Below are 144,179 nucleotides of genomic sequence, written 5' to 3'. Positions count from 1 at the left end.
CACCCTCTGCCTCCTCCTTGGGTCCTCTCTGACATTTATCTCTTGCTCTGGAAGTGCCGAGCGAGAAGATGCTGACCAAGCAGAATATGAAGGACATGAATAGTTGCACAATTGCAAAAACAAGGACGGTAATAAATGCCTATAGATGTAAAATATGATATGATTTCACAGCAGCCATGCAGATAATCTCTCTGTTGGTGCAGTTTTTGTGTGGCTTAGATGAGATCTTCTGTTTATGGTTGTTTCCCAAATGGCACCCCATTCCCCATAAACAGTGCCTTGCAAAAGTATTCATCCCCCTTGGCGTTTTTCCTATTTTGTTGCATTACAACCTGTAATTTCAATGGATTTTTATTTGGATTTCATGTAACGGACATACACAAAATAGTCCAAATTGGTGAAGTGAAATTTAAAAAATAACTTGTTTCAAAAAATTATGAAAAATAAATAACGGAAAAGTGGTGCGTGCATATGTATTCACCCCCTTTGCTATAAAGCCCCTAAATAAGATCTGGTGCAACCAATTACCTTCAGAAGTCACATAATTAGTTAAATAAAGTCCACCTGTGTGCAATCTAAGTGTCACATGATCTGTCACATGATCTCAGTATATATACACCTGTTCTGAAAGGCCCCAGAGTCTGCAACACCCCTACGCAAGGGGCACCACCAAGCAAGCGGCACCATGAAGACCAAGGAGCTCTCCAAACAGGTCAGGGACAAAGTTGTGGAGAAGTACAGATCAGGGTTGGATAATAAAAAAATATCAGAAACTTTGAACATCCCACGAAGCACCATTCAATCCATTGTTAAAAGTGGAAAGAATATGGCACCACAACAAACCTGCCAAGAGAAGGCCGCCTACCAAAACTCACGGACCAGGCAAGGAGGGCATTAATCAGAGAGGCAACAAAGAGACCATAAATAACCCTGAAGGAGCTGCAAAGCTCCACAGCAGGGATTGGAGTATCTGTCCATAGGACCACTTTAAGCCGTACACTCCACAGAGCTGGGCTTTACGGAAGAGTGGCCAGATAAAAGCCATTGCTTAAAGAAAAAATTAAGCAAACACGTTTGGTGTTCGCCAAAAGGCATGTGGGAGACTCCCCAAACATATGTAAGAAGGTACTCAGATGGTCAGATGAGGTCAGATGAGACTAGAATTTATATTTTTGGACATCAAGGAATACGCTATGTCTGGCGCAAACCCAACACCTCTCATCCCCTCCTGAATCCTCCATCTGCAGCCCTCTGCTTCATCCGCTCCATTCTCATTCCCTCCTGGAACTCCATCTGCAGCCCTCTGCTTTATCCGCTCCATTCTCATCCCCTCCTGAATCCTCCATCTGCAGCCCTCTGCTTTATCCGCTCCATTCTCATCCCCTCCTGAATCCTCCATCTGCAGCCCTCTGCTTTATCCGCTCCATTCTCATCCCCTCCTGAATCCTCCATCTGCAGCCCTCTGCTTTATCCGCTCCATTCTCATCCCCTCCTGAATCTCCATCTGCAGCCCTCTGCTTTATCCACTCCACCCTGAAAAATTTGAATAATAAATAAAAAAAATATCACAAAAGTAGTGCACTGGGCCTTTACTAGTCCTGTATTAACCAAATTAATGCACTATATAAGGAATAGGCTGCCAATTGGCTGATTCCACTCTGCTTCTATTAAAGATGTCTCTCTGCTACACAAACCCTCATATCTCAGCTTCCTGTGCATAGTCTAATTGCCAAACTAATTGGTAATGCTTGGGTGCTTTTGTACTATGAATCGTTCTCTCTGGAGGCAATATTTGTGTCTAGTTTCACATAATTCTTCTCTTGCGCCTATCCCTGTTGAAATAACATAGCATTGTCACCAGTCCGTTCAGTGGTAAAGAATGTCGTTACGATGCTGTTATAATACAACTTCTCTAGGGGCTCGTCCAGGATCCATCTCCGGTATATAACAACCCCCATGTCTGGTCTCTTTGTTCACAGCCATCTTGAGACACTCATCTAAGGTGTTGCTGATGTCTACTCTCCAATTCAACCATGTGATGCCCAGTAGACCGTCCGGAGCGAACTAACAGTGGAAACCCTTTCCAGTTCAACCATGTAGACCGTCCGGAGCGAACTAACAGTGGAAACCCTCTTCAGTTCAACCATGTGATGCCCAGTAGACCGTCCGGAGCGAACTAACAGTGGAAACCCTTTCCAGTTCAACCATGTAGACCGTCCGGAGCGAACTAACAGTGGAAACCCTCTCCAGTTCAACCATGTGATGCCCAGTAGACCGTCCGGAGCGAACTAACAGTGGAAACCCTCTTCAGTTCAACCATGTGATGCCCAGTAGACCGTCCGGAGCGAACTAACAGTGGAAACCCTCTCCCGTTCAACCATGTGATGCCCAGTAGACTGTCCGGAGCGAACTAACAGTGGAAACCCTCTTCAGTTCAACCATGCTGACACTACACAGCCAAGTATATCTGACCAAATCATGAAAGACAAGCATTTTAATTTTGAATTCCGTAAAGTGTGGAAGAGGTGAAAAAAGTATTGTTGTCTATCAACAATGACAAGCCACAGGGGTCAGACAACATGGATGGAAAATTACTGAGGATAATAGCGGACGATATTGCCACTCCTATTTGCCATATCTTCAATTGAAGCCTACTAGAATGTGTGTGCCCCCAGGCTTGGAGGGAAGCAAAAGTCATTCCGCTACCTAAAAATAGTAAAGCCCCCTTTACTGGCTCAAATAGCCGACCAATTAGCCTGTTACCAACCCTTGGTAAACTATTGGAAAAAATTGTGTTTGACCAGATACAATGCTATTTTACAGTAAACAAATTGACAACAAACTTTCAGCATGCTTATAGAGAAGGATATTCAACAAGCACAGCAGTTACACAAATGACTGATGATTGGCTGAGAGAAATTGATGATAAAAAGATTGTGGAGGCTGTTTTGTTAGACTTTAGCGCGGCTTTTGACATTATCGATCATAGTCTGCTGCTGGAAAAACGTATGTGTTTTGGCTTTACTCCACCTGCTATATTGTGGATATAGAGTTACCTGTCTAACAGAACACAGAGGGTGTTCTTTAATGGAAGCCTCTCCAACATAATCGAGGTTGTCACGATCGTTGACGAACGAGAAGGACCAAGGCGCAGCATGATATGCATTCATGTTTATTTAATTATAGAAATAAACACCACGACAAAATAACAAATTAACGATACGTGACGTCCTAAGGTACACACAACAAACCTCACACGGAACAAGATCCCACAACCCACTAGTGCCAATAGGCTGCCTAAGTATGGTCCCCAATCAGAGACAACAAGCTACAGCTGCCTCTGATTGGGAACCACCCCGGCCAACATAGATCTAAACATACTAGATCTAACATAGAAAAACAACATGGCAAAACACAACACAGAAATTACACACCCTGACTCAACAAATACGAGTCCCTTGAGTCAGGGCGTGACAGTACCCCCCCCCCCCCCAAAGGTGCGGACTCCGACCGCGCCACATAAACATAACAGGGTAGGGGCCGGGTGGGCATTCCGCCTCGGAGGCGGATCCGGCTCCGGGCGTGACCACCACCTACTCTCCACCTCCCTGTTGCGCCCCTGGTCTGGTCTGGACCTCGGCGCGCTGCTTCCCCTCTCCTTCCTCCCACGACGTACCAAGCCCTGTCTGGACCCTGGTGTGGGAGACCCCGGACCTGGAGAGGGGCTGACGTCTGGGTCTGGACTGGAACCACTGACTGGAGCTGGACCCGACGACGGTGGATCGAACTGCTCTGGCTCCGGAATGGAGCCGCTGACCGGAGCTGGATCAGGCACCGGTGGAGCGGACTGCTCTGGCTCCGGAGTGGAGCCGCTGACCGGAGCTGGACTGGACCCCGGTGGAGCGGATTGCTCTGGCTCCGGAGTGGAGCAGCTAACCGGAGCTGAACTGGGCACCGGTGGAGCGGATTGCTCTGGCTCCGGAGTGGAGCAGCTAACCGGAGCTGGATCGGGCACCGGTGGAGCGGACTGCTCTGGCTCCGGAGTGGAGCAGCTGACCAGTGCCGGACCGGTGGAACAGGCACGGGCCGTGCCGGACTGGACACACGCACCACTGGCTTGGTGCAGGGAGCAGGAACGGGCCGGACTGGGCTGACGACGCGCACCACTGGCTTGGTGCGGGGAGCAGGAACGGGCCGTACTGGACTGGCGACGCGCACCACTGGCCTGGTGCGGGGAGCAGGGACGGGCCGGGCCGGGCTGGCGACGTGCACCACTGGCTTGGTGCGAGGGGCAGGAACAAGCCGGGTCGGGCTGGCGACGCGCACCACTGGCTTGGTGCGAGGGACAGGAACAGGCCGGACCGGGCTGGCGACGCGCACCACTGGCTTGGTGCGAGGGGCAGGAACAGGCCGGGCCGGGCTGGCGACGCGCACCACTGCCTTGGTGCGAGGGACAGGAACAGGTCGGACCGGGCTGGCGACACGCACCACTTGATTGGTGCGAGGAGCGGGACTGGGTTCCTTCATTAACCCCCGCTCCTTCTGCTGCCTAACCAGCTCCTCTCGCCGTGCCTCTACACTTTCCTTCTGCTCCCTCTGAACCAATGGCCCCCCTAATCTGGTGGCCTCCTCTGCTAACCGGCGGAACCGCCCTATCGCGGCCTCCTGCTGCCTCGTCGTCCACGGCGTGTGCCCCCCCCAAAAAAATGTTTTGGGGATTGTCTCTCCCCCGTGATCATGGCCTCCATCCCTCTTGCCAGACTCTCGCTCATCTCCTCCCAAGTCCATCCTCTCTCCTCGGCACACTGCTTGGTCCAGGTATGGTGGGATCTTCTGTCACGATCGTTGACGAACGAGAAGGACCAAGGCGCAGCGTGATATGCATTCATGTTTATTTAATTATAGAAATAAACACCACGACAAAATAACAAATTAACGATACGTTACGTCCTAAGGTACACACAACAAACCTCACACGGAACAAGATCCCACAACCCACTAGTGCCAATAGGCTGCCTAAGTATGGTCCCCAATCAGAGACAACAAGCTACAGCTGCCTCTGATTGTGAACCACCCCGGCCAACATAGATCTAAACATACTAGATCTAACATAGAAAAACAACATGGCAAAACACAACACAGAAATTACACACCCTGACTCAACAAATACGAGTCCCTTGAGTCAGGGCGTGACACAGGTAGAATCAGGAATTCCCCAGGGCAGATGTCTAGGCCCATTACTTTATTCAATCTTTACTAATGACATGCCACTGGCTTTGAGCAAATCCAGAGTGTTTATGTATGCGGATGACTCAACACTATACATGTCAGCTACTACAGCGACTGAAATGACTGCAACACTTAACAAAGAGTTGCAGTTAGTTTCAGAGTGGGTGGCAAGGTATAAGTTAGTCCTAAATATTTCTAAAACTAAAAGCAATGTATTTGGGACAAATCATTCACTAAACCCTAAACTCAACTAAATCTTGTAATACAGTGCCTTGCAAAAGTATTCATCCCCCTTGGTGTTTTTGCTATTTTGCATTACAACCTGTAATTTAAATTGATTTTTATTTGAATTTCATGTAATGGACATACACAAAATAGTCAAAATTGGTGAAGTTAAATAAAAAAATTACTTGTTTCAAAAAATGCTAAAAAATAAATAACGGAAAAGTGGTGCGTGCATATGTATTCACCCCCTTTGCTATGAAGCCCCTAAATAAGATCAGGTGCAACCAATTACTTTCAGAAGTCACATAATTAGTTAAATAAAATCAACCTGTGTGCAATCTAAGTGTCACATGATCTCAGTATATATACACCTGTTCTGAAAGGCCCCAGAGTCTGCAACACCACTAAACAAGAGGCACCACTAAGCAAACAGCACCATGAAGACCAAGGAGCTCTCCAAACAGGTCAGGGACAAAGTTGTGGAGAAGTACAGATCAGGGTTGGGTTATAAAAAAATATCAGAAACTTTGAACATCTCATGGAGTACCATTAAATCCATTATTAAAAAATAGAAAGAATATGGCACCACAACAAACCTGCCAAGAGAAGGCCGCCCACCAAAACTCACAGACCAGGCAAGGAGGGCATTAATCAGAGAGGCAACAAAGAGACCAAAGATAACCCTGAAGGAGCTGTAAAGCTCCCAGCGGAGATTGGAGTATCTGTCCATAGGACAACTTTAAGCCGTACACTCCACAGAGCTGGGCTTTACGGAAGAGTGGCCAGAAAAAAGCCATTGCTTTAATAAAAAAATAAGCAAACACGTTTGGTGTTCGCCAAAAGGCATGTGGGAGACTCCCCAAACATATGGAAGAAGGTACTCTGGTCAGATGAGACTAAAATTGAGCTTTTTGGCCATCAAGGAAAACGCTATGTCTGGCGCAAACTCAACACCTCTCATCACCCCGAGAACACCATCCCCACAGTGAAGCATGGTGGTGGCAGCATCATTTACATTCTAGTCATTTAGCAGACGCTCTTATCCAGAGCGACTTACATGAGCAATTAGGGTTAAGTGCCTTGCTCAAGGGCACATCCACAGATTTTTCACCTAGTCGGCTCGGGAATTAGAACCAGCGACCTTTCGGTTACTGGCACAACGCTCTTAACCACTAAGCTACCTGCCGCCACAGGTAGCCCCCATGCTGTGGGGATGTTTTTCATCGGCAGGGACTGGGAAACTGGTCAGAATTGAAGGAATGATGGATGGTGCTAAATACAGAGAAATTCTTGAAGGAAACCTGTTTCAGTCTTCCAGAGATTTGAGACTGGGACGGATGTTCACCTTCCAGCAGGACAATGACCCTAAGCATACTGCTAAAGCAACACTTGAGTGGTTTAAGGGGAAACATTCAAATGTCTTGGAATGGCCTAGTCAAAGCCCAGACCTCAATCAAATTGAGAATATGTGGTATGACTTAAAGATCCCAGTGACTAGATGTGCCAAGCTTATAGAGACATACCCCAATAGACTTGCAGCTGTAATTGCTGCAAAAGGTGGCACTACAAAGTATTGACTTTGGGGGGGTGAATAGTTATGCACGCTCAAGTTTTCTGTCTTATTTCTTGTTTGTTTCACAAAAAAAATTATTTTGCATCTTCAAAGGGGTAGGCATTTTGTGTAAATCAAATGATACAAACCCCCCAAAAATCTATTTTAATTCCAGGTTGTAAGGCAACAAAATAGGAAAAATGCCAAGGGGGGTGAGTACTTTCGCAAGCCACTGTATGCCCCCTTTATTTATCCGGTTCTGACTTGGTGTACAGGGAGAACACTGTAAGAACGGCCGATGTTCTGAATTCTGTCGCTGTACATATAAAAAGTGCTGAACAAATAGTTATATTGACTACGTTTGTCCTAGCTCGCTCATTAATGTCTTAATCGGAATTACCGATTGCCTCTTATCCGCTCGTCGTCCCCTTATGTCATAGTTTGTACATCTCAATTGTCAGTAGAAACCACATTTGTTTTAGCAAGTCAGCCATATCAGCTATGTTTTTTCAAAAGGCAGTAAATGAGGCTGAATGAACTGTTTCGCTGCTAGACATGGCTCCGCTGATAGCTAGGTGTAGCAGTGGTAAGGTGTTGGGACTGCTGTTGGGACTCTGCTGTTGGGACAGCTTTATGGAGGCCCTAACAGTTTGTGGGTACCGTTTGTCACTGTTGTAGTGCAATTAATGTATTGTTTAGTGTTGTGTAGTGGCTTTGCTGGCATGCATCCCACATAATTGCTTTTGTTTGCCCCACCAAGATTTACATGCTAAAATCGCCACTGGACCTACAGTATGTCCTAGATGTAGAATATGCATTTCTAACATGATTAAATATATCCAATGTCATAGCAGACCAGACCAGACAAATGAGTTGAACTAGAGTGTTGAGGGAGTTTAGCCAGTTCAGCTATCACTTTCCTCTGCCTTCTCCTCTTCTCCACTCTGCTCCATCTTTATTCCATCCGTCAGTAGGAGCTTGTGGAGCAGACCGACTCATTCCTCTGAAAGGAAAGGCTGTCGTAACATTGATGTTTCTCCTGTCCCTTAGAGACACACACACAGAAAGAGAGAGAGAGAGAGAGAGAGAGAGAGAGATAGAGAGAGAGGAGATATATATATATATATATATAGAGAGAGAGAGAGAGAGAGAGAGAGAGAGAGAGAGAGAGAGAGAGAGAGAGAGAGAGAGAGAGAGGCAGAGCAGAGCAGAGCTGTAGCCTGTCTGTCTGTTTGTCTCTCTGTCTGCCTGTCTGTCTGGGGAAATGGGAACGTGCCTGTCTGCTGAAGGAAGGGGAATCCTAATGAGCACACCTGCCTGGCTGGAGCCGGACTTGCTCTCTCGCTCTGTCTCCATCTCTCTCTCTATCTCTCTGTGTTAAAGAATGAAACTGACATCGAACAGACGGTTCCACCACCTTCAGTCTACTTTTTTTAATAAGATGGCACAGTGTTCTGCACACCAAGTTCAAGTCAAATGCAGGTATGTTGTTTCAGAAAATTGTCTGTACAAATCATGACAGTTTATTAGGTACACCACCCCGTTCACGAAAATGGATCGCTCCTACAGACAGTGAGTCACATGGCCGTGGCTTGCTATATAAAGCAGGCAGACAGGCATTGAGGCATTCAGTTACTGTTCCATTGAACGTTAGAATGGGCAAAATGAGTGACCCAAGCAACTTTGAGCGTGGTATGATCGGCGGTGCCAGGTGTGCCGGATCCAGTATCTCAGAAACACCCGCCCTCCTGGGCTTTTCACGCATGACAGTGTCTAGGATTTACTGAGAATGGTGCAACAAACAAAAAACATCCAGTGAGCGGCAGTCCTGTGGGCGAAAACAGCTAGTTGATGAGAGGTCGAAGGTGAATGGCAAAAATCATGCAAGCTAAGAGGCGGGCCACAAACAGGCGAATAACGGTGCAGTACAACAGTGGTGTGCAGAACGGCATATCGGAACGCACAACACGTCGATCCTTGTCACAAATGGGCTATTGCAGCAGATGACCACACCAAGTTCCACTCCTATCAGCTAAAAACAAGAAGAAGCAGTGGGCACGCGATCACCAACACTGGACAATTGAGGAGTGGAAAAACATAGCCTGGAACATGACAGCTAGTTCAGTTTACTTGAGTGGCCTGTGCAGTCCCCAGACCTCAACCCAATAGAGCATCTTTGGGATGAGATGGAACGGGATGTTTGCAGCATGAATATACCGCCGTCCAATCTGCAGGAACTGCGTGATCCCATCGCGTCAGCATGGACCAACAACCCTGTGGAACGTTTCCGACACCTTGTAGAATGCAAGGGGGGGGTAGAAGGATTACTTTATCCTATCCCAGGTATTACTTAAAGAGATGGGGTTTCAAATGTCTCCGGAAGGTGGTGAGTGACTCCGCTGTCCTGGCATCGTGAGGGAGCTTGTTCCACCATTGGGGTGCCAGAGCAGCGAACAGTTTTGACTGGGCTGAGCGGGAACTGTGCTTCCGCAGAGGTAGGGGAGCCAGCAGGCCAGAGGTGGATGAACGCAATGCCCTCGTTTGGGTGTAGGGACTGATCAGAGCCTGAAGGTACGGAGGTGCCGTTCCCCTCACAGCTCCGTAGGCAAGCACCATGGTCTTGTAGCAGATGCGAGCTTCAACTGGAAGCCAGTGGAGTGTGCGGAGGAGCGGGGTGACGTGAGAGAACTTGGGAAGGTTGAACACCAGACGGGCTGCGGCATTCTGGATGAGTTGTAGGGGTTTAATGGCACAGGCAGGGAGCCCAGCCAACAACGAGTTGCAGTAATCCAGACGGGAGATGACAATTGCCTGGATTAGGACCTGTGCCGCTTCCTGTGTATGGCAGGGTCGTACTCTCCGAATGTTGTAGAGCATGAACCTACAGGATCGGGTCACCGCCTTGATGTTAGCGGAGAACGACAGGGTGTTGTCCAGGGTCACGCCAAGGCTCTTCGCACTCTGGGAGGAGGACACAACAGAGTTGTCAACCGTGATGGCGAGATCATGGAACGGGCAGTCCTTCCCCGGGAGGAAGAGCAGCTCCGTCTTGCCAAGGTTCAGCTTGAGGTGGTGATCCGTAATCCATACTGATATGTCTGCCAGACATGCAGAGATGTGATTCGCCACCTGGTTATCAGAAGGGGGAAAGGAGAAGATTAGTTGTGTGTCGTCTGCGTAGCAATGATAGGAGAGGCCATGTGAGGATATGACAGAGCCAAGTGACTTGGTGTATAGCGAGAATAGGAGAGGGCCTAGAACTGAGCCCTGGGGGACACCAGTGGTGAGAGCACGTGGTGCGGAGACAGCTTCTCGCCACGCCACTTGGTAGGAGCGACCGGTCAGGTAGGACGCAATCCAAGAGTGAGCCGCGCCGGAGATGCCCAGCTCAGAGAGGGTGGAGAGGAGGATCTGATGGTTCACAGTATCAAAGGCAGCAGACAGGTCTAGAAGGACAAGAGCAGAGGAGAGAGAGTTAGCTTTAACAGTGCGGAGAGCCTCCGTGACACAGAGAAGAGCAGTCTCAGTTGAATGACCAGTCTTGAAACCTGACTGGTTTGGATCAAGAAGGTCATTCTGAGAGAGATAGCAAGAGAGTTGGCTAAAGATGGCACGGTCAATAGTTTTGGAGAGAAAAGAAAGAAGGGATACTGGTCTGTAGTTGTTGACATCAGAGGGATCGAGTGTTGGTTTTTTGAGAAGGGGTGCAACACTCGCTCTCTTGAAGACGGAAGGGACATGGCCAGCGGTCAAGGATGAGTTGATGAGCGAGGTGAGGTAAGGGAGAAGGTCTCAGGAAATGGTCTGGAGAAGAGAGGAGGGGATAGGGTCAAAGCATAGGGTAGGGCAGTGTGAGCAGGACCATTAGTGTCATTTGACTTAACAAACGAGGATCGGATGTCGTCAACCTTCTTTTCAAAATGGTTGACGAAGTCATCCACAGAGAGGGAGGAGGGGGGAGAGGGGGAGGAGGATTCAGCAGGGAGGAGAAGGTGGCAAAGAGCTTCCTAGGGTTAGAGGCAGATGCTTGGAATTTAGAGTGGTAGAAAGTGGCCTTAGCAGCAGAAACAGATAAAGAAAATGTAGAGAGGAGGGAGTGAAAAGATGCCAGGTCCGCAGGGAGTCTAGTTTTCCTCCATTTCTGCTCGGCTGTCCGGAGCCCTGTTCTGTGAGCTCGCAATGAGTCATCAAGCCACGGAGCTGGAGGGAAGGACCGAGCCGGCCGGGAGGATAGGGGACATAGAGAGTCAAAGGATGCAGAAAGGGAGGAGAGGAGGGTTGAGGAGGCAGAATCAGGAGATTGGAGGGAGAAGGATTGAGCAGAGGGAAGAGATGAATGGATGGAAGAGGAGAGAGTAGCGGGAGAGAGAGAGCGAAGGTTGCGATGGCGCATTACCATCTGAGTAGGGGCAGAGTGAGTAGTGTTGGAGGAGAGCGAGAGAGAAAAGGATACAAAGTAGTGGTCGGAGACATGGAGGGGAGTTGCAGTGAGATTAGTAGAAGAACAGCATCTAGTAAAGATGAGGTCAAGCGTATTGCCTGCCTTGTGAGTAGGGGGGGACGGTGAGAGGGTGAGGTCAAAAGAGGAGAGGAGTGGAAAGAAGGAGGCAGAGAGAAATGAGTCAAAGGTAGACGTAGGGAGGTTGAAGTCCCCCAGAACTGTGAGGGGTGAGCCATCCTCAGGAAAGGGACTTATCAAGGTGTCAAGCTCATTGATGAACTCTCCAAGGGAACCTGGAGGGCGATAAATGACAAGGATGTTAAGCTTAAATGGGCTAGTGACTGTGACAGCATGGAATTCAAATGAGGAGATAGACAGATGGGTCAGGGGGAAAATATAGAATGTCCACTTGGGAGAGATGAGGATTCCTGTGCCACCACCCCGCTGACCAGATGCTCTCGGGGTATGCGAGAACACATGGTCAGACGAGGAGAGAGCAGTAGGAGTAGTAGTGTTTTCAGTGGTAATCCATGTTTCCGTCAGCGCCAAGAAGTCGAGGGACTGGAGGGTAGCATAGGCTGAGATGAACTCTGCCTTGTTGGCAGCAGAACGGCAGTTCCAGAGGCTGCCTGAGACCTGGAACTCCACGTGGGTGGTGCGTGCAGGGACCACCAGGTTAAAGAGGCAGCAGCCACGCAGTGTGAGGCGTTTGTATAGCCTGTGCGGAGAGGAGAGAACAGGGATAGACAGAGGCATAGTTGACAGGCTACAGAAAATGGCTACAATAATGCAAAGGAGATCGGAATGAAATGAACTAAACATCTGGGAAAGGAGAGAGCGGGGCCTCCCTCACCACAACACCCAAATATAACTCTCCCAACTTTCACCTCAGAAACTATAATTGTTGTAAACTACAGCGGTTCAATGTTTTCTAGGAATAGACTAACTTAGTTTATTCAGCTAGCTAACTTGGTACAGTATTCTTCCGTGAAAATCGTCCAGGGCACCTAGTCATAAGACGCCACAGCCAGCTAGCATGCCGGACTCCAACAACACGGTTTAGCACCAATACTCGGTCACAACAAACCACCAGTGTGTCAACACGCCAAGCAGATCGTTCGTGTCCGTGTCTAACGTTGTGGGTTAGTCCCGACAGCTTGAGCGAGTCCGTCGTCAACTTATTCAGCCAGTTAGTTAGCTAGAATAGTTAGCAAACTAGCTAGCCATTGCTTTCAGACAAAGAAGAAACCCATCCTTTCACAGCACGAACACACAGAGAGAGCCAAGCTAACGTTAACTAGTCACCCATGTCCCGAATTCCTTGAACGACTCTGGCTACCAATATGTAAAAACAAAACACATGTAGGTTATGACTTACCCCTAGCAGCTACTATTAGCTAGCCAAGTGCAAAGCTAGCCACTGAATTGAATCAGCCAGTTCGCGTCTGTTCGCTAGGTCGTTCCAGGTACACGTCAACTATGACAGACAAATTGAGAATTTTTTTCTCCAGAAAATCACATTGTAGGATTTTTAATGAATTTATTTGCAAATTATGGTGGAAAATAAGTATTTGGTCACCTACAAACAAGCAAGATTTCTGGCTCTCACAGACCTGTAACTTCTTCTTTAAGAGGCTCCTCTGTCCTCCACTCGTTACCTGTATTAATGGCACCTGTTTGAACTTGTTATCAGTATAAAAGACACCTGTCCACAACCTCAAACAGTCACACTCCAAACTCCACTATGGCCAAGACCAAAGAGCTGTCAAAGGACACCAGAAACGAAATTGTAGACCTGCACCAGGCTGGGAAGACTGAATCTGCAATAGGTAAGCAGCTTGGTTTGAAGAAATCAACTGTGGGAGCAATTATTAGGATATGGAAGACATACAAGACCGCTGATAATCTCCCTCGATCTGGGGCTCCACGCAAGATCTCACCCCGTGGGGTCAAAATGATCACAAGAACGGTGAGCAAAAATCCCAGAACCACACGGGGGGACCTAGTGAATGACCTGCAGAGAGCTGGGACCAAAGTAACAAAGCCTACCATCAGTAACACACTACGCCGCCAGGGACTCAAATCCTGCAGTGCCAGACGTGTCCCCCTGCTTAAGCCAGTACATGTCCAGGCCCGTCTGAAGTTTGCTAGAGTGCGTTTGGATGATCCAGAAGAGGATTGGGAGAATGTCATATGGTCAGATGAAACCAAAATAGAAATTTTTGGTAAAAACTCAACTCGTTGTGTTTGGAGGACAAAGAATGCTGAGTTGCATCCAAAGAACACCATACCTACTGTGAAGCATGGGGGTGGAAACATCATGCTTTGGGGCTGTTTTTCTGCAAAGGGACCAGGACGACTGATCCGTGTAAAGGAAAGAATTAATGGGGCCATGTATCGTGAGATTTTGAGTGAAAACCTCCTTCCATCAGCAAGGGCATTGAAGATGAAACGTGGCTGGGTCTTTCAGCATGACAATGATCCCAAACACACCGCCCGGGCAACGAAGGAGTGGCTTCGTAAGAAGCATTTCAAGGTCCTGGAGTGGCCTAGCCAGTCTCCAGATCTCAATCCCATAGAAAATCTTTGGAGGGAGTTGAAAGTCCGTGTTGCCCAGCGATAGCCCCAAAACATCATTGCTCTAGAGGAGATCTGCATGGAGGAATGGGCCAAAATACCAGCAACAGTGTGTGAAAACCTTGTGAAGACTTACAGAAAACGTTTGACCTGTGTCATTGCCAACAAAGGGTATATAACAAAGTATTGAGAAACTTTTGTTATTGACCAAATACTTATTTTCCACCATAATTTGCAAATAAATTCATTAAAAATCCTACAATGTGATTTTCTGGATGTTTTTTTCTCATTTTGTCTGTCATAGTTGATGTGTACCTATGATGAAAATTACAGGCCTCTCTCATCTTTTTCAGTGGGAGAACTTGCACAATTGGTGGCTGACTAAATACTTTTTTTCCCCACTGTATGCTGATGTAACAGCTGTCCCACAAAGACAAATAAGACTGGTCTCGGCCCCTGTGTAACAGATGTGATTGTACTTCGTAACTCTCTTGCATTGTGTTTTTAAAGACAGGACTGTTTATTATTTTCTTTTCAGATGTTATTTTATATTTTATAAACAAATACAAAACAACATCATACAAACATCAGTACATCACACCTGCTCAGACCCACTAACACACCCCACCTCCAGCGCCCACATCACTCTCCGCCACATGGCCTAAAACTGCACCTCCAGCGCCCACATCACTCTCCGCCACATGGCCTAAAACTGCACCTCCAGCGCCCACATCACTTTCCACTACATGGCCTGAAACTGCACCTCCAGCGCCCACATCACTTTCCACTACATGGCCTGAAACTGCACATCCAGCGCCCACATTACTTTCCACTACATGGCCTGAAACTGCACCATTTTGTTTCTCTCCATAGCACTTTCGATATTTAAAGAATAAATCATTAGATTTTTCCATTGTGTAAATGATGGCGGATTGATTTCCACATCTATAGTATACGTTTTTCCAAGACGAGTGATGAGAAGTGTTGGTGTTCATTCTGACGATAGACACAAGGAAGCACATTAGATGTGCAGGACAACAGTATGTTGATGGCAGTGGAGGCTGGTGGGAGGAGCTATAGGAGGATGGGCTCATTGTAATGGCTGGAATGGAATAAATGGAATGAAGTCAAACGTGTGGTTTCCATGTTTGATGTGTTTGATACTGTTCCATTTATTCTATTCAAATCAAATGTTATTTGTCACATGCGCCGAATACAACAGGTGTAGACCTTACTGTGAAATGCTTTCTTACAAGCCCTTAACTAACAATGCAGTTCAAGAAATAGAGAAAATGTTTACTAAATAAACTAAAGTAAAACATTTAATAAAAAGTAACACAATAAAATAACAATAATGAGGCTACATACAGGGGGTACCGGTACCGAGTCAATGTGTGGTGTTACAGGTTAGTTGAGGTAATTTGTACATGTAGGTAGGGGTAAAGTGAAGTAAAGTAAAGTTAAGTGAGGCGGCAGGTAGCTTAGTGGTTAAGAGCGTTGTGCCAGTAACTGAAAGGTCGCTGGTTCTAATCCCTAAGCTGACTAAATCTGTCAATGTGCCCTTGAGCAAGGCACTTAACCCTAATTGCTCCTGTAAGTCGCTCTGGATAAGAGTGTCCGCTAAATGACTAAAATGTAAAGTGACTATGCATAGATAATAAACAGCAAGTAGCAGCAGTGTAAAAACAAAGGGGGGGGTCATTACAATGAGCCCGTCCTCCTATAGCTCCTCCCACCAGCCTCCACTGGTTGATGGCTGTAGATTCCTGATTCATTGCTTGCATGTCAATATCAGTCTGGGAATTTTGTAATCAAACATCCTAACAATGACAAAAATAGTAAAAAATACAATAACTGTAAGTACCTGAAGATAGACACAAGGAAGCACATTAGATGTGCAGGACAACAGCATGTTGCAAGCATGACCAATGGCATAACAACTTATTGATATGTAAATTCAACCAGCCAATAGGAATACATAAACATCGAATACATATTTATTCAGGGACAAGTGGAAACATAACCAACCCTGTTACGCTGAGACACTGAGGAAAGAGGTCCTCTGTAGCTCAGCTGGTAGAGCACGGTGCTTGTAACACCAAGGCAGTGGGTTCGATCCCCGGGACCACCCATACACAAAAAATGTATGCACGCATGACTGTAAGTCGCTTTGGATAAAAGCGTCTGCTAAATGGCATATTATTATTATTATTATTATAAAGTAGGGGATGGTGGGCAAAGGGTGAGGGACAGTACATAATGACCCGAACAAGTAGAGTTCCTAAAGATTATACATATGCTTTTGTTGACAGGAAACGTTGTGGTAGGGTTATGTTCCGTTGCCACCCACCAGAACAATTCACAACTCAGGGAGTCCAACCAATACAGACTCCCGATGTTCTGTCCCAAAGCTAGCTAAACACCAACTCGTGTGTACCGGAAATAGACGTGGCAAGCGACCATCTACTTCCTGTTCGCTGTGTTGACAAATGAAAGAGAGACAGCCAGATGGATTCATAATTTTACGATAACTCCGAAACTAACCCGGTTTTAACTCTGGTTAGCTATTTCATGCCTTGACAGGCACCGTAGAAGGTATTTAGTGAACCAGCCTTGCACAGGCAATGGACAGGACTAGGCTGTTGTTCTTGTTGTTTGGGGTTTTGTTGGAGGTGTTTTGTGGTGTGTCGGCTAACAGAGGGGGAGCTCCTTCGTTAACTGATGAAATCCCATTCAAAATTAACTGGCCCGGGGCCGAATTCACCCTGGTGAGTGTTGTCGCTCAGTGTGTGTGGTTGTTGTGTGATAGAGAATAAATACAGTTTTTGTCATAGTTAACATTAAATCATGGCTGGTTATTTATGATTTACTTGACAAGCTAACGTTAGCTAGCTAGTTTTAAATGGTGATACAGTATGTTAAGCTTAAGCATACCTAGCTAGCTAGTATTCCTTGTTATGGCTGTTGTCATATGACTGCCAATTTAAAACTGATCATCCATAGTTTGCCTGTGCACCTCCACAACATTTACAATCTGTGAGATGTTGTAAACATGCAAGTTTCTAGTACAGTATTATTATCTGACCCTAAATCTGTCCTTCCATAGCCAACCTCAGGTGCCCTCTACAAAGAAGATGACTTTGTCGTCATGACTACAACAGAGAAGGAGAAATACAAATGTCTCCTGCCTTCCTTGTCAAATGGAGATGATGTGAGCTAGATAAATCATTTTTAGTTTCACTCCTCTTTTCAACAATATTGCTTGTCTCCCTTATCCTCCTCTCTCTGTCTCCCTCTGTGTCTGTTTGTCTATCTGCTTCTGTCTCTCCTCCCCCCTCTCTCTCTCAGGATGATGACAAGGAGTACGCTGGTCCCACTCCAGGTGATCTGCTGGACCCACTGTTCAAAGAGAGCAGCTGCTCCTACAGAGTGAGAACTGAACCGTTTCACTTCTACTTCTGTCTAAATAAAGGCTAGGCTATCTTGAGTACCACTGCAACACCAATGTCATGGGTCGTCCCCCCCCTTAGGGATCACATGCTAAAGATGTATGTCATGTACTATGCTGTCAGTTTCTATGGATAGGCTAACCACGGGCTCTTCTGGCATGTGTTGGGGTGTTAATTAATAGATTGAGTCATACTGGACGTATGAGGTGTGTCATGGGAAACACGTGAGACAATACCATGAGGAGAAGGAGACGGGACAGGTCAGTGGGAAATTATGTTACTTCAAAATCGCCATCATTATAATGTCTACCATCAAGTATGTTGCAATAAGTAAGAAAAAAGCACTGTGAAAAGTGAAATGATTTTTGTGTTTAATCTAGCAGATCAAAGTTCAGGAGTACGTTTTGGGAAGCATGACCAAGAATACTGAGTCTTCAGCCACTTCAGGAACAGAGACTGCGGAGGTAGAGAAAGTCGAGGAGATGGGTCCTATGCCAGAAGCTCAGAAAGAGGTTGGTTGTTCAAGTGACAAAAAAACCCACACAAAAAACACGTCGTAAGACTTCTTTGAACCTTTGTCTTTTCTCATTTTATTTCTCTCTAATCACGGGTCTCTAATCACGTGTCTCTAATCACGGGGCTCTAATCACAGGTCTCTAATCATGGGTCGCTATTTTGAAGGTTTTACTTGCTGTGATTAGTTTATCTACCGAAGTTGAATGCACCGATTGAAAATATAAATGTTTCTAGGTTCCCACTAAGAACGTGGAGGGCCAGCTGACTCCATACTACCCGGTATTGATGGGCCACGGGACGGCGTGCGTCCTGAAACAGAACACACCTCGCTCCACCAACGTGCTGTATGTCTGCCACCCCGAAGCCAAGAACGAGATCCTCTCTATCGCTGAGGTCACTACCTGCGAGTACGAAGTAGTGGTGCTGACCCCTCTGATCTGTGCACACCCCAAATACAGGTGGGTGGGTGTGAGAGAATGAGGTACACCCTCCAAATACAGCAGCATACCACCCTGCAGGTCGGTTCCAGATGTTTCTGGAAGTGGTGTTGGAGGGCCAGTAGGAGGCACTCTTTCCTCTGGTCTAAAAAAATATCCCAATGCCCCAGGGCAGTGATTGGGACATTGCCCTGTGTAGGGTGCTTTCTTTCGGATGGGACATTAAACGGGTGTCCTGACTCTGTGGTCACTAAAGATCTCATGGCACTTATCGTAAGAGTAGGGGTGTTAACCCCGGTGTCCTGGCTAAATTCCCAATCTGGCCCTCATACCATCATGGCCACCTAATCATCCCCAGCTTCCAATTGGCTCATTTATCCCCTCTCCTCTCCCCTGTAACTATTCTCCAGGTTGTTGCTGTAAATTAGAATGTGTTCTCAGTCAACTTACCTGGTAAAGTAAGGGTTAAATAAAAATACAGGTAGCAGCAGGTCTAATGTAAACTGCTTCCCAAACCCAACCAGTTCCCCTTATGATGTATTTCACAACTACCATAGCTGATTTAACTAATGCAACTATAAGTAAAGGGGACAACCTTGTTTTATATGTTGTGGAGGCTTATATCTTTATCCCGTGGTCTGTTAGGTTCAAGTCGTCCCCAGTGAATGCCATCTTCTGCCAGGCCATGTCTGGTTCTCCCCTGCGGCCTCACAGTCTCTCTCAGATGGACCGGGAGCAGGAGGAGCTGCTGAAACCTCCCTTCACTGCCGCTGCTGCCCCAGAGAGAGAAGTGAGAAAGGAGGAGGATGGAGAGAGAGGGAGGGGGGAAGGAGAGAGGGGGGAAGGAGAGAGGGAGGGGGGAAGGAGAGAGGGGGGAAGGAGAGAGGGAGGGGGGAAGGAGAGAGGGAGGAAGGAGAGAGGGAGGGGGATGGAGAGAGGGAGGGGGGTGGAGGGAGGGGGGATGGAGAGAGGGAGGGGGGATGGAGAGAGGGAGGGGGATGGAGAGAGGGATGGAGAGAGAGGGATGGGGGGAAGGAGAGAGGGAGGGGGGAAGGAGAGAGGGATGGAGAGAGAGGGAGGGGGGAAGGAGAGAGGGGGGAAGGAGAGAGGGAGGGGGGAAGGAGAGAGGGAGGAAGGAGAGAGGGAGGGGGATGGAGAGAGGGAGGGGGATGGAGAGAGGGAGGGGGATGGAGGGAGGGAGGGGGATGGATGGAGGGAGGGGGGATGGAGAGAGGGGGGAAGGAGAGAGGGAGGGGGGAAGGAGAGAGGGAGGAAGGAGAGAGGGAGGGGGATGGAGAGAGGGAGGGGGATGGAGGGAGGGGGGATGGAGAGAGGGAGGTGGGATGGAGAGAGGGAGGGGGGATGGAGAGAGGGAGGGGGATGGAGAGAGGGAGGGGGATGGAGAGAGAGGGAGCGAGACTGGGGGAGGAGAAAGAGAGGAGAGAAGGGAATGTAGAAGATAAGAGATAAGAGTTGATGGTAGTGGGGCAATACAGGGTCATGATCAGAATGACAAAACGGTGTTGGACAAGTTCAGGTAAGTGGCTATTCACCGTTTGAAAACTGTTTGTCTGTACTGAACACAACCCAGGTTTAGAAGCTGTCTGTTTAATGTCTTCTAAATAAACACCTCCTCCCCTCCTCTCTCTTGTCCTCCAGAAGGAGAATACGTCCCCGGTGAGAGAGGTGGCCTTCTCCTCTACCCATAAGCCCCTGGTGGTGGGCGGGCAGACCCAGGTTACCGTGGGAACCACCCACATCTCCCGCCTGACCGACGAGCAGCTGATCAAAGAGTTCCTGAGTGGCTCCTACTGTCTCCATGGGGTTAGTATGAGGCCTGCTGATTGGCTGGCTGTTGAAAGAGACACCTGCTCATTGGCTACAGCCACATATTGGCTACTGCTCATTGGCTGCTGTTGTTAATTCAATATAATATATCTTTATTGTTCCCTGATGGCCATGTTGGTTGCAGCGCATTACATACATTAAAAACATAATACATTACAGGTATACATACAAAAAGAGGAACTGACAGAGGAGATTTGAAGAGATGCTCAAGTAACTCACACAACTCTTAGCTTCATACTGTAGCCTCTGTCTGATGTCTGGAATGTGTGTTGCAGGGAGTGGGATGGTGGAAGTATGAGTTCTGCTATGGGAAGCATGTACATCAGTACCATGACGTAAGGGTTATTTACTTAGCAGCTCAGTAATGTTGAAATACTTAAAGCACAATATTTCCTGTAGACTGAAAGATGTTTCAGTATTGGCTGGCTGGGTGCATCATCATGTATTTTTTGGTATGTTAAAAGTATCTAATATACGATGATTGATTGATTCTCTCCCAGGATAAGGAGCAGGGGAAGAACATTGTGGTAGTGGGCAGTTGGAATGCTGAAGAACACCTGGAGTGGGCTCAGAAGAACGTGGCCCGATCTTACCAGTTGAAAGACGACGGGGAGCAGAAAGTCAAGTACGTCCACCAGTTTTAGATTTCACTGATCAGCACTATGTTAATGAATGTACCAATATTTTAGGAATATGGCATTAGGGGCTGATGTCCTGGACAAAGATTAAGTCTACCACTGGACTAAAAAACATGCTCAATGGAGAATATCTATTGAAAGGGCGTTTTAGTCCAGGAATAGGATTCATCAGTGTCCAGGAAACCTGAGTTTCTAAAGAGAACACATTTGTGATTGATAATGAGGATAATGACTTCATGGTTGTTGTACTTCTTCCCCAGATTGGTGTCCCTCTTCTACGGCCATGGGGACGTGTGTGACCTGACAGGGAAACCCAGACAGGTCATCGTCAAGCTCAAGTGAGTCACCATCAGTGTTGCTACGGTCTTCCTGAGAGAGGGGTCTGGTCTAGTAGGGTTAATATAATAATATATGCCAGTTCAGCAGCCGCTTTTATCCAAAGTCACTTAGTCATGCATGCATACATTAAGTACAGGTGGTCCCGGGAATCGAACCCACTATCCTGGCGTTGCATGCGCCAACGCTTGGCATGCTCTACCAACTGAGCTACAGAGAACCACTTCTCCATTGGAGTAACATGTGGAGCCTGTTCAGGAGGTTACAGTTCATCAGATAGAAATGTATGGGATAGGACAGATATGATTGTCATGTAGAATAGGGAATTGAGTAATGTCTACTGATTCTATTTCTATCTGCAACGTTCAGAACGTTTCACATCACTGAATACACAGCTGGTCTCTGATTTCAAGTCCGTCCTCTGTCTCAGGTGTAAGGAGTCTGAGTCTCCCCATGCGGTCACTGTGTACATGCTGGAGCCTCAGACCTGCCAGTACATCCTTGGGGTAAGAATGCACACACATCACTGTTGCATCATGTTATGGTTAAACACTTGAACACATTCTTGCTGTTTTTGTGTGTTTACCACGAGAGTTTGGGCGAGTCAGATTCCCACTGTATTCAATACACATGGCAAATCAACTTGATTCTGTTCATTTTTCTCCATCAGGTTGAGTCTCCAGTTATATGCCAGATCCTGGACACAGCTGATGAGAAAGGCCTTCTATCCGTCTCCAGCTAACAGCACGGACAGAGGAGGCTGGAGAGACGGATAAAGGAGGGATGAGCAGAAATTAAAAAAGAAGCCGTTTTACTACGTTTAAATTGATGTGCACATCTAGTAAAACTTCTTCTTTGTTCTAGAAAATAAAGGACAGGGATTTAGGCAAAGACTGCCTGAAATGGAAGATTGGATGAACCAAGGCCCATGGCACTGCTCAGGAGGTCCAGACAGACATGGACATGGAGAGGAGCGGAGGGAGAGTGTTGATCCTGGAACGGACCCTGGAACCCAGGACCACAGTCCCTCTCTACCACCCTGGCTTAAACCTCCTCTATGTACTGAACCAACCCCATGCTGCATCTAAAGCCTTATGATAAAGTGTGGAAAAACACATTTGATCTGAATTGGAAATCCAATTCCAAATGGGACAGAGCCTCACAAAATGGGACCCTGTTCACTCCACAAGGCTCTATGGCCTGGACTTCAAATCTTCCTTGTACGCTTTATCTTAGGGCAGGTTAGTTCTAGTGTGCTCTGGCCAATATGCCAGGACAGAACAACCAATCATTCAAACAGCATCATTAGGAGAACCCGCTTCCATGTTGTACTTGGTTTTATCCTCAACATTTTTAATTAACTGTATTTATTTGGGTTTCATTTCAGTTGTACACATTCTTTGTTTTGTAGATACAGTATCTTCTGACAGTCAGTTAGAATTTTTAAATGTGCATACAAACAATAACTTGGCAGAGTGAGAATGTCTCAATTCAGGAAGTAAACTGAAATTCCAATTGCTATTTCCTCATCGAAAGCAGTAAGGAAAATTAGGATTTGAATTTCAGTTTACTTCCTGGATTGAAAAGGAATTGACCCCAACCCTGGTTGTTGTTACGTTACAGGGTGAGTGAGAGTAATTTATAAACTGACGTGCTGTGAATTCAATCCCTGGATGTTATTGACGAGCGCTGATGATTAACATTGGTTATGCACTGAATTGGATGTAATTTCTGTGGATTTCTAAATCTGGTGTGTTCTGTGGTTTAAATGAGGGATACACTGAAAAAAGAAATGAAATTATCAGAACAAAAATGAATAAAGTTGGGTTAAAATGATTGCTAGTCATACTCCATTGTCTTGTATAGCTAGCAATAATGTGAAAACCAGAATGGGCCTCAACTCTTGGTTTGAACCATTATACATTTACTAAAAGGCCAACTGATGCTCTTCTCTAAAGAGAAGTTAACTTCTGTCTGATCAATGGTAGCTTATGTGATACCATAGATCAGGGGTTCTCCAACCTCTCCTCGGGGACCCCCAGCCATTCTCAAACCTCTCCTCTGGGACCCCCAGCCGTTCTCAAACCTCTCCTCGGGGACCCCCCAGCCGTTCTCAAACCTCTCCTCGGGGACCCACCAGCCGTTCTCAAACCTCTCCTCGGGGACCCCCAGCCGTTCTCCAACCTCTCCTCGGGGACCCCCAGCCGTTCTCCTCGGGGACCCCCAGCTGTTCCATGTATTTGAACTATTCCACAACTAGCTCACCTGATTCACCTTGTCAACTAATCATCAAGCCCTTGAATAGGTGAATCAGGTGAGTTAGTTCAGGGCTACAACTACATGGTGAAATGTCTGGGAGTCCCTGAGGAGAGGTTGGAGAACGGCTGGGGGTCCCCGAGGAGAGGTTGGAGAACGGCTGGGGGTCCCCGAGGAGAGGTTGGAGAACGTCTGGGGGTCCCCGAGGAGAGGTTGGAGAACGTCTGGTGGTCCCTGAGGATAGGTTGGAGAACCACTGTACTGAACATAATTGTGTGACATGACAAAAACAGTGAGTTGCAGGTTGATTAGTTGACCACCAGAGGTCTCTTACTCCATAAGAGCGGTGTTCACCTTTGTGGATCTGCAATAGATCTTCAATTTAGATATTTTTCTTTGCCAGGAGCGCACTGGACACATTGCAGTTGCAAAAACGTTTACTGATATCATAGAACATGTATGAGACTCACAAATACAGTGTTATTATGATGAGAAGACCATCTAAATTGTACAATTTGAAAAATGTCATGTCAGTGTAAAAATTGATTCCAGTTATTTCAGTAACATCAACAACACTGTGGGATCAGTACTGTTACATATCTCTTCCTTTGGACTAAGATATCTTCCAGTTTATATTCTAAAGTCAATGGGGGTTATTCTTTACCTCTTTAACAGTTCAATACCGCATGATATTCAGACAATTAGTATCCGTTTACTCTCTGGTGTGTTGTGGTAATGGTGGTATAATATTATAGTAACCATTAGCATCCCTGGGCTATATGCCCAAGCCCTCTCCAGTTTCAGCATGGTGGCTAGCTTACACTCAAGGTACAGTATCTGACCAATCAATAAACAAATCAATTCATCTATAAATCATTGTGGTACGTTAGACTGAAGGTATGGAGATCTGATGCACCGAGGTGCTCTCAAAGTCCGGCAGAACCACAATACTATGTTAGCCCACTAAACTAAAGCCTATTGGCATTAGCTTTTCGAGCCAACACAAGTCTTCAGGTCTAAGCCAAGGTTAATCATCACAGACTGAAGGGATCCAATCAATCAATCATTCATGGTGGTTAGTCAGACTGAAGGTATGGGTATCTTATGGGCTGAGGTGCTCTCAACGTCCTGCAGCACCTCCTGGTGGGTGTGATAGTGCATGACAACGTAGGACTTATTGAACCCAAAGGCCTGGGAGGAGGAGGAGTTTGTAGCAGGCTGCAGACTGTTGGTAGGGGAGCCGGGTCCTGCAGAGGGGCTACTGTTGTAGATACTGTAGTAGGGCTCAATACGGGTGTTGATGGGGGTGGAGGTGCTAGGGGGCCGGGGCTTACGCCCACCATGCCCGCCCGTGGCTCTCGGACTGGGGGCACAGTCCTGGGAGTGACTGGGTCCACAGGCTTGATCCACCAGTCTCCTTTGTGGCTTGGGTGAGAGGACATAGGCAGAGTTGGTCTCATGGTGCGAGGATTTGTTACGGTTGACTTCAAGACTGCCTTTACCCATGGCGTGGAGCCGTGTCTTGTGCTTGCAGCAGAGGAACACCAGCGCCACCCATTGGAGGCAGCAGAGGACGCGCCGGCGAAGCCCGGCGCTGTTGCGGGAGTACACGAATGGGTTGATGCACGACTTGAGGAAGATGAGCGCGAAACCGCACAGTTCGAACTGGTAGTGAGCGAAGCTGCTCTCCGGAGAGAGGACGTCCTGGGCTAAGGAGACACCCATGGGGAGACAACAGAGGAGGATGGAGAATACGATCACCACACAGGTTACTACAGCCTTGGAGTCCTTAACTGTGGCCAGGTTGACGGTAGAGACTAGCTGGCAGCAGGTAGCTCCCTGGGCAGCGCCGGGTACTAGACCCTGGCTGGCGGGTCTGTTAGTGTAGGAGTGAGTCTGAATGTGTTGTAGCTTGTTGTAGGTCTGGTTGCGGTAGAGCGAAGGGACCTGGACGGCACACTGCATGCCCTCTAACCCGGCCGCGATGAGCGGGGGAGGGGGTGGTGGTAGCGGCGGGCGCGTGGCGTCTACGGTGATGATGCGGCACTTCCTCACCTGGGGACAGGATGGGATCAACCATTTAGCATAGAGAGACATAACATGATACAAGCCATAATACATTATTTTGCTTCATACATGCTTATAGCAAGTTATAAGAAATGAAGTGTTACTAAAGTTACTTAAAAATATGTCAAATAATCCCGTAAGGGGTGGGTCGTTAAGGCGATTTACCTGACACGTTTTTAAGAAACTTTAGTAACACTTCATTTCTTATAACTTACTATAAACATGTATGAAGCAAAATAATGTATTATGGCTTCTCTCTCTCTCTCTCTCTCTCTCACCTGTGCGTTCTTCCTCAGTGTCTGAGCGATCATCAGGTAGCAGACAGACACCACCGCCACACAGAAGGCAAAGTCTGCCAGGTAGACATATAGAATCACCCTAGCACGCCCACCCGTTAGGCCGAAGTGAGGCAGGCAGGGTCCCTCCTTCATGGGGTATGCTCGCAGGGTGAGCAGGGCACCCATAGTTAAGCTGGAGGTCCAGAGGAGGGCAGTGAGAGCCAGAGTACAGGGGAGTGAGGCCATGCGGTTGGGCTGCTGGCCCAGGACCATACGTAGCCTATGGAGGGCAATCACAGCTACCGTCTCCAGAGACATGATGATGAAGGCAGTGCTGGTCAGGTGGAAGGTGAAGCAAAAAGTATTTGACACGCCGCCCCATCCTCCTGTAACAAAAAAAATGGTTTACTCTTAAGACTTTTGCAAACCTTCAAGAATCAGACCAGGTATCCCTTCAAATACTTGGAGCATTTGGTTGAGTCTGCCTGGAGTGCTAGATGGGCAGAGTTTGCAATTTTTGGACTTTTCTATTGGTTTATTAAGCCAAGCAAACTCAAACAGGCACACAACAGAACAATAATAATAATTTGGTGGGTGCTTATATTTGTCCTATTTCACACATCTATTATACGCATGGGTGAATTGTAAATGTGTATATTTTTTTGCACATCCTAACTCCCCCTGAGACACCCTCGGAGAGTGAGGTCACGGCCAGGGTCAGCCATTATCAACAGCAATCCTGGAGCAATAAGGGCTAAGTGCCTTGCTCAAGCGCACATTAACAGATTTTTCACCTTGTCGGCTCTGGGATTCGAACTAGCGACTTTTCGGTTACTGTCCCAATGCTCTAACCGCTAGGCTACCGGCCGTCCTAAGCAACAACTTAAAAATTACCCGGGGACAGTCAGGGCCCAGGGTCTTAGCTGAAGCAAGAGACAAGAAGAACTAAGCAAAGAACAGAAGGAAGTAAATATCATAGAGATCCTATTAAATTACTAGAGGGGCTATGTTATAAACCCTCAAAGTTCCAGAATGGTATTCTAATTCCTAATTCTATGGTAAATACAGTCCACTCACCTGAGTCCAGGAAAAGCACCAATGCGAACATTGGCGCAGTCACGCAACATATAATCATATCACAGAATGATAAGTTCAGGATCATGAAGTCGAAGTTGGTGCGGAACTTGCGGAAGGCCGGGTGGAAGAAGGAGAGGAACACCACCAGGTTGCCGTAGGAACCCAGAAAGAAGATGAGGATGAGGAGAAGGGAGCAGGAAGTTAGGGTAGCCGTGTGGATCAGGGCCCAACCAGGGGAGGAAGAGGAGGAGGAGGACCTAGAGGGAGGAGGAGAAGAACACTGATACAGTGCCTTGCAAAAGTATTCATCCCCCTTGGCGTTTTTCCTATTTTGTTGCATTACAACCTGTAATTTAAATGGATTTTTATTTGGATTTCATGTAACAGAAAAGTGGTGCGTGCATATGTATTCACCCCCTTTGCTATGAAGCCCCTAAATAAGATCCGGTGCAACCAATTACCTTCAGAAGTCACATAATGAGTTAAATAAAGTCCACCTGTGTGCAATCTAAGTGTCACATGATCTCTTACATGATCTCAGTATATTTACACCTGTTCTGAAAGGCCCCAGAGTCTGCAACACCACTAAGCAAGGGGCACCACCAAGCAAGCGGCACCATGAAGACCAAGGAGCTCTCCAAACAGGTTGGGGACAAAGTTGTTGAGAAGTACAGATCAGGGTTGGGTTATAAAAAAATATCAGAAACTTTGAACATCCCACAGAGCACCATTAAATCCATTATTAAAAAATTGAAAGAATATGGGACCACAACAAACCTGCCAAGAGAGGCCGCCCACCAAAACTCACAGACCAGGCAAGGAGGGCATTAATCAGAGAGGCAACAAAGAGACCAAAGATAACCCTGAAGGAGCTGCAAAGCTACACAGCGGAGATTGGAGTATCTGTCCATATGACCACTTAAACCGTACACTCCACAGAGCTGGGCTTTACGGAAGAGTGGCCAGAAAAAAGCCATTGCTTAAAGAAAAAAATAAGCAAACATGTTTGGTGTTCGCCAAAAGGCATGTGGGAGAGTCCCCAAACATATGGAAGAAGGTACTGATGTCAGATGAAACTAAAATTGAGATTTTTGGCCATCAAGGAAAACGCTATGTCTGGCGCAAACCCAACACCTCTCATCACCCCGAGAACACCATCCCCACAGTGAAGCATGGTGGTGGCAGCATCATGCTGTGGTGATGTTTTTCATCGGCAGGGACTGGGAAACTGGTCAGAATTGAAGGAATGATGGACGGCACTAAATACAGGGAAATTCTTATAATAATAATAATATGCCATTTAGCAGACGCTTTTATCCAAAGCGACTTACAGTCATGCGTGCATACATTTTTTGTGTATGGGTGGTCCCGGGGATCGAACCCACTACCTTGGCGTTACAAGCGCCGTGCTCTACCAGCTGAGCTACAGAGGAAACCTGTTTCCGTCTTCCAGAGATTTGAGACTGGGACGGAGGTTCACCTTCCAGCAGGACAATGACCCTAAGCATACTGCTAAAGCAACACTCGAGTGGTTTAAGGGGAAACATTTAAATGTCTTGGAATGGCCTAGTCAAAGCCCAGATCTCAATCCAATTGAGAATCTGTGGTATGACTTAAAGATTGCTGTACACCCATCCAACTTGAAGGAGCTGGAGCAGTTTTGACTTGAAGAAATTTGTATTTTGCTTTTCAACCCACTCACCTCGGGCCCAGGCTGCTGACCCCATCCAGCAGGCCAGACGGCAGACTGGTCACATTCATCATACACATAGGGCTGGTTTCCCGGACACAGATTAAGCCTAGTCCTGGACTAAGAAGCTGTTTCAATGGAGGTTCTCCATTGGATTAGTGAGGACTGGAGTACAGCCTCACAGGTGTTCACATCATTTCACTGAACAGGATGGTGAAGGGATCTGCTGTCTCCTCCATTGACATGGTCCCCTTGGTCATGGGAAAGACCCCATATTTCTACATAGAAACAGAGGAATCTGAGTTTAGTACAACACCATATTATTACAATGAAAGATGTCTATGAGGACCATTGTGAATGATAATAATTCTGCTCTTTCAATGGAAAAAGAGACAAACACTGAAGTCTAAATAAGGCTGAAGCAAGTGCAAGACGATATAATGTGTAGCCTACACACTAATCTAATCATTCTATAATTATTGTTGAGGGTATTTCATATATGTGTACACAATAGATGTGGATAATTTGATAGAATGTGGTTGAGCCTACGACGACAATATGAGCTACAGCTATTGTGTAGGCCTATCGATATTGACAATTCACACAGAATTCTAAAAACATACACGCTTACCGCATCTGCATTTATCTGTCTGTGCGTGTGAATGCTCTGATGCAAAACGATCTCAATATGACAGTCGAGTCATCCTGGTCATTTGATTACTGTTATGAAAACCAATACAATACTGAAGGTGTTGCTCTCCAGCCAGCCACCACCACAATTACAGCCATTAGAAGAAAATAAAAAAAGTATTCCTTCACAGTTGATCAGAAGCCATAATATATGAGATCTAAATTCTGTATGCAACCTAATATTGCGGCTTACTTGAAAATGAGAGGCATTGTCATATTGATGTGAAGGCTAATAGAGAAGAAAAAATTGCGAAAATAGACATAGGCCTAATTGTTATACAACCCATCCGTTACATTTTCATATTCGGAATTGGCAACTTACCGTTCACCTGCATAATAACCACACGCACTTTTATTCACAGTATGTCGTTCAAAAAGAGCGTTTATTTTATTGTAGATGTGATGTATCCATTTTTGTATTATCCCGAGGACGAGGACCGGGCGCAGTACATCGGTAAGACTTGGGATATGACATACTGGGCGCGTTCCTCTGCCTTGCCGTTGCTGACGCATGCCAGATCTTACCACGCCTGGATAGGTATTTTACATGTCAGCTAACCACATCTTCGACTCGGCACTGGTACTCCCTGCATGTTATTCACTGTGTATTTATTCCTGTCACTATTTCTATTTTTATTTATTTATTATTGTACATCTAACGTCAGCGCGTGCGGGTACCAGTTACCACCTAGGGATGTCAACCTCTAGCTTGAACATCTCAATCTAACGGAGTCAAAAGGATACGAATCCATTCTCATGGGAGAATAAACTGCAACATTTAGTCTAGAAATACCTTTGGGAATATTGGGTTCCAAGTCGTTCTAGAATCCCCGCTCTTTGTAGGGTACAGTACATTTATTAAGGCTACCACCTGTACACTGAGAGCCAACTTCTAGCCCTCGGTGTATTAACGTACCCTCTCAACCTGTGACTAACTTCAATATGAGGCATCACAGAACCACCCGGTACAAAGACACAAACTACAAAAGTTTGTTACAAACAACCCATACATTTCTTTATTTTCTTCATTCAATATATGCAAACAGTACATCTAAAAAGAATCACTGCAGCTTTGGCACTACACTAAACAGGTGAGGTACTAAACTGAACCAATGCTTCAATGAGACTAGCTTTTCAAGTCTTCATGGAAAAACTAAATATTGAACCAAAATAAATCTCTCACTAGGTTTTTTTTTTTTAAAGAATGGAGAATAATGTTATATTGAGGAGTAGAGGAGGGGAGTGGAAAGGGTGCGATGCTAAGGTGGTGGACAGGATGTTTGGTTATTCCTTGGGCCCGTTTCCCAGACACAGATTAAGCCTAGCCCTGGACTAAACAACATTGTCTCAATGGAGATGTTCCAATTATCCTGCTTTTTAGTCTAGGACTAGGCTTGATCTGTGTCCGGGAAACAAGTCCCTTGGGGTTTTGAGAGGTGTTTAGACATGCCATGATGATCAAACAGCGCTCATCAGCTGGAAACCGCTCACATAGCCTTGAGGAATGAACACACACACACTCCCTCTGCTACATATTCATCATTGCCCATGCGAGAGCAGATTAAATAAAATACTCCGTCACTAAAAAGCTGAACAATCTATCTACTCACGAACCAAAATCTTTCATTACCAGCAACTCTCTAAGAATAATTAAATCAGCACTTCAAACAAATAAATAAACATGTTTGTGCATTTGTTACATACACATGTTATATAGACATAATAAAATATGCATATAGCAGAGAGATAAAACAAAGTACACAAACGTCATGTATGTAAATGTGTGTCCCGGGTTCAAATCTCAGCTACGTCCCAAATGGCACCCTATTCCCTATATAGTAAAAGGAATAGGGTGCCATTTGGGATACTGCCCTAATCTAATGATATTGAACGATCATCTGAACACATACAGACTGTGGCTAAGAACACTTCACTGGAGACCTGGGAGATTATGGTTCCTATCCTCTAGCGCAGGCCTCGACAACCCTGTTCCTGGAGAGATACCGTTCTGTAGGTTTTAACTCCAACCCTGTTCCTGGAGAGATACCGTTCTGTAGGTTTTAACTCCAACCCTGTTCCTGGAGAGCTACCGTTCTGTAGGTTTTAACTCCAACCCTGTTCCTGGAGAGCTACCGTTCTGTAGGTTTTAACTCCAACCCTGTTCCTGGAGAGCTACCGTTCTGTAGGTTTTAACTCCAACCCTGTTCCTGGAGAGCTACCGTTCTGTAGGTTTTAACTCCAACCCTGTTCCTGGAGAGATACCGTTCTGTAGGTTTTAACTCCAACCCTGTTCCTGGAGAGCTACCGTTCTGTAGGTTTTAACTCCAACCCTGTTCCTGGAGAGCTACCGTTCTGTAGGTTTTAACTCCAACCCTGTTCCTGGAGAGCTACCGTTCTGTAGGTTTTAACTCCAACCCTGTTCCTGGAGAGCTACCGTTCTGTAGGTTTTAACTCCAACCCTGTTCCTGGAGAGCTACCGTTCTGTAGGTTTTAACTCCAACCCTGTTCCTGGAGAGATACCGTTCTGTAGGTTTTAACTCCAACCCTGTTCCTGGAGAGCTACCGTTCTGTAGGTTTTAACTCCAACCCTGTTCCTGGAGAGATACCGTTCTGTAGGTTTTAACTCCAACCCTGTTCCTGGAGATACCGTTCTGTAGGTTTTAACTCCAACCCTGTTCCTGGAGAGCTACCGTTCTGTAGGTTTTAACTCCAACCCTGTTCCTGGAGAGATACCGTTCTGTAGGTTTTAACTCCAACCCTGTTCCTGGAGAGCTATCCTCCTGTAGGTTTTAACTCCAACCCTGTTCCTGGAGAGCTATCCTCCTGTAGGTTTACACTCCAACCCCAGTTGTAACTATCCTAATTCAGTTTATCAACCAGGTAGTTATTAGAATCAGGTGTGCTAGATTAGGGTCATAGTGAAAATGTACAGGAACAGGGTGGGAGAGCCCTGCTCTAGTGGGAGAATATAGTTAGTTGGCGCAGAGTTGATAACATTGAGGGGATGTTGTACTGAGAGCAATAGTATAGGGGAAACTAGCTCTGGTCCAGGGGCGTCGTGGTGCACTAATGGGGGAACACGCATTACACCTTGGACCAGAGCTAGGGGAAACCTGCAGGTATCTTCATCAAGCATTCCGCGCACTCACGCACGCACACACACACACACAAAAAGAAAAGAACAAGACAAATCAACAGTACAGTAACATTACAGTAACATTATAGTACCATTACAAACCGCAGGTCAATCATCCCTGCTATGGGTTTATCCTTAAATATTAAGTATAGTAGAAATGTAAATGAGCGCTAAAAACAAATACACAACTCTATTTTATTCCATCCATTACGTATGCATGTTCCCCCCTCCCCCATTTTCAAGGTCCTCAGGGTACAGGGTCGTATTCGTTATGGCATCCAGGTAGTTCCTCCTGGTTTCATTCCGTTTGGTGCCTAGTGAATACGACCCAGGTGTCATCCGTTGGTCTGGTCAGACGGCAGGGATCTGGATGTGAGGCCTCTGTTCTGGGCCTGTATTCACACAGCTTCTCAGAGTAGCGCTGTTAATGGAGGATCAGGTCGCCATGTCCATATAATGGTATTCAATACGATCTGCAAGGCAAAACCGATCCTAAATCAGCAATTGTACTCAGACGCTTTGTGAATACGGCCCTGTTCTGTTCAGTCTGAGGCCAGAGTGAGGAACTGTTGAGTGGCTCAAAGAGGGCATTCAGGGTGTCCTTCCTCCGTTAAGAAAACATAACAATCTCCATCTGAAAGTTGTATCAGGGCCCTAAAGAGAGACCAAATGGAAGTGCCTTGTAGTTTATAATGTACTGTAACTTCTGTTGGGATGTTTCCACCCAAGCATACATTTGAATTGATCTACAATGAGTGAGCAGGTTAGGATGGGAGTGTGTGTCCTACCAGGTATCTAGGCGTAGTAGCAGGGAGAGACCAGCAGGTCGGTCAGAACCAGCAGCTGGTCGTCAGTGAACTGCTGTTTGTGTTCCTGCCAGTTGTCATGGTGAGTCCGCCGGAAGTTAGACAGGGTCTTCTTCACCGTCATCTGCAGGAGGAGACAAGTAGAGAGATTCAGGAGAGAGAGAGAGAGATTCAGGAACGAGAGAGAGAGAGAGATATTCAGGAACGAGAGCGAGAGATTCAGGAACGAGAGCGAGAGAGAGAGAGATTCAGGAACGAGAGCGAGAGATTCAGGAACGAGAGCGAGAGATTCAGGAAAGAGAGAGAGAGAGAGAGATTCAGGAACGAGAGCGAGCGAGATAGATTCAGGAGAGAGAGAGAGAGTGACAGAGAGCATGTCGTTGAGCTATGTGGGTTAGTCCTCCTCACCTCAATGGGCTGTGTGTCGTTGAGGTGGGCGCTCAGGTTCATCAGTAGCTGGGGCATCCAGGTGGGAACATCATAGGGGCTGGACAGGATACAGGCACTCAGACCTAACACTCCAGCATGACGCCTCACTAGATCTACACACACGGGGGGGGGGGGGGGGGTTGAAAAGGAGCATTGAAAAACTGACCTATAACACATTCAGCAAGGTCAAGACAAATGCATTTTAGAAGCCTATCTAACAACCATGGCAACTGTGTTCCAAGTAAACAATTTGAATGTAGACCTTTGAATGTAGACAGTTGCTATGTTCTAATACTCACACTAGCGTGCCACTTAAAATGAAGATACACTATATATACAAAAGTATGTGGACACCCCTTCAAATTAATGGATTCAGCTATTTCAGCCACATCTGTTGCTGACAGGTGTATAAAATCAAGTACACAGCCATGCAATCTCCATAGACAAACATTGCAGTAGAATGGCCTTACCTGTGCAAAGCTGTCATCAAGGCGAAAGGGTGGCTATTTGAAGAATCTCAAATATAAAATATATTTTGATTTGTTTAACACTTTTTTGGTTACTACATGATTCCATATGTGTTATTTCATAGTTTTGATGTCTTCACTATTATTCTACAATGTAGAAAATAGTAAAAATAAAGAAAAACCCTTGAATGAGTAGGTATGTCCAAACTTTTGACTGGTACTGTAAGTAATTAGAAATGATTCATACTTTTACTTTTGATACTTAAGTACATTTTAGTAATTACATTTACTTTTGATACTTAAATATATTTAAAACCAAATACTTTTAGACTTTTACTCAAGTAGTATTCTACTGGGTGACTTTCACTTTTACTTGAGTCATTTTCTATTAAGGTATCTTTACTTTTACTCAAGTATGACAATTGGGTCCTTTTTCCACCGCTGACCTTAACCGCTAGGCTACCTGCTGCCCCACGGTAGCACAGTCAGGGAAAGTGTGTGATCGAAGTAAGGCAATGGACAGTTGTGTTAGTAGCTACCTCCAGAGGGGATGGTGTCCACCACGGAGCCCAGCTCCCTCTTCCTCTTCTTGGGCAGACGGGTCTTGCAGAGGGCCTCAAAGTGGCTCTGCATGGGGCCATCTATGGACAGGAAGTTACACTGAAGGAAACCGCTCAGAGTGGTGGCAGCCATCTCCCTCACCTGGGGGAGAGAAGGAGAGAGGGTTCATTATTTATACAATGCAACAGTGTGTGTGGCCATATGTGGAGCTGGCTGGTCCAGTCTGTACTGACTATATCTGCTCAACAGAAAGATATTGAACAGGGAGAAAGAGAGAGAGAGAGAACAGGGAGAAAGAGAGAGAGAACAGGGAGAAAGAGAGAGAGAGAGAGAACAGGGAGAAAGAAAGAGAACAGGGAGAGGAAGAGAGAACAGAAAGAGAGCAGAAAGAGAGAAAAAAAGAGAGAAAAAAAGAGAGAGAGAGAACAGAGAGATAAAACAGAGAGAGAAAACAGAGAAAGAGAACAGAAAGAAAGAGAGAGAACAGGGAGAAAGAGAGAACAGGGAGAAAGAGAGAACAGAGAGAGAACAGAAAGAGAGAGAACAGAGAGAGAACAGAAAGAGAGAGAACAGAGAGAGAACAGAAAGAGAGAACAGAGAGAGAGAGAGAACCGGGAGAAAGAGAGAGAGAACAGAAAGAGAGAGAACAGAGAGAAAGAGAGAGAACAGAAAGAGAGAACAGGGAGAGAGAGAAAACAGAGAGAGAAAACAGAGAGAGAACAGAAAGAAAGAGAGAGAACAGGGAGAAGAGAGAACAGAAAGAGTGAGAAAACAGAAAGAGAGAGAGAACAGTGAGAGAGAGAGAACAGTGAGAGGGAACAGAAAGAGAGAGAGAAAAAGAGAACAGAAAGAGAACAGAAAGAAAGAGAGAACGATATAGAACAGGGAGAAAGAGAGAGAGAACAGGGAGAAAGAGAGAGAGAACAGGGAGAAAGAGAGAGAGAACAGGGAGAAAGAGAGAGAGAACAGGGAGAAAGAGAGAACAGGGAGAAAGAGAGAGAGAGAACAGGGAGAGGAAGAGAGAACAGAAAGAGAGCAGAAAGAGAGAGAACAGAAACAGAGAGAGAGAAAAAAAGAGAACCAAAAGAGAGAGAGAAAACAGAGAGAGAACAGAAAGAAAGAGAGAACAGGGAGAAAGAGAGAGAACAGAGAGAGAGAGAACAGAGAGAGAGAGAACAGAGAGAGAGAGAGAACAGGGAGAAAGAGAGAGAGAGAGAGAACAGGGAGAAAGAGAGAGAGAGAGAGAACAGAAAGAGAGAGAACCGGGAGAAAGAGAGAGAACAGAAAGAGAGAGAACAGAGAGAAAGCGAGAGAACATAAAGAGAGAACAGGGAGAGAGAGAACAGAAAGAGAGAGAGAACAGAGAGAGAAAACAGAGAGAGAACAGAAAGAGAGAGAACAGAAAGAAAGAGAGAACAGAAAGAAAGAGAGAGAACAGGGAGAAGAGAGAACAGAAAGAGAGAGAACAGAAAGAGAGAGAACAGAAAGAGAGAGAAAACAGAAAGAGAACAGTGAGAAAGAGAGAGAGAGAGAGCAGGGAGAGGGAACAGAAAGAGAGAGAGAAAAAAGAGAACAGAAAGAGAACAGAAAGAAAGAACAGAAAGAAAGAGAGAACAGAAAGAAAGAGAACAGAAAGAGAACAGAGAGAGAACAGAAAGAGAGAGAAGAGAGAGAGAGAACAGGGAGAAAGAGAGAGAACAGAAAGAGAGAACAGAAGAAGAGAGAACAGAAGAAGAGAGAACAGGGAGAAAGAGAGAGAACAGAGAGAAAGAGAGAGAGAACAGAAAGAGAGCGAGAACAGAAAGAAAGAGAGAACAGAAAGAAAGAGAGAACAGAAAGAAAGAGAGAGAACAGGGAGAGGGAGAGAGAACAGAAACAGAGAGAATAGAAACAGAGATAGAACAGAAAGAGAGAGAGAAAAAAGAGAGAACAGAAAGAGAGAGAGAACAGAAAGAAAGAGAGAACAGAAAGAAAGAGAGAACAGGGAGAGAGAGAACAGAAAGAGAGAGCAGAAAGAGAGAGAGAGCAGAAAGAGAGAGAGAACAGAAAGAGAAAGAGAACAAAAAGAGAGAGAGAACAGAGAGAACAGAAAGAGAGAGAGAACAGAGAGAGAGAACAGAAAGAGAGAACAGAAAGAGAGAGAGAGAACAGAAAGAGAGAGAGAGAACAGAAAGAGTGAGAACAGAAAGAGAGAGAGAACAGAAAGAAAGAGAGAGAACAGGGAGAGGGAGAGAGAACAGAAACAGAGAGAATAGAAACAGAGAGAGAACAGAAAGAGAGAGAGAAAAAAGAGAGAACAGAAAGAGAGAGAGAACAGAAAGAAAGAGAGAACAGAAAGAAAGAGAGAACAGAAAGAAAGAGAGAACAGGGAGAGAGAGAACAGAAAGAGAGAGCAGAAAGAGAGAGAGAGAGCAGAAAGAGCGAGAGAACAGAAAGAGAGAGAACAAAAAGAGAGAACAGAGAGAGAACAGAGAGAACAGAAAGAGAGAGAGAGAACAGAAAGAGAGAACAGAAAGAGAGAGCGAGAACAGAAAGAGAGAGAACAGAAAGAGAGAACAGAAAGAAAGAGAGAACAGAAAGAAAGAGAGAAAACAGGGAGAGAGAGAGGGAGAGAGAACAGGGAGAGAAAGAGAACAGAAAAAGAGAGAACAGAAAGAGAGAACAGGGAGAGAGAGAGAGAAGAACAGAAGGAGTGAGAGTGAACAGGGAGAGAGAGAGAACAGAAAGAAAGAGAAAAGAGGGAGCGAGAGAGAGAGAGAACAGAGAGAGAAAGAGAGAACAGAAAGAGAGAGAGAGAGAGAACAGGGAGAAAGAGAGAGAACCGGGAGAAAGAGAGAGAGAACAGAAAGAGAGAGAACAGAGAGAAAGAGAGAGAACATAAAGAGAGAACAGGGAGAGAGAGAGAACAGAAAGAGAGAGAGAACAGAGAGAGAAAACAGAGAGAGAACAGAAAGAGAGAGAACAGAAAGATAGAGAGAGAACAGAAAGAAAGAGAGAGAACAGAAAGAAAGAGCGAGAACAGGGAGAAGAGAGAACAGAAAGAGTGAGAACAGAAAGAGAGAGAACAGAAAGAGAGAGAAAACAGAAAGAGAACAGTGAGAAAGAGAGAGAGAGAGAGCAGGGAGAGGGAACAGAAAGAGAGAAAAAAGAGAACAGAAAGAGAACAGAAAGAAAGAGAGAACAGAAAGAAAGAGAACAGAAAGAGAACAGAGAGAGAACAGAAAGAAAGAGAACATAGAGAGAACAGAAAGAGAGAGAACAGAGAGAAAGAGAGAACAGAGAGAAAGAGAGAGAAGAGAGAGAGAGAACAGAAAGAGAGAGAGAACAGGGAGAAAGAGAGAGAACAGAAAGAGAGAACAGAAGAAGAGAGAACAGAAAGAGAGAGAACAGGGAGAAAGAGAGAGAACATAGAGAAAGAGAGAGAGAACAGAAAGAGTGAGAACAGAAAGAAAGAGAGAGAACAGGGAGAGGGAGAGAGAACAGAAACAGAGAGAACAGAAACAGAGATAGAACAGAAAGAGAGAGAGAAAAAAGAGAGAACAGAAAGAGAGAGAGAACAGAAAGAAAGAGAGAACAGAAAGAAAGAGAGAACAGAAAGAAAGAGAGAACAGGGAGAGAGAGAGCAGAAAGAGAGAGAGAGCAGAAAGAGAGAGAGAGCAGAAAGAGAGAGAGAGCAAAAAGAAGGAGAGAACAGAGAGAACAGAGAGAACAGAAAGAGAGAGAGAGAGAACAGAAAGAGAGAGAGAGAACAGAAAGAGTGAGAACAGAAAGAGAGAGAACAGAAAGAAAGAGACAACAGAAAGAGAGAGAACAGAAAGAGAGAGAACAGAAAGAGAGAGAAAACAGAAAGAGAACAGTGAGAAAGAGAGAGAGAGAGAGCAGGTAGAGGGAACAGAAAGAGAGAGAGAAAAAAGAGAACAGAAAGAGAACAGAAAGAAAGAACAGAAAGAAAGAGAGAACAGAAAGAAAGAGAACAGAAAGAGAACAGAGAGAACAGAAAGAAAGAGAACAGAGAGAGAACAGAAAGAGAAAGAACAGAGAGAAAGAGAGAACGAGAGAGAAGAGAGAGAGAGAACAGAAAGAGAGAGAACAGTGAGAAAGAGAGAGAACAGAAAGAGAGAACAGAAGAAGAGAGAACAGAGAGAGAGAACAGGGAGAAAGAGAGAGAACAGAGAGAAAGAGAGAGAGAACAGAAAGAGTGAGAACAGAAAGAAAGAGAGAACAGGGAGAGGGAGAGAGAACAGAAAGAAAGAGAGAACAGGGAGAGGGAGAGAGAACAGAAACAGAGAGAATAGAAACAGAGATAGAACAGAAAGAGAGAGAGAAAAAAGAGAGAACAGAAAGAGAGAGAGAACAGAAAGAAAGAGAGAACAGAAAGAAAGAGAGAACAGAAAGAAAGAGAGAACAGGGAGAGAGAGAGCAGAAAGAGAGAGAGAGCAGAAAGAGAGAGAGAGCAGAAAGAGAGAGAGAACAGAAAGAGAGAGAGAACAGAAAGAGAGAGAGAACAAAAAGAAGGAGAGAACAGAGAGAGAACAGAGAGAACAGAAAGAGAGAGAGAGAACAGAAAGAGAGAGAGAGAACAGAAAGAGAGAGAGAGAACAGAAAGAGTGAGAACAGAAAGAGAGAGAACAGAAAGAAAGAGAGAGAGAACAGAAAGAAAGAGAGAGGACAGGGAGAGGGAGAGAGAACAGAAACAGAGAGAATAGAAACAGAGATAGAACAGAAAGAGAGAGAGAAAAAAGAGAGAACAGAAAGAGAGAGAGAACAGAAAGAGAGAGAGAACAGAAAGAAAGAGAGAACAGAAAGAAAGAGAGAACAGAAAGAGAGCGCAGAAAGAGAGAGAGAACAGAAAGAGAGAGAGAACAGAGAGAGAACAGAGAGAACAGAAAGAGAGAGAGAACAGAAAGAGAGAGAGAGAACAGAAAGAGAGAGAGAGAACAGAAAGAGAGAGAACAGAAAGAGAACAGGGAGAACAGAAAGAGAGAACAGAAAGAAAGAGAGAACAGAAAGAGAGAGAAAACAGAAAGAGAACAGTGAGAAAGAGAGAGAGAGAGAGCAGGGAGAGGGAACAGAAAGAGAGAGAGAAAAAAGAGAACAGAAAGAGAACAGAAAGAAAGAACAGAAAGAAAGAGAGAACAGAAAGAAAGAGAACAGAAAGAGAACAGAGAGAGAACAGAAAGAAAGAGAACAGAGAGAGAACAGAAAGAGAGAGAACAGAGAGAAAGAGAGAACAGAGAGAAAGAGAGAGAAGAGAGAGAGAGAACAGAAAGAGAGAGAGAACAGGGAGAAAGAGAGAGAACAGAAAGAGAGAACAGAAGAAGAGAGAACAGAAAGAGAGAGAACAGGGAGAAAGAGAGAGAACAGAAAGAGTGAGAACAGAAAGAAAGAGAGAGAACAGGGAGAGGGAGAGAGAACAGAAATAGAGAGAATAGAAACAGAGATAGAACAGAAAGAGAGAGAGAAAAAAGAGAGAACAGAAAGAGAGAGAGAACAGAAAGAAAGAGAGAACAGAAAGAAAGAGAGAACAGGGAGAGAGAGAACAGAAAGAGAGAGCAGAAAGAGAGAGAGAGCAGAAAGAGAGAGAGAGCAGAAAGAGAGAGAGCAGAAAGAGAGAGAGAACAGAAAGAGAGAGAGAACAAAAAGAAGGAGAGAACAGAGAGAGAACAGAGAGAACAGAAAGAGAGAGAGAGAACAGAAAGAGAGAGAGAGAACAGAAAGAGAGAGAGAGAACAGAAAGAGTGAGAACAGAAAGAGAGAGAGAACAGAAAGAAAGAGAGAGAGAACAGAAAGAAAGAGAGAGAACAGGGAGAGGGAGAGAGAACAGAAACAGAGAGAATAGAAACAGAGATAGAACAGAAAGAGAGAGAGAAAAAAGAGAGAACAGAAAGAGAGAGAGAACAGAAAGAGAGAGAGAACAGAAAGAAAGAGAGAACAGAAAGAAAGAGAGAACAGAAAGAGAGAGCAGAAAGAGAGAGAGAGCAGAAAGAGAGAGAGAACAGAAAGAGAGAGAGAACAGAGAGAGAACAGAAAGAGAGAACAGAAAGAGAGAGAGAGAACAGAAAGAGAGAGAGAGAACAGAAAGAGAGAGAACAGAAAGAGAACAGGGAGAACAGAAAGAGAGAACAGAAAGAAAGAGAGAACAGAAAGAAAAAGAGAAAACAGGGAGAGAGAGAGGGAGAGAGAACAGGGAGAGAAAGAGAACAGAAAAAGAGAGAACAGAAAGAGAGAACTGGGAGAGAGAGCGAGAGAGAACAGAAGGAGTGAGAGTGAACAGGGAGAGAGAGAGAACAGAAAGAAAGAGAAAAGAGGGAGCGAGAGAGAGAGAGAAAGAGAGAACAGAAAGAGAGAGAACAGAAAGAGAGAGAAACAGAGAGAGAGAACAGAAAGAGAGAGAACAGAAAGAGAGAAAAAAGAGAGAACAGAAAGAGAGAGAAAACAGAGAGCGAAAACAGAGAGAACAGAAAGAGAGAACAGAGAGAGAGAGAACAGAGAGAGAGAGAACAAAGAGAGAGAACAGAAAGAGAGAACAGAACGAGAGAGGACAGAAAGAGAGAGAAAACAGAGAGAGAAAACAGAGAGAGAAAACAGAGAGAGAACAGAAAGAGAGAGAACAGGGAGAGAGAGAACAGAAAGAGAGAGAGAACAGAGAAAGAGAGAACAGAACGAGAGAGAACAGAAAGAAAAAAGAGGACAGAAAGAGAGAGAAAACAGAGAGAGAAAACAGAGAGAGAAAACAGAGAGAGAGAAAACAGAAAGAGAGAGAGAACAGAAAGAGAGAGAGAACAGAAAGAGAGAGAGAACAGAAAGAGAGAGAGAACAGAGAGAGAGAGAGAACAGAGAGAGAGAGAGAACAGAGAGAGAGAGAGAACAGAGAGAACGAGAACAGAGAGAACGAGAACAGAGAGAGAGAACAGAGAGAGAGAACAGAGAGAGAGAACAGAGAGAGAGAGAGAACAGAGAGAGAGAACAGGGAGAGAGAGAACAGAGAGAGAGAACAGAGAGAGAGAACAGAGAGAGAGAACAGGGAGAGAGAACAGAAAGAGAGAGAACAGAAAGAGAGAGAACAGGGAGAGAGAGAGAGAACAGGGAGAGAGAGAGAACAGGGAGAGAGAGAGAGAACAGGGCGAGTAGAGTTCATCGAGTGACTCAGTCTCACCCTTGAGCGCACAAAGGCTCAGAACAGTTCTGTAGCTAGGATGTGTACTGTACAGTGGACTGGGAGGAAGAGGATGTGTACTGTACAGTGGACTGGGAGGAAGTGGATGTGTACTGTACAGTGGACTGGGAGGAAGAGGATGTGTACTGTACAGTGGACTGGGAGGAAGAGGATGTGTACTGTACAGTGGACTGGGAGGAAGAGGATGTGTACTGTACAGTGGACTGGGAGGAAGTGGATGTGTACTGTACAGTGGACTGGGAGGAAGAGGATGTGTACTGTACAGTGGACTGGGAGGAAGAGGATGTGTACTGTACAGTGGACTGGGAGGAAGAGGATGTGTACTGTACAGTGGACTGGGAGGAAGAGGATGTGTACTGTACAGTGGACTGGGAGGAAGTGGATGTGTACTGTACAGTGGACTGGGAGGAAGAGGATGTGTACTGTACAGTGGACTGGGAGGAAGAGGCATCTACATCTGCAGCCAGCATCAGGCCTTTTGTGTTGCTGGATGTCTCTTTATAAAATAATTCTGAAGAAATAGTATCCATGTGACTTAACAGCTCCTGATCAGTTGGTCTGTCAAACACATACAGACAAGAGCTGGGAGATATGGACAGAAATCCATATCCCGATAAATTGACTGAAGTTTATAACACTAATGTGCCCTACAGTTATTTATTTTACCATTAAAACGACTAGTTTGAATGCTATCAGTTGTCCCGTTAACAATCACCCATCTTAGCAAACATTTATTTCAAACTTCACATTTCTCTAGTAGGGCCCTAAGTTATTTATCGCAATGAAACGATATCAGCAAAACGTCCACGATAAGTCTAACAAACACACACCAACGCACACACACGGCCCTTCCATGGTTGAGTCTGCAAACGCCACAGTGATCACCGAGCCCTGATACATACACACACACACACGGCCCTTCCATGGTTGAGTCTGCAAACGCCACAGTGATCACCGAGCCCTGATACATACACACACACACACGGCCCTTCCATGGTTGAGTCTGCAAACGCCACAGTGATCACCGAGCCCTGATACATACACACACACACACGGCCCTTCCATGGTTGAGTCTGCAAACGCCACAGTGATCACCGAGCCCTGATACATACACACACACACACACACACGGCCCTTCCATGGTTGAGTCTGCAAATGCCACAGTGATCACCGAGCCCTGATACATACACACACACACACACACACGGCCCTTCCATGGTTGAGTCTGCAAACGCCACAGTGATCACCGAGCCCTGATACATACACACACACGGTCAGATGTTTACACAACAGTATTAACCCCAATCCTGAAAATAATATTCAGTTCTGCCAAAGACAATTCAGTTCTGCCAAAGACAACCAATGTAGCCTAGCAAGGGTCGGCACCAAGCAGCCAAGACATAGCAATACATGTCAATACATTTGACTCTAGAGGACAGGTCATTAGACTCTAGAATTAAAGAAAAGGCTAAATCACCCCCCCTCCCCCTAGCAACAGAATACTCCTGCAGCCGGTGGTTTCCATAGCAACAAGTGAGAGGGGGACCGGAGGGGATAATAAGGGGGAAGAATCAGAATCAGTAGACAGAGAGCTTTAAGACAGGGAGGAAAGGGCCTGTGATCACACACACTGTACCTTCAGGCCTAACTATCTACCATTCTGTCTTCTTCAATGTGATCTGTCCCTCCAGGCCTAACTATCTACCATTCTGTCTTCTTCAATGTGATCTGTCCCTCCAGGCCTACCTATCTACCATTCTGTCTTCTTCAATGTGATCTGTCCCTCCAGGCCTAACTATCTACCATTCTGTCTTCTTCAATGTGATCTGTCCCTTCAGGCCTACCTATCTACCATTCTGTCTTCTTCAATGTGATCTGTCCCTCCAGGCCTAACTAACTACCATTCTGTCTTCTTCAATGTGATCTGTCCCTCCAGGCCTAACTATCTACCATTCTGTCTTCTTCAATGTGATCTGTCCCTCCAGGCCTAACTATCTACCATTCTGTCTTCTTCAATGTGATCTGTCCCTCCAGGCCTAACTATCTACCATTCTGTCTTCTTCAATGTGATCTGTCCCTCCAGGCCTAACTAACTACCATTCTGTCTTCTTCAATGTGATCTGTCCCTCCAGGCCTAACTAACTACCATTCTGTCTTCTTCAATGTGATCTGTCCCTCCAGGCCTAACTATCTACCATTCTGTCTTCTTCAATGTGATCTGTCCCTCCAGGCCTAACTATCTACCATTCTGTCTTCTTCAATGTGATCTGTCCCTCCAGGCCTAACTAACTACCATTCTGTCTTCTTCAATGTGATCTGTCCCTCCAGGCCTAACTAACTACCATTCTGTCTTCTTCAATGTGATCTGTCCCTCCAGGCCTAACTATCTACCATTCTGTCTTCTTCAATGTGATCTGTCCCTTCAGGCCTACCTATCTACCATTCTGTCTTCTTCAATGTGATCTGTCCCTCCAGGCCTAACTAACTACCATTCTGTCTTCTTCAATGTGATCTGTCCCTCCAGGCCTAACTATCTACCATTCTGTCTTCTTCAATGTGATCTGTCCCTCCAGGCCTACCTATCTACCATTCTGTCTTCTTCAATGTGATCTGTCCCTCCAGGCCTACCTATCTACCATTCTGTCTTCTTCAATGTGATCTGTCCCTCCAGGCCTACCTATCTACCATTCTGTCTTCTTCAATGTGATCTGTCCCTCCAGGCCTAACTATCTACCATTCTGTCTTCTTCAATGTGATCTGTCCCTCCAGGCCTACCTATCTACCATTCTGTCTTCTTCAATGTGATCTGTCCCTCCAGGCCTACCTATCTACCATTCTGTCTTCTTCAATGTGATCTGTCCCTCCAGGCCTAACTATCTACCATTCTGTCTTCTTCAATGTGATCTGTCCCTCCAGGCCTACCTATCTACCATTCTGTCTTCTTCAATGTGATCTGTCCCTCCAGGCCTACCTATCTACCATTCTGTCTTCTTCAATGTGATCTGTCCCTCCAGGCCTAACTATCTACCATTCTGTCTTCTTCAATGTGATCTGTCCCTCCAGGCCTACCTATCTACCATTCTGTCTTCTTCAATGTGATCTGTCCCTCCAGGCGTAACTATCTACCATTCTGTCTTCTTCAATGTGATCTGTCCCTTCAGGCCTAACTATCTACCATTCTGTCTTCTTCAATGTGATCTGTCCCTCCAGGCTTAACTATCTACCATTCTGTCTTCTTCAGTGTGATCTGTCCCTTCAGGCCTAACTATCTACCATTCTGTCTTCTTCAGTCATGACGCCATCTGTCATTCATTTACATTATAGTCATTTAGCAGACGCTCTTATCCAGAGCGACTTACAAGAGCAATTAGGGTTAAGTGCCTTGCTCAAGGGCACAAATTCAGTCTGTTATGTACTATGATCATCCTCTCTGTTGAACTCATTTTCTACATTAAATCAAATTTATTTATAAAACAGTTTTTACATCAGCAGATGTCACAAAGTGCTTATACAGAAACCCAGTCTAAAACCCCAAAGAGCAAGCAATGCAGATGTAGAAGTATGGTGGCTAGGAAAAACTCCCTAGAAAGGCAGAAACCTAGGAAGAAACTTAGAGAGGAACCAGGCTCTGAGGGGTGGCCAGTCCTCTTCTGGCTGTGCTGGGTGGAGATAAGAGTACATGGCCATTAAGGCCAGATTGTTCTTGAAGATGTTTCATAATCACAGTGGTTGTAGAGGGTGCAACTGGCCAGCACCTCAGGAGTAAATGTCAGTTGGATTTTCATAGCCGAGCATTCAGAGGTCGAGACAGCCGGGGGTGGGGGAGCGAGAGGGAGTCGAAAACAGCACGTCTGGTGAACAGGTCAGGGTTCCATAGCCACAGGCAGGACAGCAGAAACTGGATCAACAGAACATTTCCTGTCTGATCTACTTGCCTGTCTGGGTTGTTGGGTTAATATCCGTGTAGTGGTGTGTGTGTTACCTCTAGCTGCTCATCCTCCAGCAGGCATATGACCAGTGTTCTGACGTCGTTGACGGCTCCCTGGTCGCTCATAAAGGTGAACAGGTTGTAGAAGACCATGATCTGTAGGTACGTCAGCACCGTGTAGCGAGCATGCCACGAACTGCTGCCTGCTATCTGGAATATATCATAACAATGTTAATTACAACATAACGGTAATGATCTGTAGGGACGTCAGCACTCTATAGCATGCATGCCACAAATTAATGTAACATAATCCAGACAGAACACCATCCAGTGTGTACCACAAAACTCACAGCCACTTCAAACAAACATTTTGCAGAGGCTCAGAGAGTTGTTAGAACCAGAGGCTTGACAATGGGGGGTTTGACCTGTTTTTGAACCTTTTCTCATTGGGGATTGCAGTGAATGGGTAAAGTGGTCGTAGATGAGTCAGGCCTGTTTTGTGTGTTTGTGTGTGCCTACCTCTTGCAGGGCCAGCAGGACCAGTGGTATCTGCTCTGTGTAGAGCAGTCCCTGGGACATCAGAGACAGACAGGTCTTAGCATCCCTCTTCAGCTCATCATAACTGTCATCATTCTCCACCGGAGCGATCTACAAGAGGAGACAGATGAGGGTTGTTATGATTCAGCCAGAGGATGACAGGCCTCCCCTCAGTCTGGTTCCTTTAAGGTTTCTTCCTTCCTTGACCCACCCACCTTGAACAGCAGGGGCAGCAACTGGAGCTGCTCTGGAACGGCCGTGGAGAAGGAGCGTCCAGCACTGGCCATCAGCCACTTGAGTACTGGAAACAAATACAAGACCTTTTTACATCGTATGCTCTGACGAAGGTCTTCAAAACTGAACGTTTGGCACATTCAATTACTGAAATCTGCATTGTGCCAGTGATCCAGTGTGCCGGGACTCTTTTCTCTGGCTTTACCCCTGGGTTTATTAACTCCATCAACTATATACCCCACCTGTCTTCAGTAGTTTGATGGCCTGAGTTAGGGGTCGTACCTGGGTTAGGGGTCGTACCCGTCTTCAGTAGTTTGATGGGTTAGGGGTCGTACCAGTCTTCAGTAGTTTGATGGTTTAGGGGTCGTACCTGTCTTCAGTAGTTTGATGGGTTAGGGGTCGTACCTGTCTTCAGTAGTTTGATGGGTTAGGGGTCGTACCTGTCTTCAGTAGTTTGATGGTTTAGGGGTCGTACCAGTCTTCAGTAGTTTGATGGGTTAGGGGTCGTACCTGTCTTCAGTAGTTTGATGGGTTAGGGGTCGTACCTGTCTTCAGTAGTTTGATGGGTTAGGGGTCGTACCTGTCTTCAGTAGTTTGATGGGTTAGGGGTCGTACCTGTCTTCAGTAGTTTGATGGGTTAGGGGTCGTACCTGTCTTCAGTAGTTTGATGGCCTGTGTCCTCTCGTCCTGCTCTCCCACATCGTTCTCCTCTACCACGTGGTTCTGGATCTCCTCGTCCCCCTCCATCAGGGGTTTGAGGCGCAGCAGCACCCGCTCTGTGAACTCCTTGATGCGGGGCGAGGCCGTGGGCTGGGTGTACGGCAAGTTGACGTCTATCATAAAGATGTAGGTGAGAACGCTGAAGAAGAGGAGGGAGGAGAGCGAGAGAGAAAGAGGAAGCAAAGGGAGATGAATACGTTTAGTTTAGTTCATTCATTTTCATGAATGAAAACATCTACATATTTGCATTTAGGCCTAAGTTTTGGATGTATTCCTCTTTTTCGACAGTGTGCTGGTCTCCACCTCTTTCAGTCCTTCTGGTTTTATATCAATAAATCCATGCAAACACAAAAATGTAAAAGTGGTGGTTGATATCAAGATCAGAACAAAAAAGCGTAAGGTTCTCTTGTCTTCTCTTGGAGAACCTGGTTGAAAAGTTATTTTCATTGTATAAATGTTTACCTACTATGACTGATGTGTGGTTAGATACCTAGATGAATGAACTATGACTGATGTGTGGTTAGATACCCAGATGAATGAACTATGACTGATGTGTGGTTAGATACCCAGATGAATGAACTATGACTGATGTGTGGTTAGATACCTAGATGAATGAACTATGACTGATGTGTGGTTAGATACCCAGATGAATGAACTATGACTGATGTGTGGTTAGATACCTAGATGAATGAACTATGACTGATGTGTGGTTAGATACCCAGATGAATGAACTATGACTGATGTGTGGTTAGATACCTAGATGAATGAACTATGACTGATGTGTGGTTAGATACCTAGATGAATGAACTATGACTGATGTGTGGTTAGATACCCAGATGAATGAACTATGACTGATGTGTGGTTAGATACCCAGATGAATGAACTATGACTGATGTGTGGTTAGATACCCAGATGAATGAACTATGACTGATGTGTGGTTAGATACCCAGATGAATGAACTATGACTGATGTGTGGTTAGATACCTAGATGAATGAACTATGACTGATGTGTGGTTAGATACCTAGATGAATGAACTATGACTGATGCGTGGTTAGATAACTACAGTTGAAGTCGGAAGTTTACATACACCTTAGCCAAATACATTTAAACTCAGTTTCACAATTCCTGACATGTAATCCTAGTAAATATTCCCTGTCTTAGGTCAGTTAGGATCACCACTTTATTTTAAGAATGTGAAATGTCAGAATAATAGTAGAGATAATTATTTCTTTCAGCTTTTATTTCTTTCATCACATTCCAAGTGGGTCAGAAGTTTACATACAATTAGTATTTGGTAGCATTGCCTTTAAAATGGTTTAACTTGGGTCAAATGTTTCGGGGAGCCTTCCACAAGCTTCCCACAATAAGTTGGGTGAATTTTGGCCCATTCCGCCTGACCGAGCTGGTGTAACTGAGTCAGGTTTGTAGGCCTCCTTGCTCGCACACACTTTTTCAGTTCTGCCCACAAATGTTCTATAGGATTGAGGTCAGGGCTTTGTGAATGGCCACTCCAATACCTTGACTTTGTTGTCCTTAAGCCATTTTGCCACAACTTTGGAAGTATGCTTGGGGTAATTGTCCATTTGGAAGACCCATTTGCGACCAAGCTTTAACTTCCTGACTGATGTCTTGAGATGTTGCTTCAATATATCCACATAATGCCATCTATTTTGTGAAGTGCACCAGTCCCTCCTGCTGCAAAGCACCCCCACAGCATGATGCTGCCACCCCCGTGCTTCACGGTTAGGATGGTGTTGTTCGGCTTGCAAGCGACCCCCTTTTTCCTCCAAACATAACGATGGTCATTATGGCCAAACAGTTCTATTTTTGTTTAATCAGACCAGAAGACATTTCTCCAAAAAGTACGATCTTTGTCCCCATGTGCAGTTGCAAACCATAGTCCGGCTTTTTTATGGCGGTTTTGGAGCAGTGGCTTCTTCCTTGCTGAGCGGCCTTTCTGGTTATGTCAATATAGGACTCGTTTTACTGTGGATATAGATACTTTTGTACCTGTTTCCTCCAGCATCTTCACAAGGTCCTTTGCTGTTGTTCTGGGATTGATTTGCACTTTTCGCACCAAAGTAAGTTCATCTCTAAGAGACAGAACGTGTCTCCTTCCTGAGCGGTATGACGGCTGCGTGGTCCCATGGTGTTTATACTTGCGTACCATTGTTTGTACAGATGAATGTGGTACCTTCAGGCGTTTGGAAATTGCTCCCAAGGATGAACCAGACTTGTGGAGGTCTACAATTTTTTTTCTGAGGTCTTGGCTGATTTCTTTTTATTTTCCCATGATGTCAAGCAGAGGCACTGAGTTTGAAGGTAGGCCTTGAAATACATCCACAGGTACACCTACAATTGACTCAAATTATGTCAATTAGCCTATCAGAAGCTTCTAAAGCCATGACATCATTTTCTGGAATTTTCCAAGCTGTTTAAAGGCACAGTCAACTTAGTGTATGTAAACTTCTGACCCACAGGAATTGTGATACAGTGAATTATAAGTGAAATAATCTGTCTGTAAACAATTGTTGGAAAAATTACTTGTGTCATGCACAAAGTAGATGTCCTAACCGACTTGCCAAAACTATAGTTTGTTAACAAGAAATTTGTGGAGTGGTTGAAAAACGAGTTTTAATGACTCCAACCTATGTGTAACTTCCGACTTCAACTGTAGATGAATTAACTATGACTGATGCGTGGTTAGATACCTAGATGAATGAACTATGACTGATGTGTGGTTAGATATCTAGATGAATGAACTATGACTGATGTGTGGTTAGATACCTAGATGAATGAACTATGACTGATGTGTGGTTAGATACCTAGATGAATGAACTATGACTGATGTGTGGTTAGATATCCCAGATCAATGGTTAGATGTGGTTAGTGGCACTAAGCTGCTCTGGACAAGAGCATCAGCTAAATGACTAAACTTAAAATGTCAAAATGAAAAATGTTTGGTCAATGTGTGAAGGCGAGGTCCTACCTGCCGATGCGCTCGCGGACATTCTTGTAGACCTGTGTGAGTTTGGGCTCTAGGTACTGTAGCAGTCTGTGGAGCAGGTCAGGGACCCTCCACTCCTGTTGAGCCAGGCCTCCCTGCAGCACATACAGACGACTGGACAGGAAAGAGGAGAGTTTAACACACCAAACCCTAACCCTCCTGTTGAGCCAGGCCTCCCTAACCCTAACCCTTCTGTTGAGCCAGGCCTCCCTAACCCTAACCCTTCTGTTGAGCCAGGCCTCCCTAACCCTAACCCTTCTGTTGAGCCAGGCCTCCCTAACCCTAACCCTCCTGTTGAGCCGGGCCTCCCTAACCCTAACCCTCCTGTTGAGCCGGGCCTCCCTAACCCTAACCCTCCTGTTGAGCCGGGCCTCCCTAACCCTAACCCTCCTGTTGAGCCGGGCCTCCCTAACCCTAACCCTCCTGTTGAGTCGGGCCTCCCTAACCCTAACCCTCCTGTTGAGCCGGGCCTCCCTAACCCTAACCCTCCTGTTAATCCAGGCCTCCCTAACCTCTTACCCTCCTGTTGAGCCAGGCCTCCATAACCCTAACCCTCCTGTTGAGTCGGGCCTCCCTAACCCTAACCCTCCTGTTGAGCCGGGCCTCCCTAACCCTAACCCTCCTGTTGAGCCAGGCCTCCCTAACCCTAACCCTCCTGTTGAGCCGGGCCTCCCTAACCCTAACCCTCCTGTTGAGCCGGGCCTCCCTAACCCTAACCCTCCTGTTGAGCCGGGCCTCCCTAACCCTAACCCTCCTGTTGAGCCGGGCCTCCCTAACCCTAACCCTCCTGTTGAGCCGGGCCTCCCTAACCCTACTGTTAATCCAGGCCTCCCTAACCTCTTACCCTCCTGTTGAGCCAGGCCTCCCTAACCCTAACCCTCCTGTTGAGTCGGGCCTCCCTAACCCTCCTGTTGAGCCGGGCCTCCCTAACCCTAACCCTCCTGTTGAGCCAGGCCTCCCTAACCCTAACCCTCCTGTTGAACCAGGCCTCCCTAACCCTCCTGTTGAGCCGGGCCTCCCTAACCCTAACCCTACTGTTGAGCCAGGCCTCCCTAACCCTAACCCTCCTGTTGAGCCAGGCCTCCCTAACCCTAACCCTCCTGTTGAGCCAGGCCTCCCTAACCCTCCTGTTGAGCCGGGCATCCCTAACCCTAACCCTACTGTTGAGCCAGGCCTCCCTAACCCTAACCCTCCTGTTGAGCCAGGCCTCCCTAACCCTAACCCTCCTGTTGAGCCAGGCCTCCCTAACCCTAACCCTCCTGTTGAGCCAGGCCTCCCTAACCCTCCTGCTGAGCCAGGCCTCCCTAACCCTAACCCAGGCCTGCCTAACCATAATCCAGGCCTCCCTAACCATAATCCAGGCCTCCCTCACTCTAACCCTAACCCAGGCCAGGCCTCCCTAAACCAGGCCTCCCTATCCCTAACCCAGGCCTCCAGACGACTGGACAGGAGAGAACAATAAAACACAATAATTTGTTTCATGTCCAACGAGGAGAAAATTCTTGCCTCACAGATGTACACATTTTACACAGATAAACAAACCAAGAAACGATCACCGACCCATACTCCATCTCTTCCATGCAGGACTAGTCATCTGAGCACATACGGAGCAGAATCAATACACCCTCCCATACTGAAACACCAAGACACTGTCTAGGATTACAATTAAAGGAGGCAAAGTTTCTCCTCACCAGGCATCTACGAAGGATCCCCCCTCCCCGTTGACTGGAGACTCCATCAGCATCTCAAACAGCCAGTGGAGCTTCCTGGGGTCTCTGCTCTCCTGTACAACACAAACAACCTAAGGTCAACGTCTGCTCTCCTGTACAATAACGACAACAAGGTCAAAGGTCAACAACATGGAAGCAGGAAATTAACAGGCCAGGCAAGTACTAGACAGGAGATTCAGGAGGCTATTTCTGTCCTCAATTCTTCACTCCTCACCTTCTTCTCAAATGCATTGGAAGAGAAGAGCCAAGTTCCCCTCCCCTTCAGGCCTTCTCCTCTAATGTGTTTTGAGAAGGAAGCAAGGAGAGATGATGCAATTGGGAATCGAGGAACTACCAATTGAGAAAGAACCTGAAAGAAATGGACTGCTGAATGAGAGGGGGATGGGAGGGCTAGCAGCTTACACAGGCTGTGGCGATGCAGGTGCCCCAGTCAGCGTAGGTTTCTACAGTGATGTTGTTCAGAGCTATACGGATCAGAGGACACAGCAGCTCCCACAGACTCTCCACCTGGAATGGGAACATAGGTCAAAGGTCAAGGACTTAACAAATATTCAACTTTTATTTATCCAGGTAAGTCAGTTAAGAACAAATTCTTATTTGCAACGAGGACCTGGCAAATGGCAAGTGCAGATATGTAAAATACTGATTATAAGCATGGTGTGTGTGACCACGGAGTATGTCCCTCTCCTCTACCTTGCTATAGCTCCAGTGTGTTCATTCCTTCCTCTCCCCTACCTTGCTATAGCTCCAGTGTGTTCATTCCTTCCTCTCCCCTACCTTGCTATAGCTCCAGTGTGTTCATTCCTTCCTCTCCCCTACCTTGCTATAGCTCTAGTGTATTCCTTCCTTCCTCTCCCCTACCTTGCTATAGCTCCAGTGTGTTCATTCCTTCCTCTCCCCTACCTTGCTATAGCTCCAGTGCTTGCTGCCTCTGATCAGTCCAGAGGTGATCTCTGCTACACATCGCTGTTTGCTCTCGTGTGTGTCGGCCACCAGACGCTCCATGTGTGGTTTCAGCAGGGGCAGGAAGGCATCGTTGAAGTTCCGGAACAGACCCTGAGGGATAGAAGAGAGGAATAAAACAGAGTTAGGGAAGCCTGATTCTTAGCTAGTGTTGCAAAAATCACAAATCCTGGTTGGATGATTCCGGATTTCCTGCCTATTCCGGGAAACTTCCAGCCGTGTTTTCTAGAAAACCGTGGATTTTAGAACGCTTGGTCACATGCTTGGTAAACAACAGGTGTATACTAACAGTGAAATGCCCTTCCCAACAACGCAGAGAGACATAATAGAAAAATAATAACAGGAGGAATAAAATAAAACGCATAATAATAAATACACAATGAGTAACGATAACCTGTCTATATACACTACCAGTCAAAATAGGGCTATCTTCTGTATAACATCCCTACCTCGTCACAACACAACTGATTGGCTCAAACGCATTAAGAAGGAAAAAGATTCCACAAATTAACTTTTAAGAAGGCACACCTGTTAATTTAAATGCATTCCAGGTGACTACCTCATGAAGCTGGTTAAGAGAATGCCAAGAGTGTGCAAAGCTGTCATCAAGGCAAAGGGTGGCTATTTGAAGAATCTCAAATATAAAATATATTTTGATTTGTTTAACACTTTTTTGGTTACTACATGATTCCATATGTGTTATTTCATAGTTTTGATGCCTTCACTATTATTCTACAATGTAGAAAATAGTACAAATAAAGAAAAACCATTGAATGAGTAGGTGTGTCCAAACTTTTGACTGGTACTATACATGGGGTACCAGTACTAAGTCGACGTGCTGGGGTACGAGGTAATAACTTGTCTATATACATGGGGTACCAGTACTAAGTCGACGTGCTGGGGTACGAGGTAATAACTTGTCTATATACATGGGGTACCAGTACTAAGTCGACGTGCTGGGGTACGAGGTAATAACTTGTCTATATACATGGGGTACCAGTACTAAGTCGACGTGCTGGGGTACGAGGTAATAACTTGTCTATATACATGGGGTACCAGTACTAAGTCGACGTGCTGGGGTACGAGGTAATAACTTGTCTATATACATGGGGTACCAGTACTAAGTCGACGTGCTGGGGTACGAGGTAATAACTTGTCTATATACATGGGGTACCAGTACTAAGTCGACGTGCTGGGGTACGAGGTCACTGAGGTAGATACTGTACTGTATGTACATATAACTAGGAATAAAGTGACTAGGCAACAGGATAGATAATAAACAGCAGCAGCGTACGTGATGAGTCATAAGAGTTATTATTGCGAAAAGGGTCAATGCAGTTAAATAGTTAATCAAATAGCTACCAAGACTAACTATTTAGCAGTCTAATGGCTTGGGGGTAGAAGCTGTTCAGGGTCCTGTTGGTTCCAGGCATCGGTACAGTTTGCCATGCGGTAGCAGAGAGAACAGTCTATGACTTGGGTGGCTGGAGTCTGACAATTTTTAGGGCCTTCCTCTAACACCGCCTGGTATAGATGTCCTGGGGGGCCCTTGCCAAATCTTTTCAGTGTTGGCGTATGTGGAGAATGATAGATCCTTAGTGATGTGGACAGAGAAACTTCAAGCGCTCGACCCGCTCCACTACAGCCCTGCCGATGTGAATGGGGACATGCTCGGCTCTCTGTTTCCTGTAGTCAGCCCGTTTGTCTTGCTGACGTTGAGGGAGAGGTTGTTGTCCTGGCACCACACTGCCAGGTCTCTGACCTCCTCCTTATAGGCTGTCTCATCGTCATCTGTGATCAGGCCTACCACCGTCGTGTCGTCAGCAAACTTGATGGTGTTGGAGTCGTGCGAGTCCACGCAGTCGTGGGTGAACAGGGAGTGCATGAGGGGACTACCCTCACCACCTGGGGGCGTCCCGTCAGGAAGTCAAGGATCCAGTTGCAGAAGGTGTTCAGTCCCAGGGTCCTTAGCTTAGTGATGAGCTTGTAGGGCACTATGGTGTTGAACGCTGAGCTGCAGTCAATGAAAAGCATTCTCACAGCATGTCCCTCTTGTCCAGGTGGGAGAGGGCAGTGCGGAGTGCAATAGAGATTGCGTCATCTGTGGATCTGTTGGGACGGTATGCAAATTGGAAAGGGTCCAGGGTGTCTGGGATGATGGTTTTAATGTGAACCATGACCAGCCTTTCAAAGCATTTAATGGCTACAGATGTGAGTTACCTTGGCGTTCTTGAGTACAGGGACTATGGTGGTCTGCTTGAAACATGTAGGTATTACAGACTGGGTGAGGGAGAGGTTGAACATGTCAGTGAAGAAACTTACCAGGTGGTCAGACCATGCTCTGAGTATGCGTCCTGGTAATCCGTCTGGCCCTGAGGCTTTGTGAATGTTAGCCTGTTTAAAGATCCTACTTACATCGGCTACGGAGAGCGTGATCACACAGTGGTCTGGAACAGCTGGTGCTCTCATGCATGGTCCAGTGTTGCTTGAAGGTAGGCTTGCATCACTGTAAAGCTCACAGCTGGGTTTCCCTCCGTAATCCGTGATAGTTTTCGAGCCCTGCCACATCCGACACTCGTCAGAGCCAGTGTAGTAGGAGTCCATCTTAGTCCTGTATTGACCTGTTTGATGGCTCGTCGGAGGTCATAGCGGGAGTTCTTATAAGCATCTCAGTGCGGATGTTGCCTGTAATCCATGGCTTCTGGTTGGGATATGGACATACGTTCACTGTGGGGACGATGTCGTAGATGCACTTATTAATAAAGCCGGTGACTAAATGTCAAGCCTCTGCCTCTAACCCTAGGAAGCTCTTTGCCACCTTCTCCTCCCTGCTGAATCCCCCTCCTCCTCCCCCTCCCTCATCCCTCTCTGTGGATGACTTCGTCAACCATTTTGAAAAGAAGGTTGACGACATCCGATCTTCATTTATTAAGTAAAATGACACCGCTGGTCCTGCTCACACTGCCCTACCCTATGCTTTGACTTCTTTCTCCCCTCTGTCTCCAGATGAAATCTTGCGACTTGTGACGGCCGGCCGCCCAACAACCTGCTTGCTTGACCCTATTCCCTCCTCTCTTCTCCAGACCATTTCCGGAGACCTTCTCCCTTACCTCACCTCGCTCATCAACTCATCCTTGACCGCTGTCCATGTCCCTTCCGTCTTCAAGAGAGCGAGAGTTGCACCCCTCCTCAAAAAACCTACACTCGATTCCTCTGATGTCAACAACTATAGACCAGTATCCCTTCTTTCTTTTCTCTCCAAAACTCTTGAGCGTGCCGTCTCTAGCCAACTCTCCTGCTATCTCTCTCAGAATTACCTTCTTGATCCAAACCAGTCAGGTTTCAAGACTGGTCATTCAACTGAGACTGCTCTTCTCTGTGTCACGGAGGCTCTCCGCACTGCTAAAGCTAACTCTCTCTCCTCTGCTCTTATCCTTCTAGACCTATCTGCTGCCTTTGGTACTGTGAACCATCAGATCCTCCTCTCCACCCTCTCAGAGTTGGGCATCTCCGGCGCTGCTCACTCTTGGATTGCGTCCTACCTGACAGGTCGCTCCTACCAGGTGGCGTGGCGAGAATCTGTATCCGCACCACGTGCTCTCACCACTGGTGTCCCCGAGGGCTCAGTTCTAGGCCCTCTCCTATTCTCTCTATACACCAAGTCACTTGGCTCTGTCATATCCTCACATGGTCTCTCCTATCATTGCTACGCAGACGACACACAATTCATTTTCTCTTTTCCCCCTTCTGATAACCAGGTGGCGAATCGCATCTCTGCATGTCTGGCAGACATATCAGTGTGGATGTCGGATCACCACCTCAAGCTGAACCTCGGCAAGACAGAGCTGCTCTTCCTCCCAGGGAAGGACTGCCCGCTCCATGATCTCGCCATCACGGTTGACAACTCCATTGTGTCCTCCTCCTAGAGTGCAAATAACCTTGGCGTGACCCTGGACAATACCCTGTCGATCGGTGACCCGATCCTGCAGGTTCATGCTGTACAACATTCGCAGAGTACGACCCTACCTTACACAGAAAGCGGCACAGGTCCTAATCCAGGCACTTGTCATCTCCCGTCTGGATTACTGCAACTCGCTGTTGGCTGGGCTCCCGGCCTGTGCCATTAAACTCCTACAACTTATCCAGAACGCTGCAGCCCGTCTGGTGTTCAACCTTCCCAAGTTCTCTCATGTCACCCCGCTCCTCCACACACTCCACTGGCTTCCAGTTGAGGCTCGCATCTACTACAAGACCATGGTGCTTGCCGACGGAGCTGTGAGGAGAACGGCACCTCCGTACCTTCAGGCTCTGATCAGTCCCTACACCCAAACGAGGGCATTGCGTTCATCCACATCTGGCCTGCTAGCTCCCCTACCTCTACGGAAGCACAGTTCCCGCTCAGCCCAGTCAAAGCTATTCGCTGCTCTGGCACACCAATGGTGGAACAAGCTCCCCCACGACGCCAGGACAGCAGAGTCACTGACCACCTTCCGGAGACACTTGAAACCCTACCTCTTTAAGGAATACCTGTAATAGTATAAATTAATCCTTCTTCCCCCACACCATTTTTTTTTAAAGGGGGTTGTCCCACTGGCTATCATAAGTTGAGTGAACCAATTTGTAAGTCGCTCTGGATAAGAGCGTCTGCTAAATGATGTAAATGTAAATGTGGTAAACTCCTCAATGCCATCGGATGAATCCCATAACATTTTACAGTGTGTGCTAGCGAAACAGTCCTGTAGCTTAGCCTCCACTTCATCGGACCACTTCCATATTGGGCGAGTCACTGGTACTTCCGGTTTGAGTTTTTGCTTCTAAGCAGGAATCAGGACGCTAGAGTTATGGTCAGATTTGCCAAAAATGGAAGGTGAGGGAGAGCTTTGTATGCATTTGTGTGTGTGGAGTAAAGGTGATCTAGAGTTTATTTTCCTCTAGTTGCACAGGTGACATGCTGGTAGAAATGAGGTAAAATGGATTTCAGTTTCCCCACATTAAAATCACCGGCCAATAGGAGCGCCGCCTTTGATGAGCATTTTATTGTTTGCTTATGGCCCTACACAGCTCGTTGAGTGTGGTCTTGGTTTGTTGTGATAAATAGACAGCTACAAATAAATTGATGAAAACTGTCTTGGTAAATACTATGGTCTACATCTTAGGTATTAAGGTATTCTAGCGAGCAGAACCTTAAGATTTCCTTAATATTAGAGATCGCGCACCAGCTGTTGTTATCAAAGAGACACCTCCCCCTTGAGCTTACCCGAAGTTGCCGTTCTGTCCGATACATAGAAAAACCAGCTAGATGTATATTATCCATGTCCTTGTTCAGCCACGTCTCAGAGAAACATAGGATATTAGATTTCTTCAGGTCCCGTTGATAGGATAGTCTCGAACTGAGCTCGTCCAGTTTGTTCTCCGGTGATTGTACATTCGCCAATAGAACGGAGGGTAGAGGCGGTTTATACTCGCCGACGTTGTTTCGTCAGTGTGCCCGCAGGTCGGCCTCTATATCACCGGCTCTTTCTCTTCAGAGTCGGGGATTAGGACCTGGTCCGGGGTGAGCAGTATGTCCTGCGTCACCGACTCGTTGAAGTAGAATTCTTCATCCAAATCGAGGTTATTGATCACTGTTCTGATGTCCAGAAGTAATTTTTAGTAATAGGAAACGATGGCAGAAACATTACATACAAAGAAAGTTAAGGTCAGTGCAAAACAAAAAAATACACAAAATAGCAGAATTGGTCAGAGCCCGTAAAGCGGCAGCTGTCCATTGCAGCGCCATTCCAACCATATTCTTGGCCTACAAAAACTGTCTAGGTTTATCCTCAGAAGTCTTCCCTAGTTTACGTAGCTTCTATCTTTCATGCTCACCCCGTCTCCTTTAAAAACGGCAGAGGGAAGCAAGGAGACCATTTGAAGAGAGAACGCAAGGTATTAATGAGGGTTCAGGAAAGACCTTTGAGATTGGGTGAGTCTTAAATCCTGATTTGTGTCTCCCTCACCTTGAAGAGGCAGAACCTGCGGGGGCTGAACTTGTCCTTGCCCTTCCGGTCCTCCAGAGAGAGGAACTCAATCAGCTGGTTGATGAACGATGGGTCTGAGAAGTGGTCGTAGATGATCTGCTCTCGCTGGAGAGGGAAGAAACCAACAGTTATACCAGTGGACCTGCGATATCACCAGCAGAGGATGTTACATACATTTTCAAACAGTGAGAGAATGCATTCCGATTCTCTACCCTTCAGCCAGAAGTGTGCAGTTGTCACTCGCGCTCATACATTTCAAAAGCATTGGATTGGAAGCATGCATGCCTGGAGGGAGTTTCCACCATATTCCTTACACTAATACATTCATTTTACATCCATGAGGGGGAGTGTAGGAGTGTACACTTAGGGACTAGGGTAGCGCATCGGACTGTGACCATTGTGTTTCTGTGTGCGTGTCATCTCCTCACCTCGGTCATCTCCTCTCTGGTTAGTCCTTGTTTGGGCTGCTCCTCAGAAGGAGCGTACATCATGAGTTTCTGTGGCCAGCTGTAGTATCCCCAGTGGGTCTTCTCTACGAACGTACAGCCCTCCCAGTCCTGCTGGCTACGAGGCAGACTGCTACTGTTATACTGGAGCCACTGGTTATCAGGCCTGTCCCCTGCTATCAGACCAGCCAGCTCTTTCATACCACCTGGTAGAGAGGGAAGAGGAGGACGAAGGAGAGAGGGAGAGGTGGTGAGAGGACCATAAGACTACTGTCATACTGGAGCCACTGGTTATCAGGCCTGTCCCCTGCTATCAGACCACTTGGCAGAGAGAGGGAGAGGTGGTGAGATAAGCTGTATGTATCTGTTAAAGGGTTTGTACAGACAGTGGCAAGTGAAATTCAAGGACTTAAGTACTTTTTCAAGCACTAATATTTATTTTTAGGATCATCAATTTGTAATAGTTCATATTATGCAATTGTTTCTAGTCGCCACCAGATGGCAGAATATCACTACAACCTCGTAAAAGTAAATAACGTAGTATTCATCACCACCTTACAAGTTCTACTCAATAATACGTTGTTTCACTTACTTATTACATACATGAGTGGTAAGTCAGTACTGATGTTGTAATTTGAGTAGTGATGAGCAGAGTTTTGGTACATGCCTACTTAATAGCTACGAAAAAGCTTCTTGCTTCCGACTGGCAGCTTTAGTGTCGCCAGTCGGGAGAAGGGGGGAAGGCACGTGAACCGCCACCAGAATGGCAGGAGCACGGCTGCCGGTTGATAAAGCGGAAATATCGCGGGCGCCCCGTGAATGAGGCGATTGGCAAAAAAGCTCTGGAGGTTGTTGCAGAGAAAAAGTTACTGAATGTAGAACCGGCACCAGCGCAGGATGCAGCGTTGAGTCTTTCCCCTTCACAATGTGGGTTGGTGGGGTCCAGGGATGTAGTGGCAAACAAAGGTGGTTAAACTACAATGAACAGAAATATCAACAGAACATGTAAAGTGTTGGTCCCATGTTTCATGAGCTGAAATAAAAGATCCCAGAAATGTTCCATATGCACAAAAGGTAAGATTGAATCTACATTTGCCCGGGATTTTAGCTATCGATGTGTCGTTTGGCGGCACCTAATCAGTCAGTTCTGTACCTGCCTGGCTGAGTGGCAGTGTGGGTGGAATGAGCGATTTCGCCTGGCAACCACAGCGCGAAACACTTGAGGAAACAAAACTCGGTAGTCTGCATGGAAATTCATTTACAAGACCAATACATTTTTCTAATATTTTTCATAAATATATTTGATCATTTTTTGTTCTCCTTTCATTTTAATTCAAGTACTTTTCAAGTACCAACTTGATAAAATGTCTGATTTTCAAGGTATTCCAGTACTTGAATTTCAGAGTGCCAAATTCAAGTACTTTAAGCACCTCAAGCACCTTGTGCGAAAGCTGCTGTTATAAATCAGACCTGGGGTCAACTAGTATTTGTTTTCTATCAAATACTTTGATTGAGCCTACCTGGAGTGCCAGATGGACAGGGTTTGCAATTTTGGGACTATTCCTTTTGTTCCATTGCGCCAGAGCAAGCACAATCAACCGCAGCTTGAAACAAATACTATTTAAACCCAGGTAAAGGGACTGGTGAGGAGACAAATTGCAGTTTACTTACAGAGCTTGTTGGGGCTGACTGGCACTTTTTTGTGTGGCCTCTTGAGTTGCTTCATGATCCCTGCCACGGCTGATATTGCCACCTAGTGGGGAAATAAATACATTTAAAAATATGTTTCTATATCTTACAATGAAATACCGTAATGCTAAAAGTCCTCAGCAGAGCTCAGAATTATGCATGCATGTATGATGTTTGAAGATAAATGTATATATATTTATGTGTGAAACGTCTCTGTAACGTTGTTGACTGCTGCCATCTTGAAGAGATCTCTTACAAAATTGATTGTATCTCAATGTAGTGAATGAAACTGAATGCATGACTGGGTGTCAGTGATTCTACACGTGCATGGACAGAGTGTATGGACAGAGTGTATGGACAGAGTGTATGGACAGAGTGTATGGACAGAGTGTATGGACAGAGTGCATGGACAGAGTGCATGGACAGAGTGCATGGACAGAGTGCATGGACAGAGTGCATGGACAGAGTGCATGGACAGAGTGCATGGACAGAGTGCATGGACAGAGTGCATGGACAGAGTGTATGGACAGAGTGTATGGACAGAGTGTATGGACAGAGTGTATGGACAGAGTGTATGGACAGAGTGTATGGACAGAGTGTATGGACAGAGTGTATGGACAGAGTGTATGGACAGAGTGTATGGACAGAGTGGTTGCGGTGGCAGTGCCCACCTTGCGGACCAGGAGGGAGTCATGGTTGAGGCTCTTGACGAAGAAAAGGACAGCAGGGGAGGGGAGTGGGTGGTCGTCCCTCAGTAACAGAGACATGAAGCCAATGGCAATGTGCTCAAACTTCCAGGGCCTGCAACATAAAGCAGGGGTATTCAGGAGGTGGAAAACGTTTTGAAACAGAGAAGTACTGTCTGAAGTTCTCCAATAAGAACAGACATTTTCGTATTTAGTGAGGCGGAATGTTAAATGTTGCAGATTGAAATGTAAGAAATAGAGCAGACAGGATTTCCCTTTTCTAACGTCTGTCATCGACACGAGGTGACCCTACATGTTTCTGTCATCGAGACGAGGTGACCCTACATGTTTCTGTCATCGAGACGAGGTGACCCTACATGTTTCTGTCATCGAGACGAGGTGAACCTACATGTTTCTGTCATCGAGACGAGGTGAACCTACATGTTTCTGTCATCGAGACGAGGTGAACCTACATGTTTCTGTCATTGAGACGAGGTGACCCTACATGTTTCTGTCATCGAGACGAGGTGACCCTACATGTTTCTGTCATCGAGACGAGGTGACCCTACATGTTTCTGTCATCGAGACGAGGTGACCCTACATGTTTCTGTCATCGAGACGAGGTGACCCTACATGTTTCTGTCATCGACACGAGGTGACCTTACATGTTTCTGTCATCGACACGAGGTGACCTTACATGTTTCTGTCATCGACACGAGGTGACCCTACATGTTTCTGTCATCGACACGAGGTGACCCTACATGTTTCTGTCATCGACACGAGGTGACCCTACATGTTTCTGTCATTGAGACGAGGTGAACCTACATGTTTCTGTCATCGAGACGAGGTGACCCTACATGTTTCTGTCATCGAGACGAGGTGAACCTACATGTTTCTGTCATCGAGACGAGGTGAACCTACATGTTTCTGTCATCGAGATGAGGTGAACCTACATGTTTCTGTCATCGAGACGAGGTGAACCTACATGTTTCTGTCATCGAGACGAGGTGAACGTACATGTTTCTGTCATCGAGACGAGGTGAACCTACATGTTTCTGTCATCGAGACGAGGTGAACCTACATGTTTCTGTCATCGAGACGAGGTGACCCTACATGTTTCTGTCATCGAGACGAGGTGAACCTACATGTTTCTGTCATCGAGACGAGGTGAACCTACATGTTTTTGTCATCGAGACGAGGTGACCCTACATGTTTATGTCATCGAGACGAGGTGACCCTACATGTTTATGTCATTGAGACGAGGTGACCCTACATGTTTCTGTCATCGACACGAGGTGACCCTACATGTTTCTGTCATTGAGACGAGGTGACCCTACATGCTTCTGTCATCGACACGAGGTGACCTTACATGTTTCTGTCATCGACACGAGGTGACCCTACATGTTTCTGTCATTGAGACGATGTGACCCTACATGTTTCTGTCATCGACACGAGGTGACCCTACATGTTTCTGTCATCGACACGAGGTGACCCTACATGTTTCTGTCATTGAGACGACGTGACCCTACATGTTTCTGTCATCGACACGAGGTGACCCTACATGTTTCTGTCATTGAGACGACGTGACCCTACATGTTTCTGTCATCGACACGAGGTGAACCTACATGCTTCTGTCATTGAGACGAGGTGACCCTACATGTTTCTGTCATTGAGACGAGGTGACCCTACATGCTTCTGTCATTGAGACAAGGTGACCCTACATGTTTCTGTCATTGAGACGAGGTGACCCTACATGTTTCTGTCATTGAGACGAGGTGAACCTACTTGTTTCTGTCATTGAGGCAGTCCAGAAGTTCCCCAACCAGCTTGTCATATTTCCTGAGGGAGACAGAACAGTAGTATTTTGAAAAGTGGCTTGTACTGGGGACATTATAATGTAGACATAACTGAGGGATTGGTTTAACAATGGGAACTGCTAGACCTTTGCTAGTGTAATAATACACCAATACACATGCACGTTTTTGTGAACAGTTCAACTGTATTGTAGTGTTTATTTATTAGAAGTGTCCAGTACTCTTCTTGCTGTTCCGATATAAAACATAGATATATACTCACTGTCCAGAGTCTAGGTTCTTACTGTTCCGATATAAAACATAGATATACAATGAGAGAAAAAAGTATTTGATCCCCTGCTGATTTTGTACGTTTGCCCACTGACAAAGAAATTATCAGTCTATAATTTTAATGGTAGGTTTATTTGAACAGTGAGAGACAGAATAACAACAAAAAACATCCAGAAAAATGCATGGAAAAATGTTATAAATTGATTTGCATTTTAAATGAGGGAAATAAGTATTTGACCCCCTCAACCAGAAAGATTTCTGGCTCCCAGGTGTCTTTTATACAGCTAACGAGCTGAGATTAGGAGCACACTCTTAAAGGGAGTGCTCCTAATCTCAGCTTGTTACCTGTATAAAAGACACCTGTCCACAGAACCAATCAATCAGATTCCAAACTCTCCACCATGGCCAAGACCAAAGAGCTCTCCAAGGATGTCAGGGACAAGATTGTAGACCTACACAAGGTTGGAATGGGCTACAAGACCATCGCCAAGCAGCTTGGTGAGAAGGTGACAACAGTTGGTGCGATTATATGCAAATGGCAGAAACACAAAATAACTGTAAATCTCCCTCGGCCTGGGGCTCCATGCAAGATCTCACCTCGTGGAGTTGCAATGATCATGAGAACGGTGAGGAATCAGCCCAGAACTACACGGGAGGATCTTGTCAATGATCTCAAGGCAGCTGGGACCATAGTCACCAAGAAAACAATTGGTAACACACTACGCCGTGAAGGACTGAAATCCTGCAGCGCCCGCAAGGTCTACCTGCTCAAGAAAGCACATATACAGGCCCGTCTGAAGTTTGCCAGTGAACATCTGAATGATTCAAAGGAGAACTGGGTGAAAGTGTTGTGGTCAGATGAGACCAAAATCGAGCTCTTTGGCATCAACTCAACTCGCCGTGTTTGGAGGAGGAGGAATGCTGCCTATGACCCCAAGAACACCAACCCCACCGTCAAACATGGAGGTGGAAACATTATGCTTTGGGGATGTTTTTCTGCTAAGGGGACAGGACAACTTCACCGCATCAAAGGGACGATGGACGGGGCCATGTACCGTCAAATCTTGGGTGAGAACCTCCTTCCCTCAGCCAGGGCATTGAAAATGGGTCGTGGATGGGAATTCCAGCATGACAATGACCCAAAACACACGGCCAAGGCAACAAAGGAGTGGCTCAAGAAGAAGCACATTAAGGTCCTGGAGTGGCCTAGATAGTCTCCAGACCTTAATCCCATAGAAAATCTGTGGAGGGAGCTGAAGGTTCGAGTTGCCAAACGTCAGCCTCGAAACCTTAATGACTTGGAGAAGATCTGCAAAGAGGAGTGGGACAAAAGCCCTCCTGAGATGTGTGCAAACCTGGTGGCCAACTACAAGAAATGTCTGACCTCTGTGATTGCCAACAAGGATTTTGCCACCAAGTACTAAGTCATGTTTTGCAGAGGGGTCAAATACTTATTTCCCTCATTAAAATGCAAATCAATTTATAACATTTTTGACATGCGTTTCTCTGGATTTTTTTGTTGTTATTCTGTCTCTCACTGTTCAAATAAACCTACCATTAAAATTATAGACTGATCATGTCTTTGTCAGTGGGCAAACTTACAAAATCAGCAGGGGATCAAATACTTTTTTTCCCTCACTGTATACTCACTGTCCAGATTCTAGGTTCTTACTGTTCCGATATAAAACATAGATAGTGGGGAAAAAAAGTATTTAGTCAGCCACCAATTGTGCAAGTTCTCCCACTTAAAAAGATGAGAGAGGCCTGTAATTTTCATCATAGGTACACGTCAACTATGACAAACAAATTGAGATTTTTTTTCTCCAGAAAATCACATTGTAGGATTTTTTATGAATTTATTTGCTAATTATGGTGGAAAGTAAGTATTTGGTCACCTACAAACAAGCAAGATTTCTGGCTCTCACAGACCTGTAACTTCTTCTTTAAGAGGCTCCTCTGTCCTCCACTCGTTACCTGTATTAATGGCACCTGTTTGAACTTGTTATCAGTATAAAAGACACCTGTCCACAACCTCAAACAGTCACACTCAAAACTCCACTATGGCCAAGCCAAAGAGCTGTCAAAGGACACTAGAAACAAAATTGTAGACCTGCACCAGGCTGGGAAGACTGAATCTGCAATAGGAAAGCAGCTTGGTTTGAAGAAATCAACTGTGGGAGCAATTATTAGGAAATGGAAGACATACAAGACCACTGATAATCTCCCTCGATCTGGGGCTCCACGCAAGATCTCACCCCGTGGGGTCGAAATGATCACAAGAACGGTGAGCAGAAATCCCAGAACCACACGGGGGGACCTAGTGGATGACCTGCAGAGAGCTGGGACCAAAGTAACAAAGCCTACCATCAGTAACACACTACGCCGCCAGGGACTCAAATCCTGCAGTGCCAGACGTGTCCCCCTGCTTAAGCCAGTACATGTCCAGGCCCGTCTCAAGTTTGCTAGAGTGCATTTGGATGATCCAGAAGAGGATTGGGAGAATGTCATATGGTCAGATGAAACCAAAATACAACTTTTTGGTAAAAACTCAACTCGTCGTGTTTGGAGGACAAAGAATGCTGAGTTGCATCCAAAGAACACCATACCTACTGTGAAGCATGGGGGTGGAAACATCATGCTTTGGGGCTGTTTTTCTGCAAAGGGACCAGGACGACTGATCTGTGTAAAGGAAAGAATGAATGGGGCCATGTATCGTGAGATTTTGAGTGAAAACCTCCTTCCATCAGCAAGGGCATTGAAGATGAAACGTGGCTGGGTCTTTCAGCATGACAATGATCCCAAACACACCGCCCGGGCAACGAAGGAGTGGCTTCATAAGAAGCATTTCAAGGTCCTGGAGTGGCCTAGCCAGTCTCCAGATCTCAACCCCATAGAAAATCTTTGGAGGGAGTTGAAAGTCTGTGTTGCAAAGCGACAGCCCCAAAACATCACTGCTCTAGAGGAGATCTGCATGGAGGAATGGGCCAAAATACCAGCAACCTGGTGTGAAAACCTTGTGAAGACTTACAGAACATTTTTGACCTGTGTCATTGCCAACATAGGGTATATAACAAAGTATTGAGAAACTTTTGTTATTGACCAAATACTTATTTTCCACCATAATTTGCAAATAAATTCATAAAAAATCCTACAATGTGATTTTCTGGAATTTTTCTCCTCATTTTGTCTGTCATAGTTGACATGTACCTATGATGAAACTTACAGGCCTCTCTCATCTTTTTAAGTGGGAGAACTTGCACAATTGGTGGCTGACTAAATACTTTTTTCCCCCACTGTATATACTCACTGTCCAGAGTCTAGGATCATACTGTTCCTATATAAATCATAGATATGTACTCACTGTCCAGAGTCTAGGATCATACTGTTCCCATATAAAACATAAGATATGTACTCACTGCTCAGAGTCTAGGTTCTTCTCCCCCTGCTTCCTGATGCCCTCTGCTTCTTCTTGGTCTGAGGGGACAGGTTCCGGGGGCAGAGGAACGCCAGAGGTCTGGAGCTGCACTGCCACTGCACGGCACTCTGATGGGATCTACATTAGAGTTTAGAGTTAGTTTAATAATATGTTATTATATATGTTATATAGGACTAGGTCCTTGGGCAGCCAGAGGTCTGGAGCTGCAGCACGGCACCGAATATACCAAACATTAGGAACACCTTCCCAATATTGAGTTTAATTTCTTTCAGTTTACAATCAGATCAAGTTGATGTCATTAAAACCCAGATGGTTGCAATGATCATTTCGACCAGTGGAAAGGCCGGAAGGGTGTCTTACAGCGAAGTCGATGCCGATGGTCTCGTACTGGCGATGGACCTTGTCAGCGAGGTCGTCGAACAGCCGGACGATGGAGGGCTTCTCCAGGGACATAGCTGAGCTGAGGCCTGAGCGGACGATGGCAGGCCAGGTCAGGGTGATGCAGTCCCAGTCATGCAGGTTGGCCAGGCACACCCCACTGTGGTTCCCCAAGAGACAGTACAACGCACCCTAGAGAGAGAGGAAGAAAGAAGAGAGGAGAGAGGAGAGAGAGGAGAGAGGAGAGAGAGAGAAGAGAAGAGCGAGAGAGGAGAGAGGAGAGAGAGGAGAGAGAAGAGAGAGGAGAGAGGAGAGAGAAGAGGAGAGAAGAGAGAGGAGAGAGAAGAGGAGAGAGGAGAGAAGAGAGAGGAGAGAGAAGAGGAGAGGATAGAAGAGAGGAGAGGGGTGAGGAAGGATGAGGAAGACAATGAAGGATGGAGAATATAAGGATGTATATATAAGTATATATAAGGCTCAGTTATATTCAATTTTCTCCATTTATACTGAACAAAAATATAAATGCAACATATTCAAAGATTTTACTGAGTTACAGTTCATATAAGGAAAATCAGTCAATTGAAATAAATTCATTAGGCGCTAATCTATGGATTTCACATGACTGCGAATATACATATGCATCGGTTGGTCACAGACATCGTAAAAAAAAATTGGCCTCACAATGGGCCTCAGGATCTCGTCAGGGTATTTCTGTGCATTCAAATTGCCATCGATAAAATGCAGTTAACATTCAATTCTCTGGCAACAGTTCTGGTGGACATTCCTGCAGTCAGCATGCCAATTGCACGCTCCCTCAAAACTTGAGACATCTGTGGCATTGTGTTGTGTGACAAAACTGCACATTTTAGAGTGGCCTTTTATTGTCCCCAGTACACGCTGCACCTGTGTAATAATCATGCTGTTTAATCAGCTTCTTGATATGCCACACCTGTCAGGTGGATGGTTTATCTTGGCGAAGGAGAAATGCTCACTAACAGGGATGTAAACACATTTGTGCACAACATTTTAAAGAAATTAGCTTTTTGTGCATATGGAACATTTCTGGGATTTTTATTTCAGCTCATGAAACATGGGACCAACACTTTACATTTTTTTTTTTTTTTTTGCGTTCATATTTCTGTTCAGTGTACATCCTATCAGTCAGTCAAACAGTCATTTAGTCAGCCGATTGATCAATGAATGATTCAATCAATCGATTGATCAATTAATTAATCAATGAATTGATCAATCAATTTGCAATAACCAGCCTTGACCGTGTGTGTGTGGACAAGATAAAATAGTTGTGGTGAGACAGGACAGAGAGTGAGACAGGACAGAGAGCGAGACAGGACAGAGAGCGAGACAGGACAGAGAGCGAGACAGGGCAGAGAGCGAGACAGGGCAGAGAGCGAGACAGGGCAGAGAGCGAGACAGGGCAGAGAGCGAGACAGGACAGAGAGCGAGACAGGGCAGAGAGCGAGACAGGACAGAGAGTGAGACAGGACAGAGAGTGAGACAGAGCGAGACAGGGCAGAGAACGAGACAGGGCAGAGAACGAGACAGGACAGAGAGTGAGACAGAGAGCGAGACAGGACAGAGACAGGACAGGACAGAGAGAGACAGTCCTACTTTGAACTGCTGTTGTGTGACATCGGAGCGGTCTGGCTCCAGGAACTCCAGCACGCGGGGGATCACGTCCCTGCAGCAGAAGTTATAGGTCCTCAGAGCCGTGAACAGCACACTCTGAGCCCGGCTACGCACCTGGAGGAACACACATGGGGGGGAGAGACACTTTCTTAATACATTTTCCTTGATTCCTTGCATCCTCTCTCCTCGCCACACATCAGAGAAGATCCACTGTCCAGACATAAAATTCTCCTCCAATGTGTTTTGAGTAACAATATATGATTTTACATATGCCATTTAGCAGATGCTTTAATCCCGGGAAGAGCCATGCTCTACCAACGTCTCGTTCACCACAGTAATGGTTTATTTACCTACTGGAGCTACTAAAACAAATGTGTGTGGTAGTGAACTCTAAAACGTGTGCGGTAGTGAAGTGGGCTAACCTGACTGTAGGTGCTGGTGGATAGCCTCAGCAGATCCTTCATCAGTTCCTGGTGGATACTCCTGTACTCACACCCTTCCACTGTTAGCTTACGAAGCTGGACAACACAAAACACATGACAGTTAAACAGCAGCTAGGTTACTACCAGGGGTAATATAAACTGACAGATTCTTCCAAGACAGCAGCACACTAGAGAATGGACAGCACACAGATAGAGACAGAGAAACAGAGACAGAGGTCCTACCTCGTGCTGTAGCATAACTCTGTCGATCAGAAGGGCTCTGATGTGCTGCTTCCTGCCATGAAGCTTTAGATGGAACAGGAGGAGAGACATGAGTGACCCCTATCTAGACCAAGGCTGGGCCCTATTCCCTATGTAATACACTACCTTTGGACCCTATTCCCTATGTAATACACTACCTTTGGGCTCTATTCCCTATGTAATACACTACCATTGGACCCTATTCCCTATGTAATACACTACCTTTGGGCTCTATTCCCTATGTAATACACTACCTTTGGGCTCTATTCCCTATGTAATACACTACCTTTGGGCTCTATTCCCTATGTAATACACTACCTTTGGACCCTATTCCCTATGTAATACACTACCTTTGGACCCTATTCCCTATGTAATACACTACCTTTGGGCTCTATTCCCTATATAATACACTACCTTTGGGCTCTATTCCCTATGTAATACACTACCTTTGGGCTCTATTCCCTATGTAATACACTACCTTTGGACCCTATTCCCTATGTAATACACTACCTTTGGACCCTATTCCCTATGTAATACACTACCTTTGGGCTCTATTCCCTATATAATACACTACCTTTGGGCTCTATTCCCTATGTAATACACTACCTTTGGGCTCTATTCCCTATGTTATACACTACCTTTGGGCTCTATTCCCTATGTAATACACTACCTTTGGGCTCTATTCCCTACGTAATACACTACCTTTGGGCTCTATTCCCTACGTAATACACTACCTTTGGGCTCTATTCCCTATGTAATACACTACCTTTGGGCTCTATTCCCTACGTAATACACTACCTTTGGGCTCTATTCCCTACGTAATACACTACCTTTGGGCTCTATTCCCTACGTAATACACTACCTTTGGGCTCTATTCCCTACGTAATACACTACCTTTGGGCTCTATTCCCTATGTAATACACTACCTTTGGGCTCTATTCCCTATGTAATACATTACCTTTACACTACATTCATTCACTCAAGAGAAATGCAACTTAATTTGGGAGTGCTGATGGTCATTCAATCACACAAGTTCCACCATGGCCCCAGTATGGCGTCCTAGCTAGATCTCTCACCCTGTTCTCCATGGACTTCTTGACCAGGTTGAAGCTCTTCCAGCGAGAGTCAAACTCATGTTTTTGGGAGCCTTTGAAGTGTAGCAGGTCACTGATGATCTTGATGATGGAGAATAAAGACTTGGTGTCATCCTCTGAGTGCTCCAGAATGTGACCTGGGGACATAAAACAGAACAAACCGTTACATTGACATGAAGTGAAATGATCTGGATAGGTTTTAGGGGTGGTTGTAGATGCCTTTGTTTATCAGCTCTTCATGTGAAGACAGTGATAAGGTGGTGGACACAAAGATATTTAAAAAACCATTACAGGTATAGGAAGATGATCTGGACAGCTTCCCTGCACCTTAAGAGGCTGCTGCCCTATATACATAGACAGACATGGAATCACTGGCCACTTTAATAATGTTTACATACTGCTTTACTCATCTCATATGTATATACTGTATTCTATTCTACTGTATTTAGTCAATTCCACTCCGACATTTATATATTTCTAATTCCATTTTTTTACTTTTAGATTTGTGTATTGTTGTGAATTGTTAGATACTACTGCACTGTTGGAGCTAGGAACACAAGCATTTCGCTACACCTGCAATAACATCTGCTAAACATGTGTATGTGACCAATAAAATTTGATTTTACACTGTTAGTTACATTGGGACAGCTTTACACTGTTAGTTACATCGGGACAGCTTTACACTGTTAGTTACATCGGGACAGCTTTACACTGTTAGTTACATCGGGACAGCTTTACACTGTTAGTTACATCGGGACAGCTTTACACTGTTAGTGTTAAAAAAAATCAAAATATATTTTATATTTCAAATAGCCACCCTTTGCCTTGATGACAGCTTTGCATACTCTTGGCATTCTCTCAACCAGCTTCATGAGATAGTCACCTGGAATGAATTTCAATTAACATGCTTGCCTTCTTAAAAGTTAATTTGTGGAATTTCTTCCCTTCTTAATGCGTTTGAGCCAATCAGTTGTGTTGTGACAAGGTAGAGGGGGTATACAGAAGATAGCCCTATTTGGTAAAATACCAAGTCCATATTATGGCAAGAACAGCTCAAATAAGCAAAGAGAAACGACAGTCCATCATTACTAAAGACATGAAGGTCAGTCAATACGGAAAATTTCAAGAACATTGAACATTTCTTCAAGTGCAGTCGCAATAACCATCAAGCGCTATGATGAAACTGGCTCTCATGAGGACATCCACAGGAATGGAAGACCCAGAGTTACCTCTGCTGCAGAGGATAAGTTCATTACAGTTACCAGTCTCAGAAATTGCAGCCCAAATAAATGCTTCACAGAGTTAAAGTAACAGACATCTCAACATCAACTGTTCAGAGGGGACTGTGTGAATCAGGCCTTCATGGTCGAATTGCTGCAAAGAAACCCCTACTAAAGGACACCAATAAGAAGAAGACCTGCTTGGGCCAAGAAACACGAGCAATGGACATTAAACGGGTGGAAATGTGTCCTTTGGTCTAGAGTCCAAATTGGAGATTTTTGGTTCCAACCGCCGTGTCTTTGTGAGACGCGGTGTGGGTGAACAGATGATCTCCGCATGTGTAGTTCCCACCGTAAAGCATGGAGGAGGTGGTGTGATGGTGCTTTGCTGGTGACACTGTCTGTGATATATTTAGAAATCAAGGCACACTTAACCAGCATGGCTACCACAGCACTCTGCAGCGATACGCCATCCCATCTGGTTTGGGCTTAGTGGGACTATCATTTGTTTTTCAACAGGACAATGACCCAACACACCTCCAGGCTGTGTAAGGGCTATTTTACCAAGAAGGAGAGTGATGGAGTGTTGCATCAGACGACCTGGCCTCCACAATCCCCCACCCTCAACCCAATTGAGATGGTTTGGGATGAGTCGGACGGCAGAGTGAAGGAAAGCAGCCAACAAGTGCTAAGCATATGTGGGAACTCCTTCAAGACTGTTGGAAAAGCATTCCAGGTGAAGCTGGTTGAGAGAATGCCAAGAGTGTACAAAGCTGTCATCACGGAAAATGGTGGCTATTTGAAGAATCTCAAATACAAAATATATTTTGATTTGTTTAACACTTTTTTGATGTCTTCACTATTATTCTACAATGTAGAAAATAGTAAAAATAAAGAAAAACCCTTGAATGAGTAGGTGTGTCCAAACTTTTGACTGGTACTGTACATTAGGACAGCTTTACACTGTTAGTTACATTTGGACAGCTTTACACTGTTAGTTACATCTGGACAGCTTTCTACTGTTAGTTACATCTGGACAGCTTTACACTGTTAGTTACATCTGGATAGCTTTACACTGTTAGTTACATCTGGATAGCTTTACACTGTTAGTTACATCTGGATAGCTTTACACTGTTAGTTACATCTGGATAGCTTTACATTGTTAGATCTGGATATGTGAAGAAATGCCGACTATAGCAGAAGAGGAGCAGAAGACACACTACAGTAGTTTCTGTTGGACATTCGATGATGACAGGACATAGTATCTGGCAGGTAGATGTGATAAGTGTCACTTATAAAAACAGTTGTTTGGATGGATGTGGTTCAATGTTAAGTGTGTTTGTGGTTGGAGAGGGAGAGAGGGGACAGTACGGGTTGAATTGTGGTTACAGAGACAGGAATGAGGGAGGGGACAGTACTGGGGTTGAATTGTGGTTACAGAGACAGGAATGAGGGAGGGGACACTACTGGGGTTGAATTTTGGTTACAGAGACAGGAATGAGGGAGGGGACACTACTGGGGTTGAATTGTGGTTACAGAGACAGGAAGGAGGGAGGGGACACTACTGGGGTTGAATTGTGGTTACAGAGACAGGAAGGAGGGAGGGGACACTACTGGGGTTGAATTGTGGTTACAGAGACAGGAAGGAGGGAGGGGACACTACTGGGGTTGAATTGTGGTTACAGAGACAGGAATGAGGGAGGGGACACTACTGGGGTTGAATTGTGGTTACAGAGACAGGAATGAGGGAGGGGACACTACTGGGGTTGAATTGTGGTTACAGAGACAGGAATGAGGGAGGGGACACTACTGGGGTTGAATTGTGGTTACAGAGACAGGAAGGAGGGAGGGGACACTACTGGGGTTGAATTGTGGTTACAGAGACAGGAAGGAGGGAGGGGACACTACTGGGGTTGAATTGTGGTTACAGAGACAGGAAGGAGGGAGGGGACACTACTGGGGTTGAATTGTGGTTACAGAGACAGGAAGGAGGGAGGGGACACTACTGGTGTTGAATTGTGGTTACAGAGACAGGAATGAGGGAGGGGACACTACTGGGGTTGAATTGTGGTTACAGAGACAGGAAGGAGAGAGGGGACACTACTGGGGTTGAATTGTGGTTACAGAGACAGGAATGAGGGAGGGGACACTACTGGGGTTGAATTGTGGTTACAGAGACAGGAAGGAGAGAGGGGACACTACTGGTGTTGAATTGTGGTTACAGAGACAGGAAGGAGGGAGGGGACACTACTGGTGTTGAATTGTGGTTACAGAGACAGGAAGGAGGGAGGGGACACTACTGGTGTTGAATTGTGGTTACATAGACAGGAAGGAGGGAGGGGACACTACTGGGGTTGAATTGTGGTTACAGAGACAGGAAGGAGAGAGGGGACACTACTGGGGTTGAATTGTGGTTACAGAGACCGGAATGAGGGAGGGGACACTACTGGGGTTGAATTGTGGTTACAGAGACAGGAAGGAGGGAGGGGACACTACTGGGGTTGAATTGTGGTTACAGAGACAGGAAGGAGGGAGGGGACACTACTGGGGTTGAATTGTGGTTACAGAGACAGGAAGGAGGGAGGGGACACTACTGGGGTTGAATTGTGGTTACAGAGACAGGAAGGAGGGAGGGGACACTACTGGGGTTGAATTGTGGTTACAGAGACAGGAAGGAGGGAGGGGACACTACTGGGGTTGAATTGTGGTTACAGAGACAGGAAGAAGGGAGGGGACACTACTGGGGTTGAATTGTGGTTACAGAGACAGGAAGGAGGGAGGGGACACTACTGGTGTTGAATTGTGGTTACAGAGACAGGAAGGAGGGAGGGGACACTACTGGGGTTGAATTGTGGTTACAGAGACAGGAAGGAGAGAGGGGACACTACTGGGGTTGAATTGTGGTTACAGAGACAGGAAGGAGAGAGGGGACACTACTGGGGTTGAATTGTGGTTACAGAGACAGGAAGGAGGGAGGGGACACTACTGGGGTTGAATTGTGGTTACAGAGACAGGAAGGAGGGAGGGGACACTACTGGGGTTGAATTGTGGTTACAGAGACAGGAAGGAGGGAGGGGACACTACTGGGGTTGAATTGTGGTTACAGAGACAGGAAGAAGGGAGGGGACACTACTGGGGTTGAATTGTGGTTACAGAGACAGGAAGGAGGGAGGGGACACTACTGGTGTTGAATTGTGGTTACAGAGACAGGAAGGAGGGAGGGGACACTACTGGGGTTGAATTGTGGTTACAGAGACAGGAAGGAGAGAGGGGACACTACTGGGGTTGAATTGTGGTTACAGAGACAGGAAGGAGAGAGGGGACACTACTGGGGTTGAATTGTGGTTACAGAGACAGGAAGGAGGGAGGGGACACTACTGGGGTTGAATTGTGGTTACAGAGACAGGAAGGAGGGAGGGGACACTACTGGTGTTGAATTGTGGTTACAGAGACAGGAAGGAGGGAGGGGACACTACTGGGGTTGAATTGTGGTTACAGAGACAGGAAGGAGGGAGGGGACACTACTGGGGTTGAATTGTGGTTACAGAGACAGGAAGGAGGGAGGGGACACTACTGGGGTTGAATTGTGGTTACAGAGACAGGAAGGAGGGAGGGGACACTACTGGGGTTGAATTGTGGTTACAGAGACAGGAAGGAGGGAGGGGACACTACTGGGGTTGAATTGTGGTTACAGAGACAGGAAGGAGGGAGGGGACACTACTGGGGTTGAATTGTGGTTACAGAGACAGGAATGAGGGAGGGGACACTACTGGGGTTGAATTGTGGTTACAGAGACAGGAAGGAGGGAGGGGACACTACTGGTGTTGAATTGTGGTTACAGAGACAGGAAGGAGGGAGGGGACACTACTGGGGTTGAATTGTGGTTACAGAGACAGGAAGGAGAGAGGGGACACTACTGGGGTTTAATTGTGGTTACAGAGACAGGAAGGAGAGAGGGGACACTACTGGGGTTGAATTGTGGTTACAGAGACAGGAAGGAGAGAGGGGACACTACTGGGGTTGAATTGTGGTTACAGAGACAGGAAGGAGGGAGGGGACACTACTGGGGTTGAATTGTGGTTACAGAGATAGGAAGGAGGGAGGGGACACTACTGGGGTTGAATTGTGGTTACAGAGACAGGAAGGAGGGAGGGGACACTACTCACGTAGCAACTGCCTCATCACTCTACAGATAGCATCTCTGTAGTTCTCTCTGGACACATCTGGAGGAGGAGAGTGTTTAGGTTTTACATAATAGAACATGCAAGCAAACATTTCTCTGGAACAATGAAAATCAACATATAGTTACTGCTGTCACCACAACAAGTGAGTGCTACAGCAAACTATGAAGGCTCAATGACTATTTTGACTGTTACCAAGGCCTCAGAATAATGACTATGAGCCAAAGCATTCATTTGAGGGACATTAGTACAACTCACCATAGGACATTCCTGTGAAGAGGTTGGTCTCACCCAGATTCACCATGCTAGTAACCCTGATGGAGAAAGAGAGGTTTTATAGATAAAACACACTGTGGTAAAACACTGACAATTATTGATGTAAAAAGGGCTTTATAAATACATTTGATTGATTAAGCTTGACTGTGTACTACTCACAGTTCAGGGATGGGCTCTCCTTGCAGCGGGGGCAACAGGCTTCCTGCTCCCAGAAGGCAGTGCTGTATGATGGACAAACTCTGTAGGACGTCATCCCTGAAAGATGGGATTACAATTACATGCAGGGTCCACAACACTGACTACACATGATAAAGCAGAACTGGGTTGTCTTAAGTGGGGAGAAAACGTTTGAAACAGAGTAAACCACCTAAACTTGTCAGCAAGACAATAGCACACTTGGGACAACCGGGCACTACTTTGTTATTGGATTAGTGTAGAGCAGTGTTATGCTATCCTTACACCTGCACCCGTCTACTCCACACTTAACCTGTCGTGGTCTGTTTAGTGTGCATTCACCTGGCAATGCCCTGGGTTCTAACTATTCATTAGGGCATATCGTAGCAAAACGTTTCGCAAATGAAAACAAAAATGTGTGTTTCTTATTGGACAAGTTTAGGAAGTCTTTCCCGTGTTTCAGTCCGTTTTCTTCTGTTTGATAACTGATGAATAGGAACCTCTCCCCCCTGTTCTTACTGCCTTCACACAGTTAGTTTGTTTGTCCCTCCTCACCTGGTCATGTCCTGTTCCCCCTGGGCGTATCTCTGCAGTCGCAGCAGCTCTGGCTGTAGGATCAGGTCTAGAACGTAGAACACAAAGCTGGTCTCCTCCACACTGGGGACGTGCCACTGGATGTTCAGGTTCCACAGGTCCCCCGGACGACCCCAGTCCTGGACACAGGGAGAGAAGGTTGAGATCAATATATAATAATATAATATAATATATTAACAAATAAATATATACAATGAGGGAAAAAAGTATTTGATCCCCTACTGATTTTGTACGTTTGCCCACTGACAAAGAAATGATCAGTCTATAATTTTAATGGTAGGTTAATTTGAACAGTGAGAGACAGAATAACAACAAAGAAATACAGAAATACACATGTCAAACATTTTATAAATTGATTTGCATTTGAATGAGGGAAATAAGTATTTGACCCCCTCTCAATCAGAAAGATTTCTGGCTCCCAGGTGTCTTTTATACAGGTAACGAGCTGAGATTAGGAGCAAACTCTTAAAGGGAGTGCTCCTAATCTCAGCTTGTTACCTGTATAAAAGACACCTGTCCACAGAAGCAATCAATCAGATTCCAAACTCTCCACCATGGCCAAGACCAAAGAGCTCTCCAAGGATGTCAGGGACAAGATTGTAGACCTACACAAGGCTGGAATGGGCTACAAGACCAACGCCAAGCAGCTTGGTGAGAAGGTGACAACAGTTGGTGCGATTATTCGCAAATGGAAGAAACACAAAATAACTGTCAATCTCCCTCGGCCTGGGGCTCCATGCAAGATCTCACCTAGTGGAGTTACAATGATCATGAGAACGGTGAGGAATCAGCCCAGAACTACACGGGAGGATCTTGTCAATGATCTCAAGGCAGCTGGGACCATAGTCACCAAGAAAACAATTGGTAACACACTACGCCGTGAAGGACTGAAATCCTGCAGTGCCCGCAAGGTCCCCTTGCTCAAGAAAGTACATATACATGCCCGTCTAAAGTTTGCCAATGAACATCTGAATGATTCAGAGGAGAACTGGGTGAAAGGGTTGTGGTCAGATGAGACCAAAATGGAGCTCTTTGGCATCAACTCAACTCGCCGTGTTTGGAGGAAGAGGAATGCCTATGACCCCAAGAACACCATCCCCACCGTCAAACATGGAGGTGGAAACATTATGCTTTGGGGGTGTTTTTCTGCTAAGGGGACAGGACAACTTCACCGTATCAAAAGGGACGATGGACAGGGCCATGTACCGTCAAATCTTGGGTGAGAACCTCCTCAGCCAGGGCATTGAAAATGGGTCGTGGATGGGTATTCCAGCATGACAATGACCCAAAACACACGGCCAAGGCAACAAAGGAGTGGCTCAAGAAGAAGCACATTAAGGTCCTGGAGTGGCCTAGCCAGTCTCCAGACCTTAATCCCATAGAAAATCTGTGGAGGGAGCTGAAGGTTCGAGTTGCCAAACGTCATGCTCGAAACCTTAATGACATGGAGAAGATCTGCAAAGAGGAGTGGGACAAAATCCCTCATGAGATGTGTGCAAATCCGGTGGCCAACTACAAGAAACGTCTGACCTCTGTGATTGCCAACGAGAGTTTTGCCACCAAGTACTAAGTCATGTTTTGCAGAGGGGTCAAATACTTATTTCCCTCATTAAAATGCAAATCAATTTATAACATTTTTGACATGTGTTTTTCAGGATTTTTCTGTTGTTATTCGGTCTCTCACTGTTCAAATAAACCTACCATAAAAATTATAGACTGATAATGTTTTTGTCAATGGGCAAACGTACAAAATCAGCAGGGGATCAAATACTTATTTCCCTCACTGTATAATTTATATATATATATATATATATATATATATATAAAATGTATTCATTAGGGCTGGGAATTGCCAGGGACCTTACAATAGGATATTATCACAATACTTACAGTGCCTTCAGAAAGTATTCACACCCCTTGACTTTTTCCACATTTTGTTGTGTTACAAATTGGGATTAAAATGGATTTTTCATTTTCTTCCAACAACCTACACAAAATACTCTAAAATAAACATTCTAACATTTTTTTAAGATTAATGAAAAATAAAACACTATAATATCTTGATTAAATAAGTATTCAACCGGAGTCGATACATGCTAGAATCAACTTTGGAAGCAATTACAGCGGTGAGTCTTTTTCGGTAAATCTAAGAGCTTTGCACACCTGGATTGTACAAAATTTGTACATTCTTTTAAAAATTATGCAAGCACTGTCAAGTTCGTTGTTGATCATTGCTAGCCAGCCATTTTAAGATTTTAAAGCCGATTTAAGTAAAAAAAGGTAACTAGGCCACTCAAGAACATTCAATATCGTCTTGGTAAGCAACTCCAGAGTATTTATTTATTTGGCCTTGTGTTTTATGTTATTGTCCTGCTGAAGGGTGAATTAGTCTCCCAGTGTCTGTTGGAAAACAGACTGAAGCAGGTTTTCCTCCAGGATGTTGCCTGGGCTCTATTGATGTTTAGCTTTATTGCATTTATATTTATCACCCCCCCAAAAAACTCCCTAGTCCTTGCCGAAGACGACCATACCCATAACATGATGCAGACATCACTATGCTTGAAAATATGACGAGCGGTACTCAGTAATGTGTTGGATTTGCCCCAAACATAACACTTTGTATTCAGGACAAAAAGTTAATTGATATGCCACATTTTTTGCAGTTTTACTTTAGTGCCTCATTGCAAACAGGATACATGTTTTTCTGTACAGGCTTTCTTCTTTTCACTTTGTCAATTAGGTTAGTATTGTGGAGTAACTACAATGTTGTAGATCCATCCTCAGTTTTCTCCTATCACAGCCATGCAACTTTTTTATTACTTTTTGGAGCAGGTTTTAATCAAGGATCTCTATAAAGGACCTGTGAACAACCCAGAGCAGCATCAACGCGTCATCGACGCTCGGCCTTGGGGCAAATCCTAAAGATGGAAGCACATGGTGCTATATAAAGGCTGAATCGGTACGTCACACACACACACAGGTGCACACAAATAAATACGTACACACACATAGAACCCCCCCCCCCCCCCCCCCACACACACACACTGAACACACACACTGAACACACACACACACAAAGCCCTGCTTGTCTTGTAGTATGGAGACCAATCCTAAGAACAACAGACAAGACACCTTATCATCTAATGCCATAGAAACTTTGATCCATTGAGCTGCCCTGGGCTGTGTCCCAATAATCTCTCCTTCCTCCTGAAGTGTGCACTCGTTTCACTACTCCCTACACATTTAAAATCATTGGATTGATGTAGGCATGAGGGAGTATCCATATACCAGTTATTTCCTTTCAAATCCATGAAGGGAAGTGAACAAGTGCACACTTCGGGAAAAAGGAGATGATGCCTCTACTGAGATGATATAATATGATGCCACTCAAGGCCATTCCATAGAGAGGGATAGAAGGCGCACTTGCCACTAAATCCTGTTTTAGCATGAGTGGCACCATGGAGGGATTTCAACGTGTAAAGGGACTTCCTATGGGCAAAGATAGGAGGTGTACCCTCTATCACTATGGGCCCTTCTCATTGACTAAGTGGACAGGGGGAGGGCTGCGGGAAGCCAGAGAGGGAGAAATAGAGGAGAGTTGTGTAACTGTCTGGCATGTTATGCCCTGGACCCCTCTACTAGTCTGGTTCCTTTGACACACTTTAGGGTGTTCACCTAGAAAATGATTAATTCATTCATTCAAGGTTTATACAAAACATGTCCATTCAATAGAGAATTGCGTCTGAAAAACAAGTCCAAACCCCATGTCTCTACCATAATACAGTGGGGGAAAAAAGTATTTAGTCAGCCACCAATTGTGCAAGTTCTCCCACTTAAAAAGATGAGAGAGGCCTGTAATTTTCATCATAGGTACACGTCAACTATGACAGACAAATTTAGAAAAAAAAATCCAGAAAATCACATTGTAGGATTTTTAATGAATTTATTTGCAAATTATGGTGGAAAATAAGTATTTGGTCACCTACAAACAAGCAAGATACAAACAAGCAAGATTTCTGGCTCTCACAGACCTGTAACTTCTTCTTTGAGAGGCTCCTCTGTCCTCCACTCGTTACCTGTATTAATGGCACCTGTTTTAACTTGTTATCAGTATAAAAGACACCTGTCCACAACCTCAAACAGTCACACTCCAAACTCCACTATGGCCAAGACCAAAGGGCTGTCAAAGGACACCAGAAACAAAATTGTAGACCTGCACCAGGCTGGGAAGACTGAATCTGCAATAGGTAAGCAGCTTGGTTTGAATAAATCAACTGTGGGAGCAATTATTAGGAAATGGAAGACATACAAGACCACTGATAATCTCCCTCGATCTGGGGCTCCACGCAAGATCTCACCCCATGGGGTCAAAATGATCACAAGAACGGTGAGCAAAAATCCCAGAACCACACGGGGGGACCTAGTGAATGACCTGCAGAGAGCTGGGACCAAAGTAACAAAGCCTACCATCAGTAACACACTACGCCGCCAGGGACTCAAATCCTGCAGTGCCAGACGTGTCCCCCTGCTTAAGCCAGTACATGTCCAGGCCCGTCTGAAGTTTGCTAGAGTGCATTTGGATGATCCAGAAGAGGATTGGGAGAATGTCATATGGTCAGATGAAACCAAAATATAACTTTTTGGTAAAAACTCAACTCGTCGTGTTTGGAGGACAAAGAATGCTGAGTTGCATCCAAAGAACACAATACCTACTGTGAAGCATGGGGGTGGAAACATCATGCTTTGGGGCTGTTTTCTGCAAAGGGACCAGGACGACTGATCCGTGTAAAGGAAAGAATGAATGGGGCCATGTATCGTGAGATTTTGAGTGAAACCTCCTTCCATCAGCAAGGGCATTGAAGATGAAACGTGGCTGGGTCTTTCAGCATGACAATGATCCCAAACACACCGCCCGGTCAACGAAGGAGTGGCTTCGTAAGAAGCATTTCAAGGTCCTGGAGTGGCCTAGCCAGTCTCCAGATCTCAACCCCATAGAAAATCTTTGGAGGGAGTTGAAAGTCCGTTTTGCCCAGCGACAGCCCCAAAACATCACTGCTCTAGAGGAGATCTGCAGGGAGGAATGGGCCAAAATACCAGCAACAGTGTGTGAAAACCTTGAAGACTTACAGAAAACGTTTGACCTGTGTCATTGCCAACAAAGGGTATATAACAAAGTATTGAGAAACTTTTGTTATTGACCAAATACTTTTTTCCCCCACTGTATATGGTTCAAAAGTTAGACAATTTACTCTGAGAATCTAGCCTGTATAGAGTGAATGAAATGTAATCACAGGCATGATCAACAAGTGGTCACTGCTCCATAGAAATCTGTGGCGCTGCTTCGTGGCGCTAACTTCGAACGTCAACTGACAAGCTAACTAGTGGCTGCTGGTTTGTGAGTGAAAACATGGTATTTTTCTAAATGAAATCCACAGAATACAAAACAGGGACTAAATATATATATATTTATTTACATAGCTAACAGACCGAATTCCACTATCCACCCTCCGAAGACAATTTGTTCCTGTTTTCATGGTGTACGAGTCTTTCCCTCTAAGCGCCATAGAAACAGCCCCTCTCAACGTAGATTTAACCACCAATATAGTCAATGAAAGCCAATGATATGGAGATTACCCCTACCACCAACCTCTACATACCCCTACCACCAACCTCTACATACCCCTACCACCAACCTTAGTACCTCCAATCCTGTACGTACCTTGATGGGCAGGTAGTCCTGTGTGGGCTGCTGAAAGCTTCCTGGTACACTGCAGTACTCTGTGGGGTAGATGAGGGCTGTAGACCTCAGGATATGATGCAGCAGGTTACAGGCCAGGGTGTAGCCCTGTTTACACTTCAGATGGAGGGTCAGCTGCAGGATCTGAACTAGCTGGGTACTGTAGGGGAGGATTTTGTCCCCGTCCACACGAGTCACCTGGGGAGGACAAGGAGACAACAGGAGGGAAGGAGGGTTAGGAGAGAACATACAGACCCCCCCTGTGTCCCTCAGGAGACTGAAAAGATTTGGCATGGGTCCTCAGATCCTCAAAAAGTTATACAGCTGCACCATCGAGAGCATCCTGACTGGTTGCATCACCGCCTGGTATGGCAACTGCTCGGCCTCCGACCGCAAGGCACTACAGAGGGTAGTGCGTACGGCCCAGTACATCACTGGGGTCAAGCTTCCTGCCATCCAGGACCTCTATACCAGGCAGTGTCAGAGGAAGGCCCTAAAAATTGTCAAAGACTCAAGCCACCCTAGTCATAGACTGTTCTCTCTGCTACCACACGGCAAACGGTACCGGAGCGCCAAGTCTAGGTCCAAAAGGCTTCTCAACAGCTTCTACCCCCAAGCCATAAGACTCCTGAACAGCTAATCATGGCTACCCAGACTATTTGCACTGCCCCCCCCCCCACCCCCTTTTTTTTTACACTGCTGGTACTCTGTTTACAATTTATGCATAGTCACTTTAACTCTACCCACATGTACATATGACCTCAATTACCTCGACTAGCCGGTGCCCCCGCACATTGACTCTGTACCGGTACCCCCCTGTATACAGCCTCCCTACTGTTATTTCACATTGACTGTACCGGTACCCCCCTGTATACAGCCTCCCTACTGTTATTTCACATTGACTGTACCGGTACCCCCTGTATATAGCCTCCCTACTGTTATTTCACATTGACTGTACCGGTACCCCCCTGTATATAGACTCCCTACTGTTATTTCACATTGACTGTACCGGTACCCCCTGTATATAGCCTCCCTACTGTTATTTCACATTGACTGTACCGGTACCCCCTGTATATAGCCTCCCTACTGTTATTTCACATTGACTGTACCGGTACCCCCCTGTATATAGCCTCCCTACTGTTATTTCACATTGACTGTACCGGTACCCCCCTGTATATAGCCTCCCTACTGTTATTTCACATTGACTGTACCGGTACCCCCTGTATATAGCCTCCCTACTGTTATTTCACATTGACTGTACCGGTACCCCCTGTATATAGCCTCCCTACTGTTATTTCACATTGACTGTACCGGTACCCCCCTGTATATAGCCTCCCTACTGTTATTTCACATTGACTGTACCGGTACCCCCTGTATATAGCCTCCCTACTGTTATTTCACATTGACTGTACCGGTACCCCCTGTATATAGCCTCCCTACTGTTATTTCACATTGACTGTACCGGTACCCCCTGTATATAGCCTCCCTCCTGTTATTTCACATTGACTCTGTACTGGTACCCCCTGTATATAGCCTCCCTCCTGTTATTTCACATTGACTCTGTACTGGTACCCCCTGTATATAGCCTCCCTCCTGTTATTTCACATTGACTCTGTACTGGTACCCCCTGTATATAGCCTCCCTACTGCTATATTATTTTACTGCTGCTCTTTATTTTATTTTTTATTTCTTAATTAACACTTTTTTATTTTACTTTTTTCTTAAAACTGCATTGTTGGTTAAGGGCTTGTAAGTAAGCATTTCACTGTAATGTCTACACCTGTTGTATTTGGCGCATTCTGTTCAGTAAGGCACAGAACGGAAAACGTTTGAAAACAAATTAGCTTTCTTATGGGACAACTTGAGGTGTTTTCCTGTTTGGTGTCTAGTCTACTGACAGGTGAAGGGAACAAGAGAATGTCTCAGTCAGTATGGACGCAGGGTGATGACCTCACCTCTGACAGTAGCTGAAGGTTCCATAGTAACTCCTTATCCAGTTCCTCCTCACTCAACACCTCCTCATCTGGAAATCAACAACCAAGAAACAGAGTGAGATACTCAGAAAGCAACTCAGAACAACGATCCATTGATTCCCACTTACATTTTAGTCATTTAGCAGACGCTCATATCCAGAGCGACTTACAGTATTTTTTAAAATTATTTTTTCATACTGGCCCCCCGTGGGAAACGAACCCACAACCCTGGCGTTGCAAACGCCATGCTCTACCAACTGAGCTACATCCCTGCCAGCCATTCCCTCCCCTACCCTGGACGACGCTGGGCCAATTGTGCGCCGCCCCATGGGTCTCCCGGTCGCGGCCGGCTACAACAGAGCCTGGATTCGAACCAGGATCTCTAGTGGCACAGCTAGCACTGCAATACAGTGCCTTAGACCACACCCACACTTCTCCCCAACTCTAACCCCTCCATATCAAATCAACAACAGTCTGAAATCAAGACCACATCCAGATTGGTTTTATAGCCCTCCACTTCAACAGAACACATCCAGAACACACGTCCTGCTTAGTGAGCACTTACTGACAGCGAGCTGGTTTATGGCATTGCAGCAGTGTGGTACCAAAAGCTTCAGAGACTGTGCTGGGTGAACCTTGGAGGCTGCTCTGCACATGTCAGCCACCATCCTGCCAGCCACACGAGTCTCAAAGATGTTGGTGGTGGCAAAGTTGAATACCTTCTCCAGAGCCACCTGAACAACACAAATGAACCAAAGGATACAATCACATAATCATATGTATGTACGTGTGTGTGTGTGAAAAACGTAGGTGTACAGTGAGTTGTGTGTGTGAGAAAGACGTGGGTGTACAGTGAGTTGTCCTACCTTGAAGATGTCTATGGAGCACTGTGTGAGGATGGTGTTGAAGGTAGAAGACAGTCCCAGCTCCACCAGGCTCTCCAGATGGGTCATCTTCTCTGTCTCGGTCTCCTCTCTGGTCTGCTCCAGAGTACTGCTGTCTATCAGGGCAAAACACCTGGAGGGACACACACACACGCAGACCCACAGACACACACACAGACCCACAGACCCCACACACACGCAGACCCCACACACACGCAGACCCCACACACACGCAGACCCACACACACACGCAGACCCACACACACACACACGCAGACCCCACACACACGCAGACCCACACACACCCACGCAGACCCACACACGCAGAAGCATACCCAGACACACACGCAGAAGCAGACCCAGACACACACGCAGACCCACACACGCAGACCCAGATCCACACGCAGACCCAGATCCACACACACACACACACGCAGAAGCAGACCCACACACACACACGCAGATCCACACACACATGCAGAAGCAGACCCACACACACGCAGATCCACACACACGTAGAAGCAGACCCACACACACCCACACACGCAGAAGCAGACCCACACACACACACGCAGACCCACACACACGCAGAAGCAGACCCACACACACACACACGCAGACCCACACACACACACGCAGACCCACACACACACACGCAGACCCACACACACACACGCAGACCCACACACACACACAGGCAGTTTACTACTATGCTGTTCCACTGATAACGTCTGCATGCACACAGACACACCTGAGTCCTGCATTGACTTCCTTCTCCATTCTCATACCTGTCCATGAACTGAAGAACAAAGTCCTCAAACTCTGCAGAGGCTGAGCACATCTCTCTCTCCACCTCTGTCAGGTCGCTCCTTTCATGAACAGCAGAGGAACAGTCCACCAAAGGCACAAGAGTAACAAACGTAGCAATGAATTGGAATGTTATCTGCAGAAAGGAGGGAGAGCACACTTAGACCTGCAACAAACACACACAGAGACACACACAGAGACACACACAGAGACACACACAGACAACTTCCAAATTGATGACAATCTCTGTACCCAAGCAACCCCAGTGTAGGAGGCCTATAAGAGCTTCTTTCCTCTGAACTCTATTACCCACCATGCACTTGCTGAAGTCGTTGGGGTCAACCCCGGGCAGAGCCCTCATGAGGAGGGGCAGCATGTGTGTGGGGCCCTCGGGGAAGCGCTGGCCCCCAGACACCAGGCTGCGAGCCACGCCGATCATGCAGCTCAGGGTGGCAGTCAGCTGGTGGGGCTCTGTCAGGGTCTCCATAGCAGGGTAGGTTCTACAGAGGAAGACGAGATAAATTAGTGCTGGGCCACATATCCTCTCTTAACGTATACCGGTATGGATCCACATGCCGGTATGGATCTTTACAATACAGTCAATAACGATATAATAAATGAAAAGCTCTACTAATTGGACTACTTTACTGTCAGGTTTGTCCTAGCTTGGTTGGGTAGAAAACCATCAGCATGGAGAAAGCCTGTTAAAACCACTTAGGATTCACTTGTTGCCATCCTAGGGTCATTCACTACTCATACAAATTATTTACAACTTGTATTATATATAAACATAAAATACCACCATACAGTCAAATTAGAAAAATATTGTGATATGATATTCTGGCTATATCGCCCAGCCCTTACACAACGGTAGAGGAAACACTGCCCATTCCCTTCTGACTGACAAGCTTGATTTCACTCACTTCTCCAGCACTGGTGGTATTACCAGTTCAGGCCTCATGAGGGCCAGGTTCTGCAGGGCCTGAGCAGCGTCCAGACTGCCCGTCTTACTGAACATGGCCAGCAGCACCGGCTGCATCATACTCTCCACGAACGCCGTGATGTCTGCCTCCGTCAACTTGTGGCTGTCCGGTACCGGAGTGAGCCACGTGGGCTTCCGGTAGCGCTCCCGGTGGAGCCGTCGCACCACACTAGCCGGGAGGCGCTGCAGCAGCTTCATCAACTTCATCTGGGGACAGAGAGACAGGTACCAGGACATGAAGACAGAGACAGGTACCAGGACATGAAGACAGAGAGACAGGTACCAGGACATGAAGACAGAGAGACAGGTACCAGGACATGCAGACAGAGAGACAGGTACCAGGACATGCAGACAGAGAGACAGGTACCAGGACATGAAGACAGAGAGATAGGTACCAGGACATGCAGACAGAGAGACAGGTACCAGGACATGCAGACAGAGAGACAGGTACCAGGACATGAAGACAGAGAGATAGGTACCAGGACATGAAGACAGAGAGACAGGTACCAGGACATGAAGACAGAGACAGGTACCAGGACATGAAGACAGAGAGACAGGTACCAGGACATGAAGACAGAGACAGGTACCAGGACATGAAGACAGAGAGACAGGTACCAGGACATGAAGACAGAGAGACAGGTACCAGGACATGCAGACAGAGAGACAGGTACCAGGACATGCAGACAGAGAGACAGGTACCAGGACATGAAGACAGAGAGACAGGTACCAGGACATGCAGACAGAGAGACAGGTACCAGGACATGCAGACAGAGAGACAGGTACCAGGACATGAAGACAGAGAGATAGGTACCAGGACATGAAGACAGAGAGACAGGTACCAGGACATGAAGACAGAGACAGGTACCAGGACATGAAGACAGAGAGACAGGTACCAGGACATGAAGACAGAGAGACAGGTACCAGGACATGCAGACAGAGAGACAGGTACCAGGACATGCAGACAGAGAGACAGGTACCAGGACATGAAGACAGAGAGATAGGTACCAGGACATGAAGACAGAGAGACAGGTACCAGGACATGAAGACAGAGACAGGTACCAGGACATGAAGACAGAGAGACAGGTACCAGGACATGAAGACAGAGAGACAGGTACCAGGACATGCAGACAGAGAGACAGGTACCGGGACATGAAGACAGAGAGACAGGTACCGGGACATGAATACAGAGAGACAGGTACCAGGACATGAAGACAGAGACAGGTACCAGGACATGAAGACAGAGAGACAGGTACCAAGACATGAAGACAGAGAGACAGGTACCAGGACATGAAGACAGAGACAGGTACCAGGACATGAAGACAGGTACCAGGACATGCAGACAGAGAGACAGGTACCAGGACATGAAGACAGAGAGACAGGTACCGGGACATGAGGACAGAGAGACAGGTACGAGGACATGAAGACAGAGAGACAGGTATCGGGACATGAAGACAGAGAGACAGGTGTGAGGACATGAAGACAGAGAGACAGGTGTGAGGACAGAGAGACAGGTGTGAGGACAGAGAGACGGAGACCGGGTTAGAGAGAAGCTGGCCGGGAGGCAGATATGAGGACATGAAAACAGACAGCTACGTGACACAGGGGTGTCAGACAGTGTGGTGATAGCGTGCCTTCCAGGGTTGAGGTAAACTCCATTTCATTTCAGTAAGTAATCTGAAATTGAGAACATCATGCCCTTAGAACCAATACCGTGTCAGCACATCATGGCCTTAGAACCAATAACCTGTAGGACATCATGGCCTTAGAACCAATACCCTGTCAGCACATCATGGCCTTAGAACCAATAACCTGTAGGACATCATGGCCTTAGAACCAATAACCTGTCAGGACAGCAGGACCTTAGAACCAATACCCTGTCAGGACAGCAGGACCTTAGAACCAATACCCTGTCAGGACAGCAGGACCTTAGAACCAATACCCTGTCAGGAGAGCAGGACCTTAGAACCAATACCCTGTCAGGAGAGCAGGACCTTAGAACCAATAACCTGTCAGGACAGCAGGACCTTAGAACCAATACCCTGTCAGGAGAGCAGGACCTTAGAACCAATACCCTGTCAGGACAGCAGGACCTTAGAACCAATACCCTGTCAGGACAGCAGGACCTTAGAACCAATACCCTGTCAGGACAGCAGGACCTTAGAACCAATACCCTGTCAGGACAGCAGGACCTTAGAACCAATACCCTGTCAGGAGAGCAGGACCTTAGAACCAATACCCTGTCAGGAGAGCAGGACCTTAGAACCAATAACCTGTCAGGACAGCAGGACCTTAGAACCAATACCCTGTCAGGACAGCAGGACCTTAGAACCAATACCCTGTCAGGAGAGCAGGACCTTAGAACCAATAACCTGTCAGGACAGCATGGCTTTAGAACCAATTCCCTGTCAGGACAGCAGGACCTTGTGTCCCCCTCCCCACGCCACTAAACCAACAGCTAGCTAAGGGGCATAGAGAGACTGGCTTGCACAGAAACTTTTCTAAGTATAGATTCAGGTCAATTATTGATTTTGCACAGGTTTATCTCAGGTGAGTTGAACCCACACATTCTCAATAAAGACTGAAATATCTCCATCCCAGATCCAGTTCCCTAAGTGGGTGACAGAATGACAGATGTTGGGAATGTCAGTGGCTGGCCAAAGGCATTTTATTAATCCTAAAAAAGACCTGTGTCTTTCTACGTCACTATAGTGATGATGATTACATTACAGGTACATTGCTAGCTTACTTTAGCCGACTCAGGATGCATGGTACTTTTATATTGGACACCGATCACAAGAGCGTGAGATTGTCTGTTTCCATTCACCTACACTGCAATAAGACTAACACCTGAAAACGAATCAGGAGAACATCTCACGAGTTGCTGGGGTTTACCAGAAACGGTGTCACAACTCTACCTCCAGACCTAAGTTCAAATACTTTTAGCGTTTGCTTTAGCCTGCCTGGAGTGCAGGATGAGCATGGTGTGCATTTTTGTGACTATTCTATTGGTTCCATTGCGTCAGGCAAGCTCAATGGAGCCCAGGTTAAGTATTTGTAATGGTAATTGAACCAAGGTCTGAGTCCCTCTGCCATAAATAAAGGATTGTGTATGACTGTGAAGACAGCTTGCAGCCTGAGGCTCTGGTCTGATGACGGAGGGGGAATGTTTCTAGGAAATAATGGCTGACCTTTTATAGCACTGCTGGCAGCTGCCTCTCTCTTTCGTGTCATCTGGTCATTATTTCTGCATGAACGCTATGTACACAAACCCCTGGGCTTCTGGAGCAAGGAGAAGGGGAATGTGGGGCACGTTCAGATTATTGGGGACAGACAGAGAGCTAGTCGCTTTGACTGTGGTTGAGTATGCAGGTATGACAGTGCAACCAAAGGTGTGTTAGGGGAATGGGGTGCCTGTCTGGGTAAACATTGTAGAAGTGAGAGTTGCAGTGACTCACCAGCCATCGCCCATGGTTGGATGGGTGGAAGAAAGATGTGATGCTGTTGAAAAGGCCACTGAGCTGTGCCTGGGCTTGCTTACTGGGGCCTCCCTGCAATCACAGAAACAACAGATGCTTTACAACATGAAAAACTAAACGTACTACTCCATTAACACAACTATTATTCCATCGCGAGCCAATGCTAACTAGCATTAGCCCAATGACTGGAAGTCTACCGGAACAGCAGTCTCCAACAGAACAGCACTATCCTCATTTCGGGGTTTTACTGTGTTGTGATCTAGTATTGTTGGATTATTGTATTTTTCCCTCACTAAAAATGATTTACTTCATTTCCATCAGTCAATTATACATGAAAACATTGAAATAAACTTGGATAAGAGCTATAAAAAGCATTGATTGGGCCACACTGATTGTGAACAGTGACTGACCAGTAAAGCGGAGACCCAGAGGACCACGTGTGCGACGTCGTAGGCGTTGGTCAGGTATCTGGGAACCAGCATCTGACTGGTCCCCACTGGGAGGTTCAGACTACGCAGGACTCTGGTGAAGATCTGGAATCAAAAAGGAGCAATCCATGTGAAGAAGATGAATACTTCATTGTCTAGTCATTGAATGCATTGTCCAATTACATTTTCTGATCACAGGATTTCATATTTTTGTGGGATCCATTTCATTACATCACATTTGAGATCAGGGCATGTTAGCCAATAACATATCAAAACATGCTGAAAGACATGTCGCAAGCCAGTAAGACCAACAGGGAAATGTGATACAGTAGTTAGTGCCACTAACAGGCAGAACTTTCAATGACTGTCTGGTCTAGTCTGCTATGACACGCACACCAACAACTAAGGTCACAGGTCAAATGCCGGGGGTAAGATTTCAGCATGTTGCAAAAACACTTGACACTCCCAACTGGCTCACTAGCCCTTCCCCTTGGCCCTAACCCTTCAACTGGCTCACTAGCCCTTCCCCTTGGCCCTAACCCTTCAACTGGCTCACTAGCCCTTCTCCTTGGCCCTAACCCTTCAACTGGCTCACTAGCCCTTCCCCTTGGCCCTAACCCTTCAACTGGCTCACTAGCCCTTCCCCTTGGCCCTAACCCTTCAACTGGCTCACTAGCCCTTCCCCTTGGCCCTAACCCTTCAACTGGCTCACTAGCCCTTCTCCTTGGCCCTAACCCTTCAACTGGCTCACTAGCCCTTCCCCTTGGCCCTAACCCTTCAACTGGCTCACTAGCCCTTCCCCTTGGCCCTAACCCTTCAACTGGCTCACTAGCCCTTCCCCTTGGCACTAACCCTTCAACTGGCTCACTAGCCCTTCCCCTTGGCCCTAACCCTTCAACTGGCTCACTAGCCCTTCCCCTTGGCCCTAACCCTTCAACTGGCTCACTAGCCCTTCTCCTTGGCCCTAACCCTTCAACTGGCTCACTAGCCCTTCCCCTTGGCCCTAACCCTTCAACTGGCTCACTAGCCCTTCTCCTTGGCCCTTACCCTTCAACTGGCTCACTAGCCCTTCCCCTTCAACTGGCTCACTAGCCCTTCCCCTTGGCCCTAACCCTTCAACTGGCTCACTAGCCCTTCCCCTTGGCACTAACCCTTCAACTGGCTCACTAGCCCTTCCCCTTGGCCCTAACCCTTCAACTGGCTCACTAGCCCTTCCCCTTGGCACTAACCCTTCAACTGGCTCACTAGCCCTTCCCCTTGGCACTAACCCTTCAACTGGCTCACTAGCCCTTCCCCTTGGCCCTAACCCTTCAACTGGCTCACTAGCCCTTCCCCTTGGCCCTTCCCCTTCAACTGGCTCACTAGCCCTTCCCCTTGGCCCTAACCCTTCAACTGGCTCACTAGCCCTTCCCCTTGGCCCTAACCCTTCAACTGGCTCACTAGCCCTTCCCCTTGGCCCTAACCCTTCAACTGGCCCTTCAATGTTATGGAGATCTATATTGCTTACAGATCAGTAAACATCAGTGTTAAGGCCAAGGGAATAGGGGTAGGGAGTGACCTGGGACCTGCTAGAAGAGACCCATGGGGTGGTTCTATAGGCACAGCTAGACAAATGATATTGATGGAGGAGTGTCCATACCTTGGGTATATAAGGGTCCCAGTCAATGTAGCCAATGTTGTCGTTGGCCAAGCGGGCAAACAGGTTGACAAGATGCTGGGAAAAAAAACAAATGAATAAGGAAAACTTTAATTGAAGAATATCTAGCGAAGAGTTAAAAGTTCTGTCTCTATCAATAGGAATGTTGGAAACTGTCCTACAATAGCCTGGTTCCAGATCTGTTTGTGCAGTCTTGCCAAATTGTCAAGACAGCACAAACAGATCTGGAACCAGGCTAGTACCACCACACACACACACATCAGTATGTCAATCAAGTGAATGTTGTCCAACTTACCACTTCCCAACCTGGAAGGTTCTGTACTGCCACCCACAAGCTGATGAGCTCATCAAACCACAACCTGGTGATCATAAAACAAACTGTCATACATACTGAAGCATACTGCACACACACACAATACATCTCATAACTGAAGCATACTGCACACACACACAATACATCTCATAACTGAAGCATACTGCACACACACACACACACAATACATCTCATAACTGAAGCATACTGCACACACACACACACAATACATCTCATAACTGAAGCATACTGCATACACAATACATCTCATAACTGAAGCATACTGCACACACACAATACATCTCATAACTGAAGCATACTTCACACACACACACAACACATCTCATAACTGAAGCATACTGCACACACACACAATACATCTCATAACTGAAGCATACTGCATACACAATACATCTCATAACTGAAGGCATTTACACTGTGGCATTTACACAGTGTTCATATTTGGCCTTTTATTAGAGAATAACATTTTGTGCTGGGGTAACATTGAAATGGTCATTTAAATCCAAGTTTTGGGATGTCGTAAGGTTTAAATATTCTGAAAACGTTCCTGTAATCAGAAGGGAATAAGTTGGGAGGGAATCCTCCGACTGGGATTTCTGAAAAACCTGTGTATTTTGGGAGAGTTTCTGTAATTATGCAACCCTATGATGAGATGGCAGAGGTGTGTGTTCTCACTTGAAGCCCTTGTGGTGCAGCTCTGGGGGAAGGGTGGTGGGGAGGAAGAGCTCAAAGTATCCTATAGCTCTCTGCATGGTCACATCAAATGGACAGAGCAGTGGACGCCACTCCTCCAACATCTCCTGGGTGGCCGACTCCGGGAAATACCTAAAGAATAAAATTAAATATCTTAATATGCATTTATAGTGCCATCATAAAGGCCTGTATTTATAGTTCCATCATAAAGGCCTGTGTTTATAGTGCCATCACAAAGGCCTGTATTTATAGTGCCATCATAAAGGCCTGTATTTATAGTGCCATCATAAAGGCCTGTATTTATAGTTCCATCATAAAGGCCTGTGTTTATAGTGCCATCACAAAGGCCTGTATTTATAGTGCCATCATAAAGGCCTGTATTTATAGTGCCATCATAAAGGCCTGTATTTATAGTGCCATAATAAAGGCCTGTATTTATAGTGCCATCATAAAGGCCTGTATTTATAGTGCCATCACAAAGGCCTGTATTTATAGTGCCATCATAAAGGCCTGTATTTATAGTGCCATCATAAAGGCCTGTATTTATAGTGCCATCATAAAGGCCTGTATTTATTTCTATTCTTGCTGATATGGCAATGGCATCAAATAAAATGTGTATATGAAACAATGGCAGTTAAGTTGGAGTTTCCTGATATAAAACAGCATCAGTTTAGCTAATGTAATCAGATAATGAGCAGTTGTGTGAACACATAACAGCAACAGCACTTTGAACGCAGAAGAGCAGTTTTGCAGGGCTTAAAACGAGCTATAGGCCAACAACTCCAGTTCTTTCTACCTACACATTCCAATTCAATTGAATGGCCGGAATACCCCAAATAATAACATGTACTACTATCCCATTCCCTTCTCATGTCCTTCCCATAGCTTTACAGTTGCAATTGATTTTCATTAAACTTCTTAACAGGCCGCTCTGCTGCTGAGTACTCCTGGCCCCAAAGCGCTCTCTCTCTCTCTCTCTCTCTCCTCTACCTCGGTCCCTACATCTCTGCTGCTGAGTACTCCTTGCCCCAAAGCGCTCTATCTCTCTCTCCTCTACCTCGGTCCCTACATCTCTGTTGCTGAGTACTCCTTGCCCCAAAGCGCTCTCTCTCTCTCTCCTCTACCTCGGTCCCTACATCTCTGCTGCTGAGTACTCCTGGCCCCAAAGCGCTCTCTCTCTCTCTGTCCCTACTTCTCTGCTGCTGAGTACTCCTGGCCCCAAAGCGCTCTCTCTCTCTCTGTCCCTACTTCTCTGCTGCTGAGTACTACTGGCCCCAAAGCGCTCTCTCTCTCTCGGTCCCTACTTCTCTGCTGCTGAGTACTCCTGGCCCCAAAGCGCTCTCTCTCTCTCTGTCCCTACTTCTCTGCTGCTGAGTACTACTGGCCCCAAAGCGCTCTCTCTCTCTCGGTCCCTACTTCTCTGCTGCTGAGTACTCCTTGCCCCAAAGCGCTCTCTCTCTCTCTCCTCTACCTCGGTCCCTACATCTCTGCTGCTGAGTACTCCTGGCCCCAAAGCGCTCTCTCTCTCTCTCCCTCTCCCTCTCCTCCACCTCTCCCTCGGTCCCTACTTCTCTGCTGCTGAGTACTCCTGGCCCCAAAGCGCTCTCTCTCTCTCTCCCTCTCCCTCTCCTCCACCTCTCCCTCGGTCCCTACTTCTCTGCTGCTGAGTACTCCTGGCCCCAAAGCGCTCTCTCTCTCTCTGTCCCTACTTCTCTGCTGCTGAGTACTCCTGGCCCCAAAGCGCTCTCTCTCTCTCGGTCCCTACTTCTCTGCTGCTGAGTACTCCTTGCCCCAAAGCGCTCTCTCTCTCTCTCCTCTACCTCGGTCCCTACATCTCTGCTGCTGAGTACTCCTGGCCCCAAAGCGCTCTCTCTCTCTCTCCCTCTCCCTCTCCTCCACCTCTCCCTCGGTCCCTACTTCTCTGCTGCTGAGTACTCCTGGCCCCAAAGCGCTCTCTCTCTCTCTGTCCCTACTTCTCTGCTGCTGAGTACTCCTGGCCCCAAAGCGCTCTCTCTCTCTCGGTCCCTACTTCTCTGCTGCTGAGTACTCCTTGCCCCAAAGCGCTCTCTCTCTATCTCCTCTACCTCGGTCCCTACATCTCTGCTGCAGAGTACTCCTGGCCCCAAAGGGCTCCCTCTGTCCTCCACCTCTCTTTCTGTCCCTACTTCTGCTCACAGTAACAGGAAACTCTACCAGGCCAGAATTAGATTGGCTAATACGATTAAGTCTCAGTTGCTACAGTAGCAAGCAACTCAGGGACTCAACTGAGTGAATAAGCTTATTGACATGTGCACACACACAAAACTCTGCCACCCAGCCTGTTAGCGGTTACAATGCCCTGCTAATGAGTGATGTGCTAGTTTTGCTGTGGTGTGAAAGGAGTGTGTGATGGAGTCTGGAACCATGTCGTCCAAAAAGTTATACTTTTGAATCATCTGTCCATAGAACGTTCTTCCAAGAGTCTTGATGATCATCCAGGTGCTTTTTGGCAAACTTGAGTCAACCTTTTGGACGAGGTGGGTCCCATTATGCCTGGCGAAAACCAAACACTGCATTCCACAGTAAGAACATCATACCAAAGGTCAAGCATGGTGGTGGTGGTGTGATGGTTTGGGGATGCTTTGCTGCCTCAGGACCTGGACGACTTGCCTTAATAGAAGGAACAATGAATTCTGCTCTGTATCAGAGAATTCTACAGGAGAATGTCAGACCATCCGTCTGTGAGCTGAAGCTGAAGCGCAGCTGGGTCATGCAGCAAGACAATGATCCAAAACACACAATCAAGTCTACATGAAAATTGCTAAAAAGCAACAAATTGGAAGTTTTGGAATGGCCTAGTCAAAGTCCAGACCTAATCCCAATTGAGATGTTGTGGCAGGACTTGAAACGAGCAGTTCATGCTTGAAAACCCACACGTCACTGAGTTAAAGCAGTTCTGCATGGAAGAGTGGGCCAAAATTCCTCCACAGCGACGTGAGACTGATCAACAACTACAGGAAGCATTTGGTTGGAGTCATTACAGCTAAAGGTGGAACAACCAGTTATTGAGAGTAAGGGGGCAATTACTTTTTCACACAGGGGAATTGGGTGTTGCATAACTTTATGAAATAAATATGTAATTGTTGTGTTATTTGTTCACTTATATTCCCTTTATCTAATGTTAGGTTTTGGTTGAAGATCTGATAACATTCAGTATCACAAATATGCAAAAGTAGGGAAAATTAGAAAGGGGGCAAATACTTTTTCATAGCACTGTATATCAGAATATATTCTTGCCTAGCATCCAGGGATGGAACTAGCTAGCATCATTTTGACAAATTGTCAGTCAGTAGGCCTAGGCTAAGTTTCTTCCTGACAGTTCAGTTTCACAGAATGTCCCTTATTGAATTCAGAGCCTTGGTTTGCATCTCTACTCCAGGTCTATCATTCAATGGCAGGAGTGCTGAAGTAAGAATAAATGGATAACAGGTCATGTTGTAAGCAACCTCTTACAATGATACAATAACTCTTCAGATGACTGTCCTGTGTTAGTGTTTACCACAAGTGTCTGAAGAGTAAATGCAACCATGAGCTCAGCAACAGAATTCATTAAAAAACACATACAGTATATCTCATATAGGGGTTTAAAAATATATACTTACGGTCTGCAGCTTTTCACAAGTGTCTTCAGAACGTTTTCTACCGAGCTGGGGGGGGGGGGGGGGGAAGAGAGAGAGAGAGAGAGAGAGATGTTGAGACATCAGAACAGACAGAGGTGGCTAAGGTGGCTGTTATTGAAAGAATGAGCACACTGAACACCCCAATGCAATTAGGATGTGACTGACTGACTGCATGCAGGTACAGCCAAATCACTCTCATTGAAATTCCACGTATAGTACATGCTCATCAAAAGCGGTGCCTGAAATGTAATGACAAAGGTGCTGGCTTGGTTACTCACTTCAGGTGTGGTGCTCATTTTAAGTTTACAGCAGTGTTCATATTTTAGAGCAAGTATTTTGAACGAGGTGTCTGTAATCAAGCAGTAGAAAGACAAGTGTCTGTACCGGCTCAACTCAAGCACTGATCAAAAGTAAGGGATGTGAGGACCAGGTGTGTATATAGAAACAGCAAGGAAATCAGGGACACACAAACTGGCATAGCATGACAACAGGACTACAGAAACATACAGAAGTCATCGACTGTTCAACCTGGCGCCGACGAAGATGGCGGCCTCGCGACTAGCTCTTAGGAAACTTTGCAGTATTTTGTTTTTTTATGTATTATTTTTTACATTATTCGCTCAGAAAGTGTTTTGTATCATTACATACAGCAGGGGAAAACTATTGGATATCAGAGCGGCGGTAACTCACCAGCATTACAACAAGGAATACGACTTTCCCGAAGCAGATCCTTTGTTTGCTCTCCCCAGGGCAACTGAACTGATTCCAGCGGCTGACCCAAAACATCGCCGGCGGAGAAGAGGGACTCGGAGTGGCCTGCTGGTTCGACTTAGATGGCGCGCACACAACCCACCGCTCCCAAGTATACTACTCGCTAATGTTCAGTCTTTGGTGAACAAGATCGACGAACTCCGGGCAAGGATTTCTTTCCAGAGAGACATCAAGGCCTGTAACATACTTTGTTTCACGGAAACATGGCTCTCTTGGGATATTCTGTCGAAATCGGTCCAGCAAGAGGGGTTCTCAGTTCATCGCGCAGACAGGAATAAATCTCTCTCCGGGAAGCAGAAGGGCGGAGGTGTGTGTTTCATGATTACCGACTCATGGTGTAATTGTAGTAACATACAGGAACTCGAGTCCTTTTGTTCACCCGACCTAGAATTTCTCACAATCAAATGCCGACCGTATTCTCCCAAGAGAATTTTCCTCGGTTATAGTCACGGCCGTGTATATCCCCCCTCAAGCCGATACCAAGACGGCCCTCAAAGAACTTCACTGGACTTTATGCAAACTGGAAACCACATATCCTGAGACTGCATTTATTGTAGCCGGGGATTTTAACAAAGCAAATTTGAGGACTAGGCTGCCGAAGTTCTATCAACATATTGACTGTTGTACTTGCGCTGCCAAAATCCTCGACCATTGCTATTCGAACTTCCGGGATGGTTATAAGGCCCTCTCCCGCCCTCCTTTCGGCAAATCTGACCACGATTCCATTTTGCTCCTCCCTTCCTATAGGCAGAAACTCAAACAAGAAATACCCGTGCTAAGGACTATTCAACGCTGGTCTGACCAATCGGAATCCACGCTTCTAGATTGTTTTAATCACGCGGACTGGGATATGTTCCGGGTAGCTTCCGAAAATAATTTAGACGAATACACTGAAACGGTGACTGAGTTTACCAGGAAGTGTATAGGTGATGTTGTGCCCACTGTGACTATTAAAACCTAGCCTAACCAGAAACCGTGGATAGATGGCAGCATTCGTGCCAATCTGAAAGCGCGAACCACCGCATGCAACCATGGCAAGGTGACTGGGAATATGGCAGAATACAAACAGTGTAGCTACTCACTCCGCAAGGCAATTCAACTGGCAAAGCATCAGTATAGACAAAGTGGAGTCGCAATTCAACGGCTCAGACACGAGACGTATGTGGCAGGGTCTACAGACAATCACGGACTACAAAAGGAAAACCAGCCACGTCGCCGACACCGACGTCTCGCTTCCAGACAAGCTAAACACCTTCTTCGCCTGCTTTGAGGATAACACAGTGCCACTGACGAGGCCCACTACCAAGGACTGTGGCCTCTCCTTCTCAGTGGCCGACGTGATTAAGACATTTAAGCATGTTAACCCCCGCAAGGCTGCCGGCCCAGACGGCATCCCTAGCCGCGTCCTCAGAGCATGTGCAGACCAGCTGGCTGGTGTGTTTATGGACATATTCAATCTCTCCCTTTCCCAGTCTGCTGTTCCCACATGCTTCAAGATGGCCACCATTGTTCCTGGACCCAAGAAAGCAAAGGTAACTGAACTAAATGACTATCGCCCTGTAGCACTCACCTCTGTCATCATAAAGTGCTTTGAGAGACTAGTCAAGGATCATATCACCTCTACCTTACCTGTCACCCTAGACCCACTTCAATTTGCTTACCGCCCCAATAGATCCACAGACGATGCAATCACCATCACACTGCACAATCTAATCTGGACAAGAGGAATACCTATGTAAGAATGCTGTTTGTTGACTATAGCTCAGCATTCAACACCATAGTACCCTCCAAGCTCATCATCAAGCTCGAGGCCCTGGGTCTGAACCCCGCCCTGTGCAACTGGGTCCTGGACTTCCTGATGGGCCGCCCCCAGGTGGTGAAGGTAGGAAACAACATCTCCACTTCGCTGATCCTCAACACTGGGGCCCCACAAGGGTGCATGCTCAGCCCCCTCCTGTACTCCCTGTTCACCCATGACTGCGTGGCCAAGCACGCCTCCAACTCAATCATCAAGTTTGCAGACGACACAACAATAGTAGGCTTGATTACCAACAATGACGAGACCGCCTACAGGGAGGAGGTGAGGGCTCTGGGAGTGTGGTGCCAGGAAAATAACCTCTCACTCAACATCAACAAAACAGATGATCATGGACTTCAGGAAACAGCAGAGGGTGCACCCCCCTATCCACATCGACGGGACCGCAGTGGAGAAGGTGGAAAGCTTCAAGATCCTTGGCGTACACATCACCGACAAACTGAAATGGTCCACCCATTCAACAGAGCCTCTTCAACCTCAGGAGGCTGAAGAAATTTGGCTTGGCACCTAAAACCCTCACAAACTTTTACAGATGCACAATTGAGAGCATCCTGTCGGGCTGTATCACCACCTGGTACAGCAACTGCACCGCCCGCAACCGCAGGGCTCTCCAGAGGGTGGTGCGGTCTGCCGAACGCATTATCGGGGGCAAACTACCCGCCCTCCAAGACACATACAGCACCCGATGTCACAGGAAGGCCAAAAAGATCATCAAGGACATCAACCACCCGAGCCACTGCCTGTTCACCCCGCTATCATCCAGAAGGCGAGGTCAGTACAGGTGCATCAAAGCTGGGACCGAGAGAATGAAAAACAGCTTCTATCTCAAGGTCATCAGACTGTTAAATAGCCATCACAAGCACATTACATTTTAGTCATTTAGCAGACGCTCTTATCCAGAGCGACTTACAGTTAAGTGAGTGCATTCTTTATTATTATTAACTTTTTCATACTAGCCCCCGTGGGAATCGAACCCACAACCCTGGTGTTATAAGCGCCATGCTACACGGGAATTGTCTTGGAGGCTTTATGTAAGGGCTAGCCGTTAATACTTGTAATGAACGCTGACCTTGACAGTGGAGAGAGTTGGCCGAGGGTGCCTATTGTTTGAGCCGTTTTATCACCTAGCCTGACTACACAGTAAACATATCTTGGTTGTACTCATTAGGGCACATAAAGAAAAAACGGAAATTAGTGTTTCTTATTGGACAACTTCAAGTAGTCCCTCCCATATGAGCGTTTCTTATTGGACAACTTCAAGTAGTCCCTCCCATTCAGTCCATTTTCTTCCGTTTGATGCCTAAATAATACAACCAATACCAGGCTACATTGTAGTATTGCTGACTGCTGTTACAGGCTTTGGTTTGATTACGGTTGGGCCTATTTCTGAACGTTACCATCATTATGAACAGCTTGAAAAGGTTAGTCACTCAACTCAGTGTCACATAACAATGTCAAAAGATTTAACTGAGACCAATATAACCCCAGCCGTTGAGCTCAAACACCCTCAATGCCCCTACCTTCCTTCCCCTCACACAACCTGAGCTCAAACACCCTCAATGCCCCTACCTTCCTTCCCCTCACACACCCTGAGCTCAAACAACCTCAATGCCCCTGCATTCCTTCCCCTCACACACCCTGAGCTCAAACACCCTCAATGCCCCTACCTTCCAGCCACTCACACACCCTGAGCAAATCCAAAGCAGCATGACCAGAACACCTGAACAGATTACCAACGTCCCCAACACTCAACCCTGGGGAACCCCAAACCCAATGACCTTTAGAATACTGGGGTGAAACATCATGTGTTAATCACCCCCAAGTCATACCAGTACACCAGGGGTGAACATGATACAAGAGCTTCTCACTACTCTTAGCATGACTCTCACAGATATGGGACAACATTTGTGGCACAAAAAGAGCACAGATCAGTGCATAGAAACACAGTCAACGTCACTATTATCTGGTAGCGTGATTTAGGCCAAATTTGAAACTTTTCTTCAACAATGTGCATTATAAGGATACTTTTTTTTTGTTGCACAAATCTACGCTCTTTTGCACCACGAAAATGTTATCCATTATGGCCGTTTAAAAACAGAATGTGCTAGGCTACTCTAGTGGGTACTGCTGCAAAACCTTCAGTGGGTCAATCCACCAAATCATATGGGACTTGACAAAGAAAGGGTAGGGGGATAGAGTCCAGTTAGACGCAGTGCGACAGTCTCCAATATGAGTGAAATGTTAACATTGCTTATTGGTTTTAGGTTGATTTGTAGTTGATTTTATGTCAAACAAGCTGCATGGGGGTGTCCAGTGTGCTTTTTGGTTTTAAACATGCAACATATACAAATAAAAACCAAAGAGTGCCTGAATAAAAGGATGATATAAAAAATAAATAAAAAAATCACAAGAGAAGTGTTGTCCTTACCACCTCTGAAACAATTTTATGATTACGTGTTTAGAGGAAGCACGAGGCCGTAGAGAACTGAATGTGAGAGGAGACAAAGGCATTAAAACACATTCAGATTCACATGAAAAGCCAAGCCACTATCAAACTCTAACACTTTGTTTTGTACCGCAGCATCATCGCACATTTTCTGATTTGTTTTTTTTCACTGCTCATTTTCTTGAAAAACAAACGAGAGCAAGCATCAATAAACCTGCTTCCCTTTGTGACAAAGCCCATTGTTATGTGCTAGCAAGGCTTTGTTGTAACACAATGTTCCCATAGCACTATACAAGAGCACCTCGCACTGCTTGCTGGGAGAAAAGGGGTGGGAGGGGAGGGGGGTCTACGGCTATATGCAACCTGGGGGTGTGTTGGTACAGATTTTACAACTTTCAGAAATTAGCCTAGGCCACAAAAGAAGGCAGGGATAACAGAGAATCTTTGCATGTAAAGGCATCCGCATGCTTCCCAGCCGAAAGAGTCTGGAAGAGTTTGTGCATATATTATGATAACATTGTGACGTTTTTGTTCGTTTCGGACTTCCGTAAGATTTTTTTGGTTGTTCGGGCACAATTTATTTTTCCCTGAGGCAAGCCAAAGCTGTTTTTTCACGCTAATGTCTTAAGGGAGTCTGCGAGCACACTCGTTTGGGTCGCCTAGCCAACTTCGGCTAGCCGCCAGCCGAACTGAAGCATGCTGACGCCTTATGAAAGGATGCAACAAGGAGGAGGGCAAAGGGAAACTGAATGAACTGTGTGTTGAACTGTATTAGGCAGTACCATGGCAGTAGGCGGTACCATGGCAGTAGGCAGCACCAACAAATCTCCAACAGAATAACTGACACAAAGCCAGCTAAATTTCACAATAAATCAATTTATACCACCACTAGAGATTCAGAAGTGAGCTCCATAACAAACACATTAAGGTAGACTCAGCGAAATTACATCATAGTGTGAAGCGGGGCACCGCCACCTTCCTGCTTATAGAGGGCTCAAAATGGGAAGAACCAATAGTGGCAGTCGTGGACAATTTTTTATGTTGTTGTGTTAATGACTGTAAGCAGGAAGTCACCCTGTAGTGTATGATGATGTCATAACAGACTTCACACAAACTTTACCTAACTGAGTGGGCTGGTTTCAATGTGTCAATATGTGGAGTTCTTTATGTGGTAAAATAGAAGAAGGGCATACTTGGGGAACCAGTTGAGGCCCAGGTGTTCGGTCTTTGAGTAGAGGATCCTGTCTTGCAGCTCGTACAGTGGTCTCCAAGGCAACTCCAGGTCCTCACGCGACAGCAACTCTGTTTTCCTGTTAGAAATAGAGTAGGTGGGGTTAAAATATGTAAAACACTTCATTTAAACTATCATGTCACCCTTGCCTCAAAGAGCTTCTCACACAATTAGGTGGTCGGAGGGTTCAATTTATGGAGAGTATTTCAACTCTGAAACATGAGATACACTCAAGCTTCTCACACTATTTGGAGGAAAACAATAGACCCGCAAGAAGTACATGATCAAAGGCTGATTAGAGTGACATTATGTGACATTGACTGATGAGGTGGGCGAGGCATTGCATCATACTGGTCTTATTGATGGGTGTGTGTGTGTGTGTGTTTGTTGCTTCCATTAGGAGGATGATGAGCAGGCGGGCCAGTTCTCATGCTGATCTCCATGTGTGTGTAGGCCATGGTCTTACTTGAGGAGGTTGATGAGTAGCCGGGCGAGGCCTTGCATCATGCTGATCTCCAGCTTGTCCATGGTGATCAGCTCGTACAGCAGCTTGATGAACAGCACATGGTCCTCCTTGCTGAACTTCCTGCCGTACAGCCGTATGTACCTACAAGAAAATAACCTTTAGGGTACAGCCACAGAGACATATGAACGCAAATCATATACAGGCCTCGACATTAACGCTTGTCCTCTTAGAAAAGTTAAAAAAAAAAAATTTCACAAGAAGAATATAGAGTTAAGTTGTCCGAACTGACATGTAAAAAAATATCTGAAATAAAGTTTTTTATTTATATATATATATATATATATATATATATATATATATATATATATATATATATATATATATATATATATATATATATATATATATATATATATATATATATATATATACATATATATATATATACATACACACATACACATACATACATACATACATACACACACACACCACAAAAAAACACAATATCAAACAATTTCTCAGATCAGAATTGGATCAGAGGCCAACATGATCACGCAGACTGGGACATGTTCCGGGCTGCCTCTGAGAATAACATTGACGTATACACTGACACAGTGACGGAGTTCATCAGGAAGAGGATATGGGATGATGTTCCCACTGTGACGATTAAAACATATCCAAACCAAAAACCGTGGACAGATGGATTTAACCACGGCAAAGAGACTGGGAATATGATCGAATACAATCAGTCCAGTTATGCCCTCCGGAAGGCAATCAAACAGGTAAAACGTCAGTACAGGGACAAAATGGAGCGGCTCAGACACGAGACGTACAGTGCATTCGGAAAGTATTCAGACCCCTTGAATTTTTCCACATTTTGTTATGTTACAGCCTTATTCTAAAATGGATTAAATAATTCCCCCCCCCTCATCAATCTACACACAATACCCCATTATGACAAAGCAAAAACAAGATGTTATACATTTTTGCACATTTATTTAAAAAAAACCAAAAAACAGAAATACCTTATTTACATATATATTCAGACCCTTTGCTAGGAGACTCGAAATTGAGCTCAGGTGCATCCTGTTTCGATTTATCATCCTTGAGATGTTTGTAGAACTTCACTGGCGTCCACCTGTGGTAAAATCAATTGATTGGACATGATTTGGAAAGGCACACACCTATCTATATAAGGTCCCACAGTTGACAGTGCATGTCAGAGTAAAAACCAAGCCATGAGGTCAAAGGAGTTGTCCGTAGAGCTCCAAGACAGGATTGTGTTGAGGCACAGATCTGGGGAAGGGTACCAAAACATTTCAGCAGCATTGAAGGTCCCCAAGAACACAGTGGCCTCCATCATTCTTAAATGGAAGAAATTTGGAACCACCAAGACTCTTCCTACAGCTGGCAGCCCGGTCAAACGGAGCAATCGGGGGAGAAGGGCCTTGGTCAGGGAGGTGACCAAGAACCCGATGGTCACTCTCACAGAGCTCCTCTGTGGAGATGGGAGAACCTTCCCGAAGGACAACCATCTCTGCATTACGCCACCAATCAGGCCTTTATGGTAGAGTGGCCAGAAAGAAGCCACTCATCAGTGAAAGGCACATGACAGCCCGCTTGGAGTTTGCCAAAAGACACCTAAAGGACTCTCAAACCATGAGAAACAAGATTCTGTGGTCTGATGAAACCAAGATTGAACTCTTTGGCCTGAATGCCAAGCGTCATGTCTGGAGGAAACCTGGCACCATCCCTACGGTGAAGCATGGTGGTGACAGCATCATCATGCTGTAGGGATGTTTTTCAGCGGCAGGGACTGGGAGACTAGTCAGGATCGAGGGAAAGATGAACGGAGCAAAGTACAGAGAGATCCTTGATGAAAACCTGCTCCAGAGCAGGACCTCAGACTGGGGCAAAGGTTCAGCTTCCAACAGGACAACGTCCCTAAGCACACAGCCAAGACAACACAGGAGTGGCTTTGGGAAAAGTCTTTGAATGTCCTTGAGTGGCCCAGCCAGAGCCTGGACTTCAACCCGATCGGACATCTCTGGAGAGACCTGAAAATAGCTGTGCAGCGACACTCCTCATCCAACCTGACAGAGCTTGAGAGGATTTGCAGAGAAGAATGGGAGAAAGTCCCCAAATACAAGTGTGCCAAGCTTGTAGCGTCATACCCAAGAAGACTCAATGCTGTAATCACTGCCAAAGGTGCATCAACAAAGTACTGAGTAAAGGATCTGAATACTTATGTAAATGTAATTTCATGCTAAACACCTTCTTCGGCCGCTTTGAGGATAACACAGTGACGCCGACACAGGCCGCTCCCGAGGACTGTGAGCTCTCGTTCTCCGTGGCCGACGTGAGTAAGACATTTAAGCACAGACGGCATCCCTAGCCGCGTCCTCAGAGCATGTGCAGACCAGCTGGCTGGACTGTTTATGGACATATTCAATCTCTCCCTATCCCAGTCTGCTGTCCCCACTTGCTTCAAGATGTCCACCATTGTCTTTGTACCCAAGAAAGCGAAGGTAACTGAACTAAATGACTATCGCCCTGTAGCACTCCTGTCATCATGAAGTGCTTTGTGAGGTTAGTTAAGGATCATATCACCTCCACATTTACCCGACTCCCTAGACCCACTGCAATTCGCATACCGCCCCTAATAGATCTACGGATGATGCAATCGCCATCGCACTGCCCTATCCCATCTGGACAAGAGGAATACCTATGTAAGAATTCTGGTCATTGACTACAGCTCAGCCTTCAACACCATAGTACCCTCCAAGCTCATCATTAAGCTCAGGGCCCTGGGTCTGAACCCCACCCTGTGCAACTGGTTCCAGGACTTCCTGACGGGCCGCCCCCAGGTGGTGAAGGTAGGCAACAACACCTCCACTACACTGTTCCTCAACACCGGGGTCCCACAAGGGTGCATGCTCAGACCCCTCCTGTACTCCCTGTTCACCAATGACTGCGTGGCCACGCACGCCTCCAACTCAATCATCAAGTTTGCAAACCTTTCCCTCAACGTCAACAAAACGAAGGAGCTGATCGTGGACTTCAGGAGACAGAGAGAGCACGCCCCCATCTACATCGATGGGGCCGCAGTGGAGAAGGTCAAAAGCGTCAAGTTCCTCGATGTACACATCACTGACAATCTGAAATGGTCCACCCCCACGGACAGTGCAGTGAAGAAGGCCCAACAGCGCCTCTTCAACCTCAGGAGGCTGAAGAAATTTGGCTTGGCACCTAAAACCCTCAAACTTTTACAGATGCACCATTGAGAGCATCCTGTCGGGCTGTATCACTGCAACCGCAGGGCTCTCCAGAGAGTGGTGCAGTCAGCCCAACGCATCACCGGGAGTGGGAGACATTTACAGCATCCGGTGTCACAGGAAGGCCAAGAAGATCATCAAGGACCTCATCCACCCGAGCCACGGCCTGTTAAACCCGCTATCATCCAAAAGGCGAGATGGTAGATGGGTAAAAATACACATAAAAAGCAGACATTGAATAGATCTTTGAGCATGGTGAAGTTGTTAATTACACTTGAGGGTGCATCAATAGACCCAGTCAATACATAGATACAGGCGTCAATCCTAACTCAGTTACCGGAGAGGAAAGAAACCGCTCAGTGATTTCACCATGAGGCCAATGGTGACTTTAAAACAGTTATAGAGTTTAATGGCTGTGATAGGAGAAAACTGAGGATAGATCAACATTGTAGTTACTCCACAATACTAACCTAATGGACGAAGTGACAAGAAGGAAGTCTGTACAAAATAAAAAATATTTCAAAACATGCATTCTGTTTGTCACAAGGCACTAAAGTAATATTGCAAAAAATGTGGAAAAGCAATATACTTTTAATCCTGAATACAAAGTGTTATTGATAGATTAATTTGTATTTTAAGAATAATGACTAAAGGATTTCACCCCAAATACAGTATAAATGTGTGAACGATGTTAGAGTTATAATGTAGTGTCAACCCACTAACAGAGGGGGGAAGTTAGAAACTGTTGAGAAGGCATTCCAGGGTGAAGGGGACTAAGAAACGGTTTAAAGGTGGGCGGAGCAAAGTGCCTGTGTGTGTCAAGGGATATAAAAGCTGTATGTATGTTTTTTGGCGCCAGAGCTCTCCATGATTAAAAATACAGATCATTCTTGCTGGTTGCGGACCTTTGTTTAATTCATGATTAAACCAGAGAATTTACACCGTCTGGGAATTATTCAGAGCATTAAGTTTGATTAATTAGAGATAGAAATTCTCGTGACAAATGGTCCTTAGAGCGGAGCTCAAAATACGTCTTTATCGTTCTAAGGACACCGAAACCGTGCACGGGCGGATGATAGCATCCGTATAGAATAGACCTGGCCTTCGACGTTAAGGTTATAAACAGGCCGGTGATGAATCTTATGAACGATAAAGACGTTAACGAGATTTGAAAAAGCATTTAAATCCCAACTGCGAGGAAGGAGGTCAGTAATTTTTATTCATGGATTTGGTGTGATTATTTGAACTTGTATGAGAATAATAATTATTGTGAAGGGCAGAGAATAGTTACCAAAATCTCATAGGAGAATTAAAAGGATGGAAGGGGGTCTGAAATGACTCAAGGTATATAGCTATTACCAAAATAAACTAGTTAATATTGAGATTGTACGAGATACAGTCTTTACAATATAAACAGGAAGGGAGATAATTATCATCGTGTGAGATATATACATTAAACAAGTCGAGAGTCATAAACAACTGGGGATTTGCTCTAACTCTGTCAGTTTCATGAAACTAGAGCTTTACGACCTCTGGATTACGGATAGTGTTAGTAAAAAATCGTATAAGGTTGTATAAATGTGAGACCTAATGATCCATCGAAATACGTGATAATTGTTTAAAGGAAGGGACTAAAATAGGTCGCGTGAGAAAAAATGGTTGTCCCATCCGTTTCATAAAACTGGTGTCTTAAAAAACTTGGTTACGGGTTGAATAATTTAAATGGTTTATTACAAAAGCAGATCATAACATTTTTCAAAAGTCACACCATTAATAAGTCCCAAAGGAAATAATTATTGATTGAATTATTACTAAAACGGGGGAATTTCTTATTTTGCTACCATGGGAAATAAATATTCTAAAGAGGTCTGAGAATTAACGGGGGATGAAAGATATATGTTAGGAAGGGATCGAATAAATATGTTTTATGGATACATTTGGGAGAAGAGGTATGGATTTATTGGGCATCTCGATGTGGAGAAGTTAGAGGTTATGATTAGGCAGATGCATATAAACGAGAGTATGGCTTTTGGAGAGTCAGGAAAGACTAGAGAATTTTGCTAGAGAGTGTAAGGCCCCGTGTAAATACTGTAACAAAACAGGTCATAACCATCACGACTGCAGAGATAAAGGAAAGGGCAATGTCCGGGAAATGACAGTCTATTTTTTGGTTCCACGGGTAAAATGTTTGAAGAAGTGATTTGTGTCAATTAAGAATTGGCTAAAAACACCACAAAGCGATTATTTGAGAGGTACCTATACATTTCTAACGATATATACGTATGAACTTTCTCACCCAAACGTAGACGTACGTCATGGGTGAGAAAGTAGAGAATATTTACATTTTGATTTTTGGTCATTTAGCAGACGCTCTTGTCCAGAGCGACTTGCAGGAGCAATTGGGGTTGGGTGCCTTGCTCGGGGGCACATCGGCAGATTTTTCGCCTGGTCGGCTCGGGGATTGGAACCGGCGACCTCTCGGTTGCTGACACGGTGCTCTTGGTTACTGGGCTACCTGCCGCCCCATATGAGTTTAAGGCTGTGCCGTTGTTTGATTATTGGATAAGGTTTAATGGGTAAATGGACCATAACTAAAGTGGTTATAGAAGTAATGTATAAATAGTAGAGAGCCAATAGAGGGTTCCATTGAACTATTATGTTTTGTTGGGCATTTCAATGACATAAGGTGAAATCTGTATGTATGAGTGAATTCAACGGCTGGTATGAATGGTAACCGGATACTACTGAGTATTTGGTTTGTTGATGTTGAATGGAAGATTTGTAGCGTGGTTGGGGTTAAATAGAAAGACTCACTTATTCAATAGGGAATGGGTGTAGGGAGAGAGAGTTTTTGTGTTGCTGAATGAGGTGATAGCTAGTGCGATTTTCATTTGGTGACGTCACTTGCTCTATGAACTGGAAGTAGTTGCTTTGAAAGAATCGTTGTAGAGTGACTGGCGATGTATGTAGAGGGTCCCGGGTTCGAACCCAGGTAGGGACAGTGGCTAAAGCTTTCGCATTGGGGCTATGGACCTAGATTATTACGTGTATTAAAAGTTGAATTAGATAGCTTTAGAAGTATTCTACATAGGTCTATGAAAATATGTTACAAGTACGAATGACATTATTTCCTAAGAAGGAAGATGATTAGGGCAGGTTCCCGCGCCTCCCCCGTTGTGTAGGAAGGAGCAAGGGGGGAGGGGAAGGGGTGAGAGACACTGCATAGTTCAAATGATAGGAATATCATTAAATGTATGCTTATCAACAATACCAAGTATTTGTTTTATTAATTAGGGCCGAATCAGAGAGAACAGTTAAAGAAATTGAATAGCGAACTGAAATGGTGATAGAGCTGTGAAAATTGAGTTGAGGACAAAGGAGAATAATTTATGGCTCTGGTTAGCGGGGGGGGAAAAATAGAGACAGTCCAGCGAGTTAGATTGAGCTGTACGATTTCAAGTAGAGGTCTAAATACTTGACTGGAAGGCAGTGCTTTGATAAATTCTAATTGTTATTACTTTATTCGATAGGTTGCTTAACACCAGTGGTGTATGCAAATAGTTGGTGGATTCTATAACTATAATTTATTTTCGTTACGGGGACTAGGGGATGCAAGTAGCTTTAGCTATTATGCTGAGGGAATAGCACCAACCTATAGTGGGTTCTAGATTTGTTAAATAAACAAACTTATATTTTAAACTAAAGTAATGCAATAGGCTACAATTATAACATTATCAGAAAAAGGCACAATTTAATGCGAAATAGTTATTACAATTATTATTAATAGTTATTACAGTTATTATCATTGATCCAGTAATGATAGGAGGATAGTAGAGGAAAGGCAAGGGATTAAATCTCATTTAGGGAAAGAAGAAGAGTATGAAGATATATTAGGGAGAAAATACTATTAACTGAGGGATATAAAACGTTTAGCTGAGAAAGACAACAGGAATAATTTACCTTACACCCTAATATATACATTAGACCACACAAGAAGTAGAAATGGCAGGATCACCAGTAGCAATCATGAAGAGAAGGTTCCCAGAACATAGTGAAGATATTGGTAATATCTCTAACAAATGGGAAAAAGGACCAGAAAGATAGTAACTAAATGGCCAAAGGAGGGAACATTTGATGTAACCGTGTGCGAGGAAATGGATACACGGAGTATATGATTGTATTGACTAATGAATGAAATATGACATTTACAGGGGCGAAAGGAACAATAGAAGGGGAGACAGATTTTCCTATAGTGTTGGTAAAATAATTGATAATGGAACATTTGAGATGAGATCACATGGAGCAGATTTAGGGGTTCAATAATCATTGTGAGATTAGTTATGAGGAATTAGATTGATACAAACGATTATTGATGAGTTAGGACTGGGGATATCTGTTTCATGTTTTGTGTGTACTTACCATCTTTAGATTACTGATGGTAATTGAAGGTTGACAAAATGTATAACTAGGAGAAAGAGATTAGCTTATCTCATTGGAATGTTGCCCAGGGCTAGGGGGAGCAGTAGTGAAGTTAGGCAGTATTTAGGTCGTAAAAAGGGAGCTACCAAATTAAGTGGGGCCTGGCTATCTTTGATTGTTGTTTTTCAATTGGGTTTTTCAAATAAAAAACAACACACCTAGTATGATGTTTATAAAGGGTTGTTATGTTGAATTTAGGGGATTTTCAACACTTCATAGGTGGTGTTTACTATGCTGTGGGATGGAACGGTTTGTTGGATGATTTCAATGGCCTCTGGGCTCTGTTTTGACTTTCTGGTGTTGATTGGTCATCCACACTGGTGGTTCTGGGGGCATGAGAGGAGGACTTTGGGATGGTTTATTTTATCAAATTGAGGGTAATTTATAGTGCTGTGAAAAGTGTGAAGAAGATTATAATTTGGTAATAATAGGATTTGAAACATTAAAATAACAGATGAGGGAGAGAGCTTTCCCTGAATGAAAGATACCTGTTGCTAGTCAATTGTACTAATCTTGGATTACTTTTACGGGGTAGAAGTAAGTTGAGATGTTATCAAATGTTGTCATTTACATTTCATTTTTATTATGCTTTAATTAACAACAAGTTGGTATTTGAAACTAAATTAATGCAATGAGCTGCAGTAATCAGAGGAAGGCACAATCCAATCTAATGCGAAACAATCTATTGCCTAGATCATTGATTTAGTAATAAGATCAGGAAGATAGTAATAATAGGAAGCTGGATAGGATAATTTAATATAGGGACTAGCTGTCCAGAAATAGATGAAGAATGATGAGCTTTTTGGGAATGATAGACTGCTGTAAAGCTTGGGTACTCCTTTATGTACTGCATACTGGTAAATTAAGTGATCTTATCTATGGGAAGGCAATGGCAGCCCATGGTAAAATCATTTGGAACTCTGAGGAGGAAGAACAATTTATGAAGAGAAAAAAGTTGTTCACTTCCCAAACAGTCTTAGCTTTTCCTACATATAACAGGGATTTTACCCAAATGGTAGAGAGTAAAGAGGGATATATGACATTGATCGTGATTTAAAGATGGTGATGAGGGAGTTTTTTTAGTGGGCTATTAGATATAACTGGGTTAATCACGAACATAGAGTTTTTTAATTCTTTGTTGCTAGGCAGAAGACTTAGGTGACCTAGGGTCGAAGTGCTTGCTCTTACTTCAATCCATGGCTGTCTTTTGGTCTCTCTTCAAACATTGTGAAGGGAGCGGCACCAGGATTAAGCAGAGTTCAGGCTAAAACCTGTCTCTCCTTTGCTATCTTCTTGATTGATTACAGCATGAAGGAGGGTTTGTGTTAGGTTTGAAAGATATAAATATGGACCTGTCATGTCCAACCATCAGTCTTCAGGTCAAGCCCGGGAGAGCCGGGGTAGAACAGAGTTTGAACTAAACATGAGTGTTTTTACAAGATAAGAGATTGATTGATTGGATTACTATTGATTCTGAACTGAATGAAAGTCGAATTTAGCCGCCATAAAAGACAAAATAAGTGGGAGGAGCAATAAAGAAGCAAGGGACAGTCTCAAAAATAAATAAGGGATGGCAATTGGATAATAAATTACCAATATTACCTAAGTGATTGGTTAGGTAGGTGGTAATATTGACACATGAGCAGAACCATGTGTCAAGAGGGGGGGAAGAGGCTAGTGGTAGGATTAAATAATATACGAAGGAGAGGACAAAATACAAAAAAAAAAAAAAAAAAAAAAAACAGTCTAGAAAGAGAATAGTGATGTGAGCGGTATGTCAGAGGTTTTGTGCCCCACAGGTGAACTAAAGGAGAAGGTGACCCACTCTATCTAACCAGGTGACTGGTGAGCATCCAGTCCCTAAAGAAGAAAAACTGGAAGCAGGCCTGTTGGGAAGGGCCCTATCAGGTTATATTGGTCACTTCCTTTGCCATTAGAATAGCAGAAAGAGCAACCTGGGTCCACGTTACCCACTGCAAAAAGGTAAGAACACATATAAGCACCACTGAACGCACGCAGAGTTAGAGAGAATAACTGTACCAATAGGGTCTGGGGATCACCTCTGTTAACGAAGATCTCCTACCCCGACCTATCATCACTGTAGTGTGTTCTCAGGGTGTGAGTATGGGGTGATACCAAGCAGAAAGACTGAGGACAGGAGAGGGTTGGCGGTTTTTGGGAATGGGGTGACTTGAGCTGCATCATAGTCTCGGCAATGGTCTTGATATGTCAAGATCCACCACCAATTACGCTATGCCCTTACCATTGTTAAGAAGTAAAAGAGAAGAGAAGCGACCCGACATACTGACCGTCAAGGACGAGTGGCCTACAAAATGGGAGTCAGAGAAGGGCAGACTGTCAGATTCAAAATAAAAGGTTAGGGATGTAGCCAACGGGTGGGGTACAGGTCAATAAACAACTTGGGATTATAAAATCCCATTATATTCGTGTTCGGCCCCCACGGCGGATTGTTCCTAGACTCAAGTGTTTAAACACACTTGGGGACCGGGATATGAGACCGGGCGGGACTGAACATCCAGATGGGGGGGTAAAGAGAAACAAAGACATCACCAATTATCAATTGGAGATAGTGGTAATGTGATTGACTTAAGTTCAAAGCACAGGAGAGAATTCTGAACCTTACAGCCCCTGTAACCTATGTGTGGTGGGCGTGTGCCAGTAAAGACAGTATAAGGCAGAGAATACCAAAAGGGTGGCTAGATACGTGCGCCCTGGTTCTACTGATTCAGCTAATTAGAATGAGTCACCAGGAACCAAGGAAAGGGTTAAACAGACATAGGAGGAGTTTTAACAAAAAGGAGAATAGCCCTATTTAGATGGATGCGATTGGGATACCAAGGGGGGGGTATCGGATGGATAACAAGCTATGAAAGAATTAGGGGAAGGGTTTACTACCAAGTTCTTTTGGTGGGTGACAAACAAAATTGTGGATTGGATTAATTATATCTATTACGACCACAAACGATTTATTGGCCAGACTAGGGATGCAGTAAAAGGGATCTCTGAACAAATTATCCGCCATCCCACTCATGACTTAGTAAAAGAGGTTGGCTCTAGATCAGGCAGAAAGGGCCGGTGTCTATAGAATGATAAGCCATTGTTGCACATTTATCCCTAACAACACCACACCGGAGGGGACGGTCACCAGAGCTCTTACAGAATTAACTGCACTAAGTGAAGAATGAACTGAGAACTCAGAAGTTAGTACATTGTGGATAGGGTGGTTTGATTAAATGTTTAGTAAATGGAAAAACATAGCAGCCACCATCTTAGGGGCGGTCAGTGTTTGTATGGGTATTCTTGTATTATGTGGTTGTTGTCTTGTTCCCTGTGTCCGAGGATTGGTGAGTAAGGCGTTGGTGAAATGCAGTATCTCAACAATGATGAGAGATGGACCGACTCCAGACTCTGACCAGAGGAATGTGAAAAACGATCCTCCAGGCTTGGTGGATGATGAGGATTTTGACCCTGAAAGACCGCAATTGGATGAAATGTTTATTAGTTCTGATGTAATCTCTGAGATTAATCATGCTTGTAAATACATTTATCCTGAATGTGAAAACATTTAGTCAAAGGGGTGGATTGATAGATTAATTTGTATTTTAAGAATAATGACTAAAGGATTTCACCTCAAATACAGTATAAATGTGTGAACGATGTTAGAGTTATAATGTAGTGTCAACCCACTAACAGAGGGGGGAAGTTAGAAACTGTTGAGAAGGCATTCCAGGGTGAAGGGGACTAAGAAACGGTTTAAAGGTGGGCGGAGCAAAGTGCCTGTGTGTGTCAAGGGATATAAAAGCTGTATGTATGTTTTTTGGCGCCAGAGCTCTCCATGATTAAAAATACAGATCATTCTTGCTGGTTGCGGACCTTTGTTTAATTCATGATTAAACCAGAGAATTTACACCCTCTGGGAATTATTCAGAGCATTAAGTTTGATTAATAAGAGATAGAAATTCTCGTGACAGTTATGTTTGGGGCAAATCCAATACATTACTGAGTACCTCTCCATATTTTCAAGTATAGTGGTGGCTGCGCATCATGTTATGGGTATGCTGGTAATCGTTAAGGACTGGGGGAGTTTTTCAGGATAAAAAAATAAACAGAATGGAGCTAAGCACAGGCAAAATCATATAGAAAAACCTGGTTCTGTCTGCTTTCCAACAGACATGGGAGACAAATTCACCTTTCAGCAGAACAATAACCTAAAACACAAGGCCAAATCTACACTGGAGTTGCTTACCAAGAAGACAGTGAATGTTCCTGAGGAGCCAAGTTACAGTTTTGACTTAAATCTGCTTGAAAATCAACGGCAAGACCTGAAAATGGTTGTCAACAAATTTGCAGGGCTTTAAGAATGTTGAAAATAATAAATGGGAAATTGTGGCACAATCCAGGTGTGGAAAGCTCTTAGAGATTACACAGCTGTAAATCGCTGCCAAAGGTGATTCTAACATGTACTGACTCAGGGGGTTGAATACCTATCTAATCAATAATTTTTCTTCCATTTTGACAGAGTATTTTGTGAAGATCGTTGACAAAAAATGACAATTAAATCCATTTTAATCCTACTTTGTAACAACAAAATGTTGAAAAAGTCAAGTGGTGTGAATACTTTCTGAAGGCACTGTATTGTGCTTTTTTTGTCAGACTATCACTCTCCGTTTTCCATCATCCGTCAAAGGATAACTCCCATTGAATAACCATTGGCTCAATCTGGAATTTTCAGACACAAACTGTGTGGCTCTAGTCTTAGAGTTCAGATAGCTAGCCTGAGCATCCTGACCACGCGGTACAAAGTGAGCTGACTCCGGAGTCTGGTCAGGGCCAGTGTAGACTATAGAGCAGACTGGATAGAAAAGAGAAGACGCTCTGAGCTATCCCACCAAGACCAAGCTACTACTAGAGTAGATACCCAAGAAGTATGTGCAAACCTTCTTCCGTACTAGACTACAGACGCATGTTCCTGAACAACGAACACAGCTTTATGGGTATAGCCTTTAGGTGTTTGTTATTCAAGGAAAGACACTCCCACACAGCTTGTAAAGTAGCTCTATAACTTTTAATAAACGTAACTGCTAACTTTCTTTAATTGAATAAATTTCACACATTTCTGATACATCTGCTAGGAATTCTCCACCCCCTGCAATCGACCATTCCAATGTGCTTAGTAGGCATGGGTGGTATACTGTATATACACACTGTATACCGGGCTATTTGCAAATAGCCACAGGATTGTTTTTCAATACCGTCAAAACTATTTGACTTTATAAAAATAAATGTGAATATTTGTAGCTACTCCAAGTAATACCTGCAGTCAACTTGTGCAATACGTTAGGAGATAAAGCAGATCGCATTGTTCATTTCACTGGTCACTTTTTTCATTATGAAGCTTACTGGTAGTCCCCAGTCACATGGTGTTCGTTTACAAGCACACAACGACTAGAGACCGGAGCCTTGTGAGTCACCCACTCTTGTGCAGCACACACCAGCTGATCTAGCTACAGTAAGGAATGCACAACTAAATGTTTGCCAGCTAGATATCTTATAACTATTAAGTTAACAAAATGTGCTAAATGCTCTGCCATTTTGTATTTGCTTTGCTAATTTAGTGTCATGCAAAATATGTGACCTTTAAAATTGATTTTAGATTTTGATTTGAAAATCAAGCTTATCTTGGTAACAGCAGAGAATCCCATCCTGGATCAAGAGCCTTAATGTCTAATATTTGTTTTGCGTGTGCAGCAAACTGTGAGTAGCATTTTTTAGATACTTGCATAACTGAGCTGGGATGGCTGTCCTGCAAATAGTTTATCAGACAGCATTGAAAGTTCACAACGCTCATTAGCATTTAGCTAGCATTAGCTATGGGATTTTCAATGTACTTGCTAGCATTGCTAACATTCAGATTACATAGGATCAGTGGGGTTTGAAAATGGTGCCCCTTCTGTTCAGTGCCGGTATTAACGAATATCTTGGGATTGCACAAGGTCGGTATGAAGGTACCCTCCAAGACCAAAAGTATGTGGACACCTGGTCGTCGAACATCTCATTCCAAAAGCATGGGCATTAATGGAGATGGTCCCCCCTTTGCTGCTATAACATCCTCCACTCCTCTGGGAAGGCTTTACACTAGGTGTTGGAACATTGCTGCAGGCACTGATGTTGGGCGATTAGGCCCGGCTCGCAGTTGGCGTTCCAATTCATCCCAAATGTGTTTGATGGGGTTTAGGTACAGGGCTCTGTGCAGGCCAGTCAAGTTCTGACAAACCATTTCTGTGTGGATTTCGCTTTTGCACAGGGCCATTGTCATGCTGAAACAGGAAAGGGCCTTCCCCAAACTGTTGCCACAAAGTTGGAAGCACAGAATCGTCTAGAATGTCATTGTATGCTGTAGCGTTAAGATTTCCCTTCACTGGAACTAAGGGGCCTAGCCCGAACCATGAAAAACAGCCCAGACCATTATTCCTCCTGCACCAAACTTTACAGTTGGCACTATGCATTGGGGCAGGTAGCGTTCTCCTGGCATCTGCCAAACCCAGTTTCGGCCGTCGGACTGCGAGATGGTGATGCGTAATTCATCACTCCAGAGAACGCGTTTCCACTGCTCCAGAGTCCAATGGCGGCGAGCTTTACACCACTCCAGCCGACACTTGGCATTGCGCATGGTGATCTTAGGTTTGTGTGTGGCTGCACAGCCATGGAAACCCATTTCATGATGCTCCCGACGAACAGTTGCTTCCAGAGGTAGTTTGGAACTCTGTAGTGAGTGTTGCAACCGAGGACAGATCATTTTTATGCGCTTCAGCACTCGGCGGTCCCATGCTGTGATCTTGTGTGGCCTACCACTTCGCTCCTCGACGTTGTTGCTCCTCGACGTTTCCACTTCACAGTAACAGCACTTACAGTTCAACGGGGCAGCTCTAGCAGGGCAGAAATTTGATGAACTGACTTGTTGGAAAGGTGGCACGTTGAAAGTAACTGAGCTCTTCAGTAAGGCCATTCTACTGCCAATGTTTGTCTATGGAGATTGCATGGCTGTGTGCTCGATTCTATACACCTCTCAGCAACAGGTGTGGCTGAAATAGCCGAATCCACTCATTTTAATGGGTGTCCACATACTTTTATATATATAGAGTATGACAATCTGGATACCGCCCAAGCCCAGTGGCAACAACTGTACACAAATAGGCCTTCTATTCCTGCATTGAAGGCTTCTTGTTCTTGTCAAGGAGCCAAAATACTTGTGTAGCTCCAGAATCTAGATCAACTGTTGAGAACAGAGTTTCCATCTCTCCGAGTCTGGGCTGAGGTAGCAGTGACTCGGTCATAGCCTGGACATAGTCTACATGCCAACAGGGCATTTGGACTGAGTCCCAAAAAGCACCCTATTCCCTATGTAGGTCACTACTTTGGACAAGGTCCCATAGGGAATAGGGTGCCATTTGGGACACAGCCTAGGACTGACTGACACAGCTTAAGGTGAAATAGCCTAATGAGCCTAGCAGCTAGCACAACCAAATAAAACATGGCAATCACACAACAGAGAGTAACCTGATGTAACATCAACTTTGGCAAGGTGTGAAAACACCGTCTACGTGTAGCTATTCCAATAAAGCGGTACGCAGCCTATATTTGGAACAGAACTCTTCTGATTTTGGGAGGAACCCTGAAGAGTGCCTTGAATTTATAACTTCTGAAACAGGCTCACAGATAACTGCGCTACCATCTTCTGTAGCCTGACACTTTATAAAGTATAGTTTGCTCTTTACTGAAGGGATGTGGTACAGTTCATATACAGTCAGTCAACCATTGTATCAACCTTGTGTATGGCCTAATTATGGTGCTGTATCGTGTTTACATCCTGAATTACAGTCAGCTATAGAACGGGATCATCGGTGTGTCACCAATCCCACAGGAGGTCACACACTAGCAACACCAAAAGCACTGCAAAACGGCACGTCGTGGGAGCATTTACATGTGACTGCATGTCATATTAACCAACACTGGCAGTGATTAGGCCATATGTGAATGTAAATAGCACGTGTGGAAGCAGACTTTGCACAATCAGTGAGCCCTGAACTATGGGGTACTTGTGTTGTGTAGTTGTGACCAGTAGCTATACAAAAAAAAAAAAAACGCAACATGCAACAATTTCAACGATTTTACTGGGTTACAGTTCATATAAGGAAATCAGTCAATTTAAATAAATAAATTAGGCCCTAATCTATGGATTTCACATGACTGGGAAAACAGATATGCATCTGTTGATCACAGATACCTTAAAAAAAAGGTAGGGGCGTGGATCAGAAAACCAGTCAGTATCCACCATTTGCCTCATGCACCGCAACATATCTCCTTCGCACACAGTTGATCAGGCTGTTGGTTGTGGCCTGTGGAGCGTTGACCCACTCCTCTTCAATGGCTGTGCGAAGTTGCTAGATATTGGCGGGAACTGAAACACGCTGTGGTACATGTCAATACAGAGCATCAAAAACATGCTCAATGGGTGATATGTCTGGTGAGTATGCAGGCCATGGAAGAACTGGGACATTTTCAGCTTCCAGGAATGGTGGCAGATGAATGGCACGACAATGGGCCTCAGGATCTCGTCACAGTATTCAAATTGCCATAGATAAAATGCAATTGTGTTTTCGTTGTCTGTAGCTTTTGCCTACATGCCCATACCATAACCCCACCACCACAGTGCACTCTGTTCACAACATTGACATCAGCAAACCGCTTGCCAACGCAACGCGATACACGTGGTCTGTGGTTGTGAGGCCGGTTGGACGTACTGCCAAATTCTCAAACAATGTTGGAGGCAGCTTATGGTAGAAAAAGTAACATTAAATTATCTGGCAACAGCTCTGGTGGACATTCCTGCAGTCAGCATGCCAATTGCACGCTCCCTCGAATCTTGACACATCTGTGGCATTGTGTTGTGTGACCAGAGTGCCCATTTTAGAGTGCCTTTTATTGTCCCCATTAGACATGTGTAATGATAATTCTGTTTAATCAGCTTCTTGATATGCCACACCTGTCAGGTGTATGGATTATCTTGGCGAAGGAGAAATGCTCACTAACAGGGATGTAAACACATTTGTGCAAAACATTCGAGAGAAATTAGCTTTTTGTGTGTATGGATCATTTAACAATTACATCATTTAGCAGACACTCTTATCCAGAGCGACTTACAAATATTTCTGGGATATTTTATTTCAGCTCATGAAACATGGGACCAACACTTTACATGGTTTATATGTTTGTTCAGTGTAGTTTTATGCCATGTGACAGTAAAACTGAACTCCCTCCTGGAAAATAACATTGATGTTATTTATTTGGGACTATTAAGTAATGTTTGTTTGCCTTAAGATTGTCAAAGTTGCGTCAATTCAAATCTGGCATTAGGAACAAAAGAGGTAAACACGACTTCTAAGATATACTAGTTATTTTAATTAATGCAAAAACCTTCAATGGTAAATATGATGTTTCGTATATATGGGCTCTCTGAAATACCTCGCAGGGCACCCCAGAGAACTAATCCATTGTTCTAGGATCTTGCTCAAATACTCTGACAGAGAGAGTTTCCCACCTCTCTGCTGGCCAATTAGAGTAAAGACTTGAGCGTGGTTTAGACTTACTCAGCCAATCCGTTGATGCACCCCTGTTGCCAGCCATATGTCCATATCATAACAACCTGTCATAGTGAGAAGAGCCAGCTCCCTTAGACACCATTCCTACGTCCAAGGAAGGTTCACAGATCACAAAGATTGTGGAGACACAAATCCCTATCTCACTTTACCCCCTAAAACAGCTCTTCACATCAATCACAGCTTGCCAGGTGTCACAACCTACATTAGCCCAGTCAAGAATGCATTCTTCCTAAGTTAGTCATCCCATCAATTATAAAAATAATAAATCTCTCACAAGATACTCACACCACGTTAATATTGTCTATCTACTCAGCTAGCTAAATCATTGGACTAATGTAAAACCATCAACACAGAAGCATGTGAAGTCTTTGCAAGTGAAATCAACAGACGTTCATATATAGTATTGAGTGCTCGGTAGGGCTAAACAACTCCCGTTAGATTGTACCAACCATACAGTCACAGTGACTAAACAATGGCTGGCTAACTTAACTAGCTTAGTGAAGGCATGTTTAGGTAAAAGGGACATGGGCAATAGGTCACATATGTCAGTAACATGTCTCAAGCAACTAGCAAGCTGGATAGATCGGTTTGCAGGGAAATTGATGTTAGAAAGATAACGTCGGTAGTACAACCAACTATCTAACGTTAGGCCTACAACGTTAAACATGTTTACAAACAAGAAGATGTTACCAACTAGTTAACGTTAGCGCGCTTGCTCGTTAAGTAGCTAGTATTTTGCTAGCCGCTAGCTAAGTTAGCTAACATTAACTAGCTAGCATGCTTAGTCTTTAATGACACAGCAATTGATAGCTAGCACGGCGTTACTATCCGTGGCCATGGTTAGAGTTACTCATGTTGTGATTTAAGACATGACTGAGCCATTTCGCTTGCTATCTGCCTTGAAATGTCAAAGTGTATTGTAACTGGCTACTGTTCTGCCTGGCTAATGATGACTACCTAGCTAACTTAGTTATCGTTAGCCAACTAGCTCCGTGTTTCTGGCCTGGCTAACCTTAATCCTACCAGCTAAATCCACGAATGTTAGCTAGCTACTAATGTTAGTTACCGGTGCCGTTAGCCCACTTTCTCCAACGAAAATCTAACTTTAGTTAGCCTAGCTTCTACTAGCTAGCCGACTAAAACAAATATTTATAACGTACCCCTTCTGTCTGTGACTAAACTCCACGATTTACGATGGAGTTTAGTCGGCTAGTTAACTAACGTTACATCGGTAAATAACGTTATTTGGCTAAACAAATGTAGTTCGTTAGACACGCTGCTAGCTAAATAAACTAGTTTCCAAGGCAGGTGAATGGCAACCAGCTAGTTAGAAAGCCAGACACTTGGGTAAGTTAGCTAGCACTTACGTGGAAAGTTTCCTTGTCCAAAACAAGACACCCGGCCATATCTCTCGCAGCTGGACAGCCCGGCCCAAGTTTCCTTTGATTCTCCCCAAAATGTCATTGGATTCCTCGTCTAATATATCCGCGTATGGCAGAAGTTTGTTGTAGACGATGTCTTTTTGAGGGACAAATCCTAATGTCTCCGATACGTCTTTTTTCATATTACAATTTCCCTAAATGTATTTGTTCTCTTCTTTGCTTGACAAGCTAGCTCGAAATAGCTACGTTAGCTTTGTATGATCCGTTTTATCCTTCTATAGCTAACTTAGCTACGACAAGTTAATGTTTCCTTTGTAACATCCTAACTAGCTAAATATCACAATTTGGCATTGATATCACTACACCAAAAGGTATATATCCGATTCAGTTGAAGATGCTTTCTTGAAAGAGTGCATTGGCAGTTAAAATTAATTTATCCTCATCTAGCTAGTTACCGAAGCTACATTCATCTGACTTTAACGTTTCTTTACCTCACGCAAACCACTCCTCCCCGACCCCTACAGTCAATTCCGCCAGACAAAAAAATACTTATTTTGGATTGTGTTGGCGGATCGCATCCAATTTAAGGTGCATACACCGCCACCTACTGTACTGGAGTGTGAGGCAATTTACTGCCTACCTACATTACATTCTTTGATATGGTACAACACAATTTGGGAAAAGGAAAAATTACCCTGCCAACTATTACCCCTCTCTCATAAAACAAAACATTTTTTTTTAAATATAAACACCACCCCATTCCACTATTTAACCCCATCTAATCCTACTCCAGACCAACGGTCTGTGAGGACAGAACTCTACCACTCAAGACCCCCTGCAACTGTTCTGCAGTAAAACCTCTCAATCCCAAGTATTTCTCTGTCACTGCCACCACAACCTCTATTTTCTGTGACTTTCTATCAATTTCTACAGTACAAGTGACAACCATAGCTATGAATGCCAAGAAAACTACCTTACTGAAGCATACAGTATATTCTTCCCATCACTCTATTGGTCTCTGCCTACTCACAGGATCCCTCACCCTGTACCCATCTTACTCAACCTGCCTTTCTCTCACCGAACACCTTTGATCTCCAGCCCCACAGGCACCCCCACAACTAACTTTCTCCACCAAAATTACATATTCCTTGATTTCATGCCCTCCTGCACCCTTCCTACATCTAGGACTCACCCTCCTACATACTGCTGCAGCATGCCCATAAACTTCACACTTAATTTAGGAACAAACGCTCTCACGGGATGACTTACACTTTCCTACCTTGACCTTATCTGGCAAAGACTCTACATCAAAACTCAACAGAACAGACAACGTCTTCTACGTTTCCCCACTGGATCTGCGTTGCACCAAACGGCAAGTGTCACAGACACCGGGAATCTTCACTTTCAACTGATCTTCCTCAACATTTAATGCCACCCCTGTTATCACTCCTTTCAAAGGTGAACTGCTCTGGAGAGCAAAGCAAGTCACATTTCTTGTCCCTAATCGCATGATCCGGAGCACCCGCTCCCTCTGGGCTGAAGAAACAATAAATCACTAGTCCACTCCTAGTTACCTCCACCAACTCAACCATCCCCAACCTCTTCTCCACCCAACCTACCACCACATATGAAGATCTCAAATCAGTGTGCCTGGCACCTACTACCATACCCCGTACAAAGGCACTTAAATATTTTGTCTTGCCCATTCACCCTCTGAATGGCACACATACACAATCCATGTCTTGAATTTGGTTGGCGGATCACATCCAACTTTTAGGTACATACACTGCTACTGGAGTGTGAGGCCAGTCACGGCCTACCTACATTAAATTATCTTAATTAGTCCGGTTCCTCTAAGAAAGTGAAATATAGCCCTAGACACCACCTACACTCATTAAAAACCCACTACCCCATTCCACTACTTTGACCCCATCTGCTCCAATGGCCTGGGAGGACGGGACACCACCACTCAACACACCCTGCAACTCTTCTGAAGTCAAATCTCGTATACCCAAATACATCTCTGCAGCTGCCACCACAACATCTATTTTCTGTGATTTACGTTCCATTTCTGCATTAAAATCAAATCAAATTTTATTGGCCACATGCGCCGAATACAACAGGTGCAAACATTACAGTGAAATGCTTACTTACAGCCCTTAACCAACAGTGCATTTATTTTTAATAAAAAAAGTAAAATAAAACAAAAAAGTGTTGAGAAAAAAAGAGCAGAAGTAAAATAAAATAACAGTAGGGAGGCTATATGTACAGGGGGGTACCGGTGCAGAGTCAATGTGCGGGGGCACCGGCTAGTTGAGGTAGTTGAAGTAATATGTACATGTGGGTAGAGTTAAAGTGACTATGCATAAATAATTAACAGAGTAGCAGCAGCGTAAAAAGATGGGGTGGGGTGCAGTGCAAAAAGTCCGGGTAGCCATGATAAGCTGTTCAGGAGTCTTATGGCTTGGGGGTAGAAGCTGTTGAGAAGTCTTTTGGACCAAGACACTCCGGTACCGCTTGCCGTGTGGTAGCAGAGAGAACAGTCTATGATTAGGGTGGCTGGAGTCTTTGACAATTTTGAGGGCCTTCCTCTGACACCGCCTGGTATAGAGGTCCTGGATGGCAGGAAGCTTGGCCCCAGTGATGTACTGGGCCGTACGCACTACCCTCTGTAGTGCCTTGCGGTCGGAGGCCAAGCAGTTGCCATACCAGGCGGTGATGCAACCAGTCAGGATGCTCTCGATGGTGCAGCTGTATAATTTTTTGAGGATCTGAGGACCCATGCCAAATCTTTTCAGTCTCTTGAGGGACACAGGGAGGGTATGTATGTTCTCTCCTAACCCTCCTGTTGTCTCCTTGTCCTCCCCAGGTGACTCGTGTGGACGGGGACAAAATCCTCCCCTACAGTACCCAGCTAGTTCAGATCCTGCATGCTCGGAGTACACGTCCTGGTAATCCGTCTGGCCCTGCGGCCTTGTGAATGTTGACCTGCTTAAAAGTCTTACTCACATCGGCTACGGGAGTCATCCATTCCATGGAGGGCTGGTGCTCTCATGCATGCTTCAGTGTTGCATGCCTCGAAGCGAGCATAGAAGTGGTTTAGCTCGTCTGGAAGTCTTGTGTCACTGGGCAGCTCGCGGCTGTGCTTCCCTTTGTAGTCTGTAATAGTTTTCAAGCCCTGCCACATCCGACAAGCGTCAGAGCCGGTGTAGTACGATTCAATCTTAGTCCTGTATTGACTCTTTGCCTGTTTGATGGTTCGTCGGAGGGCATAGTGGGATTTCTTATAAGTGTCCGGGTCAGAGTCCCGCTCCTTGAAAGCGGCAGCTCTACCCTTTAGCTCAGTGCGGATGTTTCCTGTAATCCATGGCTTCTGGTTGGGGTATGTACGTACGGTCACTGTGGGGACGACATCATCCATGCACTTATTGATGAAGCCAGTGACTGATGTGGTGTACTCCTCAATGCTATCTGAAGAATCCCGGAACATGTTCCAGTCTGTGCTAGCAAAACAGTCCTGTAGCTTAGCATCTGCGTCATCTGACCACTTTTTTATTAACCGAGTCACTGGTGCTTCCTGCTTTAGTTTTTGCTTATAAGTTGATAGCCATTGATATGAACGCTAAGAAGCCAACCTTACTGAAGCATAAATCACTCGTTGGCCTATCCTTCTGTGCTGGCACAAATCTACTACTCACTATCCTCTCAGGATTCCTCACCCTTGACCCATCCTCCTCTACTTTCTTCACTGCCTCAGCATACGACACCTTCTGCACTACTCTGACTCTGGCCACCTCAACCTGCCTCTCTCACACCGGACACTTCCGATCCCCAGCAAAATGGGCACCCCTACAGTTAACAACTTTATCCACCAAAACTACACAATCCTCTATCCCATGCCCTCCTGCACACTTCCATCATCTTGGAATCTCCCTCCTACAAACTGCTGCAACATGACCATAAATGTTGCACCTGAAACAACGCAGCGTATTCGGCACAAAATCTCTAACAGGATAACTGATATAGATATATTCACGACTTTGTCAGGTAGAGACTGACTCAAAAGGACTGACAGGGACTCCTCTATTTTACCACGCTCCCCACGGCGTCTGCGAAACACCAAACGGCAGGCATCACAAACACCAGGAATATTCAACTTCAACACTACCCCAGAAACCACTCCTTTCAATGGTGCCCGGTTCCGAAGAGCAAAGCTAGAAACAGATCTTGACCCAAGTTACGTGACACGGAGCGCCTGCTCCCATTTATCAGAACAGACACAAACACATATCACAAGTCCACTACAGGTTACCTTCACTGATTCAACTGCACCCAATTCCTTTCTCAAGCACCCTGAAACCACAAATGGATTTGCCAAAGGGTAAGTGTCCACTTTCAAGGCTCCTCCCCTTCATCTACACTGATTGAAGTGGATTTAACAGATGACATCAATAAGGGATCATAGCTTTCACCTGGTTAGTTTTGTACACTCAGTGTATATGGAAGTAGTTTCGTGCCAAAAAAAAGGTGTTACATATGTGTAAATGATCATTGGTATGACCATCTTAAAACAATTCCATATGTTAGCTTAGTAGAACCCCCCAGGCTTAGTCTCTGGGGCAAAGGTGTCAAACTCATTCCATGGAGGGCCTAGTGTCTGTGGGTTTTTGTTTTCTCCTTTCAATTAAGACCTAGATAACCAAGTGAGCGGGGTTCTTTACTAATTAGTTACCTTAATTCATCAATCAAGTACAAGGGAGGAGCGAAAACCCACAGACACTCAGACCTCCGTGGAATGAGTTTGACACGTGGTTCGGGGGTTTGTAGTCAACTGGGTGGGACTTCCAACTTCATTGGCTGATCCCTCCTGGTGACCCTGTTAGAGTCATGTCCAACCGGGTCATCAGGAAGGATCAGCCAATTGTGAAGAAGAAAATGGACTACTTCAAAATAGAGATTTCCTCAATGGTGCTGCCCATGCTGTCACAGACGCTAAAATAGCACAGATACAAAGATGAGTCCTCTATCTATCTCTATGAACACCGGTGCACTGGTCATTCCTTTCGTATGTGCTTGTCATCATGCTTCCCAAGCAAGGGCAGTACCATTGATGGTGTTCGAACAGTAAAGCTCACGAAGTCCACTGTAGTCGAAAGTCGGCGAGTGAAGTCGGGGGAAGTGCATCTGTGACAGCCGAAAGTCGTACACTGTGGTTGTTTTCCAACAGAAAGGCTCAGATCAACATGGCTGCTGTTTATAAAAGTTTTCTTCATAAATTGATGTCAAAATGAACTTTTCTATACCCCCATATCACACACTCACAAACTGAAAACATCTGTACATTTCATTGGTTAGAGAGAGGTCTCAAATATCACTTTTATTTGTATCCCCTGTAGCTTTAGAATTGCTGCAGAGTTGGTTCCTGTTTTAGTCAGAAGTATTTGGTCTCATTGGCATGGGTCAACCTAAAACACTCTAATGATTGGTTGACAAACAGTGCCTCCTACAATGCAGGTGATGGCATGGTGACTTTAATCACATTGTTTTTGTAAAGTTCATGCCGTCGACATGTAGGCTCAAGTATGACCATTTTTATCCTCATAATGCAACGTACTTTGAAACGCAGTGACCAACTAGACAAAATGTATCCGCTTGAATGCGTCCATTCAGATGGTGACCAATATTACAAGTTATTTATTTCTCGCCCATTGATATAAACAGAACTTTCTTTGGGTGTGTTTCAGAGGTAAGGCTAAAGCAACCGACTAGAGACTAAATTAGGGAAGTGAAGTCGGAGCAGGGAGGTGCATCTGTGATAGCTGAAAGTCGGACACTAATGTCGTTTTCCAAAAGCAAGACTCAGATCAACATGGCATTGTTGCCATTTTTATTTTATTTTTATTTTATTTTTGCCATTGTTTATAAAAGTTTTTCTTTATAATGTCTAAATCAACATGGCTCCAACCCCCATATCACACACTCACAAACTGAAACCATATGTGTGTACATTGTACAATCAATCAGTGAGAGAGAGCATCAAATATCACATACATTTGTATATATCCACTGTATATATGAATCACAGCAAAGTTGGTTCCTGTTTCAGTCATTTCTTTAGTCACATTCATGTGGGTCAAACAAAAACACCTTAATGATTGGTTCACAATTGAGTACCACAGTATGAGTCATAAAAGCCCTAAAACCTAGTGGTACAACCCGGAAATGGTTCCAATAATCCTTTACTATTCATTTTTCCATCTGCCGGCACCATGGCAAGGATAGTTGGTTAGCTAGCACATCACCACTTAGAAAAGTCTGACTACATGAACGGTGAGCTAATGTTAACTAGCTGTTTCTCTGTTTTCTGTCCAGATGAAGATGTTGATACAGCATTGTAAAAGACCTACCGCTGACCACATGTCTCTGTTTTCTTTCCAGCTAAAGATGTTGATACAGCATTGTAAAAGACCCACCACTGACCACATGTCTCTGTTTTCTGTCCAGATAAAAATGTTGTTACAGCATTGTAAAAGACCCACCACTGACCAACTGTCTCTTTGTTATCCAGTCCAACAGGAGTGCATCCCTCAGGACATCCGGACCATGGACATCCTGTGCCAGTGTGATCCGAGTCCAGTTGTGGAGACTACAGCACATAAGCCTATATGATACAATATTGTGTAAAACGTTGAATTAGTAAATTTTGACTTCATGTCCCCTTTTCCCCATGTTTTAGACATGAGGCGTGACACGCAGAACATCAGCCTCACCCCACGAGAAGCAATGCATGATCAACGCCACCCTCAGCAAGGAGATCTGCTGGAAGTGATGTACTCTTTCACTCTGGGGGTAAGACATCACTTAAACATCACAGATATAAATTCCCACTGTGCCTATTATATAATGCAATGTGAATTGTGTTGTACTACTGAATTAAACTGAGGAGATGCACTCAACCCAGCCTTTGTGATTGAACGTGCGTTATCTACATTACTTTAGTTGGCTGCTTTAAGCAAAACTTGAATATAATATAACCTATTCTAGGAGCCTATTGTTTTTGTATGATCTTTATTCATTGTTCACTTGTTTTTCAACCATTACATTTACATTTAAGTCATTTAGCAGACGCTCTTATCCAGAGCGACTTACAAATTGGTGCATTCAACTTAGGATCGGCAGTGGGACAACCACTTCTTTGGGGGGGTAGAGGGGGGTGGGGGGTAGAAGGATTACTGTTATAATATTCCAGGTATTCCTTAAAGAGATAGGGTTTCAAGTGTCTCCGGTAGGTGGTCAGTGACTCCGCTGTCCTGGCATCGTGGGGGAGCTTGTTCCACCATTGGTTGGGGTGCCAGAGCATCGAATAGCTTTGACTGGGCTGAGCGGGAACTGTGCTTCCGTAGAGGTAGGGGGCCTAGCAGGCCAGAGGTGGATGAACGTAGTGCCCTCGTTTGGGTGTAGGATCAGAGCCTGAAGGTAAGGAGGTGCCGTTCCCCTCACAGCTCCGTGTCATGTACAGGCAGGATTGACTGGGGCCTTCAGCAAGTAAGACACAGGGGATAAGAAATAATTTAAACATCACATATATAAATTCCCACTGTGCCCATGATAAAGTTAACTACACTGAACAAACATATAAACGCAACACTTAAAGTGTTGGTCCCATGTTTCATGAGCTGAAATAAAAGATCCCAGAAATGTTTCATACACACAAAAAGCTAATTTCTCTCAAATGTTGTGAACACATTCGTTTTCATTTCCTGTTAGTGAGCATTTCTCCTTTGCCAATATAATTAATCTACCTGACAGGTGTGGCATATCAAGAAGCTGATTAAACACATGATCATTGCACATGTGCACCTTGTGCTGGGGACAATAAAAGGCTAAATGTGTAGTTTTGTCACAGAACACAATGCCACAGATGTCTCAAGTTTAGAGGGAGTGTGTAATTGGCATACTGACTGCAGGAATGTCCACCAGTGCTGTTGCCAGAGAATGTAATGTTCATTTCTCTACCATACAGCTGGACAGCTGATGAAACGGTGGGTTTGCACAACCAAATAATTTCTGCACTAACTGTCAGAAACCGTCTCAGGGAAGCTCATCTGCGTGCTCTTCGTCCTCACCAGGGTTTTGATCTGACTGCAGTTCGGCGTCGTAACTGACTTCAGTGGGCAAATGCTCACCTTCGATGGCCACTGGTACGCTGGAGAACTGTGCTCTTCACGGTTGAATCCCGGTTTCAACTGTACCGGGCAGAAGGCAGACAGTGTGTGGGGCGTGGTGTGGGTGAGTGGTTTGCTGATGTCAACGTTGTGAACAGAATGCCCCATGGTGGTGGTGGAGTTATGGTATGGGCAGGCATAAGCTACGGACAACAAACACAATTGGATTTTATCAATGGCAATTTGAATGCACAGAGATTTCGTGACGAGACCCTGAGGCCCATTGTCGTGCCATTCATCCGCCGCCATCACTTAATGTTTTAGCATGATAATGCCCTGCCCCATGTCACAAGGATCTGTACACAATTCCTGGACGCATGTTAGGGATGCTCTGGATGGACGTGTGCGACAGTGTGTTCAGCCATTGAAAAGGAGTGGGACAACAATCAACAGCCTGATCATCTCTATGTGAAGGAGATGTGTCGCACTGCATGAGGAAAATGGTGGTCACACCAGATACTGACTGATTTTCTGATTTTTAAGGTATCTGTGACCAACAGATGCATATCTGTATTCCCAGTCATGTGAAATCCATAGATTAGGGCCTAATTAATTTATTTCAATTGACTGATTTCCTTATATGAACTGTAACTCAGTCAAATCTTTCAAACTATTGCGTTTATATATTTTTGTCCAGTATACATGACTTTAGTTGGCTGCTTTAAGCAAAACTTGTATGTAATATAACCTATTCTGGGAGCCTAGTGTGTGTATGAACTATGTGGAATATTGTGGGACCGTTGGCTTCCCTGAAAACAGTTACAGACAGGAGGAACAATATGAGTCTGCCAGAGGTCGTCACGCTGGATGGCGATGGAGGCTTTGGTGGTCCACACAACGAAGAAGCAGGTGTCCCTTCCAGTGATGTGGAGCTGCCCTTGGACCTATTGCCAGTAAGGATGGTCTTCACGGAGGCTGTAAGACCCTCCCTCCTTGATATAGAAATCCTTCGACTTCACTGCCTCTTCAATGGTAAGGTCCCTTGCACCATAGGGACACTTGACCTCCACCCTTGACAATGTAACAAAAATGTATGTTTTAAAACAATATGCTGTACTTACAGTACTATACAAAATGTAAAAGGTGCTCTCTCTCTCTTTCTCTCAACCACACACAGGCATTCAGGGAATTGTATGTCCCTAATCTTAAATCCTTAGTTTTATAGCTCATTAGTCACATAGAGCAACTCTACCAAATGCCTAAACTGTCATCATCTCCATCTGTGTCCAAAGTCTGAGCCAAAGACCCCTCTAAGAACATCCAGAATGAGTTGTGCCTGCTGGATATTTGCAACTGGAACATTGGAGAAAATGTAATGCAACGTGAAAATAAAAGGGCTGGCTTCAATCACTTCCTTAATATTGTCTATTTGTGTTTATGCAGTAAACTGACACCACCCTATACAGCCCTTCTTGTGGGAGGTATTCTTTCTTCTCCAACTTCTCCTGGATTGCTCTTTTTTCCTCATCACTGACTGACCTTTCTCTTTGGAGAATTGCCTCCCCTGCATGGCTCTCCTCTTCACTTGCATTGCCTTCACAGTTTGCATTGCAGTCCCAATGCTAAGCACAATTGTCACAGCATGCGTGTTTTGGAGAAATTGGGTTCGTTGTCTCTCAGCTGGAAAGATGAAGAAGCAAGGTCACTCCCCTGCAGGAAGTGACATTTGAGACATACTAACACATGTTTTCCATTATATAAAATAAGAGAATGGGCCTGGGATCCATCTCTCCCTGCTCTACCATAGGCTTGCATGTAGGACTCCAGATCCCTTGGCGGTCCGTAGTTGACTACACAGTTGTCCACAACCATCCCCAGAGCAGAGGTTGCTATAATAACTACTCTGAGGACAGAAGAGGGACTGGGTTACAGTTGAAGTCGGAAGTTTACATACACTTAGGTTTTTCAACCACTCCACAAATGTCTTGGTAACAAACTATAGTTTTGGCAAGTCGGTTAGGACATTTACTTTGTGCATGACACAAGTAATTTTTCCAACAATTGTTTAAAGACAGATTATTTCACTTATAATTCACTGTATCACAATTCCAGTGGGTCAGAAGTTTACATACACTAAGTTGACTGTGCCTTTAAACAGCTTGGAAAATTCCTGAAAATGATGTCATGGCTTAAGAAGCTTCTGATAGGCTCATTGACATCATTTGAGTCAATTGGAGGTGTACCTGTGGATGTATTTCAAGGCCTACCTTCAAACTCAGTGCCTCTTTGCTTGACATCATGAGAAAATCAAAATAAATCAACCAAGACCTCAGAAAAAACATTGTAGACCTCCACAAGTCTGGTTCATCCTTGGGAGCAATTTCCAAACGCCTGAAGGTACCACGTTCATCTGTACAAACAATAATACGCAAGTATAAACACCATGGGACCACGCAGCCGTCATACCGCTCAGGAAGGAGACACGTTCTGTCTCCTAGATGCGAAAAGTGCAAATCAATCCCAGAACAACAGCAAAGGACCTTGTGAAGATGCTGGAGGAAACAGGTACAAAATTATCTATATCCACAGTAAAACGAGTCCTATATCGACATAACCTGAAAGGCCGCTCAATAAGGAAGAAGCCACTGCTCCAAAACCGCCATAAAAATGCCAGACTACGGTTTGCAACTGCACATGGGGACAAAGATCGTACTTTTTGGAGAATTGTCCTCTGGTCTGATGAAACAAAAATAGAACTGTTTGGCCATAATGACCATCGTTATGTTTGGAGGAAAAAGGGGGTCGCTTGCAAGCCAAAGAACACCATCCAAACCGTGAAGCAAGCACGGGGGTGGCAGCATCATGCTGTGGGGGTGCTTTGTTGCAGGAGGGACTGGTGCACTTCACAAAATACATGGCATCATGAGGAAGGAAAATTATGTGGATATATTGAAGCAACATCTCCGGACATCAGTCAGGAAGTTAAAGCTTGGCTGCAAATGGGTCTTCCAAATGGACAATGACCCCAAGCATACTTCCAAAGTTGTGGCAAAATGGCTTAAGGACAACAATGTCAAGGTATTGGAGTGGCCATCACAAAGCCCTGACCTCAATCCTATAGAAGATTTGTGGACAGAACTGAAAAAGCGTGTGCGAGCAAGGAGGCCTAAAAACCTGACTCAGTTACACAAGCTCTGTCAGGAGGAATGGGCCAAAATTCACCCAACTTATTGTGGGAACCTTGTGGAAGGCTACGCAAAACGTTTGACCCAAGTTAAACAATTTAAAGGCAATGCTACCAAATACTAATTGAGTGTATGTAAACTTCTGACCCACTGGGAATGTGATGAAATAAATAAAAGCTTAAATAAATCATTCTCTCTACTATTATTCAGACATTTCACATTCTTAAAATAAAGAGGTGATCATAACTGACCTAAGACAGGGAATTTTTACTAGGATTTAATGTCAGGAATTTTGAAAAACTGAGTTTAAATGTATTTGGCTAAGGTGTATGTAAACTTCCGACTTCAACTGTATGTGCTGTCTGATTTCTTCAGAGTGAAACATGTCTACTAGCATGTTGGTAGTCACATCATCAGCTCCTACTGTGAAACATGTCTACTAGCATGTTGGTAGTCACATCATCAGCTCCTACTGTGAAACATGTCTACTAGCATGTTGGTAGTCACATCATCAGCTCCTACTGTGAAACATGTCTACTAGCATGTTGGTAGTCACATCATCAGCTCCTACTGTGAAACATGTCTACTAGCATGTTGGTAGTCACATCATCAGCTCCTACTGTGAAACAAGTCTACTAGCATGTTGGTAGTCACATCATCAGCTCCTACTGTGAAACATGTCTACCAGCATGTTGGTAGTCACATCATCAGCTCCTACTGTGAAACATGTCTACTAGCATGTTGGTAGTCACATCATCAGCTCCTACTGTGAAACATGTCTACTAGCATGGTGGTAGTCACATCATCAGCTCCTACTGTGAAACATGTCTACTAGCATGTTAGTAGACACGTCATCAGCTCCTACTGTGAAACATGTCTACTAGCATGTTGGTAGTCACGTCATCAGCTCCTACTGTGAAACATGTCTACTAGCATGTTGGTAGTCACATCATCAGCTCCTACTGTGAAACATGTCTACTAGCATGTTGGTAGTCACATCATCAGCTCCTACTGTGAAACATGTCTACTAGCATGGTGGTAGTCACATCATCAGCTCCTACTGTGAAACATGTCTACTAGCATGTTGGTAGTCACATCATCAGCTCCTACTGTGAAACATGTCTACTAGCATGTTAGTAGACACGTCATCAGCTCCTACTGTGAAACATGTCTACTATCATGTTGGTAGTCACGTCATCAGCTCCTACTGTGAAACATGTCTACTAGCATGTTGGTAGTCACATCATCAGCTCCTACTGTGAAACATGTCTACTAGCATGTTGGTAGTCACGTCATCAGCTCCTACTGTGAAACATGTCTACTAGCATGTTGGTAGTCACATCATCAGCTCCTACTGTGAAACATGTCTACTAGCATGTTGGTAGTCACATCATCAGCTCCTACTGTGAAACATGTCTACTAGCATGTTGGTAGTCACGTCATCAGCTCCTACTGTGAAACATGTCTACTAGCATGTTGGTAGTCACGTCATCAGCTCCTACTGTGAAACATGTCTACTAGCATGTTGGTAGTCACATCATCAGCTCCTACTGTGAAACATGTCTACTAGCATGTTGGTAGACACATCATCAGCTCCTACTGTGAAACATGTCTACTAGCATGTTGGTAGTCACATCATCAGCTCCTACTGTGAAACATGTCTACTAGCATGTTGGTAGTCACATCATCAGCTCCTACTGTGAAACATGTCTACTAGCATGTTGGTAATCACATCATCAGCTCCTACAGGGTGGACTGACCTTTCTCCAAGTATAAGCTTGAACACATCACAGTCATCAATACTCTAGTATATCACTGTCTTCTCAGTATGTGGTCCCTGTGACTCCAGCTCCCCACATAACCATGAGAATGTCTGTGTTGTAGCCAGTCGGATATTATCTCGATCAGGACTATTCACCACCTCTATGCAGTCTTGCATTCCTAAGTGCGTCCTCACACTCTGTCTGGTGGACATGGATGCTGTGGACTAGTATGACATTGTTGCCGCCCGTAGCATTGAAGACAAGGGAAGTAAATTTAAACCAACAAGAAAATGGTGCCATCTGGTATGCTTAATAAGGAATTTGAAATGATTTATACTTTAGATACTTAAGTACAGTGGAATGCGAAAGTATTCATCCCCCTTGGCATTTTTCCTATTTTGTTGCCTTACATTTGACATTTTAGTCATTTAGCAGACGCTCTTATCCAGAGCGACTTACAGGAGCAATTAGGGTTAAGTGCCTTGCTCAAGGGAACATCAACAGATTTTTCACCTAGTCGGCTCGGGAATTAGAACCAGCGACCTTTCGGTTACTGGCACAACGCTCAACTGCTGCCCCAACCTGGAATTAAAATTGATTGTTTTGGGGTTTGTATCATTTCATTTACACAACATGCCTACCACTTTGAAGATGCAAAATATTTTGTATTGTTAAACAGAAAACTTGAGCGTGCATAACTATTCACGGCTTAAAGTGGTCCTATGGACAGATACTCCAGTTTCCGCTGTGGAGCTTTGCAGCTCCTTCAGGGTTATCTTTGGTATCTTTGTTGCCTCTCTGATTAATGCCCTCCTTGCCTGGTCCGTGAGTTTTGGTGTGCGGCCCTCTCTTGGCAGGTTTGTTGTGGTGCCATATTCTTTCCATTTTTTAATCATGGATTTAATGGTGCTCTGTGGGATGTTCAAAGTTTCTGATATTTTTTTATAACCCAACCCTGATCTGTACTTCTCCCCAACTTTGTCCCTGACCTGTTTGGAGAGCTCCTTGGTCTTCATGGTGCCGCTTGCTTGGTGGTGCCCCTTGCTTAGTGCTGTTGCAGACTCTGGGGCTTTTCAGAACAGGTGTATATATACTGAGATCATGTGACAGTGTCACGCCCTGACTCAGGGGACGCTTATATGTTGAGTCAGGGTGTGTATATTCCTTGTTGTGCTTTTTCTATGTGGCTTGTCTAGTATGTATAGTTCTATGTTGGCCAGTGTGGTCCCCAATCAGAGGCAGCTGTCACTCGTTGTCTCTGATTGGGGATCATACTTAGGCAGCCGTTTGGCACTAGTGAGTTGTGGGATCTTGTTCCTTGTAAGGTATGTTGTGTGTGCTACCTTGGACTTCACGTTTCGTTTAGTTTCTTGTTTTGTCGAGTGTTTATTGGTTTAATAAACATGTACGTATATCACGCTGCGCCTTGGTCTGTCCTGTCATTCAACGAACGTGACAGAAGATCCCAGCAAACAAGGACCAAGCAGCGTGCCCAGGCGGAGCGAGTAGCCAAGTCACAGGTGGGCAATTTGTGGTCATGGGAAGAGATATTTGCGGGGAGAGGACCATGGGCTAAGGTAAATGCCCAGGCAGGATAGGAGCAACGGCAACACGGAGGAGGCCGGTCGAGGAGGGAGCCCGAGAAGCAGCCCCAATAAAAAAAAATTGGGGGGCACACGGGGTGGTTGGCGGAGCCTAGTGTCAGAGCAGAGCCAACTCCCCGTACTCACGCGAGGAAGCGTATGACTGGGCAGGCTCCGTGTTATGCGGAGCTACGTACTGTGTCGCCAGTGCGCCGGCACAGTCCTGTACGTCCTGTGCTTGCACCACGCACGTGCCGTGCGAAGATGGGCATCCAGCCAGGACGGGGTGTGCCGGCTCAACGCTCCTGGTCTCCAGTACGCCTCCTCGGTCCCGCATATCCTGCGCCAGTTCTACAAACTGTATCACCAGTGCGCGTGCACAGCCCAGTGCGTCCTGTGCTGATGCCTCACACATACTGTGCGGAAGTAGGCATCCAGCCAGGACGGGTTGTGCCAGCTCTCCGCTCCAGACCTCCAGTCCGCCTCCACAGCCCGGCCCAGCCTGTTCCTGCTCCTCGCACCAAGCCAGTGGTGCGCATCGCCAGTCCGGCCCGGCCTGTTCCTGCTCCTCGCACCAAGCCAGTGGTGCGCGTCGCCAGTCCGGCCCGGCCTGTTCCTGCTCCTCGCACCAAGCCAGTGGTGCGTGTCGCCAGCCCGGCCCAGCCTGTTCTTGCTCCTCGCACCAAGACAGTGGTGCGCGTCGCCAGCCCGGCCCGGCCTGTTCCTGCTCCTCGCACCAAGCCAGTGGTGCGTGTCGCCAGCCCGGCCCGGCCTGTTCCTGCTCCTCGCACCAAGCCAGTGGTGCGCGTCGCCAGTCCCGCCCGGCCTGTTCCTGCTCCTCGCACCAAGCCAGTGGTGCGCTTCGCCAGCCCGGCCCGGCCTGTTCCTGCTCCTCGCACCAAGCCAGTGGTGCGCGTCGCCAGTCCGGCCCGGCCCGTTCCTGCCCCTCGCACCAAGCCAGTGGTGTGCGTCGCCAGTCCGGCCCGGCCCGTTCCTGCCCCTCGCACCAAGCCAGTGGTGTGTGTTCCTAGTCCGGTCCGGCCCGTGCCTGCTCCTCGCACCAGACCAGTGGTGCGTTTGTCCAGTCCGGCACGGCCCGTGCCCGTTCCACCGGTGCCTGTTCCGGCACTGGTCAGCTGCTCCACTCCGGAGTCAGAGCAGTCCGCTCCACCGGTGCCTGATCCAGTTCCGGTCAGCTGTACCACTCCGGAGCCAGAGCAGTCCGCTCCACCGGTGCCTGATCCAGCTCCGGTCAGCTGCTCTACTCCGGAGCCAGAACAGTCCGCTCCACCGGTGCCTGATCCAGCTCCGGTCAGCTGCGCCACTCCGAAACCAGAGCAGTCCACTCCACCGGGGTCCAGTCCAGCTCCGGTCAACGGCTCCACTCCGGAGCCAGAGCAGTCCGCTCCACCGGTGCCTGATCCAGCTCCGGTCAGCGACTCCACTCCGGAGCCAGAGTAGTCCGCTCCACCGGTGCCCAATCCAGCTCCGGTCAGCGGCTCCAGTCCAGACCATGACGTCAGCCCCTCTCCAGGTTCGGGGTCTCCCACACCAGGGTCCAGACAGGGCCTGGCGTATCGTGGGAGGAAGGAGAGGGGAAGCAGCGCGCCGAGGTCCAGACCAGACCAGGGGCGCAACAGGGAGGCGGAGAGTGAGAGGTCGTCACGCCCCGAGCCGGATCCGCCTCCGAGGCGGAATGCCCACCCGGCCCCTACCCTGTTATGTTTATGTTGTGCAGTCGGAGTCCGCACCTTTGGGGGGAGGGGTACTGTCACGCCCTGACTCAGGGGACGCTTAAATGTTGAGTCAGGGTGTGTATATTCTTTGTTGTGCGTTTTCAATGGGTGTTATTCTAGTATGTATATATCTATGTTGGCCGGTGTGGTTCCCAATCAGAGGCAGCTGTCGCTCGTTGTCTCTGATTGGGGATCATACTTAGGCAGCCTTTTGGCACTAGTGGGTTGTGGGATATTGTTCCTTGTAAGGTATGTTGTGTGTGCTACCTTGGACTTCACGTTTCGTTTCGTTTATTGTTTTGTCGAGTGTTTATTGGTTTAATAAACATGTACGTATATCACGCTGCGCCTTGGTCTGCCATTCTCTCCCCCTCGTCCCGTCATTGCTGTCGTCGCTTCTGGACGCCCTTTGGGTGATGCCAGGTCGACGCTCTGATGACCTCCCTTGCCGGTGGAATGGTCGGAACCTCAGGTGCTGCTGGGGGGGCGGAGCCCTCTCTCCTGCTGCTGCTCGAGGTCGCCGTCTGACGCCGGGCGCGACGCCTCGCAGTAGACCCAGGTGGAGGTGCACGGCTTCTGTGTCGCATGGCCAGATCTCCCTGCCAGAGGTAGGTGTCTAGCCAGCTGCTCTCCTCGTCCAACTTCATGAACCGCTCTGTCGCATCTTTGACGGCGACCCCAAAAAGGCCGTCGTCAGCGATGGGGGGGTTCAAGAGCGACGCTCTATCGGCCTCCTTCATGGCTGTCATGGACAGCCACAGGTGTCATTCCGTGACCACCGAAGTGGCCATGGACCTCCCCGCACAGACAGCCGATGCTTGTGTCAGGTGGAGAATAGCGCCATAAATTCTGGACGCCTCTTCCACCTCCTCTCTCGTGAGCTCGATCTTACCCGTGGTTAACCGGGACAGAGAGGCCGCGAGGAGGGCAATATTATTTGCTGCTGCTACAGCTTGGGCTCCCAACACAAAGGACTTCTCAACCAGCTGCGCTGTGAATCGGTCCTTCTGTGTAGGCAAGGTGGCTTTTTTGGACGAGGGCCAGGGACTCGAACCCGGCACGAGATACGCAGCCATGGTGCTCTCGAGCCTGGGGTTTCCCTGTGAGAAGCCCTGCTGTCTCCCTTCCACTCTGGTGAATGGGAGGTACGCCTTGGCTGGCGAATGAGCCACCAAGGGTGCCTCCCATGAGCCCTCAACGTACTTGCTAAGAGAGGGCATGGCTGGAGCCAAAGGCTCCGCCGCCCTCCTCTGCCGAGAATAAGGGCCGCCCCTATCATATCCACTTCCGATCTGGAGGGAATGGGAGGCAGCTTAATCTCAAGACGTTTGGCAGCCCTCTCAATGAGCCCTGGAAAATCTGAGCGCACAGAGGCTGCGGCGTAAGACAGGCTGCTGAACTCTCAGAACCCGTGTCGTCATCATCCAGGGATGAACATGACCTCTCGCTTCTCAAAGGAAAGGGGGTCTTGAATATTTTGGTCATTGAGACGGATTGTTCCAAAGGAATCTCCATCTCATCCCCAATATCCCTGTCATCACCCGAGTCAGTGCCCTCAGATGACGTCTCAGAAGCTGAGGCTAACATTAATAGCACATCCTCAAGAGGAATATCCTCCCTGAAAAATGCCCATTGCTGCTTCCTCTCTTTCAAGGAAAGGAGGGCGCAGCTGGCGCATAGTGGGGGATTAATGAGGACGTCCCTAGCGTGCTGTGACCCTAAGCACACAAAACATAAGTCGTGGGGGTCAGCAGTCGCCATGTCGGAACAGCGACATTGAGCTCTGAAAATAGCTTTTGGGGGTGGAAAATCTCCAGGTGTGCTCATGTCGGACAATGTCGATGATCTGGAAAATCGATGGCGATATCTTCGTCCTGAGTCTTCGTCTCTTCTTGGCTTCTTCAGTCCCAGTCCAGTCGCTGAAGATAAAGGGAGGCTGATTGAGGGGAAGCGTCCCCTCTTATAGAGACACCTGTACTTCTATTGGCTGCAGGTGTGTGCATCATTTTGTCTCATGCTGTTCGCTGCCTAGGCAGCGGGGTAAACCAATAGGAGCAGAGCTCCCCTATGGGGCGGAGCTCCACGATATAGAACCACATACTTTTAGACTTTTACTCAAGAAGTAGTATTTTACTGGGTGACTTTCACTTTTACTTAAGTACTTTTTCCACAAATGTAACATTAACCTAATAAAATCAATGAATGAGGTTTGTGCAGTAGGCTTAATACATTATCACAACATATTGGCTATATGCCTGGCCTGCCAATGTTGTTCTTCTCAGACCATATTATATTTAAAAACTCAAGCTTTGATAACAAAATAGATTATTTGGTGTAGCACTTGCAAGGCACAACTGAGCAAAATTGAAATAATTTGCTTTTTTATTTTACAGGACTGATGGTACCTGCTTTCAAGACAACTGGGAACTATGAAAAAAACTAGGTCAAATCATGACGTCGGAGCCCTAGAAAGATGCCAGAGTTTCCGAGTTGGATGACCGTTCAAAACGATTTTTCCCAGTCTGATCTCGTTTTTTTCGAGATCCCAGTTGTCTTGAACGCACTGAAGTCAGAAGTCGGAGATTTCCGAGTTCCCATTTGTTTTGAATCAATCAATCAATCAATCAAATGTATTTATAAAGCCCTTTTTACATCAGCAGAAACCCAGCCTAAAACCCCAAACAGCAAGCAATGGAGATGTAGAAGCATGGTGGCTAGCAAAAACTCCCTAGAAAGGCAGAAACCTTGGAAGAAACACAAGAGACGAACCAGGCTGAGGGGTGGCCAGTCCCCTTCTGGCTGTGCTGGGTGGAGATTATAATAGTACATGGCCATTAAGACCAGATTTTTCTCCAAGATGTTCAAGCGTTCATTGATGACCAGCAAGGTCAAATAATAATCACAGTGGTTGTAGAGGTTGCAACAGGTCAGTCCATCAGGAGTAAATGTCACTTGGCTTTTCATATCCGGGCATTTAGAGGTTGAAATAGCAGGTGCAGTAGAGAGAGAGAGTTGAAAACAGCAGGTCTGGGACAAGGTAGCACGTCCGGTGAACAAGTCAGGTTTCCATAGCCGCAGGCAGAAGAGTGGAAACTGGAGCAGCAGTACGACCAGGTGGACTGGGGATAGCAAGGCCAGGTAGTTCTGAGGCATGGTCCTAGGGCTCAGATCCTCCGGGAGGGGAGGGAGAGAGAGATAATTAGAGGGAGCATACTTAAATTCACACAGGTCACCAGATAAGACAGGAGAATAACCCCAGATAAAACAGACTGACCCAATCCACCCGGCACATAGACTATTGCAGCATAGATACTGGAGGCTGAGACGGGGGGGGGGGGGTCGGGAGACACTGTGGCCCCGTCCGACGATATCCCCGGACAGGGCCAACCAGGCAGGATATAACCCCGCCCACTTTGCAAAAGCACAGCCCTCACACCACCAGAGGGATATCAACAGACCACCAGCCTACTACCCTGAGACAAGGCTGAGTGTAGCCCACGAAGATCTCCTCCACTGCACGAGCCCAAGGGGACGACAAACCGGACAGGAAGATCACGTCAGTGACTCAACCCATTCAAGTGACGTACCCCTCCTAGGGACGGCATGGAAAGCACCAGTAAGCCAGTGACTCAGCCCTCGCAATAGGGTCAGAGGCAGAGAATCCCAATGGAGAGACAGGAACTGGCCAGGGAGTGATAGCAAGGGCGGTTTGTCACTCCAGTGCCATTCCGATCACCTTCGCACCCCTAGGTCAGACTACACTCAATCATAGGACCTACTGAAGAGATGAGTCTTCAGTAAAGACATAAAGGTTGAGACCGAGTCTGCGTCTCTCACATGAATAGGCAGACCATTCCATAAAAATTGAGCTCTATAGGAGAAAGCCTTGCCTCCAGCTGTTTACTTAGAAATTCTAGGGACAATAAGGAGGCCTGCGTCTTGTGACCGTAGCGTACGTGTA

At 45.6% G+C, this 144,179-nt stretch overlaps 3 protein-coding genes across 4 annotated transcripts; 1 reads left to right on the top strand and 2 right to left on the bottom strand.

Annotated features, from left to right (window-relative positions):
- The first annotated feature begins 16,489 nt into the window (after positions 1 to 16,489).
- On the top strand, positions 16,490 to 23,084 carry LOC311105421 (endoplasmic reticulum lectin 1-like). Of its 2 annotated transcripts, none has more exons than XM_084147571.1 (13): positions 16,490 to 16,792; positions 17,131 to 17,235; positions 17,373 to 17,453; positions 17,656 to 17,733; positions 17,857 to 17,985; positions 18,224 to 18,447; positions 19,072 to 19,216; positions 20,086 to 20,250; positions 20,550 to 20,609; positions 20,775 to 20,899; positions 21,173 to 21,250; positions 21,679 to 21,754; positions 21,919 to 23,084. In XM_084147571.1, the coding sequence occupies exons 1-13, from the start codon at positions 16,649 to 16,651 to the stop codon at positions 21,988 to 21,990; spliced, it is 1,482 nt and encodes a 493-aa protein (XP_084003697.1). In that variant the 5' UTR covers positions 16,490 to 16,648; the 3' UTR covers positions 21,991 to 23,084. The 2 variants fall into 2 exon arrangements, with proteins under 2 accessions (XP_084003697.1, XP_084003696.1); XM_084147570.1 differs by having other exon boundaries at positions 16,497 to 16,792; positions 17,854 to 17,985.
- Positions 23,085 to 24,584: 1,500 nt separating this feature from the next.
- LOC311135615 (putative G-protein coupled receptor 75) lies at positions 24,585 to 28,696 on the bottom strand (the record flags this gene model as incomplete). Its single annotated transcript, XM_084169630.1, has 4 exons — positions 24,585 to 25,559; positions 25,850 to 26,235; positions 26,927 to 27,183; positions 28,629 to 28,696. 4 exons carry the CDS (start codon positions 28,694 to 28,696, stop codon positions 24,585 to 24,587), a joined length of 1,686 nt encoding a protein of 561 aa, XP_084025756.1.
- A 4,313-nt stretch (positions 28,697 to 33,009) lies between these two features.
- Positions 33,010 to 124,291, bottom strand: LOC311134533 (proteasome activator complex subunit 4A-like). Its single transcript, XM_084168234.1, has 44 exons — positions 123,772 to 124,291; positions 104,968 to 105,108; positions 104,464 to 104,580; positions 103,253 to 103,309; positions 98,220 to 98,264; positions 94,561 to 94,710; positions 93,847 to 93,910; positions 93,534 to 93,608; positions 91,877 to 91,999; positions 91,446 to 91,538; positions 87,932 to 88,197; positions 87,322 to 87,508; positions 86,990 to 87,144; positions 86,184 to 86,334; positions 85,883 to 86,051; positions 85,300 to 85,367; positions 83,327 to 83,542; positions 77,569 to 77,726; positions 76,999 to 77,094; positions 76,822 to 76,877; positions 76,549 to 76,605; positions 71,145 to 71,299; positions 70,051 to 70,113; positions 69,808 to 69,903; positions 69,368 to 69,499; positions 67,724 to 67,933; positions 67,344 to 67,480; positions 63,629 to 63,682; positions 61,829 to 61,958; positions 61,140 to 61,221; positions 59,451 to 59,674; positions 59,002 to 59,127; positions 52,943 to 53,095; positions 52,442 to 52,546; positions 52,001 to 52,092; positions 50,292 to 50,423; positions 47,232 to 47,440; positions 46,563 to 46,648; positions 46,330 to 46,458; positions 45,865 to 46,020; positions 34,684 to 34,846; positions 33,657 to 33,790; positions 33,231 to 33,372; positions 33,010 to 33,096 (listed from the first exon to the last, which is right to left on the bottom strand). The coding sequence occupies exons 1-43, from the start codon at positions 123,966 to 123,968 to the stop codon at positions 33,238 to 33,240; spliced, it is 5,544 nt and encodes a 1,847-aa protein (XP_084024360.1). The 5' UTR covers positions 123,969 to 124,291; the 3' UTR covers positions 33,010 to 33,096; positions 33,231 to 33,237.
- Positions 124,292 to 144,179: the final 19,888 nt, after the last annotated feature.

Source organism: Coregonus lavaretus (genome assembly GCF_964263955.1).
Source record: "Coregonus lavaretus genome assembly, chromosome: 1".
In the NCBI taxonomy this organism is placed as follows: Eukaryota; Metazoa; Chordata; class Actinopteri; order Salmoniformes; family Salmonidae; genus Coregonus; species Coregonus lavaretus.
The sequence above is the reverse complement of the archived record's forward strand: the minus strand, read 5'-3'. Positions and strand labels throughout refer to the sequence as shown.

Excerpts from the sequence above, each read along its gene's own strand:
- LOC311105421 (XM_084147570.1), top strand. The coding sequence starts at position 16,649 with ATGGACAGGACTAGGCTGTTGTTCTTGTTGTTTGGGGTTTTGTTGGAG. Across the intron at positions 17,734-17,853 it reads AGGAGAAGGAGACGGGACAG|CAGATCAAAGTTCAGGAGTA; the intron begins GTCAGTGGGAAA and ends TGTTTAATCTAG. Across the intron at positions 20,610-20,774 it reads ATGTACATCAGTACCATGAC|GATAAGGAGCAGGGGAAGAA; the intron begins GTAAGGGTTATT and ends ATTCTCTCCCAG.
- LOC311134533 (XM_084168234.1), bottom strand. The coding sequence starts at position 123,968 with ATGAAAAAAGACGTATCGGAGACATTAGGATTTGTCCCTCAAAAAGAC. Across the intron at positions 94,711-98,219 it reads CTTGTGAAAAGCTGCAGACC|GTATTTCCCGGAGTCGGCCA; the intron begins GTAAGTATATAT and ends TTTATTCTTTAG. Across the intron at positions 71,300-76,548 it reads AGTGATGAGGCAGTTGCTAC|GTCACATTCTGGAGCACTCA; the intron begins GTGAGTAGTGTC and ends TTATGTCCCCAG.